This window comes from Balaenoptera musculus, chromosome 6, assembly GCF_009873245.2.
Source record: "Balaenoptera musculus isolate JJ_BM4_2016_0621 chromosome 6, mBalMus1.pri.v3, whole genome shotgun sequence".
Lineage (NCBI taxonomy): Eukaryota > Metazoa > Chordata > Mammalia > Artiodactyla > Balaenopteridae > Balaenoptera > Balaenoptera musculus.
This window is the reverse complement of record NC_045790.1, coordinates 107,414,618-107,515,655: the sequence shown is the minus strand read 5'-3', so window position 1 is coordinate 107,515,655 and position 101,038 is coordinate 107,414,618. Positions and strand designations below refer to the sequence as shown.

The following is a 101,038-nucleotide window of genomic DNA, read 5'->3' as shown; positions in this document are numbered from 1 at the left end:
AGAGAAAAAAAGAGATGTAAAATATAAAAGGAGGTTAAGAGAAATGGAGACAAGAATAAGAAGGTCTACTATGCAGCTGAAACCCACAAGGAAAGAGCAGAGAAAGCTAAGGTGAGATTATATTTGAAGAGATAATGGCTGAGGACTTTTCAGAACTTGTAAGAGAAGTGAATCCACTCCTAGACACATTGTAGTAAACTTGCAAAAGACCAAACATAAAGATAAGAACTTAGAAGCAACCAGAGAATAGAAACAAACTGGTTATAAAAGAATGGCATTTAGGGGCTGCCCTGGTGGCGCAGTGGTTGAGAATCTGCCTGCCAATGCAGGGGAGACGGGTTCGAGCCCTGGTCTGGGAAGATCCCACATGCCGCGGAGCAACTGGGCCCGTGAGCCACAACTGCTGAGCCTGCGCGTCTGGAACCTGTGCTCCGCAACAAGAGAGGCGACAGTGAAAGGCCCGCACACCGCGATGAAGAGTTGCCCCCGCTTGCCGCAACTAGAGAAAGCCCTCACACAGAAACGAAGACCCAACACAGCCAAAAATAAATTAAAAAAAAAAAAAAAAAAAGAATGGCATTTAGACTAACAGTAAAATTATCGATAGCCACAATAGAAATCCATAAGAAATGGGAAACTATTTTCAATGTGCTAAGACAAAATAATTATTGACCTAGGTTTGCATACTCAGTAAAACTATCTTTTGAGAATAAGAACAAAATAAAGTCATCTTCACATGAACAAAACCTGAGGAATTTTACCACTGACAGACTTTCATTAAAGGAAAGTAAAAATGATCCCCAAAGGAAAGTCTGATATACAAGAACAAATGGTGAGTAAAGAAGTGGTAAACAAGTAGGTAAATTTAAACAAAAAGTGTCTGTATAAAATAGTGTTAATAGCAATAATAATGTCTACTTTGTGGGCAAAAAAGAAAAAAAAGGTAGAACTCAAATACTGGATGTCAATCATATACAAGTTGGGAGGGGTGATTGGAATTAATGTGTTTTAAAGTCCTTGAATTATCTAGGGATGGCGGGGGGACTAAATAATTATTAACCCTAGACGTTTTTTAAAGTTCGAAAAATAAAATTTTAAGGGTAATTTCTAAAAAATAATAGAAAAGGAGTATGTAACTACCAAATCTGTAGAGGAAAAGAAATGGAATAAAAGGGGAAAACCTCTCAACTTTTAAAAAAGTGAGAAAGGGGAAACAAGAACCATGGAAAAGATGGGTGGATCAAAAAGAAAGTACAAAATTAGATGTCAGATACAAATCCAAATTTATCACTAACTGTAAAAACTGTAAATGTGCTAAACTCTTTAGTAAAAAGACAGACATAATATTTGAAATATTAAATATTTAAAAAATCCAGCTGTATGTTGTGTACAAAAGTCACTGCTAAAACATAAGGACACCAAAAGGCTGAAAATAAAGGCATTCAAAATGATACACGAGGGGACTTCCCTGGTGGTCCAGTGGTTAAGAATCCACCTTCCAATTCAGGGGACACGGGTTCAATCCCTGGTTGGGGAACTAAGATCCCACATGCCATGGGGCAAGTAAGCCTGAATACTCTAGAGCCCGCACACCACAACTAGAGAGCCCGCGTGCCACAGCTACTGAGCCTGCACGCTCTGGAGCCCGCACACTGCAACTACTGAGCCCGCGTGCTCTATAGCCCATGTGCCACAGCTAGAGAGAAGCCCGCGTGCCTCAACAAAAGATCCTCCATGCTGCAACCAAGATCTCGTGTGCTGCAACTAAGACCTGACACAGCCAAATAAATAAATAAATAAATATTAAAACAAACAAAAACCAAAATGATAATGAGAAAAAAATATCAACCAAAGGAAAGCTGGAGTGGCTTTATTAGTATCAAAAAAATAGTCATTAAGTTAAATATTATAAAAGATAAAGAGAGTTCCTAATAATGATAAAAGTTTTAATGAAACTGGAAGATAAAACAATTCAGTTCATAAAATAGCCTCAAAATATACAAAGGAAGAATGGACAGAACTACAGAGAAAAATTGGTAAATCCATGATTATTATGGAAGATTTCAACATATCTCTTGTAGTTATTGCTATGTCAAGCAAAGAAAAAATTAAGATATAGAAGATTTTAGCTACACAATTAACAAACTTGAACAAATGGGTGTAGATAAAATCCTGAATCCAACAATTAGAGAATACAAATGTTTTCATCCACACAAGGGAAATGTATAAAAAGTGACCACATACTAGAACATAATACAATTCTTAATAAATTATAATAACTGGTATACAGATCATGTTTCTGTAACCTGCAATGCAACTAGGTTAAAAATCAATGATAAAACAATGAGTAAAAATTTTTCCATGTGTTTGTGAGTTAGAAAAAAATCACACTGGAAAATTTTAAAGCCCTTATGAATGAAAATGTTGCATATCAAAACTTTTGTAATGCAGTGTAAGTGGTAGTTTGAGGGAAATTTAGAGCCTTAAATGCTTATATTTTTTAAAAAGAAAGCTGACAATTAGCTAAGCATCCAACTTACAAAAATAGGAAAAGAATAAAAACTCAATGAAAGAAAAGGAAAGAATATCATAAATTAATAAAATAGAAAAATAAAGGTACAGTAGAGGGAATCAACAAGGCCAAAATTAGTTCTTTGAAAGACTAATAAAGTAGATAAACATCTGGCAAAGTTTAAAAAGAATTTTTTAAAGGCATAAATCAATGATATTAAGGATGAGAAAGGAAATATTGCTACAGCTAGAGCAGAGATTAAAAAGATAAAAAGAATATTCTATATAACTTTGTATTAAATAAATTTTAAAACAGGCAAAATGCACAGATTCTTTGGAACACATGACTTATCAAAACTGGCTAAGAAAAAAAAAATCCTGAATAGTCCCATAACCACTAAACATAATTAAATAGGTTGCTAATCCTACATAGAAAACATCAAGCCCAGATGATTTCAAACATTCAAAGAACAGATATTACAATTTTATACAAACTCTTCCAGAGAATAGAAAAAAGGGAACACTTATCAGCTCACTTTGAGAAACCAGTATAACTTTATTATTCAGATCAGGACAACCTCATTCATGTGCCTAAATGCAAAAATCAAGAAAGAGTAGAAGACTGAATCCAACAAGATATTTAAAAATCATGACCAAACCAGGTTTATATCATGGACCTAATGAGGTTTAACATTAATATATATTATATATTAATATAATATTAATATTATTACTATATTATATATTATATTATGTATAGTAGATATTATATTACATATTAGCATGTATTACATGTTCTATAACGTTAATATATATTAACTTGTAAATATGTGCAGTGACATTAACAGGTTAAAGGAGAAGATCTATGTAGAAGAAGCATTTAATCAAAATCAACATTCTTTCATGATTAAAATTCTTACCTTCCTAGGAAAATAAGGGAATTTTCTTAACTTACAAAATTTAGCAAAATCGTACTTATTAATAAAAAGTAAAAAGGATTATCCTTAACAAAACAAGATAAGGATCTTAATATCCTCCTAATCAACATTTTATTGGAAGTCCTAGCCAATGTGTTTAATATTTTAAAAAGAACAAGGAGGAGAAGAAAAGAAAGGAAAGAAGAACATTGATTAGAAAGAAACAAAACTATCATTTCCAGGTGAGATGATTATCTACATTAAGAAATCCAAAATAATATACTAAGAGATTATTAGGATTAATGAGTTTATGAAGGTGGCAGGATATAATATTCAAAACTAAATTGCTCGTCTCTATACTTGCTTATAAAACAGTTCAGAAAAAGACAACATTTAGAATAGCAACAGAAAGTAAGGAATCTAAAAATAAATCTAATAAGAGATGTGCAAGACCTGTTGCAGAAAATGATACAACCTTATTGAAAGATGTCAAAGGAGACCTAATAAACAGGGAGATTTATCCTGTTCAGTTCTCCACATATTGATGTATAGAGTAATTGTCATTCCAATCAAAACCCCAATAGGATTTTTAAAAGTACTTTACAAGCTGGTTCTAAGTGGAAGAACAAAAGCCCCAAGACTAGCCGTACCCTCCTGAAGAAGAAATGGTGGTTAAACATGCCTAAATGCAATCAAGACTTAATATCAAGTGTTAGTTGTTAAGATCATGTGGTATTGGCATGGGATTAGACCAATAGACCAGTGCAACAGTAATAAAAGTTCACATGTGTAGAAAGCTGACATACGATAGAGTTGGCTTTTCAGATGACTGGGAAAGTATTAACTATTTGATGTAAGGTGCCTGAATACTTGATTATTCATATGGAAAAATATGAAATTGGATCCTTATCTCACCTGTACTCCAAAATAAATTCTTAATGGGTTAAAATTTTAAATGTGAAAGTCAAAACTTTAAAATTTAAGAAAAAATGTAAGAGAATATCTTTCTGATTCAGGTAGTGAAGGATTTTGTAAATAAGACACACAAAAAAAGCACAAACCATAAATGTATGATGAATCAGGCTACATTAAAATGAAGAACTTCTATTCCACAAGCTGGAAGAAATTATTTGTAGCACATAAAACTAGTGAAGGATTTGTATCTAGAATATATATATTTTTAAAAACCCTAGAAATAAATAAGAAAAAGACAAACAACCCAAAAGAAAATTGAGTGAAAGATGTAAATAGGCATTTCACAAAAGAGAAAACACAGATGGAGAATAAACATATGAAAAGATGCTCAACCTCACTAATCCTTTGGGGCAGATCCAAATCGATAAGTACTGTCAAGGGTGGGGAGCAATGGGAACTCTTCTTAATTGCTGGCGGGAGTGTAAATAGTAAAATCACCATGGAAAATACAGACTTTGTCTGACACAGCTGACCCTGTGCATATCCTGGCAACCCAGCAACTCCTCACCAGGTTATATTCTGGAAAGACTCTGGTATGTGTGCATTAGAAGTCATGTAGATGGACACTCATTGCAGCATTGTTTGTTTTAATGAGAAATTGGAAAAACCCAAATATCTGCAATAGGAAAATTAAAAAATAAATGGAATATTAGATAGCAGTGAATAATGGTCACATGCGAGAATGTGGATGAATGTTGGCTACAATATTGAGTAAAAAATGGAACTAGTAGAAGACTATGCATAGTATATTACTAGCATAAAGTTCAAAAACATGGAAAACAACGATAATAATTTTATGGGATCAGGAATTAGTTTTTGTTTTTAAAGCAAGGCAATGATAAACACAAAATACAAGATAGTGGTTATCTTCAGGATGAGGTAGGAGAGGGATGGGCTGGGATACTCAGGAAGACTCAGTGGTCTTGGTAGTGTCCTAGTTTCTATCTTTCGTAATGCTCTAGTTGGGTTCACAGGTGTTTATCTTATTATGCTTCACAACTTATATCAGTTATAAGTTTTGTGTATGTATCAAATATAACAAAAAGAAAAATGAACTCCAGTTACACACTTCAAAAAAAAGTTGGATATAACCAAAAAAGAACAAAGAAAGAATATAAAATAAAGGGCTGGACAGAGACAAAGATAGTAGGTTAAGGCACACACAAAAGAAACAATGTAGGAGCACCAACATTATTATCAAAGTAGAATTCAATACCAAAAGCACTGAACAGGACAGAGATAGACATTAGCTAATGAAGAAAGATACATTCCCTGAGAAAGATAAAATGATCATAAACCTTGTACCAAACAACACAGCAGCCAACTAATATAAAGTAAAAACTCCAGGGAAAAAAAATCTCAGTAGTTTGTCTTAATATTCTTCCTGTTTGGTGGTAGCAGAGTCCTCCCTGCAATGGTGCTGCTGGCCAGGCCCCCTCTTGAGCAGTGCCGTGGCTTTGAGGGTCACCTCTGAGACAGGTGCCCACCTTTCCCAGTGATTTGCAAAGGCCTCAGGGAGTGTGGCCAGGCTCCCAGGGGTCCCAGTCCAGACTTCCAGCCCAGCTCCTGCACCTGCTTCTATATCTGGCCTCCCCATGGATGACGCCTACTTCTTCCTGCTTCTTCTCCTGACCTGCCTGATGTTCATCAACTTTCTAGGCTCCTAATCTACAAGATTTCTTCCCTGGACTCTCCTGGCGTGGGGGGCATTTAATCTGTGAAAATGGACCCACCCTTCTCTCTTCCCTTCCCCATCTTCCCATCTGTGCCAACTGGCTGTGTGAACTTAGCAAGTGGCTGGCCACCCTGAGTTCTGCTGTTCCCTTTGCACAAGGCAATGGTGCAAGAGGCACAGACCATGCCTGTGATAGACGGGGCTAGCCATGAGAGGGAGGGTGGCTTTCTGGCTGTCAGTCTCCCTTTCTCCCTGCTTCTCTTGTCCTGGCCTGTCTGAGCCAACCTGCTGGCCAGCACCTGGGTGGCAGCTTAAGATGGACCACACCTCTCGGCCTTGCTGTTGAATCCTCACTCCTGTGGCCCTGGGATGCGGCCTCCTTCTCTGTCTCTCAGGCCATTCCAAGGCACTCCTTGGCTTGGAGCCTGGTCCGGTGAAGCCCGCTCCACCCCTCAGAAAGGCAGAGTTGCAAAATATTTGGGGCTTTTCCTGTCTGTCCTGGCCTTCCTTCTAGGCAGAGTTGCTTGTTTACAGCGGTAAGTTGCTCTCAGGGTCTGCCACTCACTAGCTCTGTGACCTGGAACAAGCTCCTTCACCTCTCAGAGCCTCAGCGTCTTCATCTGTAGAATGGGGATGATGGTACTTTGAGTGAAAATGAAATGAGATCATATCTGAAGGCACTAGCCTATGATAAGTACCCAGTACTCAGTAGCTATCATTATTGTCCGGTCGTCATCACTATTATCATTATTATTTGTTGTTGGCAGAGTATTTTGTAAGCAACAAGACCCCTTGTAGTAAGCTACTTTCTTCCAGAGTTGCAGCTTCACTTTGCTTTGCAGAGCATGACTCCAGGTTTCTGCTTTTGTCACAGTCGCTCTGTTTGTGGTCATTTTTGTGGTGGGTATAACTTGATTGTTTGCTTATTAGTAACTCAGCACCAGTAATTCACTTTTTCAATTGACCTCTGTTGCTTATGAAGTACCCCACTGCCTGGCCCTGCGGCACTGCCTGGCCCTTCCCAGTTCCAACTGTGTGTGAACTGGAGGGGGTTCCCCTCTGTGTGTGTGGCACCAGAGGGGACCAGGCATGTGCTCATGGCCAAGAGCTCAGACAGCATAACTACCAGCATCCCTGTAACTTGTGCCACGAGACTCAGGCCTGGCTGACTGTCTGTGCCTCGATGCCTCCTCTGGTATGGCCCCTGAGGTCATGGGAGGCCCAGGTGTCTGTCAGCCTCCAAGCATGGGGAAAGGTAGGCTGGTGTCACAGGAAACCCAGCTCCTGGAAACTTCCCTGGCCTAAAGGGGTAGGGGGAGCCTTGCCATTGTCAGTGCTAAGGACCACCCCCCATCCACCACCTTCAAGGCCCTTGGGCTCCTCTTGGTTCAGTGTTCTGGGCTGAGTTAGCTTCCTGCGTAGGCAGAGTGAGGCGCACCCATGAATAATCTTAGCCCCACTGTTTGAGCACCTGGGGTTGGCTGAACCCTGTGCCTGGTCCACTTGCTCATGTGACCCTCATGATGGCTCTATGCTTGTCCCTCTGTTTACAAAGAAACCAAGGCTTGGAGTGGTTAAGTGACTTGCCCAAGGTCACATGGCCGGTAATTGGCAGAGCTGGGACTGGAACTTGACATCATCGCACTTACCCCCATTCTCTGAAGCTTGATGGGATGGGGTACCCTCAGAGCCCCAGGCCCCCACCAGATCAGTTGCCCCCCATTGGTAGGCCCCAGGGATTGAAATGAGCAGAATGAAATACTGACCCTCGAATCTGGGGCTCCCAACTGTGACCTGCATCCCCTGTTCTGGAAGCATCCACAAGGACCAGCACACACTGAGGGTGGAGCTGGATCTTGCACTGGTGAGGGAGCCCCCCTTTATGTGCCTGGGGAACGAGGCTTCTCTGGGTCCTGAAGGAGGGGTGGAGGAGAAGGGGCCAGGCGGGACTGTGGGGGGTGCCTTGCAGTCCTCTGTTCACCCCTGCGCTCCTCCCTCTGGGCTCAGGGAGGGTTGATTCCCCAGGAGCTAGGGCACTGAGGATACGAAGCCTCCTTGAGCCTCAGTTTCCTTATCAGTAAAATGGAGGTAGTGCCAGTAGCTGCCTCATAGGTGAGTGTGAGGAATCAGTGAGACGGACAGACAAGGCTGGAAGTCGCTGAGGCAAGGGCTCAAGGAAAGGCTGCTATTTCCCCCCTCCCACCTCCCCTTGTTTTCCCCTCCTTTGTCTCTGTCACTGCCCCAGCTCTGGTTCAAATCGCAACTTTGCCATTTCCTAGCTGTGTGGCCTCGGGAAGGTTCCTTAACATCTCTGAGCCTACTTTTCTGTTCTGTAAGTTGGGAATGCTGAGGAATGCATGGTATCATCCTCGTAAAGCGCTCACACAGGGCCTGCTGCACAGAAGCCTCCCAGAAGGAGAGTTTCTTCCCTCCTTCCTTCTCTGGCCATGATCTGAAGCCTGCCCCATCTCTGCATTGTTTCTTGAGCCTAACTGATGCTTCAGCTGTCACCTGCCTGACTCCCGGTCGCCACCTCGTGGCCTGATGGGTGACTGCAGGTTCAGAAGCAAAATTCAAACTAGCTTCTGGTCTGTGTTGGGGATTTAATAGCAAAGCACCCCAAGGGAGGTAAGGAGTGAAAGTGGGGTGCTGCACACAGAAAGGCGCCTGGATGTTCCGTGCAGACAGGAGATGCACGAGGGGCCCCCGCCACTGGGCCCGTTCTTGCTAGATTCTGTGCTGAGAACTTCCTGCACTTCACTTCATTGCAGATGTGGCTCCGATTTGAATCAGAGTTTTTCAAATGAAGAAACGGGCTTCTGGGACCATGGTGGGGCACATCAAGGGCTCCGAGGAATTGAAAATGTACGTTTTTGGTACATTTTTGTAACCTAGGGAGCGGATACAGAGGTTTTTGGTTTTTATTATTCCTCTTTAGGCCACAAATAGGTACTTTACATATGCTTCTCTCTATTATTCAGAATCTCACAGTGTGCTCACTTTATTCTCAGCTAAATCAGAGTATGGGATGTGTCAGTTGTCCTGTCACTGCCAAGGGCCTGACTGACCCCTGGCATGCCCAGTGTGGGCATCTCACCTCCTGCTGTCTCTGGCCTTTGGACCCTGAATTTAACCTGGGTGTGCCCCGCCTCACTGGTCCTCTGAGGCTCCAACCTCTGAGCACTTGTTCCGGCTGTTCCCTCCTCCAGGAGGCTTCCCCTGATTTCCCAGGCACAGCTGATGAACCCCCTCCCCCAGCTTTGAGTCCTTTGTGCTTGTCTCGCAGCTCCTTCTTATGCTTTTCCCAGGCGGGCAGGGTTCTGGGAGGGTCTGCCATGCAGGGGATGAAGACCAAAAGGGATGAGCAATCCGGGGGCTGTCTCCATTCTCCAATCAAGCCCCAGGGGTTGCCCTGCAGTCAAAGCCATAATAGAGCCCCCTGTCCATCCGTCAGTGTGCGGGGTCAAGGTCTGCCTGGTGTGGGGTCTGGGACACTCAGAGGCCAAAAGGGGGCATCTGAGGCAGAGCAGCGCTGGTCAGCAGGACAGGAGGAACTGTGGAGGGCAGAGTCTTCACTGTCAAGTGGACATTACAATTGTTTTCGCCCCACGGGGCTTCGAGGAGAAAGTGGAACGAGATATGCGAGGCTTAGCACAGCGTGGGGTGCACGGTGAGCATCCCTGAGGGCTGCTCCCAGAGGCAATGGGTGGAACCCCTCAGCCACCTAATTCTCTGCCTCAGTGCCCGTCGAACCTTCCAGCAGGTCAGCCATGGGCGAGCAGGCCAACTGCATTGCCTGAGCCCAGGGGGTGCCCCTCGCATCACGGTGGGGGTCTGCAGGGCTGTATGCAGCCACCCTCCTTCAGAACATCCTCCTAATGCCTGTTGGACCGCCCGTCTAACCGCGCATCTGTCAGGTAGATTCGCATTCCACGTAGCTGCTGCAGAGACCTCACCTTCTCCAATCCAGCCTCACAGCCCTCAGTTTTCTCAGGGAAGGCAGCAGTGGTGAACTCCAGAGGCAGGACCGGGCCGGGCCTCAGACCCTCGAAGACAAGTTTCGCAGGGTGGGCTCAGAGTCACGTTCCTCTCCTGGGACCACCCCTCTTCTCAACTCCCACAGAACCGTGGTCTAGACCCTCTCCAACCCCAGGTTCCTGGGAGGAATCACCCTGGAGCAAGTTACTTCTCTCCAAGCCTCAGTTTTCTCATCTTTGCAATGGGATAAGAGCTGTTCTTAGTTGTTGTGAGGGTCAGTGAGCTAAAGTCTGTGACTGGCAGTGGCAGGGACTTGGCTACTATTGGTCCTTTGGAAAGAGGGGCCTGGAGGGAGACCTTCTCCCACACCCTCTCTTGTCTCCATACTCGGCCTACATTTCCTCCCCCTCCCCTGACTTCACTTTCTGGGCTGCGGGGAGAAGACAAGCAGGAGAGAGGGGAGCAGTGGATTAGCACAGCCCCTCCCCTCCACCCCCAAACATTTTTTTTTTTTAAATGAAAGCTTCTTTATTTATTTACTTTATTTATTTTTGGCTGTGTGGGTCTTCGTTTCTGTGCGAGGGCCCTCTGCAGCCGTGGCGAGCGGGGGCCACTCTTCTTCGCGGTGCGCGGGCCTCTCACCGTCGTGGCCTCTCTTGTTGCGGAGCACAGGCTCCAGACGCGCAGGCTCAGTAGCTGTGGGCCACGGGCCCAGTTGCTCCGCGGCACGTGGGATTCCCCCCAGACCAGGGCTCGAACCCGTGTCGCCTGCATTGGCAGGCAGATTCTCAACCACTGCGCCACCAGGGAAGCCCCCCAAACATTTTTTAGTGACAGGATTTTGTTGGCAAGAGAGCTGGCAGCCCACTGCTGGGAGCGGGGTGGGGCGTTTGAGCTGGGAGGCTCCTCTCTCAGAAGCCTAGGCCTGGGGCTTGGTTGGAAGACCCAGTTTAGTCCTGCCTCTGTGCTGTGCAGTCTAGGCCAAGTGACTTAATTTCTCTGAGCCTCAGTGAGGCCACTCTGAAGGTAGGAGAGAGTTTCCTTGCTCCCTGGGTCCCTGGGCCCGACCTTGAAGGACCAGGTTGCAGGGCTAGAGAGTGTGGGCTTGGGGAGGCATCCGAGGTGGTGTTGAGGCCATGGGTTTACAGCTAAACCTGGTTTTGAGCCCTGGTTCTTCTGCCTCTTGTTGGCTTTGTCATATTGAACTGGTCATTTCCTCCTTCTGAGCCTTGGGTTTCCCTTCTGAAACATGGGACCTTGACATCTGCCTCTCGGGGTTGTGTGGGGTGTGAAGAAAGTGATGAATGGAAGGGCCTCACCCAGAAGCCCCTGGGGCTGGGAGTCACCCGAGACTGCAGGAGAGAGTGGGGCGGAGCTGACCCCAGGGGCGCTGGTGCCCCTGGGCAGAGGGAGAGATGCTTGAGGTGGCTTCCAGGTGATCCCGGCTGCAGGAGAGGCGAGGAGGCTGAGAAGGAGCAACCAGAAGGTGAGGGAAGGAGGAGCGCATCAGGACTTCAGGTCTGTGGGCGTGAGACCTCCCAGATGCACAACCAGGCAGATATGTGCAATGATGTACCCAGGTGTGGTTGTGCAAACGTCTTCACCGACACACGGACAGAAGTCTGAGACACCCAACTCCATACACAGATCTAGACAGCCAGCTGCACACCATACACCAATACGTGCAGACTCCCAGCTTCCTACACAATCTACCCAGGCAAACTGCCCCACAGAGCTATTTCTATAGACACATGGACACGCACGCACACACACTGATACTCCCCAAGGTACCCTGAGGAAACCTGAGACCTCAAGGAACATACTTTGAGAACCACATTCCTTGAGTCTCTGCCATCTCCACCCCCCCGGCCCCACCCCCACCCCCATCTCCCCTGGATCCCAGGGCCATGTCCAGCCCCGAGTCCTCAGGATTCCTCAGGATTTGGCCTCAGCTTCATTCTCCCTGTCACATTCCCCTGGGTAAGCTCGCCCACCTTGTGCCTCAGTAACCATCCCCCTGGTTGTTGAACACCTGGATACTCAGATCTGGTCCTTTTGAGGCTCAGCCCTGTCCAGGACACCTTTTGGATGCCCCAGAGACCCTCAGCTCCATGTGCCCCAGATCAGAGTGCTCCAGGGACCCCATCACAGTGATCCAGGAACCTAGATGTTGCCCTGACTCCCCTCTCACCTGTATCTCCAGGATCTGCCCCCTTCTTTCTCCCCAATTTTACCACCCTAGTCAAAGCCATTGTCATCTGTCACCTAGGTGACCCAGTTGACCCCAGTCTCCAGTCCATCTGACCTAATTGGATCTGTTCTCCACTCAGCATCAGGACCCTGGATGGTCTGCCTTTGCCTCCAGCCTCACTGCTTCTCCCCCAGTCCCAAACTTAGCTATTCTTGCAGTTTAAGAGACTCACAAGATTTTGCCAGCCCCTGAGTTTTTGCACAAGCCTGGAGCGCTCGCAGACACTCCTCCCCATTCAGTGCCCCCATGCCAGCTAACTTCCCATCTCAGCTCAATATGTAGCTTCTTCCAGGAAGCCTTCCATGATGCTCCACCCCTCCAGATGAGGTTGGGTACTCCTATAACAAGGCTGCACTGTACCTCAACTGAGTTCACATCACACTGTCTACCTCCTTGAGGCAGGGACCAAGCCCCAGTTCTCAGCCTAGTGGCTGGCACTTAAGGGGCCCTTCATATTGGTTGGTTGAATGAATGATTGTGTTGGGGAAAGGAATGGAGTGGGATGGGAGGGATGCATTTGTTTCAAGGATGGAGATGGGTGGGGTTGGGATAGGACAAGGTTGGGGAGATGACAGTTATGGGATGGGACAAGGGAATGTGTTCGGCTAGACCAGGGACCCCAGGCTCTCCCTTCCTGACCTGCTGTCCCTGGTGCCCATTGAGAAATCTGCTGACGTCTCGTGCAGGACTGGCTCAGGCCCCGCACAGCCTCCCCCCAAGGAGAGGCACCACAGGCGTGTACAGGTTGGTTTATTTACAAATATACTGATGTCTCATCTTTTTTTGTTGTTTCCATTTTCTGCTTTTGTGGGAAGAGGCAGAAGGTGAGAGTGGAGGGCAGGGCGGGGTGGTGATGTGGTAAACGCTAATAAATAATTTAACAATGACAAGTTATTAAATAAAATGTGTCTGGGGATGGCGGGTGGACAGTGAGAGTCTGTACAAGGAGAACAGCAATGGTTGGTGGCCCGGTCCCCACACCTGGCTGGGCTGAGCTCCCGTGGGACCCTGGAGGGGGCGGGGGTGCAGCAGAGAGGCCCATTGGAAATGGCACCATCCAAAGGCCAAATGTTGGAGGGTCCCTCCTGCTCCCCTGGCCCCCAGGCGGCGTGTCTATGAGTGTGGGTCCGTGAGCCTTCATGTGTGTCTGGGTGTGAGTGTGTCTGTGTGCGTGCCTGTGAGCGTGGACCCCCTTCCCCGTGGGGCAGAGTGAGCCCAGAGCTGCAGGTTCTCCCAGATGGGAGATGAGAGTCTCACCCCAGGTGGTGCCCAGAGCTCAGGCTGGGCCCAGGCAGGGGTCAGCCAGTTCTCCTTCCCCCAAGCCTCACTGCTAGGGCCCTGCTCATCTGGACGTGGTGGACCCCCCTACCTCATCCTCTCCAGGAAGCCTCCCAAGATGCCCAGCCCACTGGCACTGGCCCCTTCTCTATGGGCTCTGCTGAGCCCATGGTCTGACCCTTAGAACCACAGTGTCCCCTGTGTGGCCTCCCTGGAAGGCTCCGTGGGGTAGGTGGTAACACTCGCTGTGTTACCTGGGGCATATTCCTTCCTCTCTCTGAGCCTCAACTTCCCCAAAGGGGAACAGGACTCGGCTTTTCTCCAGCACTCCCCCTGCCCACCTCTCACTTTCTCCCTCTTCCTCCGGAGACCAGACTGTCACCTCCCCCTTCCCTTGGGCTTCCCACCCAGGCACCATGTGATGGTGATCCCATATCACGGCAGGGGTGGGGGTGGTCCTGGCTACTCACGCTCCCCACCTCAGGTCAAGGCGGCACTTCCTGCGCGAAGTGGGAAGAGCCTGGCCACCTCAGCTAGCCCCAGACCCCAGCAAGTCTGCTTGGTTCTGCCTGCTTCTGCTGGGTGACCTTCTCTGAGCCTCAGGTTCCTCATCTGAGAAATGGGTCCCCAACAATGTCCAGACAGGCTTGGGGCGAAATGTGTATGCCTCTCCTCCTAGGAGAGAGCCCCTCAAGGCAGGGGGGCCTACATCTTGTGCATCTGTGTCCCCACACCTAGTCCAGGGCCGGGCAGAGTGGGCATCAGAGCCTGGGGGCAGTGAGCTGCAGTACAGTGAAGGTGCTACCTAAACTAGCTGATGGGGCATCTTTGGCATGAGGGGCTGAGGTCCCTCTTGCTTTGACAATCTGTGGGTCATCAGCGTGGGTGTCCTGTACCAGCTCCTGGCAGGGAGCAGTGTAATGGCAGAGGCAGAGCCCAGGCTGGAGTTGGGGTTTATGAGGCCCCAGAATGGCAATTTTACCAAGACGAGTCATGCCCCCTGACCTGGAGGTTGTTCACCAGACACAGGGGATGAGGAGCTGGTGTGGTGTCCCTATTCTCTGCTCCAGCTCTGTCCCTGACTAGTTGAGAGAGGCCTTGTCCCTGCCCCTCTCCTGGCCCACATTTCCCAGCTGCAGAATAAGGGGTGGACTAGTTGACCCATTCCTGAGGTTCCTTCCAACTTAAAGAGTCTGGGAGAGAAGGGCCAGGCCCACTGGTGGGGGAGAACATCTACCCCTGGACCTGCCCCAAGTGCCCCTGGCATGATTCGACTGTGTGGGCATAAGAGGAGAAAGGGGACCATCTCTCAAGAAACCAGAGTGGCTGCCTAAGGGACCAGTGGTGACCCAGGACCAAGAGATGGCACAGAACCTAGGTGGGCTGAGGCTGCAGAAGGACTCAGGACATCAACTAAGACCCTGTGGAAGTTCTGTGTAGAACAAGAAGAGCCCAGAAGGGCCAGGCTGGCTGCTTGGGCCTGAGGGCTGACTCTGAGCCACATCTCCGCTCTGACAGCTCTGCCATGGTGAAGAGTGTGGCAAGACGTGAGTGCAGAAGCCCAGGAGGGGCGGGGAGGTTGGCTTAGGATGCTCTGGAGGGACTAAGGTCTCCCCAGAGGACAGAGAAGCAAAATCACAGAGGATGTTGGTGAACTTCGAGGATCCCAGGAAGGGCCAGACAGAGGGGCCCTTCTCCAGACGGGTGGAGAGACACCCGTCATCCCATCAGCTCAAAGGCTGGACCAGGCAGACTTCTGCAGCCTAGGGCTCAGTGTTAGAATGGAAAGCAGAGCCATGAGCACTGGCTGAGGACACAGTGGCCTCCAGGGGCCAGCAAGGGGTCACTGAGAACAGGGCCCATCAGCCTGGCCTCACTTCCTCTTTTGACAGGGTTAGAGTTGGGTAGATTGGGGGCAGAGGTTGATACAGTATCTGGCTCCTAGCAGGGCGTTTGACAAAATGGTCCACATGCCTTGGGTGAGACACACAGGGCCGACTCCTTACATCGGCAGATGTGCGGAGGAGAGAGAACAAACCAGTGGTCACAGAGTTGGGGTGCAGAGAAACTCCACAGGCTGGACTGAATCAAATAAGAGGAAACGTAACAAGAAAAAAGTCAAGGTCCTTCACTGGATCTCCAGGGACCAGTAAGTGCCCCCTCCACACACACACAGAAGAGAGTTGTGGCTTAGCTGTCACACATGTGTCAGGGTCAGGGGCTCTGGTTACAAAAGGGCAGGGTGAGTTTCCAAGGTTATGTGCCCTAAACCATTCACTGGATCTCAGGCCACATTAACAGGCAGGGTGCCTAAAGTTGGGGAGGTGATTGACCTGCTCACTTTGGCTGGCTGATGACAGTGGGAAGACTGGATTATATCTGTTCCATACCTTTAAAGGGAAAGCTGGAGCCAGGCTGGGCGGTACAGTTTAAAAGGAAGAGCTGGAGCAGCTGGAAAAGCCTGGCTTTGAGAAGCGAGGACTCAGGGCTGAATAGGGCAGAGGTGAAATCAGCAGAAAAGGCAGCTGACTTGGGGCCCGATGAAGTCACTGGAGGTATGCGAGGAGAGGCAGAAGTGGCTTGGGCAGGAACCAAACATCCTATGGAGTGCCAAGTGGGTGACTTTTGAGATGCTTTTCCGCCTGGAGGTTCTGCCATTTGGTCTGATACTACCTGGTTCTGCGGCCTCTGTCTCTGACCAGGCAGCCCCGTCTGGGCAGAGGCTAAGATACATCTGTGTCCATGTGCTTCAAGCTCACCTTAACCTCCTCGCTTCCTCCCTCCCCTCCTATTGCTATCAGAGGGACTCCCTGCCCCTGTCTGGCCTCTTCCCCCTTCCTGACAGGGCAGGGCTGACCCGCAGAGGCCTGTCTGTCTCTTTCAGCATGTCCATATATCTGTGTGTGTTTCCGCATGGGTGTGCCTTTAAGTGTGTGCATTTGCATGTATGTCTCCATCCCTTTGAGTCAGCCTGGGCTCAACCTACCCGTCCCCATGATTCCCCCTCAGGGCAGAGCTGTGGTGGGCTTGGCCCACCTGCCAGACTCTTCCCTACTCCTGCTCCAGGCTCCAGCTGGAAGGGGTGATCCTAGGCTGGCAGGCCTGCCCTCAGAGGCGGGGGAGGTGGGCACAGTGCAGGGCACAGGTACACACGCTTCTCACACCATCGTCTGGGGGCATGCACGGGGGCCCTGCCTCGACCTAGGCCCATGCCATGGAGGTGGCCTGGACAGAGAGAGGACATTTAAAAAAATAGAGAGAATTTAAGCTTCCCATAAAAGAGATGGGGAGGGGGAAGGAGGCGATGGAGGCCAAGGTGGGGTTGGGAGATGAGTGGCTGTCCGAGAGCTCTGGGTCCCTGGGGGTGACAGTCTCTGTGGGCAGGACACAGCCCCTGCCCAGGCTGTGCCCGTCTGCCTGTCTGGCTGTGCCCAGTGGGCACTTTAGCCAGGCCCAGTTGGCCGAGGGGAGGGCACCGTATGGCTGTCTGTAGAGTCTGTGCGGGTGGCGAGGCAGCCTCTGCGGCCTGCAGTCCCACCCCAGGGCCCTCGCCCAAGCGTCCGTGCGGCCCGGCTGGCTCTCAGGAGGCGAAGTAGGAACTCTGCATGGAGTAGAGCCTGTCGATGGGGTTCCCCACGCGGGCCTGCAGGGAGCCCACATCTGAGGAGCCGAGGAAGCAGTCGCTGAGGCTGGTTAAGGAGGTATCACTGTCGATGTCGTGGAAGATGGAGTCGTTCCCTGGGGGACAGAGGCGGTGTCAGCACCGGGGTACAGGCTGGGGCTCCTGCGGGCCCTGTTGGCCCTACAGGCAGTGTGGCTGGAGGTGAGGGAGGGGACAGGATGACCTGCCGACGGTGCCCGACCAGAGGGGTTGGGGGCTGTGGGTGAGGTCTCCAGGGCGCCCCCTTCCGGTCAGGAGGAGGCAGGTGGGCTGTGTTGGAAGGGTCTGCCAGGGGCCCTGGGGCGGGAGGTGGCTGTTTCGGCCCCAGGCCTGCCAGGTCAGGCAGGGGGCAGGGGCGGTGCTGGGGCAGCAGGGGGTCGGGCGGCTTACCATAGGGGTTCATGTGGTCACCTGGCATTTGGGGCGGCGTGAGGCCCTGCTGGAAGGGGTCGCTGCTGCCGTAGGGGCTCTGCTCCATGGCCACGATCTGCTGCTGCGGCGGGGCCAGCGGCGTGTAGGAGGCCATCATGCCCTCCATGCGACTCGACAGGACCTCTGGGGACAGAGCACGCCCTCACTGACCGGCCCTGCCTGCCCTGTCCTGGAGACCTCACAGATGTACCCCAGGAGTCCCATGACCTCCCTCACGACCCCCCAGTCCAGGCTGCCCACTGCGGTCTCTCTGACCTCCTCCTTCCCAGCCCTGCCCCTGCTGAGGTTGCCTGTGGCCTTCTAGGGTCACTGAGCCTACATACTTGACCCCCCACCCCACCAACCTTCCCCAGACACACAGTCCAGCGTCTCTTCCAGAAAGAGCCCTCCCTCCCCACCTCCTCCCTTCCTCCTACAGCCCTGCCCTCCAGGAGCTCCCAGCCTGGGGAAGACAGAGGCTTCCAGTGAGCAGCTAGTATTGATTCGACAACATATGGGTGCAGTGAGTGCCCTGCATCTGGGAGCATCAAGGTGGAGCCCGCACCCCGGCCAACGAGGCTCAGGGAAGGAAGGCTTCCTGGAGGAAGGGGCCCTCCACCTCCATGTGACTTAAACAACCAGCAGAGGTTCAACCAGCCGAGCAGGGGGCAGGCATGCCAGGCTGAAGGGCAGCAAAGGCAGAGAAGAGAGAAACTGCCCCGTGGGGGCAAGGAGCCCAGTCCTTGGGGCTGGAGCGTGAGGACAAGAGAAGGTCATGCCTGGGGAGACAGATGGTTCCTTGGGGACCCGAGCTGAGTGGGGGCTCCCCTGAGGCTGTAGGAAGCCAGTGGAGGGTCTTAGCTGTGGAGGGACTGTGGAGAAAGGCTGGGAGGGTGGAGGCCAGAGGAGGAGACCATTGGGAGGGGTTGGGGTCCGTATTAATGCAGATGCGGGAAAGACTAAGGGGGGCATGAGGGACATGGGACAAGTAACCACTGCCTGATTTGGTGACTGAGCAGATGCGGTGCGTGTAGGACAGGACGGGGGAGGTGACTTCTGGGTTCCTGGTGTGGGTACTGGGGTGGTAGTGCTATTTGCTGAGATGGGGTAGGGGAGCTGTAGGGGGTGTTTTGTACATGTGGCAGCAGGGGCAGCAGTATGAAGTGCAGTATGGGCTGTGATGAGCTCAAGGGGACCGTGGAACATTCCTGGGGAGGCTGCATCCAGGGGGCATCTGGAACACTGGAGAGTGAGACACAGCTTGGGAGCAGGCTGGGAGACCTGAGGCTGTGGCTGCAGCCCCAGAAGGCTGGGCCATCTCGGGAGAGGGGGCAGAGAGAGAAGACAGGAAGAGCTGGGCTCTGAGGCCACGGCCTTGAAGCCCAAGGTCCAGCCTGGGACACTGGTCTGGCCGCAGAGTTCTGAGTAGAAGGGGCTGCCCATCAATCCCTTGACATCTGCCTCAGAGACCCCGGCTCACCTGGGAGCAGGCAGCTGAGGCCCCTACCCCAGTTTGGCAGACTCAGGGAGCTCCCAGTGCCCTCCCTTCAAGACCTAGAAGGCTCCATGTCCCCATGGGGCCGGGGAGGCCAGCCCCAGCCCAACTTGTGGAAACAGCATTTGGGCAAAGCCCAGTCCACTCTGGACTCCTCAACACCTTCAGACTTTCTCTGGAGACTTCTGCTGAATTCTGCTGTGGGCAGTAGGGTGTATGGTCATGTTAAAAGCACAGGCTTAGGAGCCCTACATTCCGGGCTGAAGCCTGGCTGTGCCCCTTACTAGCTGAGTGATCCCAACAAGTCCCTTAGTCTCCCTGAGCCTCAGTCTCCTCATCTGTGAGATGGGATGTAACGATGCCCTTCCTCTCAGGGAGCTGTGAGAATTAAGTGAGACAGAGCGCGTGGAACAGTGAGAACAGTGCCTGGCACACCGCATCGCTGTTTTGAATATGGAAATTCTGCCACCCCTCTGGGCTGCCCACCCTGCCATCTCCCCTCCTGTGTCCCACGGCCCCCACTGCCTCTCTCCTTTACTGATCTCAGCAGGTTGCAAGGCAGCAGCTCCCTGGGCTCCGATCGCCCTGGCGGGAGGTTTCTTGGGAGTCTAGTTACAGAGACTGAGCCCCACCCCGGCCGCCCTGCTCACCCTGGCCCAGCCGCTGCGAGTTCTGCTGCTCCTGTTGCTGCTGGTGCCGCCGTGCCAGCTTCTTCATCTGCAGGAGACACAGTGTGTGCCAGTCTCCGCCTCCAGCCCCGCGTCGTTCCCGCCCCACCCTCATCAGGCCCCTGGTCTTCTGCCTGCACCCCCTCCCCCTCCCGCCCCTGTCCAGCGGGGTGGCAGGTGCCTGTACTCACCTTTGCTCTTTGGTTCTGAAACCAGACCTGGACCACACGCACGCTGAGGCCCGTCTCTGCCGCCAGCGTCTCTCGGACCTGCCCATAGAGAAGGAGACGGGTCAGGCCTGGGGGTAGGTGGGGGGTGGGCAGCAGCTGGGAGGCAGCAGGTTTGGGGGGATGGGCGGGGAGGGGGAGGGACGCCCAGCCCCCAGCAGGAGCAGAAGGGGTGGTGTCTGGAAAGGCAGCGCGTGCGGGGGTGTCAGCCTCCACCCCACCCCAGCCGCCCCTCACCTTCCGGCAGGGCTTGGAGGAGACCTCGAAGGAGGCCTTGAAGGCTCTTCGCTGCTGCGTCGTGAGGATGGTCCGGGGTCGTTTGGGCCTCCGCGGGTCCTTCCCATCGTCCCCACTGCCCTTATTCTGGCTGCCCTGTCCCTTGGCCGGCTTCATGTCCCCATCTTCGTCCTCGCTCTTCACTGTGGGGGACACACCCCAGCCTGTCAGCCTTGTATCCTCAGGCAACTTGCTACCTGATGGGATCCCATCACCTCCTGCTAACACCTGCCACGGCTCCCCAGTGCCCTCAGGGTAAAGACCACCCCCTCCCCCCGGCCCACAGGCCCTGCCTATCTAGTCTCTCCTCTCCCATCCAGGCCCTGTGTGTCCCCTTCCTCAGCACACACTGCTCACTTTCTCATCTTGGACCCCCAGGGAGACCTGAGCCAAGGCCCCCAGACCTGTTCTGCTGACCCCACAGGCAGACACACACAGGAAGGCACCCTGGTGAGCAGGCAGAGACACACAAGCACGCATGCACTGCACACTCAGATGCGCACGCGTTCAGATGGTAGAGATACAGGCCCACACGGGGACAGGTATGGGCGCTGCAGAAGCGCTCAGGTGTACACGTGGCTGGACACACCGAAGGGAGCACGGGATGCTCACTTGTGGCCGATCTGCTGTCCTCATCAGGACCATGGCCCGCCTGAGGAGAGATGCTGGCATCTGTGTTCATTCTGGCCCTGGGCTTCCCCTGACCCATCTTGCCTGGGACCCACCTTGTCCTGCTGGTCTCCGGTGCCCGGGAGACCCCAGCCCAGCATGTCAGCCTTTGGGAAAGCCAGTTCCCACGGCACTAGCCCAGCACTAGCTGGGCCTCACGGCCCAGAGAGGAGGCTACCAGGGGCCTGCTTCCTTGGAGCTTCCAGGGACTAAGAATTGATGGGCAAAGACACACACTCCAGACGTTCTCACACAGGAGTACTTGTGACCATGACATGTGCACGCATGCACACACACACGTAGAGGTGCATGCTCACAGGCGGGGACATACAGACATGCACACATCTGAACAGACACACACACCTGCATGCAGAAGCATGTGTATTCACCCGGAGGCACACCCACACCCACTTCCATGCCCGAGTTGTGGGTCTCAGAGATGCCAGCCCCAGACAGATAGCAGAGCCTCCCTCCCACCCCCCATGCCTCCTGCTGACCCTGAGTCTGAACTGGTCTCCTTTATCCTAGACCATCTTCCTCTGAGCATGAGCCCCTGTGGAGGGGACCTCCCTCCGAGAACCCTTCCCTAGGCCTGGCGTGAACATGCCAATGGCATCTGGCTGGCCTCTACTCTCCCACAGGAGCCCAGGCAGCCTGGCCGCCGTGGTGCCCTGCCCAGGGATGGACAGAGGTACAGGTGGCTTGGGAGCTCACACCTCCAAAGGCTCTGGCAGGGACAGTGCTCCTTCGTGTGGGCAGGTCCTGTGACCGTGGGCTCCAGGTTCCCCACAGGGCCCGGCAGATCAGGGCGCCTCCTCTCCACGCCCCCTGCTCCAGTCCATCTTCGCCACCCCCAGGAAGGACAAGGTGCCAGCCTGCTCCCTGACTTTTCCCTCCTTAAGACTTGTTCCCGGCTGGCCCTGCCCTTCCTGCCAGGAGGGCTCCAAACTGGTAAAGTCTTTTGGGGGTTGGAGCAGGGTAGAGAGGAGGCTTCACCCCGGGAAATGGAGTCTCTCCGTCCACCACTGAGGGCCCCAGTCTCCCCATGCAGCCGGGAAAAAGGGAATAGCTTGGGGCTACTGCTCCCCGCTGCTGAAGACTCTGGAGGGTGATGGAGAAAGGCTGCATCAGATCAGACACCTGCAGCCTGCAGACCCGGTGCTGGGAGCGACCCTGGGGTGCTGTGCTGTCGGGGGGGGTGGCCACAGCAAGGGTTAGAGAGGGGGAGGGTGGTGGGCCAGCACGTGTGTGCAAGCTACAGTACATGTAAGCACGTAGATGGACATGTGCAGCCATATGCATAGGTGTTGACTGCGTGAGTGTGCTGGGGCGTGCGTGCACATGTTGTTTACATGGGTGTGGGCTTCTGCATGCTTGGGCATGTAAGCACATGTCTACACATGGCCATGTGTCTGTGTATTTACACTCCTGGGCATGGGTATCCACACATGCATTTTATGTGCTTGTGTGTGTGCATCTGTGATCACATGCACCTACACCTGTGCATGATAGCGTCCAGGTACATTCGTGTGCCTGTGGGGCTGTGCACACGTGTCTGTGTGCGCCCCACATGTGCACGTGTGTACTGAACACATCAGTGCGCGTGCGTATCGGATGTGGGTGCAGTGTCTGTGTATAGTGCAGGTCCTGGGGTCACGAGCGGGCTTCTCCTGTAGGGGCGGCTCTCCCCACCACCTGCCCCAGCTCCAGGGGCAGCTCACCGGAGTCAGACTCGTCGGGGCTCACGGAGCTGAGCAGGTCCTTCTCCTTCTCGTAGTCACCCTTGCACAGTAGCTGGCCCTCCTTGAGCACAAACTCGTCGCCCTTCCGTAGCTGCCGCTCACACACGCAGCAGCAGAAGCAGCCCAGGTGGTACACGCACTCCAGCGCCCGCATCACAAACTCAGTGGGGGCGATCTTCTCCATGCAGCCGCTGCACTTGGCCGCGAAGAGCCTGCAGGTGCAGAGTGGGCGCATTGGCTGGGCTCAGGGGTCCCTCCCAGAGGCACTGCCCACAGAGCACCTTTTCCTCCCTCCACGCTGACCCTCCAGCCCAAGTGGGAGAGGCCCTCCCTGGGCACAGAGCCAGACAGTGGGAGCCCTACCCGCTTGGCTCACAGGGCCCTGGCGGCCTTACGGTGGGCACTGGGCAACCTGCCCGGAGGTGCCTTCTCCTGGGAGCATCAGCTCAGGGTCGTTCCTGCTCAGAGACACAGTGGCCACTAGAGGGCAGAGTGCAGGTTCAGCCTCCGCCTTCCCTAGGAGCCAGGTGGGCCCCTGCCCTGAGGGGAAGGCCAGGCAGCCCACAGGTCCCATCTACCCTTACTCTAGCACCGGCTCTCCTCCTCTCTGCCCCTGCCTCTCCCCGACATCCAAGCAATCCCCAGCCTTGCCCAACCCATCACCCAGCCTGGGTCCCTCCTCTCCTGCCTGAGGGCTGCCCCAGTGCCCTCCCTGGGTTCCTGGCCTCTCCAACCCTTCAACTTACCATCCAGGATGAGAGCCAGAGGGATCTGTCTAAAACACACATCTGATCATGCTGCTTCCCTGCTCTAGACTCTTCCACGGCTCCCTAGTGCCCTCCGGAGAACCTTCAAGTTCCTGAGTCTGGCACTCAGGCCCTTCGCAGTCCTGCCTCTTCTCTTACCCCTCTGCTCCCCGAGGCTTCGGCCCCATGGGACAGCCTGCAGTCTCTCCAGAGCACCATCACCTTGGCTCTTCAACATGTTCTGGCCCTTGCCTTGGCTACCACCTGCTTATCCCTCAGCTTAGGAATCTACACCGTGAACAGATATTCACGGAGCACATATGGTGTACCAGCCGCTCTCCTAAGCGCTCTGCATGCAGAAATGCATTTCATCCTTGCAACAACCCTATGAGGCAGGAAATATCAATCCCATTTTAGAGATAAGGAAACTGAGGTGCTGGGAGGCAGAGTCACGTGCTCAGGGTCACGTGGGTAGTAAATGATGGAGCCGGCTCTGTTCCCGGGCCTGATCCAGTCCCTCCGTGACAGGGAGGATCCATCTTCCATTTCCGGAGACAAAGCTGGGGGTGGGGGCGGGGGTCTTCGTGACTCCAGCGAGTGTGCAGAAGGAGTCTGAGCGGCAGGGCCCCGCCTCTGCCTGCACCTACTGACCGCTCCTCCCGGCCCCCCCGATCCCTGTCACGTGCCCTGCTCTGTGGGAACAACACTTTGATGGAAAAATTTATGAAGAATCAAATTATTGCTGCTGGGAGGGAATTAAAACCATTTTTCATTCCCCACGTCCCCGGGCCACGTCTGCGGGCGCCACCTGGGGAGCACTATGCACATCCCATCCCTCTTTACGGCCCGCCATCACAGGCACAGATTACAGCTGCAATTCTCTACTAATCGGTTCTGGAACAGAAATGGCCATAAATGCAAGGCTCTCGGCCTGCCTCCCTTCCCGGGGCTGCCATTAGCACCGCCCACGGCGAGCTGGTGGGATGCAGTGGGCAGGGCCATTCCGAGCTCTGCCTGCTGCCCTGGCACCGGCCAGGGCACTCAAATTGGGGACACCCCAGCAACCCCTGCCATCCACCTCTAGTCTACCCAGCAGGCTCCTACTCATCCTGCAATTCCCAACTCCAATGCCACCTCCTCTGGGAAGCCTTCTTTGATGCCCCAGTCTGGGGGAGGTGGCATCCTCTATGCTTATCTCAGGCCTCAGTTCCCTCTACTATAAAATGGGGATGTCAACAGGACCTCCCTCAAAGGGCTGTTGTCAGGATTCAATGATAGTGAGCATTTAACTCAGTGAATGAGTACCACATCAGAGTGATGGCACATGGCCCTGTCAGCTCCCAGTTCTACAGAGGTTCAACTGATCCTCAAGGAGGCCTCAGTGTTTGAAAAGGCCATGAGCGAAGGCTTGGGGGGTGCAGAGGCTCAGGCAGACAGGACCCCACTGGCCCACACAGTGCATGACTTCACAACGGGTACATGAGATGGATGCAGCTCCAATTTGGCCCTTTGGCTGGAGACCTTTGTTCAGGGTGCAACCCACTCCACTGTCCATGTACCCTAAGCAGAGGCCCTTAGGAACCTGGCTGGCCCTCCAACTCTGCCAAGGGACTAGGGAAAGAGCCAGGTTTGCAGAACCTGCTGCTCTGACATGGAGGACACTTCTGCCTTGCCCCTCTCACTGCCTCCTTGTCCCTCTCCCCACACTCCACCTCCTGACCTGGCGGCCCCACTAAGGGCTGCAGCCTGGCCTCTGTGGCCCACAGGTGGACAGGCAATGGCTGCATCTCTGTGTCACCATGTCAGGGCCAGGGCCCCAGGCTGGGTTGGCACACCTTGGGCGGTTCCCAGAAAGGAGGCCCTCTTAGTCTGTGGGAGGGGGCAGCGGGGGGGAGGGGTGTGTGACCCGCATTTGCAGGCGCTGCCACCATGCAGGCTTCGTTCAGAACAGCCGCGCTAATGCCTTGGCAGCAGGGGGTCGATTGCTACTTTCTCCAAACTCATCAACACAATCTATTATTAATACTTCTCCAAAGCCTCGGTGCCGCCATTACAGAGGCAGCGCCAGCCACTTGGGGCATCATCTGTTATCTAGATTGCAAAAACTCGGGAAATAAAACAAACCGCACACTTTATAAACAGAATGTGCCATCCGTTTGGTCTCCAAGCATCTCTCCACCCAATAAAACATCGGGGGGGATGCATGAAATACTCACTCCCAATTATGGGGCTGCCTTTGTCTACCGTGCCAGGGTGAGAGCTACCAACTGCGTGTGTGGGAGGGGCTGGGGTGCCAGCGGGGTGCCCTCCTCTCTGTGAGCCCCCCACTCCCTCCCTCGATCCCTCCCACCATGAAGGATCGGTGGAACCAGCCATTGAGAAGCAGCCCCAGCTACAGGCGGGTGGCACTGGAATCAGATGGACTCGGGTTCAATGCCTGTTTCCACCACTTGCTGGCTTGTGACTGAGCAAGTAATTTCCTCTCTCTAAGCTCACTTATCTGTATAATGGGCTCAGCAACACTGCCTGTTTCTCAGTGTGAAAATGCAGTGAGTTGTCAGGATAAAGCTGTGAGCACAGAGGGAATGATTGGGGGCTGGGGCAGGCCTCTCCGTGAATACTGCCCAGAAGCTGCAAATACTGACCAGAGATGTAGAGTTGCTCAGGCTGAAAAGCTCCGGGCCACCCAGCTTCCCTTCCCCTCCTGCCCCAGAGATGCTCCAGAGCCAGATGTGAAAGGCCCAGAAAGCATCAAGGGCACTGGATTTGGAGCCCTGGTCCTGCTCTCCATCCTGACCGGCTCTGTGACCCTGGGCAAGTCTGAACCTCACTTTCCTCATCTGTGAGATAGGGACAACAGTCCCCACTCCCCAGCTGGGCTGGGGATTCCAGATGGGTGTGTTGCTGCTTCCCACACTTGGGCTGGGAGGCCAGGATGGGGCAGGCCCCGGGGTCAGGGGACGATGGGGTGCTGTGGGGCAGCTCCGAAGCTCTGGCCCCAGGGGTGGGGGGGGAGCTCCCTGTGGCTTTCCCTCTAGCTGCCCCGCCCTCTCGGTGCCAATCCCCCCGCCCTGGCTCCTCCCCCAATCCAGAAGCTCCAAATCTAGATGGCAGCTTCGTGACCACAACACAGACACATAGGCTTGCTGGCAATCCACACATCCCCCCTCCCCATTTTTCATGTAAACCGCCGACCCTTTCCTCCTCACGCTGTGCCTACAACCTAGAACGCCATTCCCCCTCTCCCAGCCTCTGCCTGGCAAATATCTGCTTATGAAGGATTTAGCTTGGGCATCCCTTCCTCCAGGAAGCCCCCTTCTCCTCTCCAGTCTCAGGTACTTCTCCTGAGGACTGCACTTTACGTATTTCCAGGTGCACCTTCCCCATGGTCACCTCTGTGTCTTCAGTGCTGAGCCTAAGTCCCTGCACACACTAAGGTGAGCAGTGAATGTTTGCTGAATGAATGCTGAACCATCCAATATAGCCCTGTTCAGCCCGTGAGGCAGGACAAGTCAGTCCCCACCCCCAGGCCAGTCTGTGGGAGCCTCACCCACCTGCCCTGGGGAGACAGGACCACCTGGGAGGGGAGCTGGGTGTGGGGCAGGAGGCTAAAGCAGGCAGCCTGCGGTTCCCTCCTGGCTTCATAACTTTTCCCTGTGTGACTTTGTTCAAGACAGTGAGCCTCAATTTCTTCATCTGTAAAATGGGAATGATGGTACCTGCCTATGGGGTTGTTGGGAGAGCTGAATGCATGTAAAGCCCTCGGCCCTGTGCTGGCATGAAGAAGGCATCCCACAAGAGCTGGCTTCTGCCTTTCTCTTGTTCCACGTGAGTCCAACATGCTTTCATTGATTATCCTCGCTGGGGTCTCCCAGGGGTCCCTGGGAGCAGCCTTCCTGACGCAGGTCCCAACCATTCCCCCTTCTCATGACCACCCTGGGTTCTGGATCCATCCTTCTAGCTTCTGTCTGGCCTGGGCTGGACAGAGCACTCCTGGCTCAATTCTCTGTCTGTCTCATTAATATCATTGAGCTCAGTTAACATCTAACTGCATCACCCCATTAAGTCCTCACAGAACCCTAAAAGGAAAACGTTTCCATCTCCGTTTCACAGATGAGCCCAGGAAGATGCAGAGGGCAGGTTCAAGGTCACACGGCAGCATCACCATATACTCCCTCCCTGCTCTGTGCATCCAAATGTTTCTTTGTTCATCAATTACCCTGGCCCTTTGCTCTGAGTACCATGCCCACGTCTGTCTGCCCTCAAGGCTCTGAACACCCCGAGTTCTTATTACTTGGCATAAGCCCAGCACCCAGTTTCTTAAACCAAACTGAACATCTCCCCCTCCCCCAGGATCATCTGTGATTGCAGATTAAGAAATTCCCTAAAAAAAAAAAAAAAAAAAAAAAGAAATTCCCTTTTTCGGGATGTCCTTCCCTTAAAGAGTCCCAGGCTACGACAACATGTCTCCATCTCCTTTGAGTTTTTATTGGCTTATTTATTTAATGCTCAATTTATTAAACTCATAAAGCTAATAAACGAAACTCAGAAAGCCAATTTTTTCGGGAGCATTTGAACATGGATTACAAAACTGATTAATTAATTCCTCTTAAACTATTGACACCTGCAGTGATGCATGCAGTACAGCTGATTCTTTTACCTCTGATAAAACTGCTTTCCTAATGTTCCGGGGCCCCTCCAGCCTCTCCTCACGGGTTTTCATCCCCAGATCTTGGAGTCCACATAGCACTCATTAGGCTTGGAATCCTGGCTCTGTCACTTCCTTGCACTGGAAGCTTACACAAGTCCCTTCTCCTCTCTGAGCCTCAGTGACCCCATCTGTCCAGTGGGGATGATGGCTGGGGGCATGAGACAGGCTCAACACGTGGGGATCATGATCACCGTCATCATCGCTCCAAGACTTTCCAGCACCAGTTCACTATCCTTGCGGAGCAGAAGCTCCTCGGCCTCCTGCTCACTGTACTGCCATTTCCAGACCCCCATTACTGTACTTTACAGTTTATGTAGCCCCTTGCTGGGTTCTCAGTCCAAGAGCTCCCAACAGTTTTAGGATAAGCCCAAAGATCTAATCATGGCATTCAAGGCCCCACTCTACCCCTGTCACACCTGGCCTCAGCTGCTCTGCTACAGCTGCCACGCTTCTCATTGTTCCCTGAACACAGCAAGTCCCTTCCTGCCTCCTTAGCACCTAAAATTCCATCTGACTCTATGACCTATCTTCTCAACCCCTTCCCTTTACTTCTCGTTGAACTCCTCTTCATCCTTCAAGACCCAATTCAAGTGTCACCTCCTCTGTGAAGCCTTCCCTGATACCCACAGATCCAGATATTTGTGTGTCTGAAGCCCCCACTGACTTAGAAATAAGGAGCTGGGTCTAATTCAATCCCCTACCCTTTCCTCTGGCATTGAGTTGGTGGTTAGTGACTATTTGTTGAGTGAATGAATAACCTTGGGAGAAATGAAATGGGCAGCCAGGTAGGACAATAGAATATTGGCTACTCTGCTTCTGGGGGGTCTGAGAACACTACCAGCTAACAAGATAAGTGAACTTGCCCTCCCGTGCCCCCTCCACAGCTAAACAACCTGGAGTCCAGTGTCCCAATTTTTTATCAACGAAGTTCTACACATCACTCCTGTTGGGCTGGGAGTCCTGCAGTAACACCCCCCACATCCGCACTGCACTGTCATCCATAGTTCACAGGGAAAGCCCTGGGAGTGCCAAGTTGGTATAAAATGACTTCCCTGACCTTTAAGTGATTGGGCCAGGCCTGGACACCTGACTCAAGGTGGGCCAACTGGACCCTCTGTCCTGTGTCTCTTCCTTCTCCTGATCATTCAATGGCCCTTTTTTTTTTTTTTTTTAAAGAGCAGAGTAGTTTTTCTTTTTTTTTTTTTAATTTATTTATTTTAATTTATTTATTTTTAGCTGTGTTGGGTCTTCGTTTCGTGCGAGGGCTTTCTCTAGTTGCGGCAAGCGGGGGCCACTCTTCATCGCGGTGCGTGGGCCTCTCACTATCGCGGCCCCTCCCGTTGCAGGGCACAGGCTCCAGACGCGCAGGCTCAGTAATTGTGGCTCACGGGCCCAGTTGCTCCGCGGCATGTGGGATCTTCCCAGACCAGGGCTCGAACCCGTGTCCCCTGCATTAGCAGGCGGACCCCCAACCACTGTGCCACAAGGGAAGCCCCAATGGCCCTTTTAACACCCCCCACCCCCATCCTCATCCTCAGAGGTATGGCTTTCCACATCTCCAACACCAGCTATGTGGCCTTGGGTCATTCACATCCCTTCTTTGAGCCTCAGTTTCCTCTTCTGTAAAATGGGGGCGTTAATCCTTCCCTCACCTGGTGATGTGAGAAGGCCTAGTCCAGAGGGCATCTCGGCAGGTGTGTGCTCCCTCTCCCTCCCCAGTCTAAGTCTCAGGTGGTGCCCAGTGCAGGCTCTGGAACCTTCTCTTCTGAACCTCCAATTTCAAGTCTGAAGCCCCCATCACATCGTTGGGTCTGAGTTCTCCCTGAGGCATGAGCTTCTGTGAGACCCTCCCCCAGGGCCACACTGGGGACCAGGGAGATTCTGGACCTGGTTTCCCTTAGGGCCTCTCCAGGCCCAAGTCCCACAGTCCCTGGAAACACTCCCTCCATGGGGACCATGAGGCTTGGCACCTGGAACTGAAGCCCCTCTGTCCCCACTGTCCACACCTTCACGGATTCACCCAGCAAACACCCAAGGAGTCTGACTCTGTGCCAGGCTCGTGCAAGATGTTTGGGGAACAGAGTCAGATCATATCTCGTCCCATGGGAGCTGGCATAACGTGACATGTGCTTTGATGGGGTACACTCAGCAGGCTGGGGTGGGCATAGAAAGGCATGATAGTCAATCTGGAGGAGAGCTGGGGACTTCCTGGAAAAGGTGACCTGACACAGAGCTAAAAGAAATTGGTCCTGGAGGCAAAAAGAATGGTCTGAAGAGTCTCAATCCTAGCTCTGCCACTTACCAGCTGCCTGACCTTGGGGCCAGCCACCTCTACTCTCTGAACCTGTTTTCCAGTCTGAAAACTGGGACCACAATCCCCACCTAACATGTGATCATGCTCCCATGTTTGCCCTCTCTGTGCCACACCTCCACAGGCTGGCGTGGGATCCCAGGACGCAACGGCCGCAGAGCACTAGGACAGGCCCCCGTGTAGTAAGCGCTCAGGCGGTGGCTCATATTAGTATGGCTCCTGGGACTGTGGCGTCTATGACGATGCTGGTTGCGAGATGAGCTGGAGTTCACAGGAGCCGAGGGGACAGGACTCTAGACACTCTTGGGGGTCCAGCTGCTGCTGCTGGAGGCTGCCTGTCACTCGGAGGAGCTGATGCGGTGAGAGCAGGCAGAGGGAGCTGCCTGGCCGCCTCCCTCCCCGACTCGTTGACATCTCCCCCACGTGCCTGCCGCGTCCTTATCATTCCGCGCGTAGCTGGTTTTTATTTTGAGACAAAAAGGGGCCTGTTGATGGGGATCCAACTCAAACCAGCTGCAAACATCTGCTTTGATGCGGCGGCGGCGGCGGGCCAGGCGGGCGGCGGCGGGAGCCGCAGGCGGGGGCCCCGGTGCGCGCGCGTCAATCACGCGGCTGGAATGCTTGGCGTGGTCGGTCGCTGGGACCGGCGGCCGCCGGCGCGCGGGCCTCTCCGCAACCTAGCCGCGCCGGGGCCGGGCCTGCCGTGAGGGCTGCCCCGGCGCTTCCTGCGGGCGCACAGACCCAGCTGTGCGGGGCCGCTGGCTCCAAGGCCCTTTGATCCCGGCCCGGGGCGCTGTCGGGAGCCCGCAGCCGGGGCTCGAGGTCACGGGCCAGGGGCAGGGAGGGACAGGCCCAGCTGGGAGCCCGGGGTACCATCCAGGGGCCAGCCTGGCCATGCAGGCACACATTCGGTGATTCCACACATATTTATTTGGCACCTACTACGTACCAGGCACTGTCTGGAGGCTGGGGATAGAGCAGTGAGTCAAATGGACAGTCTCTCCCAACCCCACACCCCCCCAGCTTCCAATCTAAAGGGTGAGGGGACAGGCAACAGATAGATCTCTAGCAAACAGAGTGTAACAAATGGTGACAATGATGAATAATAAAGAGGCAAAGAAGAGCGACGGGGCAGGGGCGGGGTGTGTGTGTGTGTGTGTGTGTGTGTGTGTGTGTGTGTGTGTGTGTGTGAGACCAGGAGATTTAGAAAGAACAGTCAGAGACCTTAGTGAGATATCTGGGGAAAAGGGGTTCCCAGCAGAGCGAATAGCAAGTGCAAAGGTCCTGAGGCCTGAGTGTATCTGGGGTGTTGGAGGAAAGACAAGGAGACCCATGTGGCTGGAGCAGGTGAGCAACAGGGGAAGGGGCTAGGAAGGGGCAGGTAGAAGGAGGGGCAGGTCACGTGGGGTTTTGGAGGGAGGGTTTGAGCAGAGGCGGGGTGTGATCTGATCTGCATTTTAACCAGGTTCCTCAGGTAGCTGCCTGGGGGCCCAGAGATGCTTTGGGAGTTTATCTCAATAATCCAGGCAAAAGATAATGTCGGCTTAGACCAGGGAAGGTGCTGAGTAGTCACCCTACCTGGGATGCATTCTGAAGGTAGACAGGGACACGAGAGGATGTGAGAGAAAGGACAGAGGCACAGGTGAGTCCAAGATTTGGGGGCCTGAACAACTGGAAGGATGGAGTCGCCACTAAATGAAATGGAGACCGAGGCGAGGTGGGGGAGGGGAGAGTCAGGAGTGCAGTTCAGGACATGTTACATCTGAGCTGAATTCTAACAGCCATGTGGATGTGTCCAGAGGGCAGTTGCATGTACGAGTCTGGTGTTCAGAGAGAGGCCCTGGGCTGGAGACACTGTGTGGGAGCTGCCAGGGTGGAGACATACACGCTCATACACATACACACTCCTACAGAGTGAGTTATACGTGGCTTGGCACCTGATAACTAGTCTCTCACCTTTGGGGCTCTGACCCCTGGGGGTGTAGGGCAAGGCCCAGACTCTGCCCCAGGAGTTTCTTTTCCATTTGGGGATATTGGGGCTTCTCCGGGAAACAGACCTCTCTTGGTGACATCAGGGAGAGACAATCAATGGTGCAGGGCAGGTGGAAGGTGGGGCATCACGACCCTCTGATCATCCCCCACCTGCCTCTTCCTGCCCTCCAGCCAGGGCCTACGTGCAGCAGAGGTCTGTGTGCTCCAGGCCAGGCCCCAAGCTAAGGGCTTTACCTGTATTATTTCATTAACCCTTGGGTTGACGCTTTTCCCTCTTTTTTCTGCCCTTCCCTGGTGAATTCCATTCATTTGATAATTAATTTATCCACTCATACATCAACATTCACTGAGCACCTACTATGAGCCAGGCCCTATGCCTTCTCTTCCCACCTGCTCATCAAACCCCTCTGAGCTGATCCTAGGTTCCCTTCCCCGATTCTCACTGAGTCACCAGCTCCAGGTTGCCAAATCCAGCAGCCATTATTATTATTATTTTTTAAAATTTTCTATGTTTGATTTTATTTTATTATTTTTTAGAAACATCAATTTTTATTATTTTTTTCACATCTTTATTGGAGTATAATTGCTTTACAATGGTGTGTTAGTTTCTGCTGTATAACGAAGTGAATCAGCTATACATATACACATGTCCCCATATCTCCTCCCTCTTGCATCTCCCTCCCACCCTCCCCATCCCACCCCTCTAGGTGGTCACAAAGCACCGAGCTGATCTCCCTGTGCTATGCGGCTGCTTCCCACTAGCTATCTATTTTACATTTGGTAGTGTATATAAGTCCATGCCACTCTCTCACTTCGTCCCAGCTTACCCTTCCCCCTCCCCATGTCCTCAAGTCCATTCTCTACGTCTGCGTTTTTATTCCTGTCCCAGCAGCCATTATTATTGTTATTATTACTTACTAAGATTTATTAAGTGTTTCCTACATACCAGGCCCTGTGCCTTATTTGCACACAGACTCCGCCCCCATAAGACCCCTTAGAGACAGGCTCTGGCGCTCTTTTCACAAGAGAGGAAAGTGGTGCTTGGAGAGGGTAACACAACGGCTCAGAACTGTCAGAACTGGGGCTCCAGAGCACACCCTCGCAGCCTCGCCTCCTGGCTTCCTGGACCTCCCTGTGCGTGAAGCCCTCTCTTGCCTCAACCTCACCCTCCCTGCCCGCCACCTGGAATGACTCTGCACTTGCTCCGTTAGCTTAGCGCTGTGGGCCCATGACCTGGGCTGGGCCTGGGGGTGCCGAAGGTACAGATATGAGGGGCTGAAAACACAGGTGCAAGATAAGAAACCCCACACACCACAAGATGTAGAGGCCTTTGGATTTCTCTCCAGGGTCCTGAGTGGCCAGAATAGGCCAGGCCCAAGGCTGCAGCCTAGGAAGGGCTGAGCGATCCAGTACAGGGCCTGAGGAAGTGTAAGGTCATGGGGGTGGGGGAGAAGGACTGACTTCCTGGAGAAGGGGGCTATAAAGAGTGTAAATAATTGAAAGGGGCAAGTGCTGGCTGGGATGCGAACAGGAGTGTGTCCAGTCCCAGTGTCTGGGCTCTGGGTAGGCAGGGGCAGAGGAGCAGAGAGGCCGTTCTGGGAGGGAGGGGCTGGATAAAAGCAAAGCCATGAAGAAAATGGAGGCCATTTTCAGGGTTAGGGAGACAGTGGGTCAGAAAGGTTGGAGCTTAGGTGAGAAAGGAGAAGGGTCAAGCCAGAGGCCTTGAATGTTGGGCTAAAGAAGATAGGTCAGGTTTCTTTTGTTTCCATCTACTCATCCATCCATCTCTCCATCCACACACACACACCCATGCACCGATGCATGCATGTCTCCACCCATCCACCTGCTGGGCTATCCACCCATCTCCCACCCAGCCACCCTTCTCAGCCATCCATCCATCCAACGTATACTTAGGCACTCGCTCTGTGCCAAATCCTGTGCTATGATTCCTCCTCTTGAAAGCAGAAACTGCCTTTTAAGACTTACTGTAAGGCTTGTTCATTCTGTAAGCATTTACCTAACACCCACCATGACCAAGTGCTGTGCTAGGTGACTAGGAATCAACGGGGAACAAGACACAGGGGCACGTCCTCTCAGTGAGCTCCTGGTGTAATGGGGAACAAGATATTCCAGGGGAAAGAGGTCTCAGAAGGAGATATCCAGGGCACCACAGAGCCTAACAGCTGACCTCACTGATGTTTTGGCCCCGTCATTCTGACCCCTAGGATTCTGGACTCCCTATACATAGACCACAGCATTTTAATTAGGGTTATAACAACATTGATAAACTCCCTTTGAGCAAGTGTTTTCTGGAATAAACTCCATTAAGGCAATTTAATTTTTTGATCAATTTTCTTTCTAGTGCAGTTAAATAATTTACAACTTTTTCCATTTCCATTTTTATTTTACTAAAATTATTTTCATTGAGATAAACTATTTCCCATGAAAAATTTTCGATAAAGGTCTGCTCCATTGTCAGGTTTGTGCCTGTATTGTATCTTACTGATTATCAGGATTTGACTCTTCGGTTAATTTGTAGCCAGTGACACATTTTACCATGAGCAGTTTCACTGCTGTCAGTTGCATTTTGTACTGCTTAATTTACCAAGTTAAATTTACCCCCAGGCTCAGGTGGTTTCTAATGTTAGCAACAAAATCACCAAAGTTGATGACCGCAAATTTTACCAGGCAGCCAACGAAAACATGCTCAGGGTCAAAACCACGGGTCAAGACAGCCTTGTGATATCTTACGTTGGGTGCGAAATGTCCAGCTTCAGCTGGGACCCCATAGACTGGGTGTGCTCTTTCTTACTCAGTGACCCCTCCCCTGACACCTCCCTCTCCCGCTTGTAACGCCCAGGTTCTGGTGGCTGCTCCTCTACACTCTGGTCATGAGCCTGAGTTTGTCAAAACAGCCCTTAAAGCTGGCAGCCAGCCGCCCACTGCGCAGCACAGCCCTCCACGGGCAAGAAGAGCCGTCTCCTCCCTTATTCCCTACCGTATACTCCTCTGAAAGCGGCCAGAGATAACATTGTTAGCCCAGCCACTGAGGGCTTCACTGCCCAGTCTCACGAGATCTGGACCAACCCCCCCCCCAGCCTCCCAGATGTGCGCACACGCACACACACACACACACACCTGTGCTCTTGCTGTCCAGTTTCTGAACCGCACCCTGGCATACATTCCCACTGTCACACTCACAGGAACCACACCAGCCCTGTGCTCATAGCTTCACAGGCAGGGGCTTCACCAGTGCCTCATGACCCCCCCTCGGAGGCAGGAGTCCCTTCCTTACCAAGGTCACTCAGCTGGTTTCGTAGAGGGAGGGCCCCATCCCAGGTCAGCCTGGCTAGTAAAACCGCCTCTCTCCTGCCTTCCTGGAGATTAGGAAGCTGGCTGGGGACTGGGGAGCAAATGCCCCAGACCTGCTCTCGGCCAGTGGCCTGTCTGTGCCCGGCTGACACTGCAGGGACACAGCCATAGTGCATGGGCAGAACACGTCCCCCAGCTGAGGGGCCTGAGAGACGATAACCCGAGAAGTGGGTGCAGGAGCAGAGTGGACTCCAGGCCCGGGGGAGGCCGGGGGGAAATACTGGAGGAGGAGGCCCTCAGAGGTGTGGGTGGCATTTATTCCCTCCCCGCGGCCCGGGAGTAAAAAGAGGCTCTGGGAGACCGCCTCCCCGGGGCTCCGCGCTCGGGCGCTGCGGGAGGGTCCGGGCCTGGGCCCCGCCGCGCACCGCGCTCCGGCCCCGCCGCCCGGCCGCCCGTTTAGTGGGTAACTGATCGCCCCGCGCCCCGCCCCAGCAGCCCGCAGCCCGCCCGAGCCGCTTAATCACCGCCCGCCCGGCCGCATTAGCATAGTAATGGCCTTTAAATTGAGCCTCTTTGTTTTTTAATTAAGCTCCCAGCAGGTACAGAGAAGAGCGATTATTGAGGAAGCTGCCAGCGCTAATCGCCCGCAGTCATTTGACAATTAAAAAGCGCCCGGCTTTAACCCCTTCCCTGCTCCCACAGCAGTTCCCTCGGCATTTATCCAGCGCCGACTGTGTGCGCGCCTTCCCCGTGGGACCCCCAGGCCCCGCCCCTAGAACTCGGAGGGACCCCTGCTAAGCCTCGATTTTGCTAAGGAGTAAACTGAGACGCAGAGAGGGCGGGTAATTTCCCCAAGACACACAGCTCAGCTTGAGCGTGGACAGCGGGGCTGGCAGACCGGGTGCGAGAGACAGAAATCCAGCTGCCTGGGTTTTGCGCCTGGCACTGCCCTCTGCTTGGTGCCCGGGCGCCTTGTGAGTCAGGTGGGCAAAATCCTCCTGCTTTAAGGCCCAGGTGGACACCTACCAACCTCCATGGCAACAGCCCTCTCCTTGGAATTCTCAGGACATCCTCTCCCCTTGCTAGTTCACCCATTCCCCAAATACCGATGTGGTGTTTACTGTGTGCAAGGTGCAGTGCTGGGCACTGGGGACAGCTGTGGCCAAGGCAGAAGTGGGCTCTGCCCACATGGCCCTACAAGCCGAGAAGGGAGACAAGCGAATAGGAAGATACCGCAATGGTTCATTAGCCAGCCCAAGCTGGGGGGCACATTAGAGAAGGCCACTCTCGTGAAGACAGAGGTTTGAGACAGAGACGAAGGAGAATCAGCCAGGTGAGGATGGGAAGCGACGGACAGTCCAGGCAGCAGAGGAAACAGCGCGAGCAAAGACCCAGAGACGGGACCAGCATTAACCAGAAATAAAAGCTGCGGAGATGTGTGTGTGGCAGGGGACGAGGGAGGCTGCAGAGTAGCAGGAGCCAGCAGGAGTGCGCAGGGTCTTGCAGACCATCTACTTTTTAAACTGGGGGTGTTTTTAAAATAATTGGACATATTTTTGAATAGGTAGTGCACTGCATGGTCTAATATTCAAATGTAAAGAAGGCTGTTCACTGCTCTCTCCTCTACCCCATCCCTAATCCCTAGCCATGCAGATCCCCTCCCCAGAGACCAGCCAGGTCTTCCATTCAAGCCGCCTTCCTGAGAGAGCCTGTACACAAGCCCCTGTAGGTCCATTATTCCCCTTCCGCAACTTTTTTTTTTTTTTTTTAAGGAGGACTGGTTGGGGGGGGTTGTCCAATTTTTTTTTTTTTTTTTTACGCAAACACTACCTTACACACTGTTCTCCTTGTGTCCCGCCCACCTCTCCCCCGCCCTCCTGCATGACTGCTGGAGAGGACGCCACGTCTTGGCCTGGAGCACCTCCTTATACAGCTGCTTGATACTCTATTGTATGAGCAAACCCTAATTTATTTAACCCGTGCCCTGTTGATGGCCTTGCGGGCCATTTAAAAGGATTTTTGTCTTAATCTCAAGAGCCATGGGAAGCCATTGAAACGTTTTAAGTGGGGAGTGGCTGGAGCGATTTACATTTTTAGAAGATCATTTTGGCTGCTGAGTAGGGACCCAGGGTAGGGGGGAGTGCAGAGTGGGAGCAGGGAGACCAGCTAAGAGGATCACTGTCGGTGCCCTGCCAGTGAGAGGGGCAGGGAGTCCCGGCCAGGGGGTGCAGGAGAGCGAGAAGGGGGCAGGTTATCCGAGAGCGATGTAGGGCGTGAGATGGGCTCTGGGCTGGGTGGGAGGAGCCCGGGGTGGCTCCCTCGACCTGACCCTGTCCGATGCCTGGTGAATGGGAGAGCCAAGACCGGGATGGGGACGGGTAGTGGTGGACGGGGACGGCGTGGAGACCCCAGGTCCAAAGTTACCCTGGTCTCACTGCACCGACAGCCAGCGCAGCATCTGATTCATCCCTGGGTCTGGGATCTCCCCCCCCCAGCCCCGTCAGGCTCTCCGGATCTGAGCCCGGCTCCCCGACAACCAGCCTCAAGCCCCATCTCTGCCTGCTCTCCCTTTAGAGGGGCCTGCTGCTGGTGGCCCTGAACCCCCCTTTCATCCACGCTATGCTGAGGCTGTGTTTCTGGAGACAGGGCGGCCCGAGAAAGCCTGGCAGCTGGCTTTTTAATAAAGGTAGAGGAGGCTTCTTAGAGCATGGACGTGGGGGTGAGAAGAAAGGCTCTGGACAGATCCTGCCCCTGGGCACCACTGGGGAGGGACACATCTTCTCCTCTGCCCTTCGCTCCCTGGTGGGAGGGGGGCGTAGACCCCCCACGCCCCGGAGCTCCCGAACCTTGCCCCTGACTCAGAGCAAGAGGTGTCCTCCCGGAGAGGAGCTGCGGTAGCGGCAGCCAGGACCACTCTCTGCCCCCTTGAACCCCACGGAAGGAGGCAGGGAGCACTGCAGCCAGCGAGGGGTTAACAGTAGGCCCACCCCCATCTATCAGCCAGCATCTCCCAAACAGACGGACAGACAAGGCAGCTGTCCAAACAGGCCTGTGTACCTGGCCACAGCCGCAGAGAGGACAGGGCAGTGGCTGTTTACTCTGCTTCCCTCCCCCATCACAGTCACACACACACACACACACACACACACACACCACGGCCTCGCAGGGCATTTGCAATCTCCCCTTGGGGATGCGCCCTCCACCCCCTGCTCCTCCTACCACCCCAGAGAAGATTCCTAAATGTTCAACTCTGAGAAAAGGATGTCCTTGCTCAGGGCTCTGGGGGGCGGGGTGTGTGGGGGAGCTCCAGGAGTTGGTGACTGAAATGGCTGATTGGCCCAGATGGGCCACAGTCACCCTAGGCCCCGCGGAGCTCACTCCCAGGTGCCCACTCTCCGTCCAGGGGACTCCCGGCAATGCTCCCTGATGCCCACTTTCTGCCAAGAGCAGAAGCTGAGTGTCTCAGAATCTGGAGACCCGGTGAAGCTGGTGTGTCTGCGGAATCACCTTCTCAGACCACCTCCTGGGAATATGTCTGCCCAGGGCTCCCAAGGGGGACTCTCTAGGCTTCCTGGGCCCAGTGCCTTCTGCCCTGTTCCTCACAGCTCCCAGGCAGCTCCAGCTCAGCGTCCCAACCATAACGCCTCAGATGCCTCAAGAGAAGCTGACCTCACTGACTGGCCTCCAGACTGGTGTCTCCATATCCCTGAGGCCACCAACAGCCACCCTGCACCTCTGCCTGAGCAACGCCTGGGTCCTCCCTCGCCCTCGCCACCTGTACCCACATTTGACTCACCATCAGGCTCCTATGTGGCTCTCGATCTGACCTTCCTGTCTGGTGGTGAGCTGTTTAGGGGACCTGGGTGTGTTAGGTGCCCACGGTGCCCGGCCACCAGCATGCCGCACCCTCCCCCTTCCTCTGCTGGTGGTCCCACTCACTCTCCCAGGTCCCCTCAAATGCCTTTTCCCTTGGCAGGTGCCCCCACAAGGTCAGGCTCTCCCCCGCCCCAGCACCAAGAGCACTGTGTACTGAGCACCTGCTGCGTGCTTGGCCCTGGGCTGAGCTCATGCATTATCTCTCATTTCCTCCCAACCCTGTAAGGCAGGGGAAACGACCACCCATTTCACAGATGAGTAAACTGAGGCTCAGAGAGGCAATGTGCCTTGTGCCAAGCCTCGCAGCTACAAAGTGTCAAAGCCCCAAATAAGAGAGAAGGTCGGTGTATGATTTGGCAAAGGACAAAAAGAGCTGCTTGCTTGGTATGTGAGCAGAGTTCCTGGCACTGTGCCTGGCACAGGCTGGCAGTGGGAAGTGCACAACTCTGACCAAGTCCCTGTTGCAAGGCGCCCCATGGGTCTGTGGACCTCATCACATCAGGCCATCGCTGGACTCACAGCTGGCATTGCTGGGGTGGAGGGGTGCGTGATAAAAACAAACGCTCCCGCTTACCCAGCGCTCTCTGTGTCCTGCTTTATGGAGGCCACCGAGGCTCGGAGAGGGAAGCTCTCGTCTGGGCTCATCGTGCCAAACACGGTGCAGCCAGGATTCTGTCTCAGGCTGTGTACACCCCTCCCCACCCCCGGGGGCCAGGCCCTGGATCCCTCCTCGGCACCCCACCCAGTGTGACATCTTTACGGCACATGCTGGGCCTGCGAAGGCCTGGATGGGGTGAGGGGGAGGCAGGACACCTCTCAAGTAACGGATTGTAAATTCCTAGGCCCCGGCTTTCCATCCCTAACAACCTCCTCCCGGGGCTCACAGCGCCTGTCCCTTCGCAGCCAATTTAAATGAGGGGTCCCAGACCCTGGGCGTAAAGCATTCCAGACTCGGGAGAGGGGGCAACTATTGTTTCTCTAAGAAAAAATAAAATAAAATAAAATCAACTGGGTCTCTGCAGCTTCTAATCACTCTCACATGTGCTGCATGGCTCCTGCCGAGGACAGCCCTCTACAGTGTGTGAGTCCCCCGGGGGCACAAACCCTGCTTCTCCCCAGAGCATGTGAGGAAGGCCCCAGATCCCCATTATACAGTGGAAGAAACTGAGGCTGGGGGAGGGAACAGAGAGCAACCGTGCCCTGATCACCCACTCACAGAGCGGACAAGGGGACACCTTGCTTGAGGTCACCAGCCAGCACATAGACGAGCCGGGACTTCCTCAGGCCGACAGGCCCCATGGGATTTGAATCCCCACCCTTCAGACTCCAGAGCTGGAGGCCTTTGCCCTGCTCAGCGTGGTCTCCCCACACGAGGAGCGGCGTTGCCCCCTTGGAAGGGGCCTGGTCCTTGCAGCCCTACCCTGGGCAGGTCCCTGCACAGCCTGCAGCTGGGGCCTGAGAGCATCAAGGCTGGTTTTTAATAAGGAAGATGAATTTTCTTGGATGCCCAGGCTCTGGAGGAGGGGGCAGCAGAGGCTGCGACCGAGGCTCTCTCTGCCCTTCTGGTGGGAGAGCAGCGGCGGCCTGGCTGCTGGGGGCTTGGGCTGTGGGGGACCGCCGCCCCGGGCCCGGAGGGAGCTGGCTCTGCGCGGCCTGAGCTCTCTCCCCGCGTAAGCCCACAGGATATTACACTGCCTTTGTGTGCCTGGTGACCCAGCTGCTGGTTATTGAAAAATTCCACCGCTCGGCACAGGGCAGGCCCGCTGACCCCTCATCCCGGGACTCGCCTATCTTTCAAAAGATACGGGATTAGAGCACCAGACCCGACCTGGAGCAAAGCCCCGTCTGGGGTGTCTGTGTTTTCGTGGCCTCTCGGGATACTGGCTGGAGTGGGCTCTTGGCGCGGGATTTAATTAGTTGGAATCAGCCTGTGATTACTGCGGCGACTATTTACCCAGCCACTCTGCAGTCTGAGCCCCGCTCGGAACAAAGATGGGCCCCTCGGCCCCACTGGCCAGGCTAGGGGCCCCAGCTGAGCCCAGGCCCAGCTGCTGGGAGGGGAGGGCCGTGGGCCTGGCCACCAGGCCTTCCGCTGGCACACCTCATTTAGCTGATATTTGTGGGTTTTCTCAATGCAAAACATCTAAGTGAAGCTTTTAAAAAATTAAAGCATCTCAAGAAATTTATGGTCGATTTCCGAGCCTGGTCCCCCTACCCCCGCCCCGCTCACAGCTCGGCAGCAGTGGTGGAGCAGTGGTGGAGCAGAGCTGGGTTTACTGGGATGGGATTGAATCCTGCCCATTCGCAGGTGAGCTGGGCCTGGACGTGTGCCCAGGATGTCCAGCTCTGCGAGTGTTGGGGAGGTGCCCTCGCCCTGAGCTTCCGCTGCCCCCAACTCTGCCACCTGGACACCCCCTGGTTGTGTGTCTGTCTGTCCTGCACTCCCCACCAGGCAACCACTGTGCTCACAGCGAGCTTGGTCAGGGAGAAGAGGTCTACGCATACACAAGTCTCGTGTGAGCCCGCCTTCCACCACGGAACACAGGACTCCACACATACACACGCCTGCCTGTACGCACTCATGCGTGCATGCCTGGGTTGCATGCACCAATAGTCTACCGCCCCCCAAATCCACCTACCCAAGCCTGCCAATACGGACGTGTATGTTGGCGCTACATAGGCACACATCCATACACACGCACGTACGGCCACTCACACCCACCTGAACATCTGTATTTGCCCCACCCTGCTGTTCATGCCTGCATATACACACGAGTGACTGCGCCACCGTGCACACACATACTGTCCGCACATATTCACATACACACTAAGACGTGCCTCCTTTTAGGACTGCACATGTGCACAACTACATCTACAGGCTGATCTCTGAGCATGTTCACACGTCCTACCGCTGTGCATAACCATGGATGCACATACATTCCTACTGGCGGAGACACTGTGTAGGCGTGTCTAGCCATGGGAGGCCGTCGGGGCTGTTTCAGGGGTCTGCCCTTAGAGGGGTGTCACCCACATCTGCTCCAGTGACTGCTCTGGGGACACAGTTCTGCTGGCCTCCGTTCTGGGAGGCTGAGGCACAGGCCAGAGGTACTCTTGGGAATTCAGATTTGGGAGACCTCCCAGTGCCAGGTTTCTGGAGAAGCTGCCATGTTGGGGTCCCTGTCAGTCAGGCAGCTCGTGCCTGAAGTTGCCATCAATCTCGGGCCCGGGAGCCCTGCCCTCAGCCTCCTCTGCAGGCACCCTCCCTCTCACCTGCCCCCCCACCTCTGCCAGGGTCACTGTGGCTCCTGTCCTGCCTCGTGGCCCTGGGGGTTTCCGGGGGGGGGCATCCTGGGGGCAGGGAAGTGGGCTATCCAGTTTCCAAGGGACTTTGGGCTCCCTTTCTGCCCTGCCCTAGGTACAACTGACCCCCCTAGCCCCAGCGCCACATGGCCTCATAAGTACACACACACACAGGGACACTCATAACACATATGTATACCTATGGACACACATGTGGACACACAGTCACACACACCTAAGGTGACTAGAATGCCATCTACTTACACAGGGAAACCTGCGGGCACATACAAAGGTATACACAGGCACCTACAGATACACAGTGTGCACAAACACACACAGAGTACACAAAAACCCAAGCATACACTAACACACAATAACTTAAGAGATGCTGGACAAACAAGGACACAAATCGACACATGAAAACAAAGACACATAGGCCCACACAGGTGGCAAGGGACACACCTAGACATACAGTTATACACGCACACACGCGCACGCACACACACACACACACACACACAAACTATAGTCCCCAAGTGAAGCTCTTTTTCAGAAGATAACGTCTAGGAAGGTTTGGGTCTCCTAAAAGTAGCCGCAGGGTTAATGCTGGGTGGGGCAGGAGGCCCAGGCTGAGAGGGAAGAGGCCAGCCCGCAGCCGAGGCTGGTTGGTGGCTAGTTCTGGGCCCCCAGCTCGCTGACTGCCTCTCCTCCCGAACTGCAGTCTTCCCCGGGGCCTCACACCCTTGCTAGCCGTCCGTCCCGGTTTCTGCCCTCTTGGCCCAGCCTTGCTCAGGCCTCCTTGCCCTCCATCCAGCTCCCCTTGGCCTCACCCCGTGTCCGACACATGAGCTCCCAGCCCTCAGCTGGACCCTGCTCTGCTTCCCTGCTGCTCCTTGCACAAACTGTCACCTCTCCACCTTCACTCCTGCCTGCTGGCTCCCTGGAATGCCCGCCCATCTTCTCTGCTGTGCGAGCCTCACTTCCTCCCCAGCCCTCCCCGCAGGCTGCAGGGCCAGGGCCGCCCACTGCCCCAGGTGTCCAGAGAGCCCCTTGGCTGGACTGGACCCCAGGCCTGTCACCGTCTCTGTGTCCATTTCTAAATGGCAAATAAATCTGACTGCATCTCGGTTTTTTACCCAACAAAGCCTCCATGGCGGTTTAAGAAAGGAGGAAAAATGCAAACACTTTCCCCACTCTGTGGGTAAAGGGAACCAGTTCCCCCGGGGGTCCTGGCTCTGTTTGAGTATCACTCCTTGCTAAGCACCACCCCAGGAGGGCCGGGGTGAGAGTAGGGGGCACAGAGCGGGGAGTGGGGGGGGCTTCTTTGGAGTCTGTAGGATGTGGATTCATCTTAGCTCTGTGACCCTGGGCTCATGACTTCACCTCCAGAGGCTCAGTTTCCTCCTCTGTAAAACGGGAGGTTACCACCTGCCTTTGCAGGGTTCTGGTGAAGAAACAAGGAGAGAGTGAGTGCTGAAAGCCCAGGATGGTGCTCAGGAAGTGACTCCCACACCCCCTCCAAGGCCCGAGCACCCCAATACTGAGGTTCCTGTGGGCCCCTGGCCTCACTAAGAGTCCCTGTCCCTGAGCCCCAAACTCCCTCAGCATCTCTTACTCCCCCTCCCCCTCCTAACCTGCCAGGATGCTCAGCTCCCCGCCACCTCCTCAACCTGCCCACCTCTCCCCGTCCCTGGCCAGCCAGGCTCTGAGGAGACTGTCCACCCCCACTGCTACCTCAGCCTCACCTGCATCCTTCCCCACGCAATCTGGTTTCCGCCTTCTCCACCTGCCCCAAACTACCGTTCAGCTGAAAACACACAACACCTTCCAGACCTAAGGGCCTTATTCATTCATTCATTCACTCATTCATTCCTTTAACCACCCAATGTTTAGTGAGCAGCTTCTATGTGCCAGGACTATGCAAGGGGCTTGACAGCCTCCTCTGCCATTTACACATTTCGCCATCCCTTTCTTCTGGTAACTACGAAGGCACAGGGTCTTGGTTTCCCCCCACATATTTGCAGCTTCCTGGTTCTCCACCTGCTCTTAAATGCTAGGACCCCCAGGGCTCTGTCCCTTTATGACTTCGATTGTCACTTTGATGCCAAATGCCCTCAAGCCACCACCTCCAGTTCTGCCGCACTGATCCCTCCTTCAGGCACCCCCTTCCTCCCCTGGGCTCCAGATCCCTTCGCCCACCTGCTTCCTGGGCTGCTGAGAGGAGGTGCCCCCAGGGCAGCACCACCCAATGTGTTTACACCCCAGTTCCCGTCATGCGGCACATGTGCACAAAGATATATGTACCAGGATGTTTGCTGATGTATTGTGTGTGTGACAGTGAAGCACTGGCTACAGCCCAAAGGGCTGTCAGTGGGGGAAATGGGTTAATAAATCAAAGCTCACCCATTCCCTGGACTGTTATGTCGTGGTTACAAAGACAGAGGTAAATCCACATGCACTGCAGTGGGCAGATGTCCTCAGCACGTTGCTGAGTGGAGCAGGCAAGTGCAGAGCAGAGCAGAGCAGCACAGAGAAAATACGGATTCCTAAAAAGGAAAGCCAACTGCATGTGCACAGGACATGCTTGCAGAACATGCTCGCACACATGTAGGAAAGGTCTGGAATGTTCCCCATCAGTCGCTGACCGCCTCTGAGGAGGGGGTGGGGGAAAGGATGAGGACTGTCCCATTTTGCTTGACTTACCTCTGCTTGGTCTGGATTTATTAAACAAGCAACAAAGACTTTTATAATATAAAAAAGAAAGAACATGCCGCAACCCAATTTGTTCTTCTCCCTAAGCTCAGTGCATCTGCCCAGCTCTTCTAGAGGTGACACTCACACCCCAGGCTGAGGTCCAGGACCGCACGACCTTGGTCCACTCTGCTTCCTATTCTGCCCACGTGGCACCTCTGCGGACCCCTGTCCCTGCACACCCACCCTGCCAGCCCTTACACTGGCCTCCTGGACCTCTCTGCCTCCTCCTGGCTCTTTGGGAATGAAAGTCAAACGGTGTCACGCTGCTCAGACGTCTTCAGAGTCCCTTCCTTGGGCAGCCCGCAGTCTGAGTGTGCCTCCGAAGTCCTCCTTGGCCAGCCTGAGCTCTCCATCCACACTTTGAATCCATGAAGCACCCAGAGCGGTGCCAGCTCAGAGGAAAGGCCAGACACCTGAGCTGTGGTCCTCATGATCGCGGCCACTTCGACAACTTCTCTTTCCCACTTCCCTCTTCCTTTTGCTGTTTCTTTCTTTGCCCTCAGTTTTCTGCCCTCTCTCTCCCTCACTGCCTCTCCTTCCTCTTCTAGGAGTGGATCTGAGGCTCCAGCCACACAAAGGCAAGCTCTCCCTGACCTGGCTCCACTCACTTGATCGGCCTCACTCTCGTGGCTACTGCGCACTCTGAAATTCTTCCTGGTCCACCTCTCTGCCTTTGCTTCCCCCGTCCCTCCTCCTGGCCTGCCCAGAGCCCCCTCCAGGGCTGTTGGTTGAATGCTTTCTGTCCGTCAGGGCTATTCAAGGGGTGCTTCCTCCAGGGAGCCCGCCCGCACCCCTGGCATCCTCCTTCGGGCTACCATAACACCCTGGGACCCTGGGAGGTGGGGAGCCGAGCAGCCAGACCTGGGTTCAGATCTGACTTCTCAAACCTCAGTTTTCCCATCTGTAAAACAGGGCAAATACAGCAGCTACCCTCACAGGTTGTCAGGGGGATTCCTGAGCTCTGGGGCACAGCACCTCAGCCCAGGGCCTGCGCAGGCGCCCCACACAGGGCAGCTCCAATGGAGTTGCTTCCTCTCCTCCCATCTCTGTTTCACAGGCACAACACTGCAGCCTCTCAATGCACGGCTCCTTCTGGGTTTTGGTCAGTGTTTGCATTAACCCTGGAGACAATGGTGCAGCCCTCAGGGAGGGCCCACACCCCACCTCCTTGGGTGTGTGAAGGTCTCTGTGCAGGGGACACAGCTGAGATGCCCCAGGCTGGCATGAGCTGGCCCCGCCGAGGAGGCGGGCTGCTGGGGGCAGGTGGGGGGCAGCTGGTGCCTGATCTGTTCAAAGGCCAGCGATTCTCCACGCCTGTGAGGGGCGGGGGGGTGTCAGGCAGGCCTGCTCCTCCTGAACACACACCACCTGGGGAGGGGGTGGTCCAGATCAGAGACTCGGCAACACCGCCCTTGCAGCCCAGCACGGGAGCACCGGAGGGGCCTCTGTTTCTCTGGGAAAGAGGGGCCGCGCCCCCTTCTCCAGACGGCCCTCCTGGAGCAGCCCCACTGCCGCTGCCGGAGGCTGCACCGCCCTGAGCTGGGCGAGCCTTTTTTGCCAACACTCAGTAAATACTCAGTACTGCACTAAGGCAATAAATAGTCATTTTAAGGAAACCGAGACTCAATTTAGCCACCAGAGTCAGGAGCAGCGGTTAGCAGGGCTGCGGAATGTCACCGCACAGCTGGCAGCTCCCCCGCCAACCGCGCGCGGCCCCAGCTCGAGGGGGACCCGAACAATGGGCCGTGCCAGGCTGCACCGCCCCTCCCCCCAAATCAGGTTACCCTGCGCGGGGGGGGGGGGTGGCGTCGAGGAGGGGGACTGGGTTCAGGCAGCAGCTCCCTGAGCTGGAGGAAGCCAGAGAGGCAGGAGGGCCTGGTGGGAACACCCCACCCCCAGCTGGGGATGACGATAATAACACCACAGGAGCAACACCGAAAGCATCGCCACTGAGTGGGCCCTTGCTCAGTGCCAAGCACCCTGCTAAGCACTGTACATGCATCATTTTACTGAATGCTTCATCCCCTCTAATAAGGTAGAGACCTTTATCCCCATTTCACAGGTAGAAAAATCGAGGCTCAGAAAGGTGAATTACTTTGGTCAAGGACAGGAAAGATTCTGCACAACCTGTGCATTTATTAAGCACCTAGTATAGGCCACGTCACACGTTCTGTCTCGTGACACATCCCCATTCTACAGGCAAGGGAAGTGAGGCTCCAAGAGGGGAAGGGGCTGGGAGGTGACGCGGCTCGGCTCCCCGTCGATGGCCCCTTGGCCTGGTCCAGAGGAGGAGGAGGGTGCTGCCCCCCATTCTGGGCCCGTCCATCTGATCAGCTTGGGGAGTGCGCTGGGCTGAGTGGGGGATTTGGGGGGCCAGGGCCTGTGACATGGTCTCCAGAGTTATGCGGACAAAACAAACAAGGCTCCTCTGTGAAGCACTAGGGGATTTGTGTTCATTGCCATGGAAACCACACAGAGCGTGCGGGGGAGGGGAGCCTAGCGGGTGCTCTAAGACCCCCACAGCCTCAGACCTGGGGCCAGCTGTGGGTGGCCCGGAGGCCGCTGGTGGCAAATGAGAGGTGGCTGCACAGGTGTCTTCCGCCTGGTGTCTCCCTGGACTGGGGTGGGAGGCAAGACCCTGGTACAAGGTTCAGGCCAGGTTCTGTGGGAGCTGCTGGTACAGGAGGGCAGAGGAGCCCCATCAGTCAGGACGTGCCAAAAATACCAGGAGAGAGAAGAGCAGCAACTCCTACCCATCCAGCTAAAAACAGTCCCACGCTGGGAGGCAGAGAGGCCGGGAGGGGCATTCCCCACAGATGGCCTGGCCCACTGCCTCTGAGCTGTGGGTGGCCTGGTCTGGGATGAGCCCATTTCATGGGCAGGGCAACCGAGGCCAAGGCCAGGGCCAGGGCCCTAGCACGCTGTCTCAGAAAAGGCTCTCTCAGTGGTGAGCATCGGCTCTGTGCCAGGCAATGCCTGGCAGGTGATGTGCAGGTCTGGTTTCATCCAAAACAAATCGGGATGATGATGATAATAATAGCGGCAGTCGTTACCGTTTATCGCACATTCATCACCTGCCAGGCACCACTCGAAACGTCTCGTTTTTTTCATCTCATTTTAGAAATGAGGAAAGGATTATCATTATCCCCACTTTACAGATGAGGCAGCTGAGGCTCACAAAGATACCTTGCAAAAGGCACACAGCTCTGGGTAGTGACACAGCTGGGATTTGAACCCAAGTCTCTCTGACTTCAGAGTTGTTAAACCTTAGGTTGTTCCCTTGAGATCACCGAGGCTCAGAGAGGGGCATTCACCTGCCCCAGGTCACACGGCCACAGAGCCAGGATTGGAGCCTGGGGTTTTCTGACTCCCAGGTCCAGGTCCCTCTCCAGGTCCCACGCGGGTCACCACAGCTGACGCAGTCCTCCTTGCCAGCGGCGTGTGGACTGTGCCTGTTTGTTCTTCCCGCTTGGCAGCCCTGCCCCCACCTGAGCCTCCTCCGTCTGTCTCTCTGAGCTGAGGACACCAGCCTCCCTGCCTGTCCCCTGTGGCACAGCCCCGCCCAGAGGAAGGCCAGGCCAGGGCCTGGGGCTGCCCTGTCTAGACACTTCTCGAAACTCGGGGCCTAGCCTGGCTGGGCCCAGCAACAATGGGCCCTCTGTGCCCAGCTCAGGGCCTGCTCCAACAGGCCGCCCACCGGCTCCCAGCCCAGCCCCACACACTTCCGCAGTACCTCCCCAGGCCCCTGTGCCCACCCCGGGCGCAGGCATCCTTCCCCCTGAGGGCAGGGCGTGGGAGTCGCATGCAGCTAGATCAGGGAACTGGTTCTGCAGAATTCCCAGGGCTGTGCTCCCAGGCTGGGAGCCAGGAGGTTTCCAGGGACAGGAACCAGGCCAGCTGCCATGCACAGGCTGGGACATTTCGGTCCCTGCCATGACCCTCAAGCCAAGAGGCTCCTGGCCCCACTTTACAGCTAGGGAGAGTGAGGCTGAAGGGAATTTCCCTGGCGAGGGTCACTGGGAACTATAAATAAATGAACGTTTCCTGGGCAGGTACAGTCATAACTATAATTATTAGGCTCCCATGCACTGAGCAGTCACTCATGCCAGGCCCCTGCTAAGCACTGCACGAGGGCCATCTCTCTCGGTCAACACAGTCTCAGAGCACAAGGTACCATATTAACCCCGTTTGTACAGACAAGGAAAACCCAAGCTGGGGGGCTTCCCTGGTGGTGCAGTGGTTAAGAATCTGCCTGCCAATGCAAGGGACACAGGTTCGAGCCCTGGCCCAGGAAGATCCCACATGCCATGGAGCAATTAAGCCCCTGCGCCACTACTACTGAGCCTGTGCTCTAGAACCTGCAAGCCACAACCACTGAGCCCACGTGCTACAACTACTGAAGCCTGCACGCCTAGAGCCTGTGCTCTGCAACCAGAGAAGCCACGACAATGAGAAGCCGGCGCACTGCAACGAAGAGTAGCCCCCGCTCGCAGCAACTAGAGAAAGCCCGCGTGCAGTAAAGAAGACCCAACACAGCCAAAAAAAAAATAATAATAATAATAATAATAAATACATTAATTAAAAAAAAAAAAAAGAAAACCCAAGCTGGGACAAGTAAGTGACTCTCGTAAGGCCATGCAGCTGGCAAGTGAGAGACGGGCCGTGGTACCCAGGTCTGTCTGACTGCAGCCTTCTTTAACCTGCAAGGTGCTGGGGGTAGGAGCCTGAGGGGGGAGGGGGCTCTACTGGCCCGTGGGTACCCTCTGTGCCCAGTGGGCCTAGCACTGGGAAAGGCCTGTTTCTAGCCGTTCTGCCTCCACAATCCCCGCATTGTTGATTCATTAGGTAATTTCCCTGGAAGCACCAGCTGTTCGGAGGGTGGGAAGATGAGTGATTGATGCGGCTGGGGGCTGCGAGGGCCACTGGGCCGGGGGCGCTGCAGGCCTGCCCGGGGGAGGGCAAAGGTCGCGCCTGGCCAGGTGTCCTCCTCCCGGCTGTGATGGCCACACCTTGCAGGGACCCCCTCTGAGGATAGTGAGGGGCAGGCCAGCCCCTCCCACCGGGGCCTGGCATCTCCAGGTGCCTGCTCAGGGCTGGGCCACAGCCACACCACAGGCTGGGGGGCGGGGAGGGGCAGGCAGGGACCCCACGGGGCCCCACAGAGCCCCAGGCTCCGGCGGCCCAGCTGAGCTGGGGCGGCTGGGGCGGAGGGAGGGCCTCCCTCTGCTACGGCTCCTCTGAGGGCCGCCTCTCCATGGCCTGCGGGCTGGCCCATTAAACCTGCTCCGCTGCCCAATAAACAGACCGCAACCATGTGTTGGGGCTCAGCTTCAGTGGCCCCCACGCGCCAGCCCTCCGCCCACCACCCGGAGCAGCTGCCCTGGACACGTCTGCCTGCCTCGTCCTGGGCTGCCCTGCTCGGCACCCGCCCTGGCCCTGCCAGCGCTCCTGGCAAGAAGCCAATGGAACTGCAGAGGCAGCCCTGCATTGGGGCGTCCACACTGGCCTCAGAGGTCACCCTGCGTGGGGTGTCTACACTGGCTGCAGAGGCCACTCTGGGTTAGTGTATCTACATTGGCCTCAGAGGTTGTCCTGTGTGGAGAAGTTTTTCTACTCTTCTTCCCTGGGCTACCTCGTTCCCATCTTAGATCTTAGATCTTGCTGTTTCAGGGACACCTTCTGTGGGGTCCCTTGACTGGTTAAGCTCTCCTGCTCTGACTCTGCAGCAGCTGCCTGTGTCATCCCCCATCACGACACCCACCAAAGGCCCCGACGCTGCCTGTTTCATTGTTTGTGTCCCCATCCCAACCCAAGAACCACAGCAGGCATGGACCACAGCTGGCACGGCTACCGCCACAGCCCCGGCCCACGCTCAGGGAAGGCTAGTGTTAGACTGAAGGAAGGACAGGATAGGCAGATAAATCCATTAAGCAAAGATTGCCCAAATGTTCACATGAGGCTGGAAATCACTCTGACCTCTTGTATTTCAAGCCCTGCTATGGTGCTGTGTTCTAGGCTTTGGTACAAGCGCTTTACAAATAATATTAACCCAGTTAATATTGTTACTACCCTGTTTACAGATGAGAAAACTGAGGCACAGAGAGGTTAAGTAACTTGCCCAAAGTCCCACAGTGGTCAGGCTGGGGTTTGACCCAGGCCACCTGGCCCCAGAGTCCACGCTAATCGCTTTATTATTAAACTGGCCTCAGAAATCCCTTCTTGGGCAGCTCCAAGAGGGTCTACACTGACCACAGAAGGCTCATATTGCCTTGGCCACACCAGGACAACCTCTAAGGTTAGTGGAGATGCTCACACATAGGACAGCCTCTGAAGCTAGTGTAGACCACCCCACATAAGACAACCTCTGAGGCCAGTGTAGACACCCACCCCCAGGACCATCTCTGACGTCAGGCCAGTGTCTGCAGCCAGATGACTGAGCAGGACCCCTGCCCTGACCTGAACATGGAGGAAGCTGGATAGGCCAGGGCCGGCCCTGCTCGGGCGGGGAGGACGGGTGGGCGCCTGCAGGCCTAGCCAGTCCCTGGCCCAGCTGGGGCGCAGGAGGGCCTCCTGGGGGCGGCGTGAAATTGCCATTCGTTACTGAGGGGCTGCTGCTGGAGGGAGCCTTCCGGGCCCAGCTGGGAGGGGTCAGTGGGCGCCCCTGGACATGTTCCGCCCAGGCCCGGGACCCTCCTCACCACCTGCCACCAGAGCACTGGTGGCCAGCACAGGAACCAGACAGGCCTGGGGCATGAGTCGCCTGAACCTGTCATGCTCTGCAGGGGTAGGGGGTCCATTCAGGCCTGTGACAGGGCCCTTCTGGGGCCAGACAAAAGGCACCAATGAGCTCCCAGCAACAGAGAGTAAGGAGTGTGTGTGTGTGTGTGTGAGAGAGAGACAGTCTGCATGCACCTGTGTGTATGTGTGTGTGTGTATCTGTGGGAGCGTGTCTGCGGGTGTATGAGGAAGAGGGGGCCCTGGCAAACCCACCCTAACACCCCGGCCCCAGCCCCAGGAAAGCACAGCCCCTCAGCCCCCTGAAAGGCCCAGCTCAGCCCCAGGTCCAGCTGGCCCTGTCCCACAGCGGGGCCTCTGGGTGTCTCCGGCTGCCAGTACAGACTTCCCACCCCTGCCAGGAAGTCCTCGCGCCCCACCCCGCAAACGAGGCCTGAGAGAGGCAGGGGGCTCTCTTGACTGGGATGCCTGGCCTTTGCTGCTGCAATTAATGCAAATGACTTTCCGAGGTTTTGGCTTGATAATTTGATTATTTGTTCGGCATTTATCTTAAGCAAAGTGGATGACAAATAACTGCAAACTAATGTGATAAAAACCATTTATAAAGCTGCCTTGTTCGGGGGCCTTCCCCTAACTATTTATGACAAGGTAATAATGCTGCCGCGTGCGTCCGCCTGACTTGAAATTGGTTACTTAGAGGCATGATGGATGAGGGGCGAGGCCCACCTTCTTCTGAGGAGAGCTCCTGATTTCTGATCTCTTTTTTGAGGATAATGAATTATATCTAATTAGTCCTTCCCCAATCTAATCAGGAGGTGGGAATTTGGACCAGAGGGAGGGGGCTGGCAGGCAGCAGGGAGGGCAGAGGGTCAGCAGGCAGGGTGCCCCGAGGCCCCTGGAGGCCTGGCTGCCTGCGGGAGGGGGCAGGCCAAACGGGAGGCTGCCTTGCTTCCAGCCCACTCCCCTTGCCCCGGCCAAAAGGATCTAGAGCTGACAAGTCCCGCCCTGGCTGCAGACCCTCCCCCCAGCCCCCCTCAGCCCGCAAACTCCAAACCTGGCATGTGGTGTCCTTTGCAGGCTCAACCCCTCCTGCCCCACTGGCCTCACTTCTCACCCCTCCCCTGACTCCTACAACCCTGCCACCACTCTCCCCAAAGACAGTCCTTATTCACGCCTCCTTGACCTTTGCACTCACTCTGCCCTCCGCATCTAGGACTCTGCAACAATGTTATCATATCCTGTAGCCCCTTCTGAGAGGATTTCTCCCACCCCACTGCTACTTCCCCCAAGCGAAGCCCCAAGGCCCCGTGTTCATCACTTCACTAACTGTTAGCCCATGCTGGACCTTGATACTAAATGAAAGTGGCACCCCTTCTTCTGGCCAGACCAGGTGAACAAAGTACAAGATAGATTTCGGCCTCCTACTCACCCCCTTGGCTGGGTGCCCTTGTGCAGTGAACAACCTATACAACAGTTCACCAATAGCCTTAGGCGCTCTCACAAAACTGGGAGCTCCCCTGCTTATCTTTGTATGTTCCATGCCTAATACGGTGGCTGGCACACAGCATGTCCTCACTAACTGCTTGCTGAATGGATGAATGCATCAGGATCCTCCCACTTCCAAAATTCTGGCTCAGGAGCTGCAGGGTATCCATGCCCCTGTGGAAGTGGCAAGGGCTCCACAATGAGGACGCCCTGCCGCCCTCCCTCATGAGACTTCTGGGATCCAGAGCCCATGGGTCTCTCCCTCTCTCACGGCCCCCACCCCTGCCCACTGCAGGCAGGCAGCCCCTGGAAACGAGTCACTGTTCGGTGGCAGACTCACACATACAAGCAGAGTTCTGTCTGCAGAGAACTAAAAGTATGGTCAGATTCCCAAGCACGCTTTGCCTCTTTTGTGCATTTTGTGTGTCATACAAAAATACCTGCCCAGGCTTTAAAAATGCTCTCCAGTGTTCTTAACGTACTACCGTGTTCGTGTTCTTTAACATCATTATTTTCCTTCGCAACCAGACAGTCTTTTGTCCACTGTGTCAAGCTGGTGATGTCTACCTTTGTGAGAAGGCTGTTTCTTCTTACTAGTAGTAGTGCTTTTATTTTGACCATTTCCCACTTGTTTTACTTTTTTAAAAGCTCAGAACGAAATGTAATCAAGTAGTCCCCCCAAAATGCATACACATTGCTTAAAAGGTGGCCGTGGGGCCAGGTGAGTGGCTGGGAGGTGGCCAGTCCCACCTCACAAGAGTGAGATCCCTTCTTTCATCGGGTGACGGGCAAGAGCCGGGTCCAGGATGGAGGGCGGTTTGGGGTAACTGCGCACAGCATCTCCCAATGTGGCCACACCAAAGTGTAAGGTCAGAAGGCCTGGTGTCTCTCCAACTCAAGTGGTTCTCCACCAGGGGCGATTTGCTGCCCCCCGCCCCAGGGGACATCGGCGATGCTGGGAGGCATTTTTGATTGCCATGGCTGGGGGTGTGGTGCTAGTGGCATCTTGTGGGTAGCGGCTGGGATGCTGCTGAACTTCCGACAATGCCCAGGACAGCCCCCCGCAAGAAAGAGCAATACAGTCCAGGTTGAGACACGCTGCGGCCTAACCGTGGTTTCGACTCTCGCCAGAGAGCTCAGCACTAACAAGCTGAAGGCAGGGAGACCTCCACCCTCCCGTTAGGCTCCTAAGCCCTACCTGCCCCCAGGCCCCTCGAGTTCCCTGAAGCGTCACATCCCTTCCTTCCCCAGCGTATAACCCTCAGAAAGGCCTTCTCCAAGCGGCTTCCTCGCCCTTCGTCTTGTCTGTTTGAAACTATGAGCTGGGGGCAGACGGTCTCCCCTGGAGACCTTGTTCAATATTTCACTTCATCAAAGGTTTAATGGGAGCCTCTGATGGGCAGGCACAAGGCAAGGGCTGGGGATTTGACACCTGCCCATTTTCCATTCTTCATATAAGACACCTGCAAAAAATGAATTTGGTAACAGGAAAAGAAAATCTCTCCCAATGAACTCATCAGCCTTCAGCGGTCAGACCAGGGGGATTCTCTACTCCATCCTATTTCCCCTTCTGTCTTGGCTGCTGGGGTGCTCAGAGCTCAGTGGAATCCTCGTCCCGGGAAAGTATCCGCTCGGGTACTTGCTTTACCTCTCCTGCACTCTCCAGGGAGTTGAGCCACTGCTTTGGTTTCAAGAATCTGGGAAGCTGGCTCACAGCCTTTGAGGAAGTAGCAGGTGAGCATCATAAACGAAGAAGCACAGCCCCGTCCCTGAGCAGAGGAGCCAGTCACTCGGTAGATCGCTCACCCCTCGGTGTCACATTCAATGACCAAGCAGCAGCACAGACCTTGCGACTACGCTAAAAGCCAGGGATTGCACACTTTGAAATGGTGAATTTTATGTGATGCAAATTATATCTAAAACAAAACAAAACAGCAGCAATATATTCCCATTTCCCACCGAGGCTTAGAGAAGTGACGTGATTTGCCCAAGGTTGATTCAGTCATTCAACAAATATTTTTGGAGCAGCTACTGCTCTGGGTACTAGGGATACACACATCGGTAAACAAAATAGCAAAACCCCTCCCTCCATGCTGCCTCCGCTGTGGAGAGCTTCTCAGCTAGTAGGGAGCAAAGCCAGGATTCCCATCTGGTACCCCCGTCATCCTGGAGCACCCCCCTTCCCATCTGCCTGTCCGCCCTCCTGGGACAGGATTCCCCTGCACTGGGCAGGTGACCCCCAACTGCTGGCGCCCTGGGCAGCCCCCTCAGCCCCACCCATCACTGCCCCCATCTTGCTTGTCCCTGTCAAGAGAACCAGCTGGGTGTCTGGGGCAGTGAGGACACTTAGACCTTCCCGTCAGTGGAGGCCACCGCAGGAGGGCTGAAGGGCAGGGCTGGCAGAGTCCTCAGGGCTGAGCTGGGGACAGCCTCCTGGCTTCGGCCCCAGGCCAGGGCACCTTTGGGGGCCTCCAAAAAGTTAACTATCCCAGGACAAAAGCACAGCTTTATCCCATTCATGCCCACCGCTTCCCTGGCTCCTCCTGGGCACTGCACACAGAAGGTATTATCGCAACCCACCATTTCACAGGAAGGGACACCATTTCACAGGATGAAGGGACTCGTCCAGGGTCACACAGCAGGCAAAAACAGACCCAGGGCTGTGTGTCGCAACTGCCCCTGCTCCCTACTCTTCCCGCTGGCTCGCCCTGTTCCCTGTGGCATGCTCCCCGCCTGGCATCCAGAAGGCACTCAGTAATTATTCCTTTATTTCCTTCTCCAGAGCCAGCCGCTCGGGTCTTGGCACTCAGGTCACAGGAGAGAAGACAGAGGTCACAGGGGGAAGGCCCTGTTCTGCAACATGCAGCTATGGTTTGGCAAGAGCGAGTCTCTCCCTCCACTGGCTCCGGCCCCCGGCTGTCTGTCCCCACCTGGGCACCTACCATCCACCCACCCGTCCACTCATCATTCATGCAAACTTGATTCGGGTGCCTGCTCCCAGCCGTGTAGACACCAGGCTCTCGGCGCTGAACCAGACACAGTCTCTGCCTTCAAGTTATTTGCCGTCTCTGGGGAAAACCAGTGAGTAAACAGATCACGACAATACATGGGATGGGGGCTAGGGTGGGGGAAGCACAGAGGGCTGCAGGAGCCCAGCCAAGGGGCAGCAAAGCCAGGCAGAGTGCTGGGGAAGGCCCCCGGGATGTGGCACTCCAGCTGAAACCTGCAGGAGGGGCAGAGTCACCCAAGAGAAGGAGGCAGCCGTGCGCACTGGGCCCCAGCAGAGGGGATGGCTTGGGAGGGTGGCATCCCGGGGGCCCTGTAAGTAGCTCAGAATGACTGGAATACAGAGTGGAAGAGAGTGGGGGCTGGGAGGCGGGCAGGGCAGAGCTGGCCACGTGCTCCACGTTCTTATCCTAACAGTGGAGCTGTGGGACCTCTGAGGTATGCGGTGATCGGGATGATGCTGTGTTTGAGAAGGAGGGCCCGGTTACAGCTACCACTGTGGGTGGGTGGGCAGGGCCCAGACTGGAGGGGCAGAGCCCAGGTCCAACGGAGAGATGAGCCAGTGATGGGAGAGTGAAGAGAAGGGGAGAGTTCCAGAAATGACTGGGGTTAGGCGATGCCCAGGCCTTGATGATTGGATGCACAGGATGAGGAGTAGAGACGAGGGGTACCAAGACAAAACGCTGATTTTCAGCTTGGGAGCCTGGTAGATAGAAGTGCCATTTTCTAAAATTAAACAAAACAATAAACCCCAGTGGGGTAGGGAGATGGGTGTGGCTATAAAAGGACAACAGGCGGGATCCTTGTGATAGAACCGGTCTGTACCGTATCTGAGGTGGTGGATACAGGAATCTACACAAGTGGTAAAATTGTGAAGAACACACTCAAATGCACATAACATGGGAAATCTGAATTGAATTGGTGTCAATATCCTAGTTGTGACATTGTACTTTAGTTGCGTAAGATGTTACCATTGGAGAAACTGAGTAAAGGGTACAGGGGATATCTCTGTATTATTTCCTACAACTGCATGGGATTCTACAATTATCTCAAAATAAAAAATTAATTAAAAAACATCTACTTGAAAAAAACACCAGGGAAGCAGGGGTTTGGGATGGCGGATGGGTCTCAAGCTAAGTCAACTCCTAGCACAAAAAAACCCCAGCCCCACGGCACCCTCCGGCCCACTGCTCTGTTCCAGCCTTTGGGCACCCTGGACCTGTAGCTGGTTTCCCTCTGCAGTCTTCCCTGGCCCTGGGCTGGACCAGTTCCCCTCACCTGATTTGGCCTCTCCCTCGGGTTCCTTCTTCTCCATAAACATCCCCAGGGCCTTACCTCAGCATCATGCCCCTCCCCACTCATCCTGCCCCTGCTGGACCATGAGTGACCTGTGATGCCACTTACCTACCCATCCCCTGCTTCCCACAGGAAGGTGCAGACTGGCAAAGACCAGCATCACCAGAGAAGCTCGATCCCAGGCACAGATGTGAGGCCCTTCCTTCAGTCCTCTGTGCAGAGCATGTCTGCTCCGTGCCCACCCACGTGCACAAAGTCACGTGCAGGTGGAGATGTGCACGGAACCGGCACGGCCACGTGCACACACGGAGACACAGACACACAGGGCACGCAGACCTGCGCACGCAGAGACCGTGACTGCGCGTAAAGATGTGTGCGCACTCACAGATCATGGGGACACGTGCACCCTGGAGCCCCAGACCCGCCCAGGCTGCCTCCCCCACGCCCACCTGCAGGAAGGTTTCCCTGCCAGGTGCAGCTCTCACGCCCCAAACAAATCCCAGCTGATAAGGACACTGCCTTTGAACCGGAGCCCTCCCCTAGGCTGTGATCAGATAAGCACACAGGGAAGAAAGAGAAAATCCCCGCTCTTTCGCCTCCTCAGGCTCCTGCTGCGCTGCCGCTCTACGCAGAGGGGCTGCCTGCGGGCCCTGCCCCCCCTCTCAATCATGCCGCGGATCACAGGCACGGTGACAGGCCGCTCCTCCGGTTTGGGTTTCAATCCGGGGGAGCTGCAGCCTCAGGCAGCCTAGCTGGGGCCCCTACACCTGCGTCTGATGGGCCACTGGGGGCCTCTGTGTGGGGACCCCGCCTCAAGGGTCCTGGCTCGTGGGGATCCCCAGGCCTCAGGCACCCTGGCTTGTGGTTTTTGTTCTTCGTCTCAAGAACCCTGGTTTATAGGATTCCCCTATTTTGTGGGGACCCCTAGGCTCACACCTTGGTTTCGGCAGTTTCCCATTCAAACTAGATTGTGGGCTCCCTCTAAGACCCTGGCTTGCAGGTCCCCACCGCAGCCCCAAGGGCGCTGGTCTGCAGGATCTGCGGGTGCACACCCTGGCTCGTTAAGCCCTCAGCTCAGGGCCTGGCTTTGCGGATCCTCATTTCAGAGACCCTGGGGACATGGTCCTGTTCTCTGAGGCTCTCATCTCTGAGCGCTCCATCTTTCAGAATCTGGGTCTTCAGGATCCCGTTGCCCCTCCCTGCAGAGCCAGGCACTGAGAGCCAGGAGGCCTCGGGAGAGGAAACTGGGACCTGGGGGAGAGGGGTCAGGCGGGCAGGTTAAAGGGGCAGCGTTCCCACGGCCCTGCCTGGGGCTGAGGCATAATTAGAGGTCTCAGGTGTGTGTGTTGTGAGGCGGGGCTGGGCTCGAAGGGCCTTCATGTTGTTTATCTTTCACAAAGACCCCCACCAGGGGGCCACTGTCCCCCTTGAGACCACTCTGCATCTCAGCTCCGGCTGCCCCCAGTTCCCTGCATTCCTCCCCCTCGCCTTGCACCTGCCAGCTGCCAGGAGGACAGCGGCCCCTCAGGGTTCCAGGGACCTGCATGGGGTCCGGTGGCCGACAGGCCAGGCTGCCCTGGAGCCCAGGGCGGGTCGGAACTCTCTCCCGATCCTCCCAGCCCTCCTTCCAGGTGCCTCCCCCAGCTCAGCTGAGTCGACAGAAAACCCCATGATTTATTTATGCCCAGGAGCAGCCTCTGCCCAGGATGCAGATGGAGGAGGAGCCATTCAGGCCCAGGGAGGAGAGGGAGACGGGGGAGAGGGAAAAAGGAAAGAGGAGGGGAGGAGAGAGAGAGAGAGAGAGACACACACACACACACACACACACACACACACACACACACACACACACACACACACACACACACACACAGAGATACACAGGGTGAGAGGGGAGCAGGCCTGTCTCCACCCTGGAGCCCCTTCCAGGCCCCTGTCTCCATGCCCCCCACATCCGACTGCATCCTTCCCCATCACTGCCTCATCTGGGTCTTAGCAGACCCAATTACTTATAATAAACAATTCCGTTTATCTTTATCAGAATCATTATCTAAATTGGCTACATGACACATACTGTTCTCTAAGTGCGCCCCGGGGAGGAGGGGCCATAAAAGCTGGGTTCTGCACTCCGTAATTATCCCTCTATGGGCCATAAACCATTACACTGGTGTTTAAAATAGGTATGGCGAGCAGTTTCCCAGCCCGCCGAGAGCCGCCCAGGGCACCCACGAAAAGGATGCGCTGGAAGTTTTGCTGCGGCCACAACTTCCAGCCGCGCGGCAGCTCCTAACTGGGCTCCCGCAAGGCCGGCCACGCTGTCCTGGGGACCCAAGGGTGTGAGGGGCCAGGCCCAAGCGCTGGGCAGCGAGCAGCCAGCCAGGAGGCTGCGCCGCAGGGCCGTCTCGGGGCTCCCCCGCTGCCCTCCTGGCATAATGAATGTTCTCCCTCCAGGACCGCTGGCCCTCTCTCCCCCGCCACTGCTGACTTGGGTTTTCCTCACTGTTTGCAGAAGCGCCTCCACTGCCCGTGGGGCTGGTCTCCCCCTCACGGTCCCCAGGGAGGCCCACGTCAGCATCTCGCTCGTGATTAAAACAAAACACTGGGCGGCCCCCTCGGAGCCCGCCTGCCTTTCAGCTGACCGGTCAGATCTGCGGCTCTGGCCTTGTCTTCCCAGAGTCCTCTGCTCCCTCTGGCCTCTAGGAGGGCTGAGCAGGGTCTGCGCCCCACACATGGTCCAGACCCCTGGCAGACAGGTTCTGTGCTTGACCTGCCAGGACAAGCCACCCTGACACTTGGGCAGGGCACAAAGCCCCTTATCTGAGGCCTCCGATGCTTGGCCCTCATGGAGGCTCAGAGGTGGTCAGACAAGAGCTCCCGGTCTGTGGACCAACAGGGACAAAATGATGCTGTAAGAGAGGGGCTCCTGGTGGGCCTCTGCTTGGGCACATGGGGAGAGGATGCACGGGGGTTCACCAGGCTGAGAAGAGGAAGAAAGAACGGTCTCATGAGCAGCACAGCTGGTGCAATTCTTTAGAGGCAAGAATGAAACTGACGTTTGAGAACAGTTAAAAAAAAAAAATTGTTCCTAGAACGGTGGTTCTCAAAGTGAGGTTCCCTAGAACAGGGGCCTCAGCCTGGAGGCCTGGAATCTTATTGGAAATGCAAATTTGCAGGCTCCACCCCAGAGGTATTGAATCAGAAACCCTGGGGAAGTGTTTAGTTTAACAAACTAGTTTGTACCAATTGTAGTTTGTGGTTATTTTAACAAGCCCTGGGTGGGGGGGGGGGGGGGGGGGGGGGGGGGGGGGGGGGGGTTCTGACGCCTGCTCAGGTTTGAGATCCCTGGTGCTAGAGCATACACAGGAGGGGAGTTGGGAGGATGCAGGCAGATACAGCAGGTGAAGGCCTCTAGGAGGTTCCCAGAAGGTCTTGAATCCCTGGAAGGGTACTGGAGAGCATGGAAGGTTTTTAAGCAAGGGAGTGATAAAGTCGGATCAACATTTTAAAAAGTGCACTGACTTCGGGGTGGGGGCAGCAGCAGGCAGGCAGGCAGGGAGGCCAGGAAGAGGCTGAGGCAATGGTTCCAGGGAAGAAGGATGGGAAGACCTGGGTTGGGGATGGCCAAGGGGACAGAGAGAAGGGAAGAGGTTTGAGTGACAGTCAACGGGTCCAACAGCCAGGATGTAGGAGGTGAGGGAGAAGGAGGCATCAAGGAATCTGACCTAAGTACCCGGAGGATGACAGGTGCCTCTCACCAAGATAGGAAAGAGGGTTTGATGGGTGGCAGTGGGGACCACGACTTCAAGATCCGTGGTGTCTCAGGGACCTGCAGAGCCCTCATGTGAGGAAGTCAAGAAGCCTGATGCCTCATCCAGGTGGAGCTCTGGGTTGGGAAGTTGCTGATGTGCAGAAAGGGCTGGAAGTCATGGCCTCCCTCCACCTAATAACTTTTGGTCCTTATGGTCACAGCCTCCCCAGTCCTGGTGACCTCATGGTCCTGGGAAGCCCCATTGCTCACTCCCAAGGCCTCCACTGGCAGCTCAGCATCTCTCCACCTGAGTCCAGCATCACCTTCAGCAGGCGAGTCATCCACCTATGCATCTGTCCACTCATCTGGCCACCTGGCTCGCTGAGCCACCACTCTGCCCATTTCTGGGCTCCTGGCTTCATGTTCATTATTTTTCCCACACTCCCTAAGCGAGGGATGAACAACACCATTTTGCAGATGAGAAAACTAAGACTGAGAGAGGCCAAGTCACCTGCCCAAGGTAACACAGCAAACAAGTGAGAGGAGTTGAGATCTGAACCCAAGTCCTGCCCGCATCACCCCATCAAGATGGCACCTGTGTTCTTCCCCAGCAGCAGAGCTGCAGCCCTGGCTGGTTCTCCCAGAGGAGGAAGGAGCTAGTGCCCACGGCAGTGGGCAGACCCGAGGGGCTGGGACCCGCCTTTGAGGGAGGCCCAGGAGTCTCGAGGCCTCCTTAATGTGCCCATAACTCATTCCCTGGGTTCACTAATGTTCCCAGCTATTAGTGCTGAGCACAGCTAAGCAAACTACAAAATATTCCTCTGACTCAACAATCAATTTCCATATTGTTATAAATGGAGTCCACGCCTACCACCACGGTTCATTTTTCTTCAAGGGCCTTTTTTTTTTCCCCTTCCTTCTCTTTACCCAGTACAGTGAGGAAGTCATTACCGAGTGTTATGAGTTTCACAACGTGCTGAAAAAATAAAAATGCATACCACATCGCGTCAGGGCCACATGCTGGAAAGCTGCCTTTCCCATCACCCAAGGAGCTGCCAGGGTCAGGAGAGCAGGAGGGGGAGGACAGAGATGACAGCTCCCTGGAGACAGCAGGATGGAGGGTTGGGGGCAGATATCGGATCTCTGGGGAGAGAAGTCTATGTCCCCATGAGCTCATGCAGTCCATTCCCAGGACTGCCCTGGGGTGGCTGCTCCAAAGGACACAGGTGGGCTTGTGAGGCTGGGCCTGGGGTTGTGTGAGACCTCTGGGCTTCCCCAAGAGGCTGGCATCCTCATGCACGGGCAGAGGCTTCAGAGTCCTGAGCAGGCGCCCCAAGCCCTGAGCCTCCTCTTGGTGTGGCTTCCTGAGGGGATCAGTCAGGTCATGGATTCCCCCCAACCAAGGCACACAACACTTCAGCCCCCTGGAGCCACTGACCAGTGTCCGGACCAGGAAGAAGCCACTCCGTATCTGTGGGTGTTTGCCTTTCCCTGCAGGTCCATCTGGTGGTCCCCTACTCTCCCAGTCCACGGCCACATCCACTTGTGCATCCGTGCAAAGCTTCTGCGCAAGGATGTTCACCATGGCAGTGTTTGTAATAGTGAAAATCAGATGCAAACCCCTTGTTTATCGTTAGGGGCTGGTTAAGGAACTCCGGGCCAGAGCACAGTGAAGAGGGGGCACCAACAGGAAAGGAACTGCCCAGTAAGTGAAGAATGCAAGTTGCCAAAGAGTATGTGCAGCACAATTCCATTCTGCCCCAAAGTAATGCGTGTAGAACTGAACATAACTGTGTAGAGCAATGTCGGGAGGAATTTGTCCCACCTCTAAGGGAGTTTATCTCCAAGGGGAGGGGGCAGGAGGTGGGGAGAGAGCTTTTACTTCTTTGTTTAGACAGTCTATATTTGAATTTTTCCTAGCATCTATTGCTTTGGTAATAATAATAATGTTAAAAGGATATTTGCTCAAAAGAGTAATAAGTCCATTAGGTTCCTGTTACCTAAGACCTTCCCTGACCCACCAAAGCGAAATGTGTTTGTCCTTCCTTTTAGCAAACCCCAAACCTTGACTCAGGTGCTATCGGGGCACATATCACAGTCTGTCTGTGTCCCCTCCTTTAAACTGTGACTTTGTTCAATTCACCTCAGCAACTGCACAGCCAGCATGAGGTGTGAGCGTGCCCCCCCTGCCCACCCCCACCAAGGGTAGGGACCTTGCCTGCAGTGTCCCGGCACTAGGGCAGGGTCTGGCACAGGGGAGGAGCTCAAGAATATGTGTGGACTAGACCAAGAGTTTGATTCTGGGATCACTGGCTCTAAGAGCCGGAATCTGCTCATCCCCCAGAAATGGAACCCAGCAGCCAAGGGGCTTGTCTTAACAGATGTCCACACTGGCCCTGGGCTCATGGGACCGGAGTCTGCTGCACCTAATCACCTGTTTCCCCCACTGGGCTGTTGTCCGTGAGCGTAGGCTATGCGTGTAGGTTTCACTGCCATGTCTTCATTTGTCTAACATGGGGTCTGGTATGGAGTGGATTCTCAGTAAATATTAGATGGATGGATGGGTGGGTGGATTCATGGATGGATGGAAGGATGTGTGGACAGAGGACAGACAGACAGATAGATGGGTAGATAGACAGGTGGGTGTGTGGACGGATGAACAGATGGATGGGTGAATAAATGAATGGGTGGACAGATGGATGGATGGCTAGATGGATAGGTGGGTGGATGGATGGATGGACAGATGAACAGATGGATGGGTAAACAAATGGATGGGTGGGTGGTTAGATGGATAGGTGGGTGGATGGATGGAAAGGGTGAGGTGGATGGGTAAATGAGATGAGAGGGGTCAGCATACCTTCCTGCTTTTCTAGGCACTCAGACATTCCTCTTGCCATCCACATTCTACTCTGGGGCATCACCCCATATCACAGAGGAGACAACTGAGGGTCTCTTCCTCTTTTCAAGAGGAAGAATAGAGTTTAGCCCAATGTTTTGCCCCGGTCACACTGCCAAGAAGCCAGGAATCTCTGGCCTCAAATGAGAAGAACTGAGCCAAGATTCTAACACTCTCCCCTGGGTCAATAATCCACTCAGGAAATACTTACCGAATGCGTACCAGGCTCCAGGGACTGTACTAAGTGTGCAGAACAGGCCAGGGCAGGCCCTGCCCTCACGGCGCTCCCACCCCAGAGCTACAGTGTCTCCCTAAAGCTCCTCTCGCATTGGCACACCCTCCTTGAAGCAGTTGGGGTGCCATTGCTCCCTTGCTCAAAACCCCTCTGGACTCTACAGTCAACTCCAACTCTTAACCATGGACCTGAGAATTCTGAGGACAAGCCCACTTCCCCTCTAGCTCCACTTGGAGCCATTCTCCACCAGTATCATCCCCTGTCCTCCCTTCCTGTGGCTCAAGGGCCCTGGGGAGCCGATCGTCCACCCTTCAGCCTTGTGAGCACCATCTCTGACTTAAAGGGGCTACGTAATTGCCTTCTCCATGGATCTCCCGGGCCGCCCTGTACACTTGTGTAGGTTGTTCACTGAACAAGATGCTCCTCAGAGCGGGGAGTGGGTTGACATTCAGTCTGTGCTCTGCTTGCCGAGCATGTACCATGCGGGGAGGGCTGGGTTAGACGTGGTTCTGCTCCCTGCTGGGCCACAGTGCATCCCTCAAGCACAGCAGGGATCACCCTGGGTTTGGTACCACCAGTATCCATATCTGTCTCCCCTATCAGACTGGGGGCTCCCCGAGGACAGGGTCCAGGTCTGAGTCCTCCCTGTGTCCCTCTGCAAGGCCCAGAGGAGGTGCCGATGAGGGGTCTGCCTAGGGCCAGGTGCCGAGTTCTGGAGCAAGGTGCCCGCTGGGTCGGGGGGTATGCCTGTTTGAGAGGTGGGCTCCCTGGACTGAGGAAGGCTCTTCACTGGGACCTCCGGGGGGTGGGGGTGACCCAGCCACGTGAACACAAACCGGGAGCGAGCCGGAAGAATGCAACGAGGGCAATGCCTGCTGCCGCTGGGGCCAGGTGGGCTGGGAGGGCAGGAGAAGCCCCCGGGGCCCCGTCCCTGACAGCTCTTGTCAGGGATTCTGAGAAACTCAGAGAAACTCAGCGTAACTGCCGAAAGGGCCTGTCTTGCTCCAGAGAATCCCAAGTGAAACCTGCCCATCTCCACCTGACTCAGGAAGGTGCACCCAGGAACTGCCCTCAGCGTAACCATGGAGCCCGGCTGAGCGCGCACCTGAGTCTCCCGGCACAGGCACCCTGCATGGCGGGTAGTGGTCAAACGAAGCTCAGAAAAGGAAGCTGAGGCTCAGGGAGGGGCAGGCGCTCGCGCCCTGGCTCCCACAGCCAGGAAGTGGCAGGGTAGGATTCTCACTCAGTTCAGCTGGAGGGCAAAGCCACTCTCCCTCCCGCCCTGTCTCAGCGAGGGCCCTACCCTGCCCATGTCACAACACAGTTCCGAGATGCAGGTGGCAGAAACAGGAAGCTTCCAAAGTGGGGAATAACTGACCCCAGAGATGGCTGTCCTGAGGCTGCAGGGGTGCCCCCATCCCAGGGAAGGGGACAGCCCAACAAGGCCCAAGCAAGTTATTTAGGGGAGGGGACTAGGCAGGGTGGGGGGAGTTAACATCTCCCCCTCCCTTTCTGTGCCTGACCCCGCCATCCTCTGTCCGCTATTAAGCTTAAATGCTGACTTGGGAGGAGGCTTCCAGTCAATCAATAGCTCACCCAACAAACAGGTTTTTCAAAACCCGCAGCTTATAGATTTCTCTCCCCATCTCATTCTTTAAACCTGACAGCTGCTGAGCTGATGGGGGACGCCCTCCAGCCGGGAAACCAATTCTGCAGATGCCCTGCTGGCGGGGCGCAGGACACCGAAGGCCTGGGGAGGCCCACGCAGGCCCAAGAGCCGGCGGCCCGGTTACCTGGCAGGGTGAGATGGTTCCCACCTGGCCTCCAGATGGCCCTTTATCGGCCCAGCCTCCTCTCCCCTCAGCTGCTGGGGCAGAGGAACTGGCCTGACCTGGTGGGAATGTGGGTAGTGCGTCCAGTGGTTACATCTCCAGCTTGGGAGTCAACCAGACCTGCTTTCAGGCCCCAGTTCTGCTCCTTCCTGGCTGTGAGACCTTGGCAAGTCACTTGACCTTTAGGCAAGTGGGCATAAAAGTGGCACCTATCTCATTGGGCTATCGTGACAATCCCATGAGAAAACACAGTGCCTGGCAGGCAGTAAGTGTTACTTAGTATTGTTTTTAGCTAATCCCAGGAGCCCTTTGCCTACCAACAAGCACTAGGGAAAGATATGGGAGCCCAGTGGCACACCTCGAGATGCCTTGGCCCTGCCCCTAGAAAAGTGCTTCATTGATAGGTGACTATAGATCCCAGGCTGCCTGGGAGGGTCCTGGTGTATATCTGTGGTCTCAGCATAATTATTAATAACATCCCCTTTCACTCTGCAAGTGTCCTGGTTTGGACAATGAATGGCTTGGTCACCTAAGTTTTGATTTGTTTCACTGTGTCAGGGACAAACAAGATGTCACTAAATCTTGTCAACAATCCAGGAGTAGGAGTTGTGCTCCCCAGTGACAGAGTAGGCAACTGAGGTTCAGAAAGGGTGTGTGATTTGCTCAAGGGCACACAGCTGGGAAGCGACTGAGCTAGACTCACGCTGAGCTGTGGTGTGTGTGACCCCACTGAACTGCATTGCCTGCATTCATCTGTTCCCCTGGGCTCTACTGAGATGCAGTTGAAGGCTCAAGGATCAAAAGTTGGTGCTCCTGGGGGCACACAGAGGTCTTGGGACCCCGGTTCCTCCTGCAGCCGTCTCCACACAGCCCCTCAGCCCTCCACAGGCGGGTTACAGAGAGCAGATCCAGCTACCTGGAGAGCTCCCCCCAGCCATGCACACAAGTCAGCCTGACCCAGGATAACAAGCTGTGAAGATCTTATCGGGCCCCTGATGGCGGACGCTGATGCTAGCAGACTATCCCCCCCCTGCTCACCGTGGCCGCAGCCTCCTCCCAGGCTGGGGAATCCTGTTTTCTTTCCTAAGTGGAACATCAGATTACTCAGGTCTGATTTCACTGCTGATTGGGTCTGGGAAGGGAGGAGTCCACTTAACACCCGGATGGCTCTCAGGACAGGGTGAGGCCAAAGCGGGCTGCTTATCCATCACCTGCTGACACTGCCCCTGTCCACACTTGGGGCCAACAGAGTTTCAATCCATTTTCCCTTCCACCCCAGGGTGGGAGTTGCTGGGTGAGCAGGAAGCCAATTTGTTTTAAACCTCCAGCCTGGGCAGGGGAGTTATCTGAGATGACCCACAGAAGTGTTCCTTCCCCTTGTTTCCTTCTTTTATTCATTCATTCAACAGACCCTCCCCAGTGTCTGTGCTATAATGGGAGACTCTCCCTCCAGGTTATGCCAGGGCAGCAGGGGACAGTGGCAAAGCCATGTGATGAGGGCTGAGGCACTGCAGAGGCTGCCTGGGGCATGACCCGAGCTGGGTCACGCAGGCTGAGCGGAGTTTGCCTGGTGAGAGAAGGGGAAAGCTATTTGGTGGAGAGGACAGTGTGGACAGGGGCACAGAGGCATGAAAGAGAGCTGAGTGTCCAGGGAAAGTGAGACTTGGAGGTGAGAACTGGACATCTGGGGTGGGGCTGAGGGGCTGGCGATGGGACCTGAGGGGTATGCGGCAAGAAAACTATGAAAACCTTGGTACCTGGCATCCAGACTGAAATCTCTCCTGAAGGTGCCAGGAGATCTTAGAACGGCTGGAAGGAGAGGTCAAGAGTGTGGGCTCTGGGCCTTCACTTGTCCACTTATGCATTTGTTCAACAATCTTTCTGGGATCTGAGGGGTGCCAGGCCTTGTTATAGCAGCAGACAGACTATGAGCAGGACAGACCCAGCCCTTGCCCTGTCAGGCCTCTGAGGCTGGCTGGGGACACATATATGAACACAAACTGCCATGGTATTAGGTGGCATGAGACACAAAAGAAAGCTATGGAATAATATAATTGTTCTAACTGGAAGGGATGTTGGGGGAAAGCTTTGAGTCGTACTAGGCCCCTAGCAGGAATATGTCCTCTCTGATCCTCAGTTTCCTCATCTGTAAAATGGGGATAACCATGGTCCCTGCTTCATGGAGTTGTGGGGGAATGTGTGGGAAGTGCTGGCCCAGGGCCTGGCCTGGAGTAGGGACTCATGAGTGTGAGCTCTTACTGTAACTGCTCACATTTAAGTGGCCAAGAAGCTGGCGGGGCTGGCACTGTGGACAGCAGCCATGCAGAAGATGGACTGGACACAGCAGAAACCTGGGAGAGGCGGCAGGGCTAGAATCCCCCAGGAGGATGGGAAGGCCAGCCATTCCTTTCCAAAAGGTGCAAAATTCCCCCCAAGACAGAACCCACCCACTGTGCCTAAGCCAGCAGCCCTGTGGATTATGGGGGTAGCCTGGCCCAGGGACAGAAATGAGGGTCAGCTGCGCTGAGGAGGATGAGCAGGAGGAGGAGGAGGAGGAGGAGGGAAGAGGAGGAGGGCCCCAGCTAGGGGGTGACATCTCTCCTGGCGCAGACATGCCCAGCCTGGCCCTGGGAAGAACGTACTATCAGGCACGTGGTCAAGAGCAGTGCCTCTGAAGCGACACACACCTGGGTTCCTGTTCTGGCCCTGCCATCACTATGGCCTCAGGCAGGTGCTGTGAAACTCTCAGAGCCTCAGTCTACGCCTCTGTGAAATGGGGATAACAATGGTATCTGCGCTTCCTGAGGATGCGAAGAGATGATGTATGCAAAGTGCTCAGCGTGCTGTTCGGCACACAGTGGGTGTCCAGTAAAGCGCAGCCAGATTAGTTCTGCATCTCCACACAACTGGACTCCAGGTCCCCTTGTGCTCCAGGAAAGGGCACCTTCCAAACCAGAACTTGGGGTCTGCAGGCTGCAGGGAGCCTGGACAGACCCTCCCTGGAAGGCCTGAGGATGAGCTCCCTCCTTGCTCTCTGGGCCAGGCTGCCTGGCCTGCCCAGTGGAGCCTGGGAACCCAGGACACAGGAACTTAGTCTACCCGCCTTGGACCATTTTCCCTGCTCACTTCCAGGCATGCCACTTGGAAGAGCTTCCCGAGCTTTTCTGGACTCTTTTTCCCCAGAAGATGTTTTAGAAAATCTAGGGCATTTGTTGGTAGACCAGCCCAAGCTGTCCTGCTACAGGCGGGCAGCTCCCAGTAGTAGGCTGTCCCAGTGTCCTCCATGGCTGTACCCACTAACCAAGGGCAGAAGGCCCCTCCTGCCCAGAGCTCAGCCTGTGGACTCACTGTCAGGAAAGAAAGTGGCTCAGCTCAGGGGGACTGCCCCAAGGAGGTGGGGGTCCTCCACCTCACTCTGTGGACCTCGGCTTCCTCTCTGCTCGAGTCCAGCCTTGAAAAGAACCAGCACGGCCTCCAGGAACCCAGGTCTGGGCTACGGAGCAGCCAGGGCCTGCCCTGGCCATGCCCCCATGCTTAGCCTTCCCAAGGAGGCCAGGAAGGAGAGGTGCAGGCAGGGGCCGAAGTGGGGACTGCCCTGACCTGAGACTTGGAACTTGACACATTTGGTGAATGTGGCTGAGGCCCCACAAGAACTTGTCACACAGATGACAGGCAGGTCACAAAACCACCCCTGGTCTCAAAGGCCCAGGACTGGTACAGCCCCTGCCCTCAGATGCAGGCCACAAAAACTGGTGGCAGTGGTAGGGCTGGCCTCTCTGACTCTGCAGCTGCTCAAAACTGGACAGGGCAGTGACCTAAAGCCACTCGGAGAGGTCTTGTGACAAGGCCTACAGGCCATGGGGCTCAGGGCAGTGGGAGCAAAGGACTGCATGCTGGGCCCTCTGCCTGAGCCCTGGGCACCACCAAGAGCTCCCCTACATCTGAGCCCCAGCTCCCCACACCAGCCATCAGAGGTCACCACCCCGAGGCGGGCAGGCACCTGGGCTCCTCAGCTCAAAGGGACATCTCCCTTCAACGGACACATCCTTAAATATATACAAGGTGTGTTCTTTTCTCTTTTTTCTATACATTGGGCTCTAAAATCTGGGCCATCCCACCACCCGCATTAACTGCGTTAAGGAGGAATTATAAAAAGAAATCAAATTTCCCATAGCATTTGAACGCCATTAAAATGCCAAACAATAAACTACCAGGCTGCAAATTAGATCAGTGGAAATATCAAACACATTGAGGTATAAAATCCATAATTGCATTTAGTGGCAGCCGTCCCTGGAGAGGCCCTGCTAAAGATCATCACAGCCCCACATATGAGAAGCTATTGACAGAAGAATAAAAATCGACAGGCCAACCAAATAAACCGCGCAGCCTTCATTAAATATTCAGCAACGGAAATTTGACTATCCTGGACCTCTCCCCTTGGTCCCATCCTGAGCCCTTCCCTGCCCAGCTGGGGGCTCAGCCCCTGGCCCGCCCCAGATACCGACAGCTTGTGCAGGCAGGACCAGAGGAGGGGGTCAAGTGAGGGTGGTCAGAAGGGGGCTGAGGCTACAGCAATAATGGGGGGGCTCCACCAGGATTATTATTGTTGGGCGGGTGTTATTAGCTTTCACTCTGGAGTAGGTGTCCCCTCCCCGCCCCGAGTCTTTAATTAGGTCATTACAGGGGTAATTTCCAGGGAGGTTTTAACTCCTTAGGAGCTGAAGAGCCTCCAGCCTGAGCCACAGGCCCAGCGGGGGTTTAGGGCTTGGCCCTTCGGGTGGGTAAGAGTTGGGGATGGTCCCTGAATCCGGGGCAAGGCCTTGCTGGGGGCCCTCGGAGGATAGGGTTCACCTGCCCTCCCTCCCCCGCAACAGAGGAGCCTCCCTTGCCCAAACCTGGTGGGCCGGCCCCGGATTCAGTGGGACCCTCATCGGGCAAAGCGGGGCCCCAGCCCCGCTGGGCTCCAGCCCACGGGGACCCCGCCCTCCGCAAGGTGGCTCCTGGCTCTGGCCCCCGCTCCGCCCAGCCGGCCCTTTGCTCTCCCCTAGCGCCCCTCCTGGTTCTCTCCTCTCCACTTCTCTTTTCCAACCATCTCTCCCTTCCCCTCCTCTCCTCCCGGCCTCTCCCAGTCCCTTCCTCTCCTCATTCCTTTCCTCTCCAATGATCCTCCCAACTCTCTTTCCCCTCCCCTCCCCTCTCTCCTCCCCGGATCGCTCCCCTCCCCTCGCACCTAGGGGCCCCCTGCCATGTATAATGCATGCAGTGGAAGCACCCAATAGGATTAGGCACCTCCGCCCGTCTTTGCGGAGAGAAAGTTTATGTAAATGACTGATGACAGCGCTATTGTGTGAGGAATATCAATGGAGTAATTACAGTTACATCGGGCGCCCGCGCCGCCGGCCCGTGTTAATTTTTCACCGGCTCCCCCGGGAGAGATCGGAGCGCGCTCCGAAGAGCACAGCTAATAATGGGAGCTCGGAGCCGCCGCTGCGCCACGCGCCCTGAGGTCTTTCTGAGCAGACTGCTAAGCACTGGCTGTCTCCCCGGAGAGCCGAGAACAGAGATAAAATGATTAAAAACTGCCAAGCGGGCCTGGCAATCACTCGCTCCGCTGTCAGCCCCAGACAAGACAAATCTCTGCGATTTTTCTCTTCCCTCCTCTCCCTTTGTGAGCCCCTGAGCTGGGACGTGGGGGGCCGGGTGGGGTCAGGGTCAGCTCCCTGGGGTGGCCGGGCTGCCGGTGGGGCAGTGGCAGCGGTGGGAGGGCCCTGGCCTCCGGGCCGGGGGTGGGTACTGGGAGCCCTGGAGGCTCAGCCACTCGCCCCACGGGCCCAGCGGCTGGCTCCGCTCGCTCCTCCGGGGGAAACTCGGTCAGGGCACACCTGTCAGGGCACACCTGTTGGGGGCCATGGGCTGGGGCACACCTGTGAGGACACACCAGTTGGGGCACATCCACTGGAGTGCACCTGCCGTGACCCACCTGCCAGGGACACCAGCAGGGGCTCACCTGGGCTGGGGTCTCCCTGGGCTTCCAGGCACCTGCCCCCTGCCCCGGCGCTGTGCCGTTTGACCCCTTTCTGTGTGTTTCCAGGCCCTGAGGCCCCAGCCTGGGCACCCTGATGAGGCTCCTTGACCATAGACCCAAAGTAGACCCCCGGGCAGGGCCATGGAAGAGGAGGGGGGAGTGTCTGTCTCCACCCAGGGTCTGGGTCTGACCTCTGGGGAGGGTGTCCCGGTATCCACACCTTTGGCCCGGGAGCTAAGCCTGGGCCCAGCACCTGAGAAGTGAGAGGAGGGAGACAAGGAGGAGGAGGAGGAAGGGGGCTGAGAGGCGCTGCCGACTATTCCCAGCTGGGGAGGGAGTGAGGAGGGCGCCCGCCTGCCCGCTTGCCTGCCCGCTGCGGGCAGCCCCAGAGCACCACCCGTCATCACACCCCACCCTCCACTCTCCTGACCGTGACAAAAGTGAGAGGAAATTCTTGCCAAAACCTGGGCTGGGCTCTTAAAGCTGCGGCCATGGACGTCACAGACCAGGAGGGGCCATCTGCCGCTCCACGCATCACACCCAACCCCTGTGTCCAAACGCACACAGACACACACACACGCGGTGCCCTCACTGACATGTGTGTACACCCTCCCCGTGTCCTGCCATATCAGCCCACTGTGGCCAACACCCACACCTACACACGGCATCCCCCCGTGTGACGCGTGCACACACCACCCGCCATTGGAATTACCCATGTCCACACACGTGCACACACGGAGACACACTCGTGGCAGCATGCCCTCCCACGCTGACACACACAGACACAGGCAGACAGGTACAAACATACATGTGCACCCTGAGACCTGCGCTCAATGACACGGTGACGGGTAGGCACACTCTGTCACGGGCACAGAGGACGATGTGCAGGCACACAGACACACCTGCAGTGCAGCTCGCCCAGGCGCACAGCAGCACATGCAGGGACACACACACACACACACACACACAGGCGGCGTCCCTCCCCACTGCCCGCCCACCGTATGCACTGGCATTCAGATGTAGGAGAATAAGCCAGGGTCTCCGAGGAGGCTCAGAGCTTGCCTCTCCAGATGCTGCCTGTTCCAGAGCGCTGCGTCCACCGCCCGCCACCCGCCTGCCATCAGCTCAGCCGCAGGGAGACAGGCAGGTACTGGGGCGATCAAACTGCTCGGGACAATTTACGGCAGCGATAACCCCTTGACAGATGACATGGCACTAAAGCTAAGCAGAGGCGAAGCTGACAGCCTCTGGCCAGGGGTGGGGTGTCAAGACCAGGTGGTATCTACCCAGGCTGGGCCGGTCCCACCAACTGGCCCAAGGCTGTTTGGGGCTCTCCCAGACAGCACGGTTGGACAGAGAGCTGCCACTGCACAAGCTTCCATGTGTGCACATACACAAATACCCTTGAAAACACACAGGGACATACCACGATCACTGACGGACTCACACAGATGAATGCCAGGTACATGCACACACAGACGTGGATGCCTGGTGCCTACTGACACGTGTCACCACATATTCACCGAGTCCCCCTCATGGAGCTCAGGTCTCCTGACACCCGTGCAGATGCCCGTGCCCATCTGTGCTTACAGCCATCTGCATTCAGGTGTGCACACCTGAACACGGCCTCACAGGGCCCCCTCCCTAGGTCCACAGCTTCCTCTCGGGCCTCACCCTGCTCCCCCTGCAAACCACGCAGCCATCAGAGTGAATTTCCTCATTCAAATCTGACCATGACACTGCCCTCCTAGAATCCTTCCATGGCTTCCAGTGGCCCCCCGAGTAAAGGCCAGACTCCTAGCACGGCCTTTAACACGCTGTGTGATCTGACCTCTCCCTGTGCCCCCAGCACGGCCCCCCTCCAGGCCCTGGCACATGCTGTCCTCCCTGCCCAAAAGCTGCTCCCCTCCCCTCTTTACCTGGATAATCCCTCTGCTCTCAGTGTAGACAGCTCTTCCTCCAGGAAGCCCTCCTCCACACCCCCTAGTCTGGGAGAGAAGCCCTGTCCCCAGGGTCTACAATGTCCCACTCTTCCTCCATCAGAGCCTTCACCAAGCTCCTCGTCCCCCGCACCCATTCCCGGGCCGAGGGAGTGAAATGCCTCCCACTGTCCACCACCGAATGGCTGGCAGCCCACAGGGCAGGTGCTGGCTCAGACTGCCTGGGTTCAAATCAGGCCTTGGGCTCTCCCCCCCTCCTTTCCGGGGGAGGCAGCAACCCACCGCACCAAGAGGTACAGCCCTCAGGCCTGAGTCCAAACTCCCCACTTCCCAGCTGGGTGACCTCAGAGCAGCCACTTAAAACTCTCTGAGCTCCAGTTTCCTCAGCTGTAACTTCAGAGACTTTTACTATCATTATTATTGTTATTACTTTAAAAATAGCAGTCACCATTTCTTCATTTGCTGAAAATCCTGATTTGGGCTTTTAGATTGCCCAATTTACAGGTAAAGAAACGGCAGTTAAATGGCAGAAAGCAATGCAACCAAGATCAGGACCACCAGGCTCTGAGACACACACTTATTCCTTTGAACCTCCAAGGTCAGGGTTTGATGGGGTCATGTCATCAGCTGTGTGTACAGAATTATTAGTATGGTCGGGGCTTGCCAGCCTCTCTGCCTCTGCCCAAGCAGTCCCCTCAGCCTGGAGCGCCCTCGCCCCAGCATCTCCTCTGATTGCAAGTGGGTTCTCAAAAACTTCTTGTGTCCACCTCCGCCTGTACCTGCTCCCAATCTCCCCAGTCCCAAGAGTCCACACACCCTCGTCTGTGTATGAGCCCCAGGATGTCGTGCCTGTTCCCCATGTGACATGACAGGCGTGGGCAATGAGCGAGTGGATGAGAAGCAGTTGACTAAAAGGGGAGTGCGAGGGATGGGGGAGGGGCAGGGGCTGGAGTCAGACCTGGTTGTGATGCAGCCGTGTGGTCTTGGGCAAGTTGCCTACCACTTCTGGGCCTCAGTCTCTTTACCTGTAAAATGGGAATGATAATCACACCTACCTCTCAGGTGTGTCATAGGGCTTCATAGGGTACATGTGATAAGCTTAGCCAGAGTCTTGCATGTTAGCAGGTGCTAGACCTTGAACCAAATCAGCCAAACTGCACTCACTAATCTGAGGGGAGGACAGCCAGGGACAGAGCAGGAAGGGAAGGGGAGGGAGGGGATTCTGTGCTTCACCAAGAAGGCCAAGGCCTTCCACGCCTCCAGGCCTTGGCCCTCACCATTCACTGAGCCTGGAAAGCCCCCCTCCTGCCTCTCCCAGCTCCGTCCAAATGTCCCCTGCTTAGTAAAGGCTTTCCCACCTCTCCAGGTAGCATTCCTCCAGGTGCCCCATCCCTAAGGACCCTCCCCTCACCACAGCCCTCCACTCACAGGATTATCCTCACCATCCCTGCCTTTCCCTGGCTCTGTCCCCTGTGAGGCTGGAGCTCCAGCAAGGTCTGGACCAGTTGAGTCACCTCTGTTCCCTGTGCAGGGGTGGGGGTGGGAGTAGAGATGGGGGCTGGCCCCGAGGAGGTGGGAGGGAGGGGAGAAAAGGAGCTAAGTCAGTCTCTGGAGGGCTCAGAGGGGGTAGACTGGCCTTCCTGTGGTTTGTTTTGTTAGAATTCTTATTAATAACAAAAATAAAATGACCACCACAACAACAGCTGTAAGGAAACATTTCTTTTCTTTGCTCTATATTTTTTTTGAGTGATGAGCTTTGTGCTAAGCACTTCACATCCTCTTATGGTTAATCTTTCCAACGACCTGGAAAGGAGGAAAAGTTGCACCCATTTTACAGGTAAGGAAACTGAGGTTCAGAAAGGTCAAAGGACTCATCCAAGACAGCACTGTCATGGCATTAGGGAGGGCCTGGAGCCTGGCCCTCTGGGGTGCTAATTAAAGGGGCTGTTGTAGTAGGTGGACAACTGAAAAATTTCATGGGAACAGTCCCTGAGTACCTACTATGTGCCAGGCCTGCTCCTGGCATCTGTACTTGTCTTCCCTTGGTTGGACCCCACTCCACTCAGTTCCCCAGGGCCTGTCTGGCTGGGTCTCCTCCATGCTGTCTGCCCCCTGGATCATGAACTCCCCAAGGACAAGGCTTGCATCTGTCTTGCTCCCCAGTGCCCACGTGGGCCTGGCATGGAAGGGGCTCCACTCATGATTCTGGAATGTCATCTGTGGAGACTGGACCATCCAGGCCTCTTGACAGAGTCTGGTCACCACTGGGCAAGGAGGCTTTCCTGGTCTTGTGGTCCACCACGGAGCTTTCTGGATGCCCCCTCACAGCCTGTCCTGCCAGAGTCAGCTGCTTCTCCCCTGAGTTCCCCTGCGCTCCCCATCCCCACGCACACCGGGCTGTGATGATCCTGCTCACCTTGGGTTCATGGTGTCAGCCCAGCCCTGCCTGGAGCAGGGGTCCTTCTGGTTGGATGGGGGGGTGGGCTGGGCTTCCTTCTACTCTCCTTCTCTTCCCCAAATACTCACTGAGCATTTGCTTTCCTGGGATATCACAAACAGGAGCCACAGGGGGATCAGACATCTCAGAGGCCAAATGGTGGAGAGATTGAGATAAGCTGTGTGGCTCTGGACAGCTGACTTCCCCTTTCTGTGCCTCAGTTTCCACATCTCTAAAATGGGAATAATAACAGACCCTGCCTCATAGACTTGTATGGGTTTAGTGAAATAATTAAAGTCCTTAACTCAGTGCCTATGCAGTGTAAAGAAATAAAACCTAAAGCCCTTCACCTCTATCATGCTGTTATGATTGTGTGCAAAGAGAACCACGCTGGGAGCAGACCGCCCTCTAGGAAGAGAGTGAGGGGAAGGGCTCTGCCTACTCCCTGTCTCCTAGAGGGCACAACCTACACCCTGGGGTTTCAGGGAGAGGGGAAGAACCCTGGCCAGCCAGAGTCCCTAGGATGGGTCAGGTGTCCTCCCAATCCTCCTCCAGATCCACAATTGCTGCCATCCCACCACCACTTAGAGTCACCCACTGATGCCACTCCACGCCAGGCAACAAGCCAGGCCGCAGGGAGGCTGCATGCATCCAGATGACAGACAACCACAGCTCATTCACTCACTTGGTAGACAGACACGGAGCACCTCTCCAGTACCAGGCCCTGTGCCGGGCTTGGGGGTACCTGGGGCAGAGGTGCTCAGACCCCAGTGTGCACAGGCATCCCCAGGGACCAGCTGGGAATGCAGATTCATAGGCTTCACCCTGAGAGTTGGAGTAGGAATCTGCATGTTTAACAAGCACTGCAAGACAGACCCAAGCTCCCCTCCAAGGAGAGTGGGGTGGGATGGAGAGAGCCAGAGAGACTCTGTAACACTGGTGACTCCTGTGCCAGGCCTTCAAAGGACTTTTCCAGAAGAAGATAGGATGATAGAGGCCAGGCACACATCCTGCAACAACCAGTACAGCCTGAGTAAGACCTAGATGTGGACAAGTGTCTGAGATGTGTGGGAACAGCAGGTGAGCTGGTGGCTGAGGTCAGAGAATGAGAGAAGAGGCAGGGTCTGACTGAGGAAGGCTTTGACGGCCAAGCTGAGAGCCAGCAGGAAGAAACCATCTGAGAACAAGCCTTGGGCCAACGGTAGAGAGGGGGGTCTCCTTAATTCCCGCAGGCCTGGTGCCAGCTCGAGCCCTCCCGGGCCTCGATTCCAAGAGCCCAGAGCCTGAGACTTGGGGACCGGGACTAGCTACATAATTTGCAGAGCCCAGCACAAAATGAAAACGCAGGGCACTTGTTCAAAACATATTAAGAATTTCAAGAGGGCGACAGCAGAGCATTAAACTGAGTGCAAAGCCCTCCTAAGTGGAGGGCCCGGTTAACTTGCCCACGAAGCTGGACCTGGCCAGGACCCAGCCAAGTGGCTCACCCTTGCTGTGTCCAGCCCAGAGTGCTCAGAACCTGGGGGCTCCAGTCACCCCAGCTCCAAGCCCCAGGCCCCTCTGACTCTCCCTTTGCCCCCCCCCACCCTCGGCCCTCAGAGCTGCCTCCTCAAGTTGGCTTGAACCTGTCCCCTCTCTAGTCCCCTCCACTGCCCTCGCCTCCCAGGTGGCAGCAGCCTCCCCCTGCCTGTCTCCAGTCTCCAATCCTGTGCACACGCTGCCAGTGTCATCCCCATAAAGTGCCTCTCCAGTCCTGTCACTCCCCTGTCCAATAACCTTCAATGGCTCCCTCCTGCCCACAGGATAAAATCCAAACCCCGTTGCATAGCTACTGGCCCCCGCCCCCCTCTGCAGCCCCAAGTCCCAGCAGCCCCCAGGCAGTCCCTCCAGCCAGACTCACTGTCTCAGCCCACTCTTCTCGGCCCACCAATTTAACCCCTAATATTCCTGCTACCAGTGCCCCTACCTGGAATGCCCTCTCCAAACCCTCCTTGGCGCCAGCCTCTCACCTCACAGGCACCTGCCCAGGGTAACGCTGTACACAGACCCTTGCTGTCTTGCGTGATTAACCAGACCCCTGCTCACTGCCCTTCTCGATAACAAAAATAGCTCACATCTACCAGGACGGCTCTTCGCATGCATCATCTCATTTAATACAACAACCGCAGAAGCTAGGCTTTTTGATTATCCCTGATTTAGCAACAAGAGAACAGAGGCTCAGAGAAGCTGAGGAACTCAGCTAGAGTTCACAGCTAAAAGAAGGGTCACACAGCTAGAAAAAGGCTGAGCCTGGAGTCCAGCCGAGCCAGTCTAGCCACGAGCTATTCCCCTATACTTTCTTCCAATACTAACTGAGCACCTACTATGTGCCATGCCCTGTTCTAGCCGAGGCATGGTGCACACAATGAACTCTGGCAAAGAGACTGCCTGACACGTATATCCATAGCCAGATGCCTGTTCAGACCCAACACAAAGGACTATGGGAGCATCAGTAACAATATCAGCAAGAGCCACACACACAACCTGAGGACGTTTCACCTGCTTTTGCCTTTAAAATCTCATCATTACCCTAAGGCAGGTGCTTGGTCCTCAACAGACTTTGAGGGAACTGAGGCACAGACAGGGAAAGCACCTAACCCAACGTCACACAGCCAGTAAGTGGCAGAGCCTAGATCGAACTCTGAACCCTGAAGCTCCAAAGCACTGGCATCTTTTCTCTGTCTACTTGGCTAAGAATCTGGTTAAGTTCTCGGCCTCCCAAGGAATCAGTTCTGGGGTCACAAAATCAGAGAAGAGGCCAACATTTCCAGGCACAGGGACTGTGCTGACATGATTTCTGCTTAACTCTGCCCCCACCCCCAGGACACCCATTGAGCCCAGGAGCTCTCTGAGGGCAGGGTAGGTCTGCCCCATCCTGGCCCAGCTTAGCCAGCACCTGGCTGAGCAACTAAAAGGCCCCTAGCTGGGTTCCTGGTAACTAGCTGCCCAGGTGCACCCGTCTCTTACCTAATACCCCTCCTGACTTCCTGCCACTGAGCAGTCACCAAGCAGGGCATGTGGTTGATTCCGTGACACTCCCTGTGCCCCAGGGCAAGATGTTTCCTTTTATAAGTTATTATTATTATTACTATCATTACGGTTATTTTAATTTAAATCTTTGATGTTCGGGGAGGTGTTTCTCTGCAGAAACAGAGCATGTCTGTGGGAGGACGGCACCTCAATGACTGGCTTGAACTCTTGCCACGTGGGACGGCTGGACCAGTGGGCGGCCTGCTCCATCCTCCTCCAGGGGTCTGTGCTGCTCACTTATCAGGCTGACATCCCACAGGGAGGCTGCCGCCCTGCCCGCCCCTCCGGCTCCAGGCCTGCCGACTGGAACCAGACCTGGAGGGGTGGGCGGGCAGGGACAAGTGGGAGGGGGCCGGGCCCTCACCACAGGCCCCTTTGCAGTTCAAAGTGACAGGCTCAGGCGGCTGTCCCCTTCAAAGGGCAGACAGAGCCTGCCCAGAGCTGCTGTACCGGCAGCCCAAGCCCAGAAGGCAGGACAGGAGTAAAGGCAGCCCTGGGAGAGCTGGCAGGGATCCCATCCATGGGCTGGTCCTGCTCCCCTGTCCCCTTGCCTAGAGCAGGAGGGCACACCCTGGCCGGCTATATCTTGCAGTGTGACACTGGGAAAAGCACCTTCCCTCTGGGAACTGCCCTGCTGTGACTGTGTATTTGCAAAGCACTCAGAAGGCACTCGGGGACGGTCATGCGTGACGCTGACGATGAAGGTGGTGAGTCAGAGTCTCTCTGAGAAACCCTGCCTCGAAGCCGGGACACCAGAGTGTGATTCTCACCAGCTGCTCGCTAGCTGTGTGACCCAGGGCAAGTCACTTAAGTTCTCTGTGCCCTGGTTTCCCCATCTGCAAGGGGAGGCTAGGATGGGATGATGCCATGCCCTCTCAGCATGAGGCAGGTCACAGACATGCTTCTCCCGTCATGGCCAAAATATGCCCCACCTACTGCCAGGACAGTTGTTCAGCCCAAGTGAGACCCACCAAGAAGGTTGGTCCCAGTGCTCCCCCCAGCCCGGGCCCCTCAAGGCTGAGGAGCAGTCAAGTCTTGGCACCTACAGATGCTGGCTACGTGCTGGTGCAGCTCCCCACTGGCTATGTGACCCTGGGTATGTGGTTTCACTTCTCTGAGCCCCAGTTCTGTCACCTGGAAATCTGGGTAAACAATAGAGCTTTTAAGAATTCTCACTAAGATCTGGGGTGCCGAGGGCTTAGCCCTGAGCCTAGACTTAATATGTGCCCAGGATAGACAGTAGTTCTTATTGCTACCTGAAGCTGCGTGACCTTGGGGAAAATTGTTGCACCTCTCAGGTCAAGGTTGCGAAATGGGAAATGATGATAAGAACACCTGCCACAGGGCAGTGAGAAGATTCAATGCGCTGATCCCCCTGAAACCTTTACCACAGGCAGCATGCTATGAACACTGGCCTTTAATTATGAAGCATCCATTCAACAAGTAACATTCAGCCTGGTGCCAGGCCACCACCAGGGCACAGCATGCAGCAAGGGGCCAGAATCTGCCTCCCAAAGGACTGCTGAAAGTTTTCTCCTGATAGAATGCCTGGGCTCCAACCCCAGTTCCACTTGCTAGCTGTGTGACATTGGGCAAGTTACTCAACTCCTCAGTGCCTCTTGCCTTATCTGAAAATGAAAATAATAACAGCACCCCTGTCATATCTCTGGAAAGAATGTGAGGGGTTTAGAACAGCGCCTGACGAACCACGACCCCTCAACAAGCATCAGCTGTGATTATTACTGTTGCTGCTGCTATTGTGTGCTGTCTGGGCTGGGCCTGCCCATCAGCAAGCCCCCTGCAGCCAGGCCCCCTTCTGCAGCTCACGAACTTGGGAAGTGTTAGCTCCTGAGAGGAGCTCCGAGTACCCTGCAGAACAGATGCTTCTGTGGGCTTCCTCCCTGGTCTGTTTCCCCAGCAGCTGGAACACTTCGGAAAAAAAAGCTCCCAGCCTGCTGGGCTTGTCAAAGCAGGGCCAGATTTACTAGAACCAGGCTTGGACGGTAATTTTGCGGTCATAACAACTATTTTCTTTACATGCTGCTATAGAAAGGGGAACCCCCGGCTTTAAAAAAAAACAAAAAAAAAAACCTAATTGAAGACACCATCGAGCGTAAATATGCTGGAGTTTTTAATAAAAACATGATGGAAGAAAACATTCAAAGCTCAATAATCAGAAGCAATTTGCGTTGTGAGGGGAGATGTGTCATTCCCCCCCCCACTTTGGCTGTGCTCAGCGCAGGACTGGCTCTGGGGCTGGCAACTTTAGACCTATGGCAAAAATAATGAACAGCAGTGAGGCTCGGAGATAGCCTGAAAAATATCCTGGAAAAGAAAAACATATGCCAAAGAGTGTGGTGCAAAAGTCATATTTCATGCCTGACTTTAGAGAATGTTAATAAGGATTAGAACCATACTCCAACAGAACAACTATCAGTCAAGGCGGGTAATTAATTTTGCTTCAGATCTCTGCTTGGGAAAATGAAAGCGGTAAGTGTTACTTCACAGCATAGAGATCCCACCGCACTAGAACAACTCAAAGAACTTCCAAAGCTGTGTCCTGATCCCAGCTAAAAGAAACCTGGCTGTCACTGGCAGTCTCTCCTGATCTGTTGCGGTGTAGATTTGGGGATCTTCTCCGAATTGTAACAATATCAAACTCTTTTTTAATTTCAGGATTGGTTAATAAATATGATTAAGATAACACGTCCCAAACCACATGTCCTCTGCTCGGCCTCCAACATGTGGAGGACAGATGTGTCTTCCGTGCACAGATGACCCAGTCGGCTGCTCCCCCAAGGCAGGGACCCTGGGAGACGGAGCCCTGAGAGGTCCTGGCAGCCCAGTGGCCCTCTGTGGCCCTGGCCAGGCTGCTGGCCTCCCTGTGACCTGCTCTAGAGAGGAAGGGCCAAGCCCAGGGGGTCTGGGAGTCTGACACTAAGACGATGGAGAGGTGGTGGGATGTGGCGCTGTGCTCACCTGGCTCTTGTCCCTCAGTGTCCGAATTGAGAAGATAAAATTCCCAAACCCACATGCTATACAGAAAGCTCGCAGAATCGTTTCATCATGGAGGCCTGTTACCCCCGCTCAAGAACCAGAATCATAGGACCTTCCCCTCTCAGTGACCTCAGCCCAGGGGGACAGACTAGGTCACTGATAAAGTCAGAGTCTGGAAGAGGGTCCTAGAAAGAATTGTGGAGTTGCCACATAGACTCCTAACCTGGCAGAGGGCAGATTGAGGTTCCTGCTTCTGTTCTGCTACAACTAAGATTTTGGGCAAGTCCTGGCTACACCTGGGCCTCACTTTTCCCATTTCTACAAGGATCTTGAAGAGGCCTTCAGCTGGGACATTCTAAACCAGCCCTGGTCCTCCGAGGTCCCTGGAGGACAAGGAGAAAGCCAGGTCCTGGAGCCCAGGGCAGGGAAGATGGGGCATGCTACTATGCACAGCAGGACTCCAGCTCTGGGGGTGGGAGGCAGCAGGCTCAGAGCCAAGGCTGGTGTGGGTAAGCACCTCTCCCACCCCAACTAAACAGGGCCCTGCCCCCAGAGCAAGGCTTTGGGCCAAGGTAGGAGTGAGCCTCTGTCTTAGCTTTCCCTTGGAGCTAGGAGGGAGGAAGGAGTTAGCCCAGGCCAGGCAGAAGGGCTAAAGGTGCAGAGAGAGGAAGGGCATTCTACCTTAGTGGTAGAATGAATGAATGAGTGAATGAATGTCAGAGAGAGGAGACGGCTTCCCAAACCCATCACAGCAGGCAGGCAGAGGACAGGGCACCTCCCGGAGAGGAAAAAGGCTACTAATGGTCCCTTGGGGAGCCCCAGCTGCTGCAGGGCAGGGGTGGGGTAAATTCTGGCCTCCTGGCAGAGGCGGGAGGGTCTCCTTTCAAGATCACTCCGTTCTCAGAGGCTACTTAGGAGGTCAGGCTCCACCTGAGCTGGATGGGGTCAGGACTGCCTGGTGGAAGAACTCTGTCACTGGCCGCCTGGCCTTCTTTCAGCTGGGGCCCACTGGCCATTGACTGCTGCGTTTCTGGCCCCCTATTACCGCTCAGGCCTTGGCCTCCCTGTAAGACCCCAGGCCTCTCCCCTGCAGAGGAGCCCAGGCTAGCGGGCAGACGCTGCGAGCCCAAGGCTGGCCCGGCCCGGCTGATATGAACCATCTGCGTTGTCTTAGGCCGCCCCTCTGCCCACTGTCCCTCTGAACTCGGCCGGTTCCCGCGGGCCGTTTGATGCCTCGCAGGGTCACAGACCCCCGCACACAAATCACCGCCGCGGGGCTGGGGGTGGGGCGGAGGCGCTGAAACCTAATCCGCAAAGTTTGCTCTGCTGCCGCCGGCTCGCTCCTTCCCTCCTTCACTCGACCACCAACCCCCCTTTCCAAACAAGGCTTATTTTTCTTGCCAAAAAAACAAAGTTGGTATCAAGTGTTTCGAGGGAGAAAGTCTCTCCCCCGCCTGCCCCCGGCCTGGAAGGAAGGGCCAGAGCTGCTGGCTGAGCCCGGGACTGCAGAGGGGGTTCCGGGAGAGCACGGGCGGGAGGTGAGCTCCGGGTTCCCAGGTCCGTTGGTCCCCTTCCCAGCTCCGGCTGGTCCCCATGCCCTGCTTAAGAGCCTCAGACCCGACTGTTTTTGACCCTGCCCTGTCCCCCTGGTTGTCCCCTGCCCAGATGGGGCTCCCTCCTTGGGGCTCTCTGTCCCAGAGTGGCCAGAGAGGGAAGCATCACTTCCTGCCCCTTCTCCCTTCCCATAAAATAGCCCTTGCCTGTCGCTTTTACGAGGTGACACCCTGCTTTCAGCCCGATCCTCCCCACGCCCGGAGCCTGGGCTCGAGAGGGAGGAGACTGCGTGCAGTCAGGCATCTCCGGAGCGCTCCCAGGGCGCACTGGGGTCCCCGGGAGGCTGCCCCGGAGCATAGCCTAAGAGCTTTAAAAGGAGGCCAAAGAGTCGGGTGCATTAGAGACAAATTCCTACGAAGTCCCCCCTCCAGCTCCGTGGACTCTGGGGCTTTGGGTCTGAGATCCTAGAAGCCGGGCGGGAGGTCGCAGGCCTGGTCCTCTGGAGGGGGTAGCGGAGCCCTGGGGGTGCGCGGGTTTCATTTGCTGGGTGTTGGTTTTGCTTTTGGTTTTTTCAGCCTGTGCAGCGACCCGGAGTCGTGCGCCGCGGCTTCTCGACATCCGCGTCTTCCCACGATGCCCGGAGGCGAGCGCCAGCAGCAAAGGTGCGCGCCTGCGGCGCTGGAGTTCTAGTTGTCGGAGCTGGCAGCCAGGGCTCGGGCAGGGAGGCGACGTCGAGGGCCTGGTTGGTGGACCTGCCTGGATCTGGGCGGCCCGAGAGCCGCAGAAAAGATCTGCACACTGTGGGACAGGGGTGGCGGCGGCGGCGGTGGCGAGAATAGAGGCGCCACTGGCCCAGCAGAGAAGCAGGTTTCTGCAGGGGTTGAACAAAGGAATTTGCCCTCGAAGAAAGGGGCCCAGCGAGCGGCCGGGAATGGTCAACTCGCAGGAGTACCAGCATGGCGACATCAGTCCCAGGGATCCAACGAAATCCGCCCCGCGGAGGACCCCAGCCTGGCATCTCCATTCGACCTCTCCCTGCTTCTCAATCCTGCTTTAATGGGGATGGTGGGTGTGCACTACCCAGTGCCACTTTTCCTGGGAAAAGGGGTCAGATGGGGCCTGTGCTCTCCGTCAGTGGAGGCAAAAAATCCCACCAACCTGTATCCTCTGTATCCTGAGTCCTCTGCCCCATTTTCCAGAAGCTGACAATTGAGGCTCCCCCAAAGCAATCCCTTCCCCCACCTTTGGTGCAACGCCTGGCGGGCCCGGGAAACCCTAGGGCGATGGGAAATGAAAGGCACGGGGGGGGGGGGCAGGGTTAGAGCCCCCCTCCTCCCTGCGCCCTCGGAAGGGGTGGAGGGGACACGGTTGTAAGGTGCTCGGCTTCTTTTCTCTGCTTGACATGAATAAGGGGATTAGGACGGCAAGTTTCCGTCGTTCACTCCGTCGGACAAAGGGCCCCGCGGTTTGAGCGGCGCAGCCTCTGATTAAACGACAGAGCCCTGTCACTCAGCACCATCCTAGGTACTTGTGTTCGTGACATAATCTTATTAGAAGATAAAACCAGCGAAATCCTTTTCATAATGAAAAGTTACATTTAATGGCTGCACTCGCCCCCCACTCCCTCCCCGGACCCTGCTCGCCTCCCCCCGTTGCTGTTGGATATGGCTCGCCTGTAATTGGCATTTAAAGCACCAAGTCCGGGAGAAAAACGGGGTTTAGGGTTTTTGTAATCCCCCTAAACTGTCTTTGTTCGAAATCTCCACAGATACAAGTCTGTTAAGAGTAAATATTTGTGGATTGATACAACCCCATTTCCCCCCTGCAAACCGAATCTGAAAAAAAATCCGCCCTCCCGCCGTGGTGCGGCGGGGGCGCCGGAGGGAGGGGGCTGGGTCGGCCCCAGTGTCCGCGCCGGGAACTCGGCTCTCCGGGCGCCTCGCCGCCTCCAGGAGCTGAGGGACTTTGCACATTTCTCAGGCGGGAAAAAGGTCTTAGACTCTTTTTTTCAATTTTCTATTCCCTCGATAAACAAACCTCCCGATCTCGCCGCTTTGGGGCCTGCCCGAGGGGGTCGATCGGAGGGCTTGGGGAGGGGCGAGGGCTTTGCTCAATTCCGAATGAAAATGCGAACTCTCTCCACCAGCCTTGCTCCCTACCAGAGGGTTTAAGTGGCTCGGAGGGAACTCCTGGGCCGCGGGAGGCCCCGCCCTGCAGAGCTCCCCGAGTCCAGCCCAGGAGAACGCCCGCTGCCGCCAAGGGCCCCCGCAACGACAAAGAGCCCGAAGGCTGCCGCGGGGGCCCCGGGCTCCCGGCTCCAGTCCAGCCCGTCCCGGGATCGGATTCCTTCATAAATCAGCGGCTGGGTGAAAGGGCTGCGCTTTAGAAAGGGCAGGACCATGTGCGCGTATTAGAGCCCGCGGTTCCCAAATCCGGGCTAAACCCCTGGTGACACCGAAATTCATCAACCGCCGCGGGCGCCCGCGGCTCGGCCAAGGAGCCCGGGAGCCAAGGAGCCTGTGCACGGCGCTGCCCCACTCGAGAGTAAAGGAGAACGAGGAGCAGGAACCCTCCGAGAGGTGGGCCTGGAGGAGAACGCGGGTGGAGACCGCTGAGAGCCGTCCCGCCCGCGCGCCGGAGAGGGGGCGCTGAAGGAAGCTCCCCGCCCGGAGAAAGGCAGTTATTCTAACCTTTTTCCTTCCCTGGCAAGGACTGGCCTTACTGGGGGCGTTCCGGCGGGAAAAGGGCAGTGACCCACCCACCCCCACCCCGTGCACACACCCACCCACCCACCTTCCAAGCTGGGTGCTCTGGGGAGAATCACGACCGTCCAAAGTGGGAATCTGGGGCTTCCGGAAGATCAGGAGTGAGGAGGGTGGCTCCCATCCGCTTTGGGAGTTAGACCCGCAGGGGGGAGAATCTGCTACAGAGTAACTTCGGATCTGAGGGAAGTGACTTAACTCCCTCAGCCTGGGTTTGCTCACCTATACATGGAGCTAGAGCAAAAAAGGTCAGTGCACGTGCAGGCACTCGAGAAACACCCATTCCTTTCCTTCTAGGTGCACTGCCATGGCCTGCCCCTCTGGGGTTAGTAAGGCTCTGCTCCTGCCACTGCACATCTACACTGGCCACGCTCAAGAATCTGTTGGGGAAAATTGGGGACTTACGTGCCTCAGGAGTAACGGGGGCCCATCCACAGGCTGCTGACTGCCTGCCTGCCTCCAAGGACCAGCTTCTGACGGCCAGACCTGCCCCATTCCTCTTGCAAGGAAAAAATTCAAAAACACCAGCCCAGACCCGGGTGAGGAGCAAGAGGGTGGGCAAAGCTGCTCCAGGAGGCCTGCTTAGGAGGCTGTACTCTCTGGGCCTCCCCCTCAGGGCAAACAATGCATTCCTGCCAGGCAGGGAGCCTCCGGCTTACTTCCCAGGCAGGCAGGAAGGAAGGAAACATACATAGACTGAATGCCGAACGTAGCCTGGCATCTTTGGGTTTGTTTCACTTTCCTCTGAGCAACCCCGTGAGACTGGAATTATCACCCCTATTACACAGAGAAAGAAACTGAAGCTTGGGAAGAGGCACCAGCTTTCCTAAATGCCCTTGGCCTGTGTCACTGGGAGCCAGAGACATTTTCGATCCAGACCTGTTAATTGCAATCTTGCTGTTTCCTTTGAGAGAATGTGCCCCACTCAGAGGGCCCTCCTTTTAGAGGAGGTGGCCCCAGAGCACCGTGGTCCTCTCCATCTCCACAGGCTCGGGCAACTCCAGGCCTGGGCGGGTGCCCACACCCAGGCAGCCCAGCAACTATGGCAATTCCGGAGTCACATGACAACAGTCACTGAGTCCCGGAGGAGAGCAGGAGGCGGGAGGGGGGGAATGGCAGTCACACCCAGCTCATCTGGACAGTGCAGCTCCTCCCCTCTCACCATCGTCGCTGCTGCAGCACCAGCAGAGGCACCTGGGGGTGGGGAGGCACCCCTGGCAGCACAGTGTTCCAGCATGCTCACTCATCTTCCTGCACCTAGCCAGCTGCTCGGTGGTCTCCTGACTCCTGTCGGGCACCCCTGTTGCTCTGGGAAGCCTTCAGGACCCTCCCCGCTGGCAACCACCTCACAGTTCCCAAGGAAACCTCTCACAGCACGGCCGGCTAGGAAGCAGCAAACATCTTTGTTTCTTCTGGAACCAGATTCCAGGAACCGGGTTTTTCCCCCCAGTTCACCAAGTGCCAGGCCAGCCAGGTGCTCCGCCATCAGCCGGCGCACTTGGTCCAGGTCTGGGCCTGGCTCCCAATTGTGACAAAGCCCCCTCCCCCCAGACCCCTATACTCCCCCACCTCCCTTCAGGGCTCCAGGGTCCACCAGGCAGGTCCAGCAGCTGCCAGTCAAGAAGCTGAACAGAAATGGATACAACATTGCCCCAGGAATAACAAAGGAAGGGCCCACGCAGAAATTTATTTGTACTGATCAGGCGAGGGCAAGGTAAAGGGCAGCGAGGAAGTGCTGTCAGCCAGGCCTGAAACTCAAGAAAGTTGCCATTCGGAGCACAGTGGCCCCTTATACCCCTCCACTGCCAACACTGCAGTAGTTAAAGCAAACACAGGCCCTTCACTGCCCCGTCAGTTACACCTTCCCCCCAAAATTACACAAACTTTGAAAGATTTTTCTGAGAGAAGATGGATGCTTCAGGCGACTTGAGGTCAAGGCTAGGCTGTTTAAAGTATATTATTAACAAATAAACATTTTACTGCACACACAAAAAAAAAGAGAGAAAAAAAAAAAGGGAGAAAAACTCTATAGGCCACCGGGGAACCAAATCATGTTGCTTTTGGCTTCAAATGACAGGAGACATTTATGACATGAATGGAGAACACCAGCCGGTCGATGAAATGGCAAACGTCTGCCACTTTGCTTCCTCTGCCTTCGTGAATCAACTTTTTCAAATATGGTTTTCAGCCTTGCCTTCCCCTCAATACCACCGCCTCCCCACTTCTGACTGCAGTGGCAATAAATATATATAATTTTGGTTTTGCTCTCTGCTGCCATCAGCACAGAATCTGGGGGTTGGAGAGGGCTGGGTCAGCCAGAGAGCCAAGGGCCTTGGGTCCTCCTGCACCCTCAACTGACTGACAGCTCACAGCAACTCCTTGGATGAGTGGACCATCCCTCTCTTCTTCCCTCCCCTAAAGCTGGGGCCTGACTGTGGTGTCCAACAAATTGGAAGTTATAACTCATGTCATTGAGAGTATCCTCCATCCCTCCACCTAACTAACGCCAAAGTAGGACCGGGTGGTTGTGAGTGTGTGTGTGTGTTTTCCCTTTTCTGTTTTAAAAACCTCACAGCTGCAGGGTAGAGGAAGTTCCCTGGGGAAGCACTGCCAGCTTTCATGGACCAAAAATACCTCTTTGGGCTGGAGGAGCCTTCTGACTGCCCAGGCTGGTGTCTCTCACCTGAAAAACATACAAATCCTTGGATCTCTCCCTCACACACCCCCTCTTCTGACTCTCCCCTGCAGCTTCGGAGATGTTGGTTGAGCTTTATTTTCTGTCGTTTGAGTCACAAAAACAAATGAGCGTGAACAGTTTTCCAAATATTAAATTATATTATTGTGTGCTTTTCCAAGTTATATGCAGATCAGGGAGATTCCAATTGTTCCCCAGGGGAAAGATCTTTGCTTTAGTCCAACCTCCACCCCCCAAGGAGAAACAGGCCAGCACACCAGGCCCACCCTGATGCCTGCCCTTCCTGCAAATGCACAGTGGGCATTTGTTTTCACTCATGTAATCAGAAGCTTTTCTGCCTCTCTAGAAGAGGAGGAGAGGATACTGGATCCCATGAAGTGTGAGACATTTACTGAAACCTCCCCACCCCCACCCAGGTACCTTGTGTAATCCTCACAACCACCCTGAGAAATTATATCATCACCCCCACTTTGCTGATGGAGAACATGGGGCTCAGAGATGGGCAGCCACTTGGCTAAGATCACACAGCTACTGCGTGCTGGGGCTGGGAGGTGAACCCAGGTCTGTCTCACACTGTCCCACTCAGGAAAAGGGAATGGTTTTCCCAGGGTATCCCTCATCTTCCATGCACAGAGGCTTATGGCAAGCCTAGCATGCCAGCTGCCCCCCTCTCTGGCATGGAACCCATGGGCAGTTTGGTGTGTGGCCTTGGAGACAAGGCATTCCTTGCCACGCTGATGGTGATAAAGTAACAACAATAATTTCCAGAGTATTAACAACATGCCAGGCAAGATGCCAGGTCCTTTGGGGCATGTTAATGTCCAATCCTTATAAGAATACTTTCCCCCGGGTGGCTATGTCCCCCATTTTACAGAAGAGGCTCAGGGAGGTGTCAAGGCTCTGTGGTCCTAAGCCTGGCTCCAATGCACAGACAGGAGGGAGCTGAGGGTCACCAATCACATACCCCAGAGGAGATCCTCACAGCCTGCTTCCCCCACTCGAGAAAAACCCAGCAAACAGATTAGGCTATACCAGCCCAGAGCCTAGGGAATACAGGGTGAGCCGGGAGTCAGCTGTGAATAATGCCCCTGTTCAGCAGCGGAGAACTGCAGCCTCAGGAAGGCCTTTGGTTACCCTTCCGCCTACAGCCAAGGTGCTGGGGTTAAATGCAGAGGGGCCCTCCCAGGAGCCAGAGGGTCCCCAGACTTGGGCTGGCAGAGTGAGCCTTTCAGCCCTTAGATCTCCAGGAAGAGCACTACGGAGGCCTTTTAATAAGGGAAAGCGCTGGCTCTTCCTTCCAAGGAAACCCACTTCCAGGACAGGCCCTCTGGCCCAGGCTGTGGGCAGGGGTGTCTGCAGCTCTGAGTTGGTCTGATGGGGGCCATGCCAGCTGGGGTACCCACTGGTGGAGGGGATGCTGCTGGTAACTGGCACCCTACAGCAGGGCCTAAGGGAGGTCGCCCAAGCTGGGAGAAGCAGCAGCCAGGAAAGGCTGGGGCCTGACTTTGCTCTACCCGTGCGCCACACCCGCTGCTCCGAGGAGAGGTGAGCCTCCCAGGAAGGCCTTTCCCGGTGTAAACACTTCCCAGGAAAGGAATGTGCTGGGAAGAGCGGGGTTGGGCCACTGGAGCCGCAGCCAGCTGGGGTAAATTTAAAAGAAAAAAAGAAAATCACCCCAGGACTCAGACGGCTTTTTGTGAAACTCAATCAAAGCTTCGCTGCCCCACTCCTGCTGCAGTGGGCGCATCCTACCTGGGCAGGCGAGGCCCAGGGGACCGGCGCGGGCTCGGCGGCGGAGAGGCGAGGCCGCCCGGGAAGGCCCCGTGGCAGAAGGGCGCCGCCAGCCCGGGACGCCGAGGTAGGCGCAGGGCGCACGCAGGCTCCGGCTCGCGCACACCGACGAGGCTCGGGTCGCCAGATCTGGGAGCTGTCTTACAAGCGATTAGGCTCCATTTTGTGACAGATTTTTGGACTCTCCACCGACCCTCCCCCCTTCCGGAGCCTCCTCCCGGAATTCGCCACCTCCTCGGGATAGAAAGATAGAAACCCTTTCCAGACGAGCGACAGACGGCAAGAAAAGAGAGTTACATAATTCTATTTGGCCAAGCGGCGAAGAAAAAAAAATGAGGAGGGGTATTTATGTTGTCATTTTTTAAAAAATGCGTTCTCCGGTGAAGGAAGGAGAGAGGTGTTCGTGATTTTGCGTTTGGAGGCCGCGTTTCCTCCCGGTTTCTAACCGGGTTTTCTGTCCGAGAAGGAGCTCGGGCTGCTGAGGGGCCAGAGGCTCGGGCACAGGAGAACGATACGATGATTTTTTTTTTTTCCCCTGAAGGAGCCCCCGAAAAACACGTACTGAGAAAAAGGAGACTTCGAGTTATGCGTGAAAATGCCCAAATGCCGTGGCCTGCGCTCCACTTTGCAGGTCCAGGACGTGCGGGTGGATTTTATCAAATGCTATTAAATGCGCCCGAACGTCAATTAATCACCCCCGTGGTGCGTAAAATAACGCTGTGCCTCTGGGTCTGTGTCCCGGATCTTTAAAACAAATCGAAAGGAGGAAGAGGCGCTTAATAAAAATAGCAATCTCTTTCCAAGGACCGAGCCCAGCAACTCCTATCGAGACGAAGAAACATTTTTCAAAAGTTATGGCGGGGGTGTGTGTTAATTTCCCAATACCGCTGACGCACAAACTCCACAAAATTGAGAAGGCACGTTTCTGCGCCCACTTGCCTGGATTCTCGTCTGAAAAGCATTTACGCACAGATGCAATAAATATGCATCTGCGATCCTCAAAGAAAAAAATAAATCGTGAAATACATTTTTACTGTGCAAAGAACATCGCTTCCCAGTGAGCCCCCGCCTGCGTTTCTGCGCTGGCTCTCGCAGAGAAAAGCTGATGCGAGATCCGACTGGGTATTTGTCCCCAGAATTGTCTTGATAACAACAATCCCCCTTCAGCCCCCAACTGGCCAGCCTAGTGCAGATACCTAATTGGCATTATTGGAAGAAAGGGTGGGGGTCGAAAGAGGAAGGCACCGTGAGAGGCATGAATAATGCCCGCCTGCTGCCCTCAGGACCTAGACTCGAGCTGGAGATTCGCCCTGAACCAAAATTATCCCGCAAGCACACCCCTACTGCACAGAGGGAGAAAGCTCTTAGGCGCCTTTTTTTCTTTTTTAAACAAACATACTTTCGGCAAAGCAATAGCTGTTTAATGTTTAATTGTTTTGTAAAATGAGGGAGTTGGCCATTCAGCTTTAAGGGATCATCCAGCTCAAAATTTGTGACTTTACAATTCTGCGCTCTGAAGAACCAGGGGGGCATCCTCTCCTTGTTTTAAGGAAAAGCTCTGTAAATGACTGAGGGGTGGGGAGGAGAGACTGAGCAGATATGTACAAGAGGTTGGAAAGAGTCTTTACAAAATGTAAAAAGATTTTTTTTCAAAAAATTGCACAAATGACTCGGAGGCCCATTTCCAGTTTTCTGGGCCTCCGGCCCGCACGTGTTAAGTAATCCAGGCTGAGCTGTGCGGGGAGTGGCACTGCCACAACCGCGCTCGGGGTCAGGCAAACAGAGCAAGGCGAGGGGTGCAGGACAGCAGGATGTGTGTGGACTTGAGGCCGGTGAGCCCTGCTGAGGGGCCAGCCCCAAGCCTCCAATCACATCTACCCCAAACTACTTTCTTCGCTTTATGCTGCTGTACGCCTGCCTGTGGCTGAGCTGACCGGTGGCCTCACTTTCTCCTGGAAGTAGAATCATATCAGTCCGGGGCACAGCACAAACACGATCAATGGCAGTGTGCCTAACCTGGGGTGGTCCAGAGGGGGAGGTCTCTGGGACCACAGAAGAGCTGACTCTGAACAGGGTCCCAATTCCTGCTCTCAGTGCCCCCCAGCTGGCAGGAAGAGCAAGGCAGAAAAAGCAGCTCCTGCTGGGCCCCCAGACCAGGGGAGCATAGTCAGAATAGGTGCTAGCGTAGGGCTCACACAGAGACTTCTGAAGTAGAACCCGATGCCCTCTCAAGGGCTCTGGCCTGCAGTCCCACCTAGTTCCAGGTCTCAGCCAAGCTGCTCCACTTCCCATCAGGGCCTGGATTTAGCGACAGTCCCTGGGCAGAGCAGGTAGGCTGCACTTACTACCAAGCACTGGCAGCCCAGCCTTTTCCCAGAGGCTTGGGCACACACAGCCCCCTCTGAGGCCCAAACCACTCGAGCAGCCTACCCACCCTACAGCCCCATCTGAAACGGTTTTCTGGGCTTCGCTAGAAAGTTCTCACAGGCACCCACTTGTCTCCAAATTGCTGCCCTGGGCATCCCCACACCCCTCTTCCTGGTATTGCTCCTCTCTGCCTCCCTCGTAATCACACTGTGAGGCACAAAACTTCAGAGGGTCAAAAAAAAAAAACAAAAAAAAAAACAAAACCTGGATCTACTCTTATCTGCCAGGAGCCCCCTGCCAGACAAACCCAAGTCTCAGCTAAAAGCAAAAGTCAGTAGGTAGGTAGGGCTCAGCCCACAGTTTCTGGCCTCAACGCTGAGGCTTGGGCTGCGCCAGGGCGGAGCAAGCCACCCCTCCCCAACACATACACATGGCAAGAAAGAAGGGCTACTGGGGAAGGCTGACTTGGTCAGCTCCTCACCCCATGGGGAACCCAGGTTGTGGTTTCCCACCTCTTAAGGTCCTCTTCCTAGACAGCTTCTCCAGCCAACAATAACTATACGAGCAAAATTCCCGCATGGAACGGTTTGGGGAGAATGCACACCCTTTTCTCTCCATCAGGGACTGAAAGTGCAGCAGGGAGCCTGGCAGGAAGGGGCATCCCTGGCTGCTTGGGCACTTCAGCACCCCGCCATTCCACCTCTTTGCTTCAAGAATCCCAAACCAACACAAACCCTGCCTTTGGGCTGGGGAAGCACACCGCCAGTGCCCGGCTCCCTAAAGCACTGCTTTCGTTTGAAAACCAATTCTCGGTCCCCAATGCAGGCCTCAGTGAAGCCAGCCCCTGTCCCACGACCGCAGCATCGTACCCCCCAGTCGGCCCAGGGCCTTGTCCCGCACCCCGACTGAGCGGCCCAGCACAGGTTTCCCGGACAAAGGATGGCAATAGGGGCTGCCGGAGGGTCCCGGCCACCCCACCAGTGTTGGCCGGGCTGGGACGGCTCTGCCCTGCCGGGAGACGCGCAACCCGCGGAGTTCTCGGAGCTGACGGGCCCAGCGGCGCGCAGGGCCGGCGGCAGGGCGGACGCGGGCCCGACCTGGCAGGGGGGCGGCCGCGCTGGAGTGCCGTGCGGCTGCGGGAAAGGAGGAGGACGAGAGGCGCTTACTGTTGGTAGTCTTGTTTGCAGTACAGTTTCCGATCCCGGAAGTAGCAGCTGGTGGTGAGGGCTTGCTGACACGCCGCGCACTGCAAACACTCCTCGTGCCAGGACGACTCGTTGACTCGCATCAGGAAGCGGTCGGAGATGGGCCGCTGGCAGCCCTCGCAGACGGCGGGATGCGGGCAGTCGGAGCCTGCAGCGCACAGGACGAGAGCCGGGCCGTCAGCGCCGACCAGCCCGGCCCAGCGTCCCGATCGCGCGGTGCCCGCAGCTCCGGCCCCAAAGGCGAAGGCAGCCCGGGACCGCCGTCCGCCGCCTGCGCTTCCCCAGCCGCCGCGCCAGGGGCCGGGCAGCCTCAGCTAGTTCGTCCCAGTCGGCGGACTCCGCCGCGGAGAGGCCGCGGGCCTGGAGCCTCAACTCGGCGCTGCGCGCTCCCCTTCTCCGGAGATCCGGCGCTTGGTGATAATACATATGAGAACGAGCACGGCGCGGGGCAGCCGGCTGGGACCGAGACAGGAGAGGTGAGGCTTAGGCGCCCGCTGGCTGACACGCCCCACGGTGGCGTTCGTTGTTTTCTCTCCCTCATCTCCCCAAAATCTGTGGTTTAGGTGACCCAGGGAACATTTCCCTCTTAGAGACTCCCTCTCCCCAAGTGACCTGGCACCACTCTCAAGCTTGCCAAGGTGACAACTTGAGTCCTCCATCACCCCTGCCACCCGCCTCCTACCTCTCGCCCGGAGTGGCAGCTCTAGAACTGAGGCCCGGTGAGGATGGGGGGTGGCGGCTGGAGCTGTCCTGTCCTCGCTCCTCCTAGGTGGTGTCCCTGCATACCTCTGTCCCCTCAGGATGCCTGTCTAGGCGTGCCTGCCTGTTGCCCCTCTGGTGATCACTCCAGGAGTTTTCTCTCTGTGTCCCCCACGCCCCCATGTTCTAAAAACCACTGTCTTTATCCGTTGGCCTGGACCCCTGTGTCCACCTCGGGACGAGGCCCCTGTCCCCTGCCCGTGACCACTCGGGCGTTCCGACCCCGCACTCACCCAGCAGCACCCCCAGAGTGGCGGTCCCGGGGCGCAGGGCGTGCTCCTCCATCTTGATGCCGTCCAACATCTTAGCGCAGTCCGTCTGCCCGCGAGGGAAGCACCTCTCCAGCGATTCGGGACCTGTTGCTATATCCATGGGACGCGGGGCGCGCTGCGGGCCCCGCCGGCCAGGGTGCTCGCCCGCCCGCCCGCCTGCCGGCTCGCCGCCGCCGCGGCGGCCCGGGAGCCGGGGAGGCGCGGCCCCCGCGGGTTTGGGGCTGCGGCTGGGGCCGCCGGCTGTCCCCGGCGAGCGCGGAGCGGCGACGCGCTGGCCCCGGGCCCCGGCGTCGTGCGGGCGGGCCGGGGCGGCTGCAGTCCGCGCCGCGCTCTCCCGAGCACTCGTAGCCACGCGCGCCGGCTCCTCTGTCACCTGCTTGTCAGCCCCGGAGCCGGGCTGCAGCGGCGGCGGCAGACGGAGCCGCGGGGAGGAGACGGCGGCGGCAGCGGCAGCGGCAGCGGCGGCGGGCGGGGGAGGGGGGGTGCAGGGGCGGCCTCGCGGGCTGCGGGGGGGGGGCGCGGGCGGCGCTGCGGGGTCTCGGGCGGGGCGCAGCGGGCCGCGGGGTTCCAGGCGCGCTCCCCGCACTACTCTAGTGCCATGGTGCGCCCGAGGAGCCGCTCGGTTTAGAGCTGGAGCTGGCGGCGGAGGGATACTCCGGCCGGGAGCCGCCTCACCCCTCCTCAAACTTCCTGACATTTGAACTCATTGGTGCGCCTCGTATCCCTACGCCGGGATGAGCCGGAGGCTCCACGTCAAATAGTGCCGTCGCTGCCCCCCCGTTCCCCACGGGAGGGCTTCCCGCGCCCCCGGCGTGCGCCCAGCGCCGTGCCCGGCCCCGAGTGCGGGCCCGGGAGCCCCGGCCAGGCCGAGCGCCCCGCTGGCCCCTCGCAGAAGTTTGGGTCACCTTCGAAACAAATCCTTCTGCCCCACCCCCTTGAAAAACTGATTTGGGAGTTGGGGAATGAAGGCTTTCTTTTTTTCTTTCTCGCCTTCCTTATTATTAATATTTTGTAAAGCTTCAGCGCTAAGAGGAGTGGCCCTGAGCGAGGCCAGACTGCACGGACGGCGGGGAGCGCAGCGGCTCCACCAGGGGACGGCGCCGGCCGGGAGTGGCCGCCCGGGGCCCCCGACTGTCGGCCGAGGTAGGTCGCACCAGGCTGAGTTGGCGTCCCCCGGGTGGCGGCGCCTTCCCGGAGCCGGTTTGGTCCGTGGAGAGGGCTGGCTGCCGGGACCGAGGGACGCGGACTGGCAGGAGGGGAGGACTGCTGGCTCAGGATTTACCCAAGTCCTGGCCCGGGGAGAGGGGGATTTGGCTCCAGATTTGGGGTGTGGGTCCGGGAAAGCGTCAGGCGTGGCAGAGATTGGGTGGAGAGGTGAGCGAAGATCCCGGAAGGGCCTCGGGATCAAGGATGGGAACACTGGGAAGGCAAGAAAGGTGAGGCCCGGTTTCAGGCGACCTAGAGTTTAGAGAATGATTAGGTGTGAGAAAGGGATCGCGGGTACGGGTGGGGGCAATGGACGAGAACCTGGCCTCACAGGATTGGGAGTGAGGGCCATGGGTAGAGAGTGGTGGCTCCAGGGTCGCGGACTGAAGGCCCTGGAAGATGTGCGTTGGGCTGCTCGAAGGAAACCGGATTGATCGCTGGGATAGGCGACCTTTGGTGGCGGAGGGACCCTGCCGGGGTCGGTAGGCCGTGCCCGGCGGGGACAGGGCCCTGGCCAGCCTGGGCAGCGTGGGCCTCGGCACTGGGGAACGAAAGGCCGGAGAGACCAAGCGGCCGAGTCCAGCGCCCGCCGGGCCTGGCACCCATCGGGCCAGGCACCCGCGCTGGGTACGCAGGCCGCTGCGTCGGCTGCAGTGCACCGCGCCCGGGCCGGCTGTGTCTTCGGCCTCCGGGGTCCCCATGGAGTCGCGGCTCGCCCGGGAGCAGGGGGGCCGATGCAGCCCCGAGGCAGGACCAGATTGACCCTGCGAGCCGCTGCGGGGCAGCCCGGGCCCCTCCCGGAGCGGAGCATTGGCGCGGAGCGGGGCGGGGGCGGAGGGCAAGGGAGGCGGGTCCCCTGACCCCGCTGGAGGCGAGAGGGCGGATCGGATTTGGAGCCTGCGGGAGGCTTGGTCAGAAGTGGCCCCCTGTGCCGCGGGGCCCCGCGGAGGGGCCCGGCTTTGTGGAGGATTAGAAGCTCCCGCCCCAGCCCAGTACCTGCGTGTGTGTCGGTGGGTATCTGTGTGTGTGTCTGTGCATGTGGATGCTCCCGCCCCGGAGGCTCTTCCATGTCCATGCACCCGTGTCTCTGTGCACACACAATTTTGCTGCGTCCCTGCGACTGTCTGGGCTCCGAGTGGCTCCGAGTGTGTGAATCTGTGTCCCCAGCATCCGTGTGTGTGTTTGGATGTGAATCTGCTGGGCCTTACATGCCTCCATCTCTTCCGTGTTTTTGTAGGTCTTTGTGTGTGTCCCTGTGTCTGTCACTCTATGCGGGTGCCACGGTCTTTGTATGTCTTTCATCCTCCGTATTGTGTCTGGGATCCTTTTCTGTTTATGTGTCTTCGTGTCACCTTTGTGTGTCTTTGTGTACCTCCGAGTTTCCGAATGATTCTGTGTGCTCGTGTGTCCCACAGTTTTGTTTGTGTGTGTGTCTTTGTGTCTCCGTGCGTTTCTTGGCGTCTTTGTATCCAGGACGGTGATAAGTAGATGTGGAGTTTCTCTCACACGCCCTTGGTCCCCTGTCCTTGCGCAGCCTGGAAACCCCAGGCCTTGAGCTCCCGAGGCTGGGCCTGGGCCTGGGCCGCCCTCTCCGGGCATCCGGGACGGGGGCTCGGCAGCTGCCGGGAGAAGCCCGGCGGACGAGTCTCCGGCGCGCAGAGCCGGGCGGCGCAGAGCCCGGCGCAGGGCTGGCGGACCGATCGGGCGCATTCTGCCCTCTGCTGGCAGCGCTCCATTCTTGCACCCTCTGTCGGGCGACTGCCTGCAGGCGAGAGGGTCCATGTTCCAGGCCCAGATTGATCCTCTCTTCTCCTTCAGAGCGCACTTAGGAATCCTCTTCCATCGCTTAGGAATCCTATTCCATCACAGGCCCTGCAGACCCACCCCAGACTCCAAATTCCCGGTACAGCGTTCCATCCCCCTGCCCCTGTTTCCCACTCCCCACCTTCCATGTGCCAGGCCTCTTCTCCACACTTCTCTTCTCCCCTTTGGCGGAATGGGGGCCTCTGTGGCCCGGCCTCTGAGGCTTCTCTGACTCCCTGGCTGGCGTTCAGAGTCGTCGAGACTGCCCAGGGTCGCATTCCCAGGCCGCCCAAAGGCCGGGTCTCCAGGCAGAAGGACGTGCAGGCGGTCCCCTCGGATGCCACGGTTCATCTGTCCTGGGGCGCACAGAATCTTGGCATGTCACCCCGTGCCCCTGCCGGCGTCACGGCCCACACCACCAGGGCCTACATCAGGAGGGCCAAGGCAGGTGCTCAGAGCTGCCCGCAGCTGCCGAGGTGCGGGGCTGGACCCAGGCAGCTGGCTGCTCTCTCTGGTCTGGAAGTGGGGCTGCTCAGGCCACGAACGTGGGGTCCCGGCTCCTCGTCCTCCCCGCTCACTGTGCATTAACCCCCCCACCCACCCCCACTCTGGATCAACCCATAGGTCCTGTTCCTTGCCCTCTGTCCCGGCTCCCCGGTCCCTCATTCCCCCAGCTGAGTCGGCGGCGTCCCGGCTCCTTCGCACACGCGCTCAGACGCCCCAGGTCTCTTTCAAGCAGCACAGTCGTGGCTCCTGCACCTCCCGACTGCTTCCCCTGCTGAAAACGTGGCAGACTGAATGGTAGAAACAGGGCCTAGGCCCGAAGTCGGGTACTGCCCACAGGCGGCGAGTGGCATCTTGCTCCGCCCGACGGGAGCCGGTGTGATCCAGGACCTGCCGATTCCCCAGGGCAACCTCAGGCGCTCCGGGCGATCCGGGATTCTCTCTGGCTCGGACTAAAGCGTCAGAAACAGCTTCAGATTTTCTCCACCTAAGGAAGACCGAATTGGCTGTTTGGAATCACTTGGGAAGAAGCAAGATCTGAGATGGAAGCTCTAGGGCGGGAGTCAGCTCCCCCAATTCTGCAGACGCCTCATCTCCACTGAGCCCTTCCCTGTGCCTCCTTGCTCCTTTCCGTAGGGCTTTGCACTCCCGAAGCCTGCCTTCGCTACCAGCGGCCCACAGGC

The 101,038-nt window shown here is 55.9% G+C and overlaps 1 protein-coding gene across 3 annotated transcripts; it reads right to left on the bottom strand.

Moving 5' to 3' along the window:
• Positions 1–13,047: 13,047 nt before the first annotated feature.
• LMX1B (LIM homeobox transcription factor 1 beta) lies at positions 13,048–97,233 on the bottom strand. Of its 3 annotated transcripts, none has more exons than XM_036854439.1 (8): positions 96,804–97,233; positions 95,773–95,959; positions 22,714–22,946; positions 20,285–20,466; positions 20,012–20,089; positions 19,803–19,869; positions 17,637–17,801; positions 13,048–17,323 (listed from the first exon to the last, which is right to left on the bottom strand). In XM_036854439.1, exons 1-8 carry the CDS (start codon positions 96,940–96,942, stop codon positions 17,166–17,168), a joined length of 1,209 nt encoding a protein of 402 aa, XP_036710334.1. In that variant the 5' UTR covers positions 96,943–97,233; the 3' UTR covers positions 13,048–17,165. The 3 variants fall into 3 exon arrangements, with proteins under 3 accessions (XP_036710334.1, XP_036710335.1, XP_036710336.1); XM_036854440.1 differs by having other exon boundaries at positions 17,658–17,801; XM_036854441.1 differs by having other exon boundaries at positions 95,773–96,267; positions 96,804–96,914.
• Between the last annotated feature and the right edge of the window lie 3,805 nt (positions 97,234–101,038).

What these genes read in the sequence shown, in the direction of transcription:
- LMX1B (XM_036854439.1), bottom strand. Translation starts at nt 96,942, where the DNA reads ATGGATATAGCAACAGGTCCCGAATCGCTGGAGAGGTGCTTCCCTCGC. An exon ending in CCCCGACGAGTCTGACTCCG is followed by an intron (nt 20,467 to 22,713) that starts GTGAGCTGCCCC and finishes TGTCCCCCACAG; the next exon opens with TGAAGAGCGAGGACGAAGAT. An exon ending in CCTCCAAGCCCTGCCGGAAG is followed by an intron (nt 20,090 to 20,284) that starts GTGAGGGGCGGC and finishes CTCTATGGGCAG; the next exon opens with GTCCGAGAGACGCTGGCGGC.